Here is a 144,179-nt window from a genome sequence, read left to right as displayed (position 1 = left end):
ATAAGTGTTTTATCACTTGAGGCTGGGAGAGCATCCGTGTCTGCAGGCTCAGTGAGAACATTTATAGCCAGTATGCTTGGCTGCCATTGTGGATTTGGTTTAATCCACTGAGAGTCTTTTTACATCTTTGACTCCGTTTCATGCTTTGAACGAGTGGTAAGATTTTACTGGATTACTCCATTTCTCAGGACAGAAAGAGTATTGTTCTTTAGCCAACTTCTGAAAGTTCACACTTTAGCCTGTCTGCATTTTTCTTCTATTTGTGTACACTTTGTCTGATACTGGAAAACTTGCCAGTGGTAAAAAGTTTGGCAAAGGCAAAGGAGCAACATGGATGCCTACTTTGGGCATTTTACTTAAGTGATTTATGTCCTAGCTGTCTGACAATAGTGGTTAAAGACTTGGCAGAAGAAAAGCATTCTTAAAGGTAGTCACTTCATTGTCTTCTCTTTCATGGTAACACAGGTAGTGTTACTTTTTCTTGGCTCTCCTCCCCACTTCCTGACTGCTACCCCTGCTCTGCCTGCATTTGTCCATATCTGATCTCCCTTCCTCAACATCTCAAGACATGAAAGTTTTCACTCCAATTAAATCTTTCTCCTATATCCCAGTGGTTTCCAGTGGTTGTCTTGCCACCGACAAGATCCTACTCTTTAAATGACTCTTTTAGTTTGGACATGGAGCAAAATGTTCTGCCGTACTTCATAACCAAGGTGACTAGATTCAACCCCTGCAGCAGAGGGATCTGGGGCCATTTTCTGGCATGGTTCTGGTCGTGTGAAGGCAATTCCGAAAAGTATCAGAATGTATGTGTGGGAAGGCAAGGACCTTACTACAGCTTACTAGGAAGCCTATCCTTCCTTCCCATATCAAGACAGACCCTGTGTGAAATAGTTTCAGAAGCCAGAAAAGCCAACTGATCTTATGAGGGAGCTATGCAGACTTTTCCTTCCAAAGGCATAATTTAGGGAAATAATCTGAAAGCAGTAACACTACTTCGTGCTGGAATCCTTGCAAGACACACTCAAACAGCAGTCTGTTGTAGAAGCGTCACTCAGAAAGGTGCCAGAAACCTATGTTTATTGGATCAAATCACACACATCTGAATAACAATTCCAGCAATTATAGCCCTGTCCCATCTCTCTGTGTTGACACCAGCAGTTAATGCTATAGGATGCTTTCAACTTCTCTTTTGATAAATCAAAGAAACATAAAAACTGCTGTCATCAAAAATGTAACCAGTAAGCAAAACACAAAGATTAAAATTAACCAAACCCTAGGACGGACTGGGGCAGAGACACATACTTTAATAACCCCTGTCTCAGAATGGTCAATGCTTATTTCAACACAGACCTATTTCTATGGTCTCAGAACAGTCATTGGCAACAGGCAATTAATTGTGGCTGAAAAAAGAATTGGTAGGACTGGAAGAAAATAGTTTCTGCTTTCTACTGTGCTACCAACGACTTCTGCGTTGCCTTTGTTCAAGAGTTTTCCTTGTAAAAAAGGGAGTGATAACACTGACTTATTTACACAGGTAAACATGAAAAGCCTGATTTGTGTGTATATATTTTTTTTAGTGTATGCTTTTCCGTTCATACCACCAGCAGAACCTTTAGTGCAGACAGAAATCAGAATCAGTATTTATGAAATACTGAGATCCCAAACTGAGAAGACGCTATACAGAAAAATCACACTGTTTTTACACTGCTATGTAGATATTGTTGACAACAATGAATCAATTAATCTTTCACATGGCAAAATATTTATAAAGTATCTGCTCAGTTCTTGAGTTTTTCAGAACAAGTGCTAACAAACCTAGTTGCTTTCAAAAGAAATGTTAGCATGTTAGGTAATTTCAGAGCAAAAGTTGTCCTTTCCTAACTTGATCTCCTCTAGCAAAGGAGATCTTTATCCTTACTTCAGCGTATCTGTTGGCCAAAAAAGGAGTCACTGATTGTAAACTGTCTCTTATTGTTAAATTTCTTCTCACTGGTAAAAGACTTTCGACCAGTAATCTGTGATGAAACAGCATATGCTCTAATTAAATCAAGGCAACCCTAAGCTTTTTGATTGAACTGGCTTTCACCTGCTATTTTTGCTCTCCTTTGACCATCATTGTGCATACAATGTTTTCCATATCCAAATTTGAAGCACATCAGCTACTGTGCCTCCTGCCTATGTAGTTTCGTCAAATTCTCCAGGTATCTCCCTTCTTTTCAATTCCCTTTTTCGGTGCATCTGTGGAGTACCAAGTGCATTTGGCATTACACCTCAAATATTATTGCATTTTCAAGGTTATTGTTATACTGCAGGTAAGACATACATTCATATCCAATGTATTGAATGTCACACCAATACTCAAGAAGCAGCACAAATTGGTCAGACCATGGACGAGATGCAGGAAACAGCCTGAAGAGATTAATCATCACGGAAGATATTTAAGACTCAATTCTAATACAAATCAGTAGTAGCATTTTTCTTAGTCAACAGATGCACACCAAAATAAGATCAACAGAGAGGAGTTCAAAATTGGATCGTGGTATCATGCATGCAAGTTATATCACAGTTTCTTAAACCTTAGTGTTATTTGTCTCCCAGGGTAGAGCAGATGTACTTTCTGAGTATCCTGACTTGAGGGATGTTTCTACGAAAGGACATGGGTTATACTGTGAGCGCTGTAAAAAGAACTATAGTGTAAAGCACTGTAGCATGCAGAGGGTACTACTAGAACATACTGTTATGGTTCGCTGTACCTGTAAAATTCATGAAATTATTGGCTTCTTTCAGCTGCAGTACAGTACTTTTACAGTAATTTGTCACTCTGTTTTCAGCAGGGATAATGGACCATGCCTTTTTCTAGGAGAACATTATTTGGCCACTGGCAGCTCTTTATATTTGCCATGAGATCCCCAGTAGCTACATGTTCCCCCTCACCCTCCCTCCTCGGGACACTGCAGGCAATAATAGATCTGTGGGATTAACGTTTCTTTACCAGAAGTTAATGGCATCTGTGATGATTAGTGTTAATTGGCCTGCCTATGTCAAGTGTGTCCGTACTGTTCCTTTCAGTACGCTATTCCTCCACGTCTACCTTCACACAATAACATGACATTACAGCAGCCAAAATCAGCTAGAAAAATACCACAGCCATTGCTCCTCCCTGGCTCACCTGACACTGCTTAATATTATCATTTTTATACGGCCAGCATCTAGGAACCCAGTAATAACCTTTTCTATGGCTGGAGATAAATGTGATGTAAAAATGAATGAAAAGGAAGATCAGGGAAAAAGCCCCTTCTGACCTGAGGGCTTATATTTTTCAGCTTTAATGTTCTCTTCTATCTACACCATAACATCAGTGATGAAACTACTCTTTTCCATCTTATTTGAAAACATTAACGTGCTATTGGCATTATTTTCCATGAGAAATGGTAAGTCATTAGAATTAGAGAAGGAAATTGTTTTCCTGTCTGGTGACATGTTGTGAGATTTAAAAATTTTTCTGTTCTGCAGTGCAACAAACCCAAAATATTTCTGCACTCCTCATGAGAAAAAAGAGGGTGATTTTTGCTCTGGAAGAGCCAGTGATGTGGGGACTTGGCATCCTTCTAACATACAGTAATGTGGACAGCAGGGACTGAATCTATTCCTCTCACATCCCTGTTACAGATATATTCTCCACATGACAAAGTCTTTCACTCGCTTTTCCATCTGGATTCTGACCACATGTGTGGTCATCCTGATGTTAAAAAATGATGCAACCCCCCTCCCCCCAACCACCAAAAGGCATTTTTCACAAAGCATTTTATATTTGCCTAACCATCACTTTTATAAGAATTCTTCTGTGAAGTATGATGCAATGCAGCACTCCAGAGCCAGAAAGCACATAGTTGTTCTGGAAAAGATATCTGATTTCAAGGCCAAGTTATTTTCTCCCAAGGTAGGTATAATTTACACACTCTCCAGAACCAATGGAACTAAGCACATGTTTCAGAAGGAAAAGGGCAAGTTTTATTTAAAGTAACAATGAGGAATATTCCTAAATGCAAATAACAGCTTTATTTTAACTGCTTGGTGTCTACCAAAAAAAACCCCAGTCATCATGTTTAAGCTTATAAGATAGAACTTTCCCCATTTGTTTTTGCCACACACTGAAGCATGCCACTGTTTTTAAATACATGTAGAGTCTTTCAACCTGCCCAGCCTTATTCAGATGCTTAAAGATGAACATGCCAAAAGATAAAAGTGCCAAAGCACTTTCCTGATGTAGGATTTTACCAACGTGGGAAAGGGAGATGATTCATACCAATCAAGTGGTGAAGTTGCCAGGCTTAGGTGCCATGCACAGCCAGGGGAGAGAGGCAGGCTCTCTCAGAGCTCCCAACTTCATCTTCTGTACTGGAGGTACCCATCTCTTTCCATGAATTACACTGGGAGCCACGGGAAAGTAGTTCCTAGTTTTGGTACCTGGATTACTCATCTAGGGTTGTGTTACACACAATCCTCTTGGTCCTGTTTTACAAATACCATTTGTCTCTTATTTCTTCTAATTCCAGTAAAACAGAACACACTCATCTTGTGTACCTGATTAAGTAACTCTGCCTACATTTCTGGGAATAATACTTGTTAACTGTTGATGCAAAATATTAAAGAACAGACAAAATGAGTAAAAACCTGTCTATCTGCAAACATCACAACATCCAGCATCATGTTCAGCAGTTCGCATGTTCTAAAAATCCTCTTTTAAGCATAACTCAGGTCAAAGTCTTCAACCATCACCTGCTGAACTCGGCAAATACATTCCCATTGACAGCAACAAGCTTTTGCTATACAGCTGGCTGCTCAACATAGCCCAGTCATCAGATGTGCCCTACAATCACTGATATTTCACATGGAAAAGGAGTACGCTTGATGTAGAGAAATGCCGAGAAAAGCAGAAGTCGCCATTTAAAATACCATGTTCATAAATATTTCCTGTGCTTAGATCTTCTTATTTATCTAAATTCATGCTGAAATTTCCAGGGCTCACACTTTGAGCCCTAGACTGTCAAAGTGGTCACTGTCTGGAGGTAGAGCTGTACATTTGTGTCTATCTGAGCTCTAAATTAATACAGTTCAGTGAAATCCTGAAGGAATTCGTTGCTGTAAAACTTTGTGATAATGTTGCTGTAAAACTTTCTGGTCCAGCTTTGAAGCCATGAAGTCTGAAGGAGGAGAGTTGAAATGGAGCAAAGGAATGGGCCGCTTTGGGAAGCATGTAAGAGGGCCTTGGTAAAAAGCAGCCCTGGTGCTGCCAAACACCATCTTTTGAAGACTGTAGGCTGTGAAAGAGCTGTAGATTTCCTCTCTTTTTTCTCATTAAAAATTCCACACACAAGCGAAGTTGCCCTATTCAGGCACATGTTGTTAAGCTGTATTTGCAATAAAAAGGAACTGAGGCAAAGGGCACCAAATCATGTAATCATATTTAACTTGTGATGTCCGTAGTGGTACAATACCCCAAATAACCAGAAATTAGTCTTTCAGCTACCAGCTGCTGTGTAACCGTAGCAAAGAACTACATCTGGGCATATTTTCCTGCAACTGAACTGCAGCAATACCATCATCAGCAAGTTACCAGTCAGCGCTAGATTTTGTCCTACTTGTTCCTTACCAGCTCTGAATTTCTTGGTCTTCTGCTAGCAGGACTACACCATAAAATTTTGCCACTCCTGTAACTGGGCAGAGGAAAACCTTTATGCTTTAACTTTATTTAAAATCCTTGAGTCATCCTGTGACTACATAAGAACATGGGCAACTTGTCATTTTAATTATTAAGTGAAAGGATGATAATGTATTTTGCGGGGTTTATAGCATTTCCACAGCAGTAGTCTGCAACACTGAACACTGCAGTTTGTCTACAGACATCTTACCTTTGCGAGAATATGTACCAAAAGTTACCTCATTCTTCAAGATGTTTCCCTGTGACCTTCTCCTGTACGTGGCATGTCTCATACCCTCCCCCACCTAAGAGCACTACTGGTGGCCCTGCTGTAAGCTGTGCAGATGTTTCTACCACATTATTGCAGCTTTATATTTGCAAGAGCCTTCTTAGAACAGATGTTCTTTCTGTGTGTATATACCATACTTCCCACTGCAAACACTTTTACAACACAAACAGCAGATTGCCTTGCTTCTGTCGTTCGGATCAAGAGAGAGTAAATGCTTCATTCTAATGATGTCGGTTTTCTTTCCAGGGTGCTTAATGTCTTCCCTCCCCTTCTCACTGGCCCTGCTCACTGCAGGTGTTTTGTCTCTGTTCCTTAGGCTCTCCATCACTTATCTTTACTCTAAAGGGTCTCCTTAAAAATATCTTCTTCCTGAATCTCTTTTACTGCTTTCACCCTCTCTTAGTCCCTTCTGCTGTGTCCTCCTCCTTTTATAAAAGCTGCTCTGTCTTTTTCAGCCCTGCTCAATTAGAAGCGAATTCAATGGATATAAACGGGAATGTCGTTGCTTGGGTGAGACTCATTACAGATTGGCTAATATAATTCCTACAAATTGTGGAATAGAAGGCAATAATCCAGCCATGATGGCTCAAGAAATTATAGTTCTTTGAGGATCCAAAGGCATCTCTTGCCTTCACCAAAACAAAAGGTTTTTTGGAAGGTTTTTGTTGGCTGGATATTGCAAAAAAAGTAATTTGAAACCTTCCTCCCCCCCGATTTTTAATCAAAAGCCTGACTTATAAGTGGTATAATTTGTACAGAGTCTTGTAAAATTATGACAACATTGCATAGATCTTTGGCCTCTTTCACAGTGATTTTGATTACTTTCAGAGGACACTGCCCATGACTGTTGCTGATTAAAATTAGCTGTCCTTGTGCTTTTAGTTTCTCCTCTTTTTCATAAGGCATTTTTCAGTAATGTAAACAGCAGTGAGAATATAAATTCCACAGCAATTACAAAAAGTAGTATTTGTCATTGAATAGTAATTCATCATGAAGAGGTAATGGTGTGGAGATGTCTGCTGCCACAGCTAGTTTGCTTTGGATGCTTGAGCTGGACTGTTTAGGGGTACCTGAAGTGTCCTTATGGCAACTTGCACAGTATAGATGTGACGGCATGCTGAGAGCAGCTTCTCTGAATTTCTCCCAACCTCAGTCACGGAAGCTGTCACTCTTGCGCTCTGCAATCTCCTGAAACACAAGGTCCATCAGACACAAGCTCCTAATACCTATAATAAAAATCCTATCCTTTGCTCCCTTACCATATATTGCTCTTTTAAAATCCTTTAAAATCACCCTACCTCTAGATTTCAGTTTACTATATTGTTCCATTTTGCTCACCTTGTTTTCCCCTGTATCCTCTCTGCTGTAGTTCTCTTCCACATAAACACCATTCCACTGAAAAATATTCCTCCATCTCCTTATATTTTGTTTCAGTTTTCATATTACAACTTCTCTCTTACTTCTTACACAGATGGACTAAATAGCTATTTGGCCTGCTCAGTTTCAGCTTCATAGATACAACGTTAGATGGCTGGCACCTACTATGCAGGCAGTCTTTGCAGCTTTTGCAGCTAAAAGCTGTACTTAGAAATGGTGGTCATATAGCCTAAAAAGTAGCTTAGGCTCCATGGACAGTAAAATATGATTATGGTCACTTTGGATAAAAGAAAGAAATTATGATAGGTTGAAGCCACAGCTCAGGGTTTCACAAAAAGCTCAGCAATTCCCTCCTTTCCCCTTCTTTAAGCACTGTAATATTCATAATCAATTTCTATTTGTTTGGAAATCACTGATTTCTGTGTCCGGTAGTCTATGAAACTTTGTACAACTGCCTACAATTACTTTGGAAATAGCAATCTTGACACAAATACGTTTTTCTCATTTTCAGTCTTTTTTCTCATTCACAAGTGAAATCTAGCCATTCTTTAAAAGTAGCCATATACCAGTGAAATAGTAATAAAGTCTAGCAGTAAAATTTTCTCTCTCAGAAATTTTTATAAACCAGTTCTATTACCTCTTATTAATGCATTACAAATACTATCCACACTACACCCATCTACTTTAAGATTATGACCTTGTAAAATATGTACGGCCATTTAAAAGACCTTGTGTTTAAAAAGACTGCGTTACAGTCTTGTCAAGTCTTGGAGTTTTATCATGAGTGTTGCAGTTTATTTGATGTCTTTCCTCAAAATTCTGAATACAACTGAAAAGTAAGAATGTCTGTGCCTACTTCAAAGGTGAGTAAATATTTGTAGGGAGAGATTAGAAGGCATGAATACAAAGCTCAACAATCTGAAAACAGCTTATTGCTGTTTTTTTCTTATTTTAAGATCACATGATTTGTAACTTAATTGAGTTTTGCGGGTAAGATCAACTAATGAGGTTTTGGGGTTTGGGTTTTTGTTTGTTTAAACTGTTGAGGCTGACAGCAATGGCTTATCTAATGTTTTTACTGCCTTGTTATAATGCGCTGGAAAGTCACGCAACTTATTCTAAAGGCAGAATGAACCTTCAGAATAGCTCAGAAGAGCTCCTAACACCGTTTAATGTAGTACTTTTCTGAGCTAAGCATTAACACTAGTTAAAAATTCTTTTGAAAAATAGCAGCTGGGAAGAAGGTATGTGAAAATTGAGGAAAAATAGATTTCTACTGCCGTCCTTTCTGCATCATGCCCATCCAGCTCCTGGGCTTCCACCATAGGCCTGCTCAGTTCCCTTCCAAGATGCCCTGCACTGGCTGCTGTGCTGAGGAGCAACACGAGTGCAGCTCTGCAACTACTGCTCAGCTTGATCATGGCTTGAGATGGTTTTCCATACTGATAATACCAATGTTAAGTCTGGGTTCCCCACCATGTAAGGCAATTCTGCTGAGCTAGACCCATAATAGATGGTTTTTAATGTGAAAATTAGACTTTGGCAAACAAGAAATAGTTGCTAGACTGAGGTATATGCAATGACATTGCACGAGAGGGTTGTCATTTTACTGTCAGCATTTCACTATTATTTCTGAATACTCAGATCTTGTTACTTGTTATCATTCAAGAGCAAAGACATAATTGCCTTTGACCTTTTTCTCCCCATGAAGAAAAGAAAAAAACAGATTGCACAAGTTTGATAGTTCACAGTATTCATATTTAAACAATAGTTATATTTCACTGAATATAAAGGAAGCTCCACCTAACTCAAAGATAACTTGGAGTTGCCAAGATGTTCCTGATGTCACCAACATTACAGAGTTTTCTATCACTTCTTCAGAAAAATATGCTTTTGTGGAATTATGTAAAGGAAAGTGCACAAAATCTCACATTTTCTTAGCCAGTGCTTCTTCTGAGCTATCCTTATCCACCATCTCAGTTCTGTCGACCAGAATGTCAACCTCATCTCTTCTGTATGGTGCTTCCTCTTCTACCCAGATTTCCCAATTACTATTTCGCTAAGAGGTGGATGTTCTCATGGTTTTCAGATGGAGGACAGTAGATCAAAATACATTTGCTGTCTGCTATATCCACATAAAACCAGAGAAAACCATTTACCGAATTATGGAATTAAACTGTATTCACCCAATAACCAAAGAGCAGGACCCACTACATATCAAGAGCTTCAAGTTGATGAATTACTGTAAAGGAATTGATGAATTGGAAATATTTCTTCATTATGGCCAGCATGTAGGGCACCAGTATTAAGAAATTAAAGTTCTGAAGTGGCACCATGGGCCTTATGAAATCATACAACTTAGTCCCCAGCTTTTGAACATACTACATGAAGACAATACATATATTGACATACTAGTGCAAGAAAGTGCAGCGTACTTCCAGTACCACTGTGCTTAAGTTACTTACTAATTTAGGATAATTTAGGCTTCAGGGATGGAACAGATACTGCAAGGAATTACCCAATCTAGGAAACTGCTTTATCTGGATAAAGATTTTTTTTTATATATAAGTGAGAAGGATATGGAGCAGCTGCCTAAAGCAGAAATGCTACAAAACTCATTAGCCATAGTAACATCAAATTAGTGCTCTCCAGATAATCCTAAATTATTATCCATGCATCTTTGTACAACAGTGCTCCACTTCTCTTTGCCTCTCATACATATTATTTCTGCCTTTGGACTGCCATTTGGTGCCTTTTAGAAGGTCCATAGCTGAATCACTGAATGAGCATGATCCCTGCAATAAAAGGTTGGGATGATTTTTATATTTTTTCCCTCAGCTGCATGAAATGCTTCTTCTGTAGTCCTCTGCTAAAACAGGAGACCAAATTCTCCAGCGTTTCCCATTCTATCCAGTTATTTAGATCCCCATGAAAAGGCTCCAGGCTTTGCCTACAGCCAAGGAATTCAGAGCACAGCTAAACAGGGAAACTGCTGACATAGCCTTGAGGCAAATTTCTGAGCAACCCCATTATAGTGGGTGCCAATTGCAGGGGTCCAAATGACTCACAGAGCAGAAATGACTCAGCAGAGCACTGTGAAGACTTGCTCATGCTCCCTTTTCTAATATGGCAGAGGCTGGGTAAAATGTAAGGGTCTTTTAGCAGGCCAGACCCAAGATCTAATTCCCCCTCACGCCCTCCAGTTCTCTGAGACCCCGGCACCTCTCTTGTGCTCAGTGCTGCAGAACTGAAACTTTGAGGACTTTCCCCAATAAATCGCAGGAGGATCTTTACATCCTGCTCAGTACATTCCTTGATACCTGGAAGAACTGTGAGATGGTATTGGAGGATTTCCATAATTTCATGTGTCGGCCTCGTTCTTTCCTGCAAAGTGGGCCAGCTATAATGCTGCGCAAAGGCAACATCTGAGCCCTAGCCTATAACCGAAACTGAGGCAGCTTGCTCAGTCTAAAGAACTGCAACACTTCCAAGCTAGATGCTTGATATGAGATCAGGGAGATGACTGGAGACAACACTTGAGTTAGAGCTTGCAATTAACTTTGCTGAACAGATACACTCCCAAATTCTTTCACTCACTTGTACCAATCTCTTAACCTGACTTGCTTAGAGAGCCAATCAACATTTTCTCAATGAAAGTGTTTTTATTTTAATATGAAAATGGCTTTTCATAAAAATTCCTTTGGATTAATTTTCTACCATTTGAACAAAAAGCTGAGGGGAAAATTTGGTTTTCAAGAAACTGAGTTAGGAGAACCCAGTCCAACTCCAGACTAGCGACAGTTCAGTGCCTAACAGCAGCCTCAAAACACACCATCTGATTAATTTGGAACCAATCTGGACAGCTTTCAGAGAATATACACTGAACTATCCTCAGCCATGTGAACTGAAAATCAAAGGGATAATATGCTTTCAAGGAAACTAATAAGTGAAAAAAAATAATCATGGAATCTTCTATCAAAAACATCTGTAAAATGATGATTAATCAAAACAAAAATAACCCATGGAGGGGAAAAACTTAATTTTTACAAATCTCAGTAATTATCACTTTAGAATTTTTTTTTTTTTTTTTTTTTTTTAACTGGGATCAGGTCAGGAGAAAGTTCTCAAAACTCTTATTTGCCACTGCCAGCTCAGGGCTGTATAGCCCTGAGAAACATGCAGCAAGAATAACAACATAAATATACAAGTTTCTCTGAAGGTAGTTTTTGCATCTCTTTCTCTACATTTCCCTGCATCATTGTGAGGGGTAAAGCACCATCCTAATACCAAACATCTACATTAATTGACCAGTAGACACCACTTGCATCCACAAAGATGGTACCAAATGAGGTAAGGGCAGCACAAGGTTCCAGACACCTTCTGCTCAAAGATCTACGACTCACCACTGTTAGCAACCAAATCATAGGTTAGATGAATGCCTCCATGAAGCAGAGACACTAAAACAAATATTTGAGAGAAATGTTTGCTGGAGACATTCTTGTGGAAGATCTTCAAGAATTTCTTTTTTGAAATTTCTCTGCAAAAATGAAGGAAGACATTGGTGCCTCTCTACTTCTCATGGAGAATCATTGCTTCTGAAACAGCACTAAACTACCTGTGCAGGTAGCACCCCTGAAGTTTATCACCATAATGCTAAAGAATATATTTTAATCCAGATTGCACCAAACCAAGATGGCAGATTGTTTTTCAGTTTCCCTGTGAAAGGACCTGTGTACATAATCTCTGCTTTTTCCCACTTTCATTCTGCAAAACCCATGCTGTATGCTATAATATCAATCAACCTGGTACATCACTGGAAAGCCATAGCTTCCAATCTTTGCCCACAAGACTTTCTGATATTGCTTGTGGATACAGTAAACGAAAACCTTAAAAACAAGACCAACAGAGAGAGCAAACCTGTCCACAAAATGCAAGTTGCTCAGTATTGTTCCTCCTGGGGCCACTGTTCTAGAGTAATGTGCAAATATTCTCAGCAAATCATAGCTTAAATACCAGTTTGTTTGCCAAGTGATTCTCCCGACTCTTTGCTCACAGCCATGAGAAAACATTTTATTTATTAATTATTATTTGTAATTTGGGAAAACAAATGGCTATATTCCCAGTCAGTCAACTCTCCTATCTGCATATGTGTGTTCCAGGAATGCAAGCTTTACCACTAGCTTAGAGAGGCATTTTTTTTCCCTGGGATCCTTCATTAAAACATTAGTAGCACATTACTGCTTAGCAGGTGCACAGACCCCAGAGCCAAATGTTACTTGTTAACCACGGCACAACATTATATGGCCATAAATGTCTAGGTATTAATCACATGTTTTGATTTGTATCCAAAATGTGATTTATGCCCCTGATTTCTAAGACTGTATGTTAAACTAACAAGGAAGACTGAAGGAATTCGATTCACTCAGGCAGTTGAATCACTCTCTGCCACGAAGTGGATATATCTGTCAGCAGGCAGGGCAGTCCTGGAAGAGCAACAGGAATCAACCACATCGCAGTGTGGGAGGGAAGGGAAACAGAAGCCATCTTTGACAAATTCAACCAAATTCTTTCCTGTACCAAGGGAAGAAATATAAGGACAGTTCACAGCAGGGTCCTGAGGGTGAGGAAAAATATAAACAACCCTCCCACAACCCTCGCAGCTCAATCTTCTTTTAAGTAAAAGGACAGAGGTGTTCCCACTAGAAGTGGAGGTCTTCCACTCTATTCAAGACAGGGTTTGTCAACAATATAGCTGTCTGTTGGTACTTACATGCAGATTTATATATGATCCCAAGAGAGGACATAGGCTGGCAGAAGGTCTGTAGTCCAGTTTCATCAAGTCTTTCTGCAGTGCTATTTAATCTACTAAAAACACCCTATGCTGCATTAGGTATTGATACTAGAAATTTTGTTGTCATTACTATACCACCTGGTAAAGTTGTGACCCTTTGACACAGCTGAGCCGCTTAGATATATTGATGAAAACACATAGTGTAGATCATGCTTTGAGCACAGCGCCTCACATGGAACATGTACATGTGTAAGAAGAGTGCTAAGCAAAGCTGCAGAAAAAGCAAAGGGGAAAGCCCAGAGGAAGAGGTTGGCTTTCCAAGCAACTGTGATTTGTTTGTCTTCTCTAACTTTAGGAGAAACTCCCATTTGATCTGGCCTGTAGTAAATCAAGAGAGGAAAAAAGCACGGGATTCCATCCCAAAAGAAATATCTCATACAATGTACTTTGAAACACCTGAAACAGGATGAAAGTCCATCTAGTCTTTCACAGAGCATTCTGACAACTGAACTCCATCTCACTCCATAAAGTCTCCTAACTTTCCAAAGGTGGTATTGTGCCACTATGTGCCTCATCTTCTTCTGGCATGCAGAATCCTATTTACTGGTAGCCGTTCTACCTTCACCTTACTTTCTTAATGGCATGCATAACTTTCTTATACAAGGCAGGAACACTGTTGCTGGCCTGAGAGGTTACCCAGGAGAAGGCATAACATACACAAGATATGTTATATCCTTCATCCTTGACTTCCACCTTCCCCCTGTGACATTCACTTTCTCCCATAATTTCCAAGTCCAGTTAAGCAAATCACAATAATCAATTATGGTCTATGAAATTTTTTGTCTGTGACCTCCCTCTCGTGTATGTGTTGCTTCCTATTAGCTAATGCCACACAATTAATTTCTTCTCAATATTCCTTCTGTGTTCAACAAGTGGTCATAGTTGTGGCCAACCCATCTTTTCAATGTAAGCCTTCTTGCTCTAACATGGGAATGAAATCACTACAGATCTATTATTTCTCGGAACAGGATATTTCATTTGCATAAAATATTCTGCACTTGACACAGTGCCAGGAAGAAACACCTAATGTCCATTCTTCATTGTGCTCTTGCTGTGGCCTTAGGAACAGAAGGAATCACCATGTTAAACTCACACCTATTACTCCTGAGTTCCTCACTTCTTAGTCCCATCTCTGATTTACACTCCCATGACTCCTTGAGAGCCCTGTCAAGAGAGTGACCAAGATAATGGACAAAAGGGAATTTCTTACATGATGTAATTTCACATTAAACAAGATAGTTCACAGGTTGTAATAAGAGGTCAGCAGCAGATATTACAACCCCTAAATTGGTTGGAAAAAGAATTGTTATTTGAACCAAAACTTAAATAAAGCTCTATATCTCTATATGAGCCAAGGTAGCAAACGGAAGTGTCTCCCTGTGTGTCAGTGATATGCCTGGTCTAATAACCTCAAAGGAAGGCAGATCCCATCCTTGTTCATTTTCATAGCATTGGGATTTACTGGCAGGGAATGGCACTAATACTGTCTTCAAATGTACAATATCTCTTTTTACTTTTAAGTTGGATGGCTATATTCCAAAGTAAAAAAATTATCTAAATGTCATTAGTCCAATGGGAATGCAGAAAATGTACATTTTGGAGACAGATCAACCTGTTAAGCAAGAAAAGGAGACCAAGAAGAAATTAATTAATTGAATGGATTCATGAGTCCCTCATTTGTTATTAATAAAGCAGTGAAGAAGAAAGTGTTGATGAGACACAGTCATTCACCTTGGATAAGTATGCAGAAGTAAAATTCACCCCGCTGCAGACAGCTATCAAGGCCATATGCACAGCTTTATGTACTAAGTTATGGATGTTATAATAAATGGCAGACTCAACACTGCGTATGTGTACTTTGCCTAGGGATAAATTTCACCTTAAAAAAACAATGAGGCAGATTTGCGAGAGGAGAGCTGATTTAATATAATGTATAACATGTAGTCACTAATGGACTTTTAGTTATTCCCAAAGATGACTAGCCCCATAAAGGGTTTTAAGTAATTCTTAACATTATTTTCATATACCTCAAAGGCAATCAGTCTTTATTTTTATATTTCTCCATATTACAGAGCTATATGAATCTTAGAATATTGCACAATTACATATGTACTCTACATTCTGCTTTCATGGGCAGAAGTGTCCTGTGGTAGTGACAACCACAGTGTTAGCCTTTCCTTTTTCAGAAGCTAAATGCCTTCTGAGTCAGCTCTTAGTTCTCCTTTTTATGTTCTTTGTCCTTTATAGATATATTATGTTATTTATAGCACTCTGGGCTGTTGGCTTTTATTACCAAATGATATTACCAAATTGAATTTGATTTTAGCCATTGTATGGTGTAGTCAAAGCCTACTCCAAAGCTCCTACACAATGGTGTCCATCTACAAGACCTGCTACAGTCTGTTCTCCAAAAGAAAAGTAAGTTATAATTTATTGTTTTGCTAAAAAGTACTTTGGTTACTTGAAACTGCAAGAGGGTAAAATCCACTCTTGAACATAAGGGGAGCGCAAGGCCTAAGAAGCGCTTAAGCTCATTTTGAGGATATAAGTGCAATTGAAGTGGTTGCACAGGACTGGTGCTAGTACTCTGTACAGGAGAGAAGCTGACCATGTGTGAGCACTTCAGGAAATCACACCAGGTTCTGATTTTCCCCCAACTTTCAGCAACTAAGCTAATAATTCTACCGGGCTCTCACAGTTGCACTACAGCTCAAGACTGTTTCACTTTGTCTAAATAATCACAGAGGAGTAAAAAATACTCTAAGTTATGGTCGAAGCTCAAGTCATCAAAAATACCTCCTAATAATTTTAGGGTCATGATTGTTCAAAAGGAAACAAACCCTCAAGGCAATTTTAGAGAAAGGAAAACAGGGGTAAAGTCATCTAATCCACATCTACTAAAGCTTTAAAGACTAGTCTGCTTTCTGCCTTTGCTTGAAACCCGATCTCCCAAATATCCCCGTACTGACATGTGCTGTGACTGGTTAGGACCAAGCCTGCTAGTTTAGAAAAGTCCTTTTTTGCTCTGTAAGTCAGTCCTGACAGTATTAAGTTACAAAAGGTAGAAAGAGAAGGGGGGGGAAAGGGATATTTCCAGCATGGAAAACCCTCAGAAGCTTCATTGCATCTGTTTACTGCTTTATTCCTGAATTTCTAAAACATCAGCCAATTTAAAGAAGGGCCAGATAGTATTGGAATAGTTCCTGAATAGTCAGTACTAGTTTAGTGAGATCAGTCAGGCCACAAAGCCTTGCCAGAGTTGCTCCTCCCTCAGAAGTGTTTGAATCTATATTTAAACATCCTTGATCTGGCCACAAGAGACATGATAGGGCTGACAGCAAGGGAAGAGGGGCAAGGAGGAAATTAGGGCTTCCAACAGAAGGGGGGGTGGGACAGTACTTCTAGAAAATCTGGGCTCTTTGTACATAATTGTCTGGCAGTGTGTAGGTATTACTAAAACCCAGGATTATTTCCAACACTACATCATCATATCCACTACTGCTGCCTGCCAGTGTGTTAGTAGTAAATCTGAAGAGCCAGGAAAATAAGTGGAGCCTGTCTGCCTGCAATGAGGGTCTGGCCTCCGCTCTGCAGCAGTCAATGCCTTTCTCAGAGAATTAAATTATCTGCTAAATATCTAAAATATTCCTGGGAGAATAAATGCTCTTTGCTTAATTTCTGGGGGTGGAAGGTGGGAGAAGGCTGGGAGTTGAAGAGGAGAACAGCTAGAGGTATAAACGGAAGGTAGAGCGCTCCTGGAAACGAAAGGCCCGGTTGGCATCGTTATACCGGCTTCACCAGCAGCCAGTCCCAACCTGGCAATGGTGCACACTTTGTGCTTTTCTTTCTTCCCTGGGATAATAAAACTGCTGTAAGACTTGGGATAAACCCTTTCCATTTGATTTCCTCTCGGGTTGTCACACACCAGGTTCAGACCTCAGGGGTGGCAAGTTCTCCTCCCCTAGCCCTAGAAAAAATTGCCTATAGGAAGGATGCTCAAAGAGAGGATGAAGGGGAGGAAGAAATACCGAATCTGGTGGTTTTTTGGTAAAAAGGAAAAAGCAAAGCTCAGACAGAAGGCAAGCCCATAGGCTTGCGAGTTCAAACAGGAGACACACCAGTTTCTGAAGTCTAGTTTATGAACAAAATTTTTCTGATTTTTAACAAGAGGCGTTTTGCCTCTGATCATGAGTTCTCTCTTGCACAGTAGCATCACAAGTGGAAAGACAGATTGGGACAAACTTAACCCAAAGTGACCCTGCTCTTGGCATTTCAGCTGACCCTTCAGGATAAGCTGCTAATTCAGTGATGGAAAAAAGTTAACCCTTTTGATTTTTCTTTTTTAAACAATATTTACACTTCTGTTTTCCAGCTGAGGCTAAAATTTGGAGTCCCAAAATACAACAAAATACAATTACTGTTTATAGTACAACCAACTCATGTGGTAAGAGAAATTCTTTTAGAGGAAAATCCCTATACATTTTAATACCTACTAATATGCAGTTGGTATAAACCACTGCTATGATGAGAGCGATAGAGCCCTGTTGGTGGTTGTTCACAGGCCAAGTGGGGCATATTATGCCATCAGTTTTAATCATGATTTCCTGTTGATCCTGGTGGAGAGTTTTGCTTTAAAATTGATGCCACACTATTGCCCTTACGTAGTGTAGTTGGAAGTGTTAAGGTAGGTACCGTTGAGTGTTGTAAATTGGACACCAGCTGCCATAATGGAAAACAGGGCACAACAGCAAACAAACATCCTAGCTGTAGGTGCTGGTAACTACAGGTGCCACACTGCCCATCCAAGTTGTTACCTTCCTACATCTTCCTAACAAGAGAGAGGTCTATCTTTTCAAACCATCCATCTGTGATGTACTAGTTCTGACTGGGATAAAGTTATTTGTTTTCACAGCCCGTATGGTGCTGTTTTGGATTTGTGATTAAAATGGTGGTGATATCACAGGGATGTTTTAGTTACTGCTGAGCAGTGCTTGCACAGTGTCAAGGTCTTTTCTGCTTCTCACACTGCCCTGCCAGCGAGTAGGCTGGGGGGCACAAGAATCTGGGAGGAGACACAACTGGGACAGCTGACCCCAACTGACCAAAGGGATATCCCGTACCATATGCATGCTCAGCAATAAAAGCTGTGGGGGGAAGTTTGCCAGGGCTATTGTTGCTCAGGGACTGGCTGGGCATCAGTTGGCTGTGGAGAGCAATTGTGGGCATTTCTGCAACACTGTTTTTTTTTTAACTTATTAAACAATCTTTATAACCCATGAGTTTTCTTACTTTTACCCTTCTGATTCTCTCCCCCAACCCAGAGGAGGGGAGCGAGCGGCTGTGTAGGGCTGAGCTGTCCACCGTGGTTATGCCACAACACATGATGAGGTCTGATACATTCCACTAAGCTGACCAGAATGCTCCCAAAGGACCCCCTTGTGGCAGGCAACATCCCCCTTGCTCTAGCAGGCACCATACAATGTTGTCCCTAGTATTCAGACTAGCATGTTCTTCCAGAACCCCATGAGCTGTCCTTCAGTTTCCAGGCTGAATTTGTTCCCATTCTTCATTTATTTTCACACTAAAATCATCCTTCAACAGATTTTCTCCCATGTTGGTGTTTCTCCTCCCTCACTCAGGTGATAATTTCATCTCTTGATCTCTATTTGAAGGCCAAACAAGCCAAGCTCTTCTATGTTTCTCTCATTTCATGTGCTTTGCATGCTCCTGATCACCCTAGTAGCCATCCCCTGAACTTCGTATTCACCTCTCTTAATTGTATGCGAGAGTCTGGATGAAGTTATCTGTCTACATACTCCTATGACAGCTAATAGAGTCATGCATGCAGGAATTCTTACCACAGTAAAAGCATAGCAATAAAAAGCAGTTTTTTCCACATCTCTTCTTCCTAGTATGGCTGATGTTTTCTATGTGAATGATGGCAGGCATATGACAAAAAAATGTAGGTAATTGAAACCTGGAACTACAAGAAAGGTTTTTAATAAGTATTTTGCTTGGTATAATTGCAGTGGATATTAACTAACAGTTATACTTCATCACAGAAAAAATTATGTTTTGAATAAACTTGAAATAGAACTTTCCACCGACAATGTGTTAGTCACAGAACAGAGCAGGATTCTTGGGAATTTTGTAAGTCATCAGGGAAGAGACTCCCAGGAAAACTATGAGATAAATGGCTTGTGGAGAACAAGAACTTCATGTCAGTTCCATGCTATTGAAAACTAATAAAACCCTTTTGAGGGGCCTGTGTGAAAAAACCTAAAGTTAAATCCCATTTTTGGAGAAATACACTAACAGATCTCATAGCTGTGTGGACAATTTGTTCAGCCCCTTAATATATTGTATTACCTCTTACTAGTATGTAACTGTAGGGACTGAATAGGAAAATTTTCTCCTGTCTTACAAAAACTCAGATGTGCAAATTGTTTCAGCCTCAATGTAAAAACAAAACAAAGAACATCTAAAGTCTTGCATTAAAAAAAAACAACAAAACAACCACCCCAAAAAAAACCCACAACAAAACAAACAAAAAACCCTGCTCACTCCCTCTACTCACCCCCAGCTGAAGCATTCATCCAAGAGGTGTTTGAGATGGTTCTAACCCATATTCTCTCTTACCATACTGCAGGAGCAGGGAACCACTGCCCACCTTCTCCAGGGGGGGCTCACAGCACTTTTTCAGCAACCACATCACTCCAGAAGTGACCACTGCAGCCTGAAGCTGTCCTCTGTGTCAGAGAAGGTGATTAAATCCCAATGTCATTCAGCCAGAGCAGTGGCTTAATTAAGGTCTCTCACTTCATGGGTGAGCATATGACCACCAGACTGTGGGACTCCTGGGGTGTTGCTCACTCTAAGATGAAGTTCGGAAGCCAGAAAAGTTTTCCTAACACCATCTTCATGATATGGCTATACTTTCTGCCTCCAAACTGTGTTTCCAGTGAAATGGCACTTTTCAAGGAAAGTATTTTTATTTAAAATGTTCCTGGTTAGCTTTGATGTGCGTGTTGTACCATGGAGAGTGCCTCCCATATAGAAGAAGGTAAAGGACCAACACATTTAGTGCCTACAAACTGAAAGGAAGTTTCCAGCTGCATTTTACTCTACTCTCAAAAACTCTTTCATTCCTTGCTGGCCTTCTCCAGGAGATCCACAAGAATCACTGGCTTTAGCAGAAGCCAGGGAAACTCTCACAGTTCTCAGCGCCAGATTTCACTACCTTGACTCAAGCTGACAGACCCTTGCTCTAGACAAAGTCCTGTTCTTTTAAAGGCTGGGCTCCCTCTGCTACCCCTCTTCATGTGGGACAGGCCTGGATCTCCTCCAGCTGGCCAGTTTTCCTGTCTGGTTTATGCAAGAGGAGAGAGTATGGCCTTGCCTGCTCCTTTCCCCATTTGAGGCTCCTTTCTTCCCAAGAACAATTCTGCCTGTCTCTTGCCTGAGCTGTATAAGATTGGAGTTGCCCTGAGAAGCCCTGGCCACCACAGCTGTCTTTCTTTTCTGTTTATGGCACTTATTGCAAGCTTTATTCCTAAATCCTCATTTATTTCTGCAGCTCACAAACTTGATGATAGCACTAACGCTGCCATTCTTTCCAGTTTAATATATTTTCAGCCTGAACAGTTTCTCTGTAGAAAAAGAGACTTTCTCAGCCCTTCGAGGATGTGCTTGATGCCTACTACTAATGCCTAGGGGTTAAGACTTTGTGGCAAACACCTGCCAAGTCAGCTCCCAGTGCTACTTACATAAATATGCTTTTCTTCTTAGAATACGTTACACCAGGTTTCATAAAAGCACCCGTGTACAGCTATAAAAGATTTAAAAGATATAAATAATAACCTAGGAGTCATTTAAAGTTAGGATCAGCAAATTTCAAGGAAGGGATCAACCAACTTTGGTAATTTAACAACTGTTTAAAATACATTAGCAATATCTGGTTTAATCTTATTGTAATTTATAAGCTATGAGGTTTTGTAAGAAAAAAGTCACAGTAAGATAGGAACATGAGAAATTAAGTAAAAGCCTACAAGTGAGTTTTTTAAAGAAAAAGCCTATGATTTTACAGAATTGCTAAAGATACACAAAGCATACACATAAATAAATGAGCATGCAAAAATATGTAAAAAAGCATTTCAAATAACTGCAGAGGGGTGGTTCGAAGAGGAACAGGTATATATAAGTTGCCCCTTCCTTTTCTATTCTGGGCAGCAGTATTAACAAAGAGCAGGTACTCAGAATTAGCAGATAGACATTTTTGATGCTTGAAAAAGAATCAAGTCAGCCCTTAGTACCCCCAGTCAAGGAAGACATGTAAGGAAGTGATTTGTGATATGCATATCCAATGTCTACTTGCATATGTACCTCATTATGTTGTGTCTGGGGGTTCAGCACTTTTTTCAGCCTTTTTCATGGGCTTTATTGCCACAAAGAGGTTGGTGCATGGAATATTATGTCTCTGCGAGAAGCCAAAGTGAGGGCTGTTCAGCCTCCTAGCTAAACTTGAGCAGAACCAGCTGTTTAGTGCAGCCAAAACTGCTTAACATAGAAAATACAGAGTAAGGAAGCTTCTGAAAACAAAGCAAGGTGGCCATTCACTAGGTGCTCCCCTCTGAGGTGACTGTTTAACCCACCTGGATCACTTAGAAGCCAAAGCCCTCATCAGCAAAGTGATTAAGGACATGTATATCTGCACGACAGAGAGCAGAGCTGGCCTTTTGCTCTAGAAAGGACTCACCTGAACCAGCAGCTGGGATTAGAAAAGCCACTTGAGGCTGAGCCTGTACCTGAGAGGAAGACTTGGATAACTCCAACAGGTACTACACTTTCATGCGCTGCAGGGTGTGTGGGACCAGGTATGCCCGACAGGACCTGGGCAAGCTCCTGTGCCCTGGATGTGCTACACAGCAGAGGCTTTTCTGCCCTGTTGCCAGTGGCAGCTGATGTGGCATGGACCTGTCAGCATGACTTCTGCTTTGAAAAGTGGTTTCACAGAGGGGCATATATTTTCATTGTTGTTCTTCAACGGTTTTCAGTTTAAAACAAAAATGTCCTCTTTGCCCTGGAACTGAAGTAGAATAAACTAGCTTAAGTAAGATTGTAATGCATTGGAGGGGTTTAATTACTGTCTTTCTCCTGCTTCTTCCTTCTTTCATAACAATAAAACTAATTGAAAACTCAGGTATGAAAGATATTCATGGCAAAAATCATGCTCTTCGGTTTCAATTTCTGTTTTAAAAACACTTTCCATTCTTGCAGGGCTTTATTTTACCAAGCGTACTGAAGCTAAATCTATTCTTTCAATATGGTGTTTATGATTTAGGTAATCAAACAGAATCCTTAGTATCGGGAGCAATGAAATCTAGACCTGCTTCTGCTGTGCTACTTTCTATAGCTCTTTTTTTCCCTCTCTGAGCCCTTTCCCTATTTTACCCTTCGTCTGTTTAGACGAAGTTCTTTAGGGTAGGAGGACTTTCTGCACCCTATTGTCCCAGTCTTGTCTATGGTTGCCAAGTCCTACTACAACACAAGAGGTTAATTTGTATTCTGTGAATAATAAAGAGCAAGCAAGTTAATACAAAACTACCATTATACAAATGGGCTTGGGGCTGCACAAGAGGAATATCAATATTGTTAAAGGAAGGACTTAACTTGCATTATATATTTCTCATTTTAAAAATTCCTTCATAGAATTTTGCTGAGCTCTATTGCTGCAGCAACATAAAATATCTTTCCTTCACTTTAAAAAAAAAAATTAAACAGAGGCAGCAGTGAAACTATCTTATTGACAAAGTCATGCAATGTCAATAACAACAGAAGATAGTAAAGAAAGTAATAAAGGGTGTAAAACTAGCAGTGCACATTTCACGTATTTTAAATGTACAGATTTGCAAGGGCATATAATATTCATGAAAGAAGGGCACTAATAGCTTTGGCTTTTGTGGGACTTGGACTGCTGAGAACACTTCAGGATGGGCCCCTGGAGTTTAGGAAGACACAGAACAGTTGCCTAACACAGCTCTGCCAGTGTACTTCAAACCTGACCTGGAAAAACCCTTGCAGTTTTTTTGTCCTGAATCTCTCTGGAGCAGAGCCTGCCAATTGTACAAGACTGCAAGGTAGTTTAATGATGTGGATGAACGGGCATTTTATTTCACTTGTGCTCGTCTGGGAAAATTTGGAAACCATATATTGTAGTACCTTTCAGTGTTCCTGTGAACCAAATAGGGAGCTTTCCAGGTGTACAATAAGTTGCTCTGCCAGAGGTTCAGGAACAAGACAAAACCTTGCAGCCTGTTACTGATAGTTCAATATATACACACATATAACAGAAATGTTCCTTTATAAATACATCTGAAAATGGAGGAAAATTGTTTTTCTTGCTGATATTTAGAAGGCTGTTATAGAAATAAAATATTCATCAGATGTATTCACAGCCTGAAGAGACTGCAAATGTAAGAAAGGCCTTAGTTCAGCTCATAGGTATTGAAGTCTCTCAATCAGAATATTGAGATATTTCAAAGACTTAGAAACTGAACCTCCTCCCCCTCCCACACCCACTGTTTTCTACATTTGCCCGTATATAACTTGATTACCCTCATCATTCACAGAGACTACAAAGTGTCCTTTCCCAAACCGAGTTTACAAATTAAACAAGAAATAGAGAAAGGCAGAGTCCTGTGGCTTTTATAAATAGTCTTTTACAAAAGATAAGATCTCATGAACTGAAAAGTGGATACCGTCTATTTCTGAGCACAGTTTTCTGGTCAATAATGCTTTACATGCCACCTTCTCATAACAGATAGTCCTCTCACCAAAGCATCATCCCAAATCTTGCTGGTTGTTACAACTGGCAATTATTTTGTGAATCTTTCTCTCTGCTGTAAGGGGAGTTGTCCCTAAATCTCTTTGTAGTTGATAGACACATTTCCCATTAAAAGTAATCTTTTCTAAAGAAAGTACTCATAGGACAAATATGCACCAGGTGGTTCAGATCTATCTTCACAGCCTGGAAGATCCCTGCTGTTCATGACAGTGAGAATTTTCTCACTGGAAGTTTTCTCACGTCCAAATACACCCTTGCCATTCAGCACCCAAGTGGGCAGGTCACAGGAAAGGGAACTCAGCTCATTCAAACTTTTAAGTATTCTATTCTCTGAAGGCGTATTTCTTAAATTTTAATGTTAAGTTAGTGTTATTTTATGGATAGTCACTAGGAATGGCATGGTTGCTCTTGTCTTTCTGATCTCTGTTCTGGCCCTCCTACTGCATGGAATTATATTAGGGAATATACTGCCCTGGCAGGAAGATGGGTTCAGAAATTCAGTAACCTTTTCTAATTCATATCTTGTTCATACAAATACAATTTATTTTTAGTGTATATATTTCATCTATCTTAACATTTTTAAGATGCCCAGATATTGCCACTGTATCCTTCTCTCTTTATTTAACCAGAGACTTACATTGATAGCTGTGCTTTAAATGTCTTGTTGGTGCTACCATGACCTCACCCACACCACTGATGTGTTGCGCTGCTTTACCTGCTCGCTCCAGGAAGCAGAAAGGCTGAGAAAAGACTGGATCTGAACATAAGCACAATGCTCATGTACTGGGTGCATGTTACTAGAGCACCTGTAAAACGCACAGCACATTTCCTATGCCAAAGCCCTTAAAGACAACCATGCTGCTGCTGCAGCTCTAACTGCCAAAGGGAGCAGAGGGAGTCAGACAGCAGCTGCTGGTGGGGTGGGGAATGGTCCCCTTTTAGGTGCAGATGCCACCTCTGCTGCTCACCTCCTGCCATCCGTGAGGGAACCGAGTCTCCAGGGCCTCCCCAACATGCGCACACATATGCACAGACATGAAATTCTTCTTGGGTCTCTGTCTTTTCTCCATTTTCCCTCCTGTCTAGACTATAGTTCTTCATCACTGGAGCAGGAAAATTTTTGCTTCTTTGAGAAGCTTTGACTGTCCTCTGCATGAAAACCCCTGCTTTATAAATCAAATGTACAAAACTCATTTTGCCAATAGTTCTCTTGCTTTCCTTGAGACCATCACTACACAAGAGTGGGAAATGTGTGGAGGGATTCATATATGATAATGCTGACATTCAACTCTATGACTGAACTGTCTAAAGACAATCTCCAAACACTACTCCAATGATTAATCAGCTGTACATTCACACAGAAATATTTGATGTACTGCTCTACTCACCAAAGTCTTTTATTGTATTGTCAAAGATTATTTGGAATTTATCCATCCCCACCAAGCAGGAGCTCACTATTATGAAGCAAAATTCAACCTGGAGGGCAGTGAGTCTATGCAAAGAATATGGAGTGTTTTGATTAAAAAAAAAAAATACTGAAAAGTAGGTTTGAGGCATAGGTTTAGGGAAGATTGTATCAGTCTTAAATTAGTCCCCCACAGTCACAAGCATCCAGTATGTGTGTAGTCCAGAAGGGTCACAAGAACATCTATTCTTTCTGTCTGGTAAGATACAGCACATATCTTAATGTGTTATAAAACATCTGAAAAAGGCCAAAAGTCACAGCTATAAATTGCCATGGGAATGTTGCCATTATGATGGATCCCTATGATAGCATAAAATTTTCTCTTCTACTCTTTCTTCAGATGTACAATTGCTTTAAAACTTAAGCATACATCTTCTGCTCATGGAAAGGAAAGAAATGGAAGCCAGACAAATACTAGGATTACACTGCAAAGGTAGACTCAGACAAAGTCCTCTTCCACTAAAATTCAGAACCACTGCTCCTTGTTTTGTTGTTGTTGAAGTGTCATATCTCAGTATTTGTTAAATATGTCTCACAGGAAAAAAAATGCACTTTTAATGAAAAATGTGCATTTCCAAAATATAATAATTAACTCCCATTATTGATTGCTGAAAGGAAGTTATAAGTACATCTGGCCTTATGATTATTCACAACATATCTCAAAAGATTTCTGAATTTTCATAAAGCACAAGGACTGTATACTCACTGAAGGGCAGCACTATTTTACAGTATTTTACAAGTCCCCTCGGCACCCAGGGGTGCCGGGTGTGGATTACACCACACTCCAGCTCTTACCATGCTTATGCACCTGTGTTTCTTTCCCAAAGTAGCTGGGAAATGCATATCTGGTAGCAGGACTCTGGTCCAATGTTGAATGCATTGTTCCGCAGGTTACATACAGCCAAGAAATCTTACAGGGAAGCTTATAAGTGTGTTGATTTTTGAAGACCCAGACAGTATCTGAAGCTACTTCTTTGTGTAGCTTCTCAATTCTTTAGGTTTGCACAGCATTTCAAGCTGCAACTATGCAAGACAGACAACACTTTTGATGAGACAAGAGAACATCAGTGCCATAAAATGAGAACCTTTAACATCATTGTTTTTCATTCCTGCCATAAATAATACGAGACCAGAAATTCGTAGGACACAAATGTTTCAGGGACCACATAGATAACTGGTTACCTAAGCAGTAAAACTTACCCAGTCTTGAAAAATTTCTGCAGTGACCACCAGTCTTCTTTGGCTTCCACAGCCTTGATATTGAAATCAACCTCAGGACAGATAATCTGGGAACGCCAAGAAATTAATCATCAAGCCACCAGTTCAAACCATGCCAACAATGACAAGCTGAAAAACACTGTAGGAAATGAGACACTGGTCTAAATTATTTTCATATTTATGAAGCATTTTACACCATAAAAGCATTAGGAAAATCCATATTAACACACTAATGATAGTCTCAGAATAAAAGCTGAAGACTTAGGGATTCTTTAGCCACTTGGAAAGTGCCTCTAGAAAAGGGGTGACACAGTAGCAAAGATGTTTCTGTACTAAGGGCATTGCAAGCTCAAGAGCTAGAAAGAGTCAGTAGTCAGACACATCATGCCCACCTGTCTCTCTTTCCACAAAAAGTCATTTTTCTTTCTTTTTTTAAAATGAAAGAAAAGTTTTGGCTTTATGGTATTTGAATTCCTGTGGTCTAGTGATTTACCATGAGGAAACATGTACTTCTACCCTAACATTTAGTGTGTTAATTCTAAGACTCATAGACTATTGTTTTAGCAATAACGATTTTGTAGTATTTCACTTTAGCCAAAAAAAATTCACTATGCCCAGTTTTGAAATGCCAGAGTTGTTTGAATAGCTTGCCTCTAAGTTCTTCCAGTCTCTCTTCTATATGTACCGTAGCTGCACATCCACACATTCCCAAGCCTTAAAAATACTTCAGAAAATAGGTTTAGGGTCGTAGAACCAAGACAGCTCAACTCTAGTTAGCAACAATTTTACCTTTACCATGGGGAGAACTATCGTACTGAAAGCTAATAACAGAGGCTATTTACATGGACAGCTTGCTGGGACCAGGAAAATTGCACTTACAGGAAAAGTTTGGGTTTTCTAAGGTCTGTCATTAAAGCTCAGTTCTTTTTTATTTTCTCCCGCCCCCCACGCCCCCAAACCCCAGTGGAAAACAGGCTTTTACTGTGAAAGTAATCCAACTAGATATCTTCAAAATCTTAATAGGCAAAGTGGATTGACCTCAGTTCATCTTCATGGAGCTTAGGACAAATTGATCAATTTACTTCCTAAATAATTACCATTTGAATGTTGATTTTACCTTCCTAAGATTAGCACATTAAAAAGCTTGTATTCAGGAATGCTAATGCAATGCAGTTCTGCACACACACAGAGACTCACAAGAAACCCAATATATTCTTTATATAGACAAGCTTCTACTGATTCTGGGTAATGAGGATTTACTTATTCTTTTGTTGAGGAATAAAAAAAAAAACGAGAAATAAAACAGAGAAATGGATATGGTTAGAGCTCTGGAGGGAAAGACTTTATTTAGCATTCAGATTTTTGAGGTTAGGCATTAAGATTCAATGGATGCAACAACTGCAATCCAAACTTTATCTGTTTAAAAGAAGCCCATGGAAGAAAGAAGACAAGAAATGATTCATGTATCAGAAGAGGTGTCTAAAACCGAAAAATTAGAACACCATCTAATTATTTTATAAAGGTTGTAAGTTGCCTAGTAAGACTCCAAAGGAATATATTGGTTGAACAATAACCTTGGAAATTTACTTGTCATAAATGCCACTTTTTGATTCTCCAAATGAGTCAAGCATTGAGCCATGGTACACTCTCGGGTGTGTATCTATTCATTGCAGTGAATGTTGGGCTAGCTTAACTGATATACTTGGAGTTTTCCAGCTGGATGAAGACTCAGCAGTCCAGATGCTTAGCCATACCTAGGTAGTCTCCATTCCCATAATCACCTTCCCTGACAGTCATTTTCTTCCCTGGGAAAAGCTTTCTCTGCTGCAGTGGATGCTGGCAGATCTCCCTCTGCATCTTAAAGGAAGAAGAGCAGAAGAATTAGCTCTGGTTTGGTATCAGGTAGAGCATGTACCCCTCTGAATGCACAACAAATGAGGAAAGTTAAAAAATATATCCCTCAATTTAATGAGGAAACTCTTTTTTCTCTTCTACATCCCTGTCTCTATTTCTTCCATTCCTTTTGGTATCAGAAATTTTCCATTTTTCTTTGCAATGTTTTGCATTCTGATTCCTCTCCTTGTATGTTACCAACACGAATGTTGTTTATATCTCCCCACTCATCATCTCTTGGCATTTGTCTCTTCTGGAAATTCTCCATGACAACTTTAATATAAGTTACTTTTCCTGCACTGTTTCTCATAAGAAAGCTTAAGTCTTTCTGTGCTTCTTTTAAAAAGTTTGTGAGTTCTGTTTCCAATGTATCACTCAGAAGCCTGTTTTTCCCTTGTCTGGAACAAATATAAGCTCTGAGGGGACCTTCAAAATCAGTACAATCTGATGAATTCTGTTTAGAGCCAGTCACTGCAAGATGGGTTTTTAATTAAACTTTATCCTGAATTTTTTAGAATTCCCAAAGACAGATCAGAGACTATGGCTAGCCTTGTCATAAAACTCACAAATGACTTATAACCCATCTAGGGTCACTTGCCTTCTCTGGTTTATAAAAGCTTGAGAAGTATGGTTAATTGTTTTAAAAGATTTTTTAATGGGAAATGAAACTGGCTACCCTCAGTCTCTGGATCAACTCAAGCTCATAGCAATAGTGTCCAAAAGTTACCAGCAGTTTGATGGCATGAGTTAAGTCAGTTTATGGTGTCAGTCTAGGTTTTGGGAGACAAATGCTCATGTTACGAAACGCCACTAAGTATAATACTAATGGATGTTTAATAAGATTAAAGTTTGAATAGACATGGAGATTGAACTAGCCTGTAAAGTTATCCTTCCAGGTTAGAAAAATGAGACTCTGGCATGGAAAAGCTGAGGGGGTAACTAGCCTTGCTAAAGATATTGGTTGCATTAGAGGACTTTAGAAGACTTCAGTCTCTGGTGCTTTTGGCATGATTCCATTTCACAGTTAATTTTACTATGAAAATTTTCCTGGAGAAAGGTACACTAAGCACCTATAGTTTGATGGTTTGCTATGACCACTGTTGCATTCCATCCATAAGTAGATATATATTGTGTAAATGTTTTTGTTCTTTTGTTTTCAATTTTTCTTGTCTGGGTTGCCTTCTCTTTTTTATGTTTTCAGTACTATTAGTATTTTATATAATGCAATAAACTTTTTATTATTTGAAAATACCTATCATGCATTAAAAACAAAGAAAACTAAACAGGTGAACATTAAATAATTGCACATACTCTGAACCTGTCAGTTAACCAAAATGCCTTGCACCTGGAAGAATTAATGGACAATATAGAGAAAACTGATTACAACTGAGGCAGAGTTTTTATTTTATTATCTAAATATTTAATTCAAGCCTGGGAAATTATATTTGTATATAGACTAGCTTAGTATAAATGCAAGTCCAATGGCTTAAAAATATCTTGACATTTCAAAGTTACTGTCCAAAAGAGCTAAGTCTGGCATAGGATTCAGTGTGATTGGCACACTTCAGTCCAACACCTCAGGGAGTGTGATCTGGGACTGTTAACACTCCATCACAGACTTGCTTTCATCTCCGGGTGAACAATCTATGAAGTGATTCCAAACTTAATTGTTTTCCAGCCCAGGCTTCTCTGAGGATGCTAAGGGAACTGAAACACTAAAGATTCCAGTCAGGCACATATTTCCACCAATGGGTGTTTGGCAGGGGTGCTGGGGTCATCTAATGTTTTCTGTGTCTTTCGTCATCCACTGGCAGGGAGTCCCCTCACAATTATATTTACAAACACAACGTTGCCATTGTATATCAACGATACTGCCAGGCATAAAGTGATGCAACAAGCAGCTGAACACGTCACATTAAGTGAGTTCATTTTAATCTTGCTTCTTTTACACTATCCCAGCATCTTATTGGATCTGTTTTTATATAGCCAAGAATGCCATGTGTGTAGAAAACACATGAAATGAGCAGATAGGTTGGTCTTAGTCCTAAGAAGTAGTACACAGAGCGAAAAATGTTGAGAACCATTGATTTAGACAAATAGACTCCAAAGTGACATTTGTATTTTGCTATCATTGCTATAAATACTTTGTCTTTTTTAGGGAAAGCTTTTCCTGGATGTTATTCTAAGAGGATCAGTCACAGTGCTTTTGACCTTTTACTGTATACTACTCCATTAACATCCTGTGGAGAAATTCTCCTTATATATGTAATTGATGCATTTTATGAGACACAAATCAAAATAGATAGTCAAAAAATAGATAGTATGGAACTCAGGAAGAGCTGCCTGCCTGAGTACTTCGTTGGCATATTGCCTATAGTTGATAGTGTCAACTCAACATATGGCCCTTCAAATGCACTGATGAGTCCTCTTATGGGAATAAAGTAAGACTTGTCGGTGACGTGTTTAAAGTTTCAAAGCAGTCCAACAAATAAAGCAAGTTGTAGCTCTAGTGAGGAGGAGACCTTACAGGCTTGTATGCAGGCAGTACAGCTTTCCACCGCAGCTATTTTCTAATAATTTCCACAGGCCAGTGTGAACACCCTTGCACAAGACCAGAGTGATTATTAAAATCGTTACTACCCGAACATAGCCAAACTATGTTACAAGCTGATTTAGCTAAATGAGTACTAAACTTGAAAAAAAGACAGTTGTTAAGCTTGTTCTGAAGCCGTAGATGTATCCTCAAATTAAGGATAACTGGAAACAGTGCAGAAAAGAAAGGATGGCAGAATTATGCAATTAAAATTCTCATCTAACCTCCTGAACAAGATCCAACAACCACAGAGTGTCTGAAATTATATATTCAGTGTTCATATGTGGCAGTGATAGAGTAAAAGAATTTGTACTAGTTTGGCTTTTCACATAGACATGCAAAACAAACATAGTCTCCATGCCAAGAAGTGAAAGGGTATATGGCAGAGGACTAGAAAGACAGAGGCAGCCCTGCTGCCTGCTCATCTGAATGAAGTAAAAAGATGGGCACCTGACCCAAAGGGTATAGAAATGTCTGAAATAATGACCCGGTCTGCCTTTTTGATGTTGCTATTGTTAAAATGAAGCAAATGCTGCTGTAAAAGGGTTTTCTCTCCATTATTTTTTGCCACTGCTTCTAGTGGTCCTCTCGGGCAATGAATAAAACTAACAGAAGGGCATTCTGGTACACAAATGTCCTCGTTATCTTAAAGGGGTCAACGGTCAAAGGTGAAAAAAATTCATAGAGTAGTTATGATTAAAGGTAGGTTTTTAAATGCTTTTGATAAAGGCTTGTAAAACAGCCAGAAGAGATCCTGCAATTTTAATGTTAAGTGGCTTTTGTATTGGAAAAATGCCCAAGGGCCATGTCTAGCACGGTCACTTACAAATGACTGATGGGAGATCAATACAGACAGAGTGGGGATGCAGCTTTGTCACTGGGATATGTAGTTAGTATGTGATTAGCCTTAAGTAGCATTGACTTGGATGTAGATGGGCAGTAAAGTGCTTAGTACCCAGTCAGCATGATAGCAGCTTGTATACAAAAGTTAATGAAAGAGGAAAACTACATTATCATTAGACACCCAAAGGGGCTTCCCACACCCATTCTGGGGATTTTAGAAGATCAGGCTGACAACAAGCTGTGTAGAGCTGCCAGTCCCAACAGCATTAACTCTGAATTTGGTTTTCCTCTATGACGAGCAGTCCCCTAGGACTTGGTAAACCACTTAGTTAAGTTCTATGGGCAACCTTATTACAGGGGAGTAAGGAGGCCACTTTGCCATTCTCAGAGGCAGAAAATCCTGTAAAATAAGCAAAAATAGAAATTGAAGAGTAGAGAACAGAAATGAGGAGGTACTCTGAGGAAGGTAAGATCCTCTAGCACTGATAACATGTTGCACTAAAGCTCCTCTGTTCCTTAGTGTCGGAATCATTATACTTAATCGGACCCAGAACACCTCACTAGGCATTTCACTTTTCTTCCCCTTTTGTTCAGATGTATTATTAGTAAACAGGGATTTTTAAATGCATTTGATTGCATTCTTGATGAAGCATTTTTACCCAGGGACATGGTCGAGTTCCTATGACTGGAGGTTTCTAAGGTGCAATTGGACAGGGTGTTACATGATCTCCTCTAGGGTCCCATTCCCAGGACCAGATGATCTTTTGAGGTCCCTTCCAACTTAAGCTGTTCTATGATTCTGTGATTTTACTAAGCTAAGAAATAGCACCTTCTTATTTCACAAACACACACACATATGCACTCTCTCTATTTCCAAAACAGAGGAGTTCCCATATTTTTAACTTATGCATCTATGATGTGCCTCAATTTGCCTTTCCGGAGGGGTTTGTGTCTCCTCTTTTTCTATAGGGAGCTCTGTATTGTACCCCTGTTAAACAGCAAAATAACCTGGATTAGATGTTATGAATCCTCCTTGTTATCAAATTATAAACACCTTCATTTGTTGTTCAAAAGAACAGACGAACACACTACTGAAGAAACAGTACCTATGAAAAAGAGGACAAGAAGTTAGTCATTTAGAGGTACTGATTAATATTTATTCCTTTTTGCTACATGAAAAAGAATAAATCGCTCGCTGAAAAAGCATCACCTATGCTATCTTCTGTGACCTCCTACCCTGCTACTCATAGTACTAAAAGGCTTGCCTCAATTTTAGTCACACAGTGTAAACTGAAATTATTTCATGGCTAACCTGATATTTCCAGGGCCATGGTGAAGCCAGAAATCTGTGGCCTAGGGCCATCACATGCATTTCTAATGGACCCTCAGTACACAGTTAATTACAGAGAAAATTTGGGTATCCAGCTGTCAAAAGCCACTGTGGCACAGCACCAGTCAGAAAGGCTCCTCGCTCAGTATCTCTGTTCAAACCTGGACACCCTTGCAGGATTTGCACTCGAAGTGGAGATGACCCAGAAGAGCCCAGAAGGCTTACCGTTGGACAGTGCATGCGTAAAATTTGGGGGCTTTATAACAACATGCATCTAAAGTCATTACACCCCTTATTAGCAAACGATAGTGCACACATCATCAGCTAATTAAAATGGGCCAAACTACTAATGGAGCCATAACCTGGGTCATTGATTCCCCAAGACTTTGTTCTTTTACTAAGCTAAAGGAGAAGCTCTGTAGTTCAAGCGAGGCAAAACCCCTGCTATACTTAGTCCATCTTTTTTAACTGCCTGAACTTACTGTTGACTAAAGCTCTTCTGAGGGCATTGAACTGAGTTAGTAGCTCAGCTTTTACAATAGGGGTTATTTCCTGCCTGTTTGATTGCTCCTAAGTGAAATGTAAAAAACATTATTTATTAATATTTACAAGAAGACAACACTGTTTCTTCTCCAAAGAATCTATATAAGCATACTCTGAAGAAAAAACAATTTATTCTTCAAATTACTTTGCACAATTTATCAAAACTGAATTATTTGCCCAGGCGAGATTTGGCTACTTATCAAAAGAAGCATGGTTCTCCAGTCATTTTCCAATAAGAACAGTGACATATTGGTGTCTTTTGGAGTGGTTTGTTAAATGTGCAGTCAGCTAACACTCAAGAGTAAATATACAGCCACAGCTGAGGCCTTCAACTCGACATTTCCAGGTTCACAAGTCCCAGACCTGTCACACATTTCCTTTGTGACCCTGGACAAGATATGTAATCTCCCAGTCCTCCATCTGTATAACAGCTAATATATTAGTTGCCTTTATTGCTATAGACTACAGAACAAGAACAGTGTCCAATTACAAATATGTTCAGTGCTGGGTATGATGGAGATGTGTTGATAGTTGAGGCCTCAGAAAGCTGCTCTAACAAAAAGCAATCAGAAATTACAAATGGTAGTTTTGGCACGTAGCTTTCTGACTGTGTTTCTGTAGTCTTCTTACATGTGAAGTCTGCTAGACCCCACAAGACTGTGAGGGCAGGTAAGACTTGACCAAAGGTCTGTTTCCCTCTCCAAAGGTCTCTGGATATATTTGAGAACCATGCTGATATGACCTTCCACGAATTCATAGTTTTTGTAATGCTCCTGATACTTTATACCTTCGACACAATGAGGGATAATTATTATTTTGGCTCTCAGCTTCCATAGAAAGTATTCAATTTGTTTGCATGGTCATATATTTACCATACCAAGACTTTGTCTCCTAGAAATACAATGCTTGGCAATGAGTTGTTTCTCATGACCTGAGAAGCTAAGCGATGTCTAATATTGATCAGTGGTTCATACATTAATGGAAATAGCTAAATTGAAAAAGATCCTCTTTATACACACTGTGGCAAATTGTATCCCTTTGACTGGAGAGGGCAACCTTTTATTGAACTGCATAGCGGTTTGCTTTTAGTTGAGTTTATTCCTTTCTACAAAGGTTTTTCCCCTTTCTGAATTGTTCTGAAAAAGAAGTGTTTTTTCTCTCTCTCCTGACCACATTTAGTACATGCCTATCTTAATAATGGCTCTCAATTTACCTTCAATCATCCCCATGATGTAGGAAAAGCCAATTTGAGTTTCCTATGTCAATGCAGTAGGGGACTGATTTCTTCCTACCAACCACAGGCAGGACTCTATTACATTCTTTCCTAGACTTTTGCCAGCACTGAGGCTGCAGCAGGTTTATTTATACCTCTTCATCAGGTGATACCCACCTCTGAAGTAGAGTTGTCCTCCTCAGGCCCAGAAGATGCTGCCTCATGTTGTGCTATAACCGTCCCTCCTCTGGAAGAGTTGTACAAACCTGAAAACATTGCACTAGGGTCTCAGTTGGTTTCTTCTCAAGCCTAGATCTGTTATCTGTGTCTGACTATTTTACATCAGCATGCGTACATGACCTATGTCCTTGCTTCACTTCCTTCCGCTATACTAACCAGCATCAGTAAGATGGTTGACAGGAAGAAAATAAGCAAGCCTTATGGGACAGGGCTAAGGATAGCCCTTCTTTTAGGCTGGGTGAGAAGGAGCCAAGTGAGCCTGGCGTTACACAGTAGCCACAGGAGATTTTTCAGTTTAACAGCTTTGCTTATGAAATGACACAACTAGTGGAGTTTGTGTAAATTAAGCTTAAGGTGAGCTGATAGAGCAGGTTTTGTGCTCAGGAAATGACTGCACTCTGCTTGGCATCAGTCATTGCCTCCTGATCCCATCTCTGAAAGATCCCAACATTTTATATTTATTTACCAACACAAATTACATTGGCAGCCAGTCACTTCAAGCAATCTGCCTGGTCTGGTACAGCCAAGCATACAAGGTTTTAACAAAGAAAAATAAAAGATCTGTTCTTATTCAAAGAGTGACAGATATAGCCTTGCCCAGGCTCTTGGTCAGCCAGCTGGCACTAAATTACATCACACTTTAAGAAAAAAAATCCTCCTTATTTCATTAATACTTTCAATGGAGCTAACTATTACAGAAAACAATTATTGGCAGTGCAGTATCTTTACTTCAGCTAAACTGAATCTCTTTCTGTCTCTAACACATTTTTTGACACACCACTGAAATATGATGAACTGAAATGAAGACATGTATCTCTGTTGTGGTCAAGCTGTGTTCTCCTCACTTTGTTTTGCTTCCAAATAAAAAACACAGCGGAGAAAAGGTCCTATTGTGGATTAAGGCAGGAATGAAGCAGCACAAGCAAGTAGAAAGATGTTCTTTGTTCTATAGGGCCCCTCATTTCCATAAATTTTTCATTTGGTATATTTGGTAAACTCCCATGCAGAATAACCGCCTAGTCATCCCACAGAATGAATAAATAGGAAAGAAACATCACGGTTCATAATGAAAGGGTGTTTAAGCAAACAGGTAATTGTTAATTTTCAAGGACATTTGATTTGTAAAAAAGGAAGAGCATCTAGGGGCAGCATGGTGCAAGGGATTCGCCTTAGAGCATAAGGCATAAGGACACCTTAAGTGAGTTATTTAAAATGTTAGCTTTCAATTTCCCTATCAGTAAAATGTGTTAATGATATGTGCCAAATGGGTGCTGTGAGGGTTAGTCAAGGAGCCAGTTTCTTGCTTTTGCACTTGCTGCGTGGCCCTGTGGACATCAGCAGAAGTTTTTCCCTTTAAAATAATGATTTGGGTGAACACACACACAGAGTGGCTCAAATCCACAGAGCACTACACTTCATGCAGATCAAAATGACAGTCACTTCTTAGCATGAGATGTGAGGTTTGTTGTACGTTGTCAAGCAAGGCTCATCTCACAGTCACATCTCATTACTCCCATAGCCTCTTTCTCAAAGCACTTCATCCTCTCCAGCTAGTAGGTACTGGCTCAGTTCAAAAGGTTAAACTGTTGTTTCCAAAGGATCCAGAAGTACATGTCTTGACAAGGAAGAAAGCTACAACTCCCTGATAAATCATGCACACCACTTGGTCATGGGACTTGTGAAGTACAAAATTAAACTGTCTTCACATTGGCCCGTGCCGACTCATAGAAATGCAATATGGGAATCATTGTTTTAATCAAGTCACACATGTTAGGTCTCTTTGTGAAATAAAAACTAAGGCGAGTTGTACAGGCTAGGAATAAATACTAAGGAAAAGAGAGTGGTCTGTGGAAATCAATCTCTCCTTTATATACTCCCAAATTATACTCATAAAGAAGAGGCCTCCAGCAGCTCTGTCAGTCACAATAAAGCTATCACTCTGAGATTTATTACAGGTTCTTTCCTTGTGTTTTCAATGGAAAACATCCTACAGGTGTGTTTGCATTACTACCAGTGATATATGAAGATTAATTACATGTCTGAGTGCTGAAATTCATTGACATATTTTCAAAGATTTAACTTGCATTCAAAGTCATGCCCTAAAAAAAGGGGCACTAGATGGAAAAGTCAGAGCGGGAATAAAATACTTTCAGGGATCAAAGAGTAATCACCATTTAACTCTCAGATGCAGGAATGTAGCCCGAGCTTTCTCCCTGGTGCATTAAGGAAGCTCTGTGCTTTGCATTTGATCTCTTTTGACAAAATCCAAATTCTATTTTTTTCACCTTGGCTTCCCCCCAAAAAGATGTGTGCATACAAAAAGCCTGATTTCCTAAACTCCTTGGGGTCCTTACCTGGGACAGCAGCAGTCTTATGCTAGCTATTCAGTCTATACAGAGAGCCAGAATCTTTTGGGCAAGGAGTCTCAATTGCAGCTGTCAATCCACAGCGCTGATTAAATTATTTTCCTCTGTGAGGAAAAAGTTTGTGATGATTAATTTCCTAGGATGGGAAATACTGCTCTTTCCCATGCCCTGGTCTCTCTTCCTCACTGGCCTCTCAAGACCAGGTAGAAACTGGAGTTCACTGTGTTGGGGAAAGTTTAGCGGAGACAAGTTTTCACTTCTATAGGGCAATAAAAGCAAGCACACCCGAGCTGTTCCCAGGAACGCAGAGACTGTCCCTGTCACGAGCTGTGGAGTAAACTTGTTTGGAAAGGGGAAATGTTTAAGGTCCACTTTGCCATGGGGCTAGGCACATAAAATAGTAATCAGCTTTGCTGTAAAAAAAAGCTGCTATGTGGTTTAAATCCACCATCTTGACAAACATCATCTAAATAAGTTGCAGCAGTCCAAATGTATTGGTCCTGTCATGAGAACTGAAGGTAGACCAAGGAAGGATTTTGATTTACTGCTTTTCAAGGTCTTAGATGAACAAATACAGAGTGTGGTTTTTATTTATATTCTTGCAATTGATGCTAAAGTAGCACTTAGGCAATGAAGTATATAGGTTGCAATTGAAAAAGGAAAAACATAATCCCTAAACATTGTATATCTTTGTCCAACTAAAGAAATGAAAAATCTAACCAATACAGTCCAAAGTGTCTGGATCTTATTCAGCAGAAAATCAAACTTTCTGAGAGCTGGATCAGTGGTACAGTGGGGGTGGCATTGCCCTGGTGAGAGAAAGAAAAACAGGGATCCACTGCAAAGGCAGACATGTGTGCTTGTCTCACCACCTCCCTTCCCCTTCTCCTTCTCGTCACTCCTCCTGCCAGGGTCTGAGTCTTATTACCCACCAAGTCCTCTCAAAATTACACAATTAAACACCCTCCTTCCCTCCAATTCCGATAATCAATAAATTTGCGGGGAATACACTCACAAAGTCAAAGAGACAAGAATGAAGGTCTTGAAAGAAGTTCATTATGAAGGGAATTTTAACACTAGTCAAAGGAAAGAAAATGTGAGAGCAGTAAGAAAACCTAACAAAATCTTTCTAACTAAGCTGAGAGCTAGCAACTTTTCAGATCCAATATTAATATATTTTTTATTATCTTCAAAACAGCAAGATTTCAATATTTATTTCAAAAAAAAGATGACTTACCCTTACGCAAGGTGCCAGAGTAGGTTCTTCCAAGAGTATCAACAGAAGACATATTAAAATAGGACTACAAAAGACAGAAGAGTTATGAGTCAGCTTAAGGCATTTTCTGGATCACACTACATCCAGGACCTTTATCTGTCTTAAAGTCTTTTCTCCCTGTGCAGACACAGATTGCTGCATTGTCACTTTTCTTGCTCCTATGACCACCTGGAACTTACTGCTATTACCACTGCCTACCCTCTTGCCCAGGGAGCTGCAGAAGACCCACATTCCCTAAAACACAAAGTTGTTTAATTTTTCAACTCAGCCTTTACTAATGTAGGAGTTATATAGAGGCAAAGTTTTCATATGGCAGGGTGATGGTTTCCCTTTAATGAAGAAAGTTTAAAGTCTTGAAAAATTTATTAAATCCACCAGGTAAGCAGAAAGGCATTTTCTGGCAGCAGCCAGCCCATTGGATTTCAAATAATTACTCCAAAGCTACATCTGTTAGGACAAAAATTGAACATGAAAATTGCTGATCAAGGCTTATTGTCATGGAAGTACTGTCAGTATTGACAAAACTCAGAACCAAAACAGACACACAACAGCTTTGCAAGGCAAGACGACAGTCATCTAGCAGCTAATCTATGAAGTCAGCAGGTAAATCCAACAGGCTTAAATCTCATCATCCATTTGTGGGTTAAAATGGCACAGGAAAAAAAATGAACTTTTACTGAATGCAACGGGTAGGTTTTGATCCTTCAAAATGGATTATGCAAAAATTCAAGTTCTATTCAATGAATAGGCCTCTGTGCCATTAAAGCACAAGTGCTCATTTTAATGTCAAAAGCTATGTTTTTGCAAGTGTAATAGAGTTTCTCAACTCCAACCCAGCAAATGCAAGCTTTCCCGGTAACATTCCCTGCAATAGTCCTTGCAAGTAATATTCCCTGCAGTATTCTGCATTACCGGGGCTGGCCCTCAAGGACACCATGGATTCTTCCATCTCCAGTGCCTAGAGTTGCTTTCTTGACAATTATATAAAATCTTCTATGTTCATGTACAGATCTTTTGTGGGCACAGGCAACTGAAGCAAAAGAGAATGATACATCCATGTCCAGCTTGTTTGCCTATTATTGTTATTTAAAAAAAAAAACCACGTTTATATATGCTAAAATTAAAAAATTAAAGAAAAATATTTTTTTATAAAACGTGTTGCACAATTTTTGACAGTATAGCATTTGGCTTCACTGTTTTGCCCATGTACTTAAATTCTTTTGTCAGTGTGGGTCTTTCACATAGCAGAATGGAAAGAAAATGTTTGTAAAATTGGAAAACCTGATTTTAAAAACTAAACGCTAGCAGAGCTCCTCCAGGACAGATTGAGGATCTAGTATTGACAAACATAATTCCTACAATTTAAAAGTCTCTTTGGTCAGGGCAATAAAACATAATCAAAAAATATACAATAGTTTATTACTGTCTACAGCAGATCATGACTCACAAAAGTTTGCATCTTTTTCTAACTTTTTTTCTATATATTAAAAACAAAGATCAGTAAAGCGAGAAGCTGCACGTGAGGAGTGAATTTTGAATTCTGTTTAAGATCACAGGACTTCTACCAGAAAGAATTGCAAGGATCCCAGAATTCTCTGCAAACACAATACAACCTCCTTGTACACAAAATGAAGTCATACTAACCAAGGAGCTGAAAATTACTAATTTGCAAAATAATTTCAAATTTTGTAGGAGAGTCAGGTTTATTGCAGTGTGGAATATGACGGTGACTTTGTTTACAGGGAATCAAAATTGCCCCTTTCTGAGAAAGGCTAAAGATATGTGGTAAAAAGTTTACCTTTGGAGAGCTTAGAAGGAAAAAGCTCATGCTTCATTGAGTGTAAAGGAAATTCTATCCCAAACATGTTTACTTGATAAACTAAGTAAAAAATTAAGTTAAATTCGTTTTTGCTGGAAGGGGAGCAGTGACAATACTAGGAAAAATCCTAATTATTTGGAGATTAAGCCAAGAATTCTAGGTGCACTTAACACATCATATCAAAAGACATCTAAATACTGCTGGTCAGGAGTCAAAACTAGACATTTTCTGATAACAGAATCTTACTTCCTAGCAAGATAAATCCAGTTGCCTTTGCTTCCTAGTGATATTAAAATAAAAAGTCACCTGATCTTACATACATTCATCAACAACTCTTCCTCTAAATTTTTAATTTCGGTGGAAGTTTTCCTGAATAAGAATTACAACATCAAACCAATAGATATGAAACACTTGCCCTGTGTATTTCTTGTAGCAAACAGTTGCATTTTGTCTAATACTTAGATTGTAACCCTTAAGGAGAAAGACTGTCACTCTGTTACACGTTTATAAACTACCTCCTTTAATATAATTCAGGCCTCAAGATGCTACTGCAATAGTTAAGGCATTTTTTTAATATATGTATATTTCTCTTCCAATCTTGGGAAGAGCAAAAAATACATTAAAATGTATACCAAATTCATATTCGTTTGAATTCAAAGTGGATTCTTCATTCCATTTAGCCCATCACTAATCAATTTTATATTGTGCATAAAGGAAACACACAAATCAAAAAGGTAAGGGATAATCTGTAAAACATATCTGAGATATTTTTTTTCCCTAAAATTCTACTTCTTTACTTGGGAGCCAATATTGCTAGGAAGAAAATAAACACAAATAATTGATCATCTTAATATTTGAACTGCAATCTAGAGGTGGGGAAAATATTTGGAGATATGCTTTGGCCAAGCACAGTCTCTGCTTAATCTCAGTTATTTCGTGACCGTATAAATCAAGCATAAAGTATAAAATCCCTTGCAGTATCAATGTTCTGAAATTATTTTGTATGCATAAGGACCTGCCTTTCTGGCCAAGTCAAAACTGTGGTATGTTTTTTTGTAATGGATTTAAAGCTTAATCATAAACTTTACTATTTCCGTTTCATAAAGTTTGTGTACCTTCTTTCACTTTCTTCAGCATAAGTATACAGCACCATTCATAAAAATAAAACATTTTAAAAGTCCTTTCAAAAAATAGCATCCATCTCATAATCTGTCTTCCACTCTCGAGACCAAGAGGGTAGAAAGAATCTACAGTGTCCATGATATTACTTGATGAAACAATTATAACACACACAGAAACTATAGCAAGTAGGAAATGTGAAAACCTATACACAGCAGAACATACCATAGCCAGGTAATATTACTGAGTCATCGGGAAATGTTTGTTTCAAGAACTTGGAAACTGTCAGTGCATATAGCAGCATCACTAGTTTTAAAGTCACAGACAGATACAACATCAAAATAATTTAAAATTTCTGCCCCCTGCAGAAACCATGTCATTAAGGCTGGGTCAGTAGCTGCCTATTCAAGCACGGTTGATGATGTTCTCAGGTAGTAAAGGGTTCATATGTCTACACTGGTGAACTGTTACAACATTGCTTGATATCAGTGTGGTCTATCCCAAGTAGCCAGAATCTCTCAGCCTTTTCCAGGCATGGTTTGCTCTCCAAGGAACTTGTGCCATAGTTCACATGCAGGAACCCAGTTTTGGAGGCTTACTAGTAGACAGTTCATTAACAGTCACTGAGGCCATGAGAGCCAGCCTCCATGCCAAGGAATATTCTTAAACATGTCCAATTTACCAGACTAGATGTAATTGATTCTCTCTAGATAAGAAAGTAATTTTGTTTCAGAAATATTTCCAATGTCCTGAACCATAGAAGCCTTGGATGTTATGGACAAAAGCCCAGCTCCTCATAACTTGTGCATACAGCCATGGGCAAATCATGCCCATGAGGAAGGTATCGTAGCCTTTTTGCAGAGACTTGAAAGAAAAAGTACCATGACAATTGTCTCTCTTTCACACTTCTTTGCTCCTGTTATTTCTGGCCTTCGCAAACATTCAGGACAGCCCAAAGGTTCAATTACACAGCAGGACCAAAGCAGCTCAAAGATTGAAACAGTTTGCAGAATTGAACATGTTTTGTACCTGTTTGCAGAGTTACTGTAGTTCCTATATATCCATTCCAATCCCACAGAGTCTTGCAGTTTAAAAGCCGTGGATTCAGCATCAAGGTGATCTATCAAAATAAAAAAAAGAAGTAATAACAATAATTTAAAAAATGATTGACATGAAAATTGTACTTCATGTCACTTCACACAATAGGGCTGGAGCTAGTACAGCGTGACTAAAACTTTGACATATATACCAACACTTCAGATGAGGGATGCAGGACAAACTCATGTTATCTGAGGATTTTAATATTTTCATTTGGATCTTATACATTTTCATGTTAAGCACTGACAATCATTTAAGCTACAAGTCTAGACTTGGCCATGGAAATGTTTTCTGAGCCTGGTGTTAGCCAAGTTTTCAATGGGGTGACATCACTTTATATTGGGTGAGGATCTTGACTAACAGTTTAAAAGGATGGCACAAAATAAGAAAGAGAAGAAAGCAAAATGATAGTCAAGGTTACATGAACTCATGCTACTATTCTTCTGTTAATGAATAGCGGAGAATGCTTTTCTTAATGATGACATAACTTGTGACTGGCCTGAATTTTGCAGATGAAATCAGTATCACTTCTGGCATGCAATAAAGAAACTTGCTGATAGTAGTAGTATGAAAGGAGAAGCAGCGGGAAAGGAAAGAAGTTGCATAATTTGTAGGGATTAAATATATATCTGAAATTGCAGTACAGATGCAGATGCAGCATTTAAAATTTAAACAAATACTTCAGAGATTTCTAGATATGTTACGTTATTTTGCAGACATTTCTACATGCTCTCAAAGAGTATAAAATAGTATTTAAAAAACACAAAACTTCACATAAACAGAACCCAACTCATCACTCATCTCTGCACCAGTGGCATATTTCCCTTTAGTGTTTCAAAGCCATAGGAGCAAGGGAGTATCCCTTGGTAACTCCATGACACAGTGTATTTTATTGGTCAGCAATGTAGAGTGTATATCTAAACATCCTGTCTCAGACACAGTTAGAGATGCTGGCAGTGACCAGCCCCTAGCTCTGTCACAAGCAAGGAGAAGGATTCTCAATTTCTGCCCCCTTCTGATGTGAAGTACAAATTGCCCACACTGTTCAATGTGATAAACATGATTTTTAGTTTGTTTTTTTTTTAAATTACTGCAACTGAGCATGTGTGTGCGTGTGCGTATACATATATCCATGCCTATCAGTATCAGTCAGGGAATTCGAAATTGCTGTGATGGGAGTATTTAGAAGACTGACAAACCAACTTTAAAATAACATTTTAGTAGACTAACATTCATTAATGACAGTTTGTGCCAATGGTTAGCCTTACATATTATCACCACATAGCTTTGCATGCACAAAACTTTTAGTCCACTATATGCTGAATTAGCTGTGAGTATGCAATATCATGGAGGTGATGCCCCAGTGGCTGCAGTACTCAGTGGTTGAAGCTGAGGAAGTCAAGGTGATAGGGCTTGAGAGCCCTTTTATGGACAAAGTTTCTCTGGATGTCTGATGCTTTCTGCAGCTTGCTCCTCTCCCAGAAAGGAGTCCCATCTGCTCCCAACGCTGCTTATCTTGTTTTCAGCTTTGCTTGTGTATTCAGTAGGACATCCTGCCTATTTGCTATCCCTTGTGCTTATCTTGTTCTTTGTTCTTTATCTTGTAAATTCTGTTACTTGGGTTGCTGTTTATATGTTTTCCCACACTTCTGACTTGTAACTACACAAGGTTTTGTTTACCTTTTGGTGGACACATTGTTCACATACTTAAGTGAGTTACTTACACATTGTGTTTGGCCATGCCATGACGTGTTAAATATATATATATATGTTGTTGGCTATGCTATTTTAGAATGCTTCTAGTTGGGTTCAAGGCAAGCAAATATTAATTCAGTCCCAACTATGATTGTACTATAATGTGTATCCTCACCCTAACTATCACAATAATTTATGGGTGTCACAGCCTCTGGTTAGCTACAATGCCTACAGTTGCCAGTTGGTGTGGTGGTGATCTCAGGTAAAACCATTCTCTGTGGCAGAAATAAGCAACCAAAGAGCTGTTCATTAGACAGCTAGAAGAACAGAATAATCAGTACACCTCAGTAGTGTGTTTTAAAACAAAATGATTACACCTGCAACACCACTTTCTTTAGTCGGTACAGTGTCAGTGTAGAGGTGGTCTGCAGTGTTCCTGAAATAAAATCTATTTCAGAGCTGAAAAATAGAGATTTTGTGAAGATGACATTACACAGGGATTCACTATTCATAAAATGAAGTTATTCTCCCTTGTGCTGCAGAAGCTGTTAAATTAAAGAACACAGTAGTTAGTAACTTTGATGTAGAAAAGAAGGCAAGAGAGAAGAGAAGGATAAGTGTTATCATCAGCCTGTCTAAGGGAGAAGCAGAAATAACAGATGCAGGAATAGACTGATTTTGACTTAACTAAAACACTTTTTTCAGCCTTAATGAAATTATTTCCTAGCCCTGATGTGCAATGGAGTCAGCAGCAGAGGCTCTTTGCTTTGATACAGACCAGCAAGTGAGAAATGACATGCAAGTATGTTTAGGAAACCTGACATGACAGCTGGTTACCTAGTCTCTCTACTCCACAGATGTACTACTGCACTGGGGAAGAAAAGACATCAGTCATACTCTTCAGCCAGAAGGCAGAGGAGGATCGTTTCAGGAAAAGTTTTCACAGCTTCTGTGAAAAAAATGGAAGCCATGCCAAGAAAAATTGGATGCTGGAAAACACCCAGAAGAGCCTTTCTGTGAATAAAGTTCACCTCTGGGGTTACCAATGGTGCTTGCTGAGGACACCCTTGCAGGAGCTGTGCCAGGGAGCCAGGGCTACCCTAGCCCATGGACAGAGTGGGCCAGGTCATCCACAGTGCCCTTCAGCTAGGGCAGGCAATCAGCAGTTCTCAGTAATCTCATTATCATTTCTCTCTTCTCCAGTTAAATAAACTCTCTGTAATCAGCGACACAGACAGAAGACGTGTATCAGTAGCAGAAAGCCAGGTAGGGTGAGGGGGATGTCAGGTGGGGGGTGGTGAAAGCATGTGCAGAAGCACAGCAGGGCAGCTGTAGCTTTCCTATCTGCCTCATGCATAGCAGTGAGTCTCTGAGACCTCTGTTCCCCAAAAACCCACTGCTGCAGGGACTTGCGGTGCACGCCACCTCATGAAGGTCCAAGATTCCTATTACTCACAAGCAGCTAAATGACAGAAGGCAAATTTGTCCCCAGTACCAGCACCTGCCAAAGGATGAATGAACACCGCATATGTCCTTGGGCTGTCTTAAAAGGCTGCCACTGACAGTGGTAGGAATTACTGACCTACCTCCAATATAAACTTGGCCTTCGTGGAAGGAGGGATGTGTAATGCATACTTTCTGACTGCTCTGTCAGTGATCTCAGTCCTGACCCAATGGGTCTAGTCAGAAATTAGTGGGCTTCTAATTGCTTTTTAATTTAAAGCAATTACAAAAGGGGGCACTACCAAACGTCATTTGTACTTGTGGGATCACACATGGTGTTTAACTGGGAAAAGCATGTTGGGCAATTTTTTTCATTAGAAATCTTACTCTACCCATAGCAAATGCTGGAATACCTGAAAATCAGAATTTATATGGCAAGTTATATGGGCATTTTTATCAGCAGATGTTTATTTTGTTTAGAATATTGAAGTGAAAAACAGACTCAACCATTCAGGCTGGCCTGAAACTTATGATTCATGCTCTTAGCTTTGCGGCATTGTTCTTTATTGTTTTAGCCACTTAAGAAGAGACCATTGTTAAAGGTTAACTGAGCCAAAGGGGCATCTAGAAAGAAAATAAATTCCTGATGCCCCTTTATCTTCCTTCAAAATTTACAGCAGTGTGGAACATGACCTTGAGAAGTCACATTAACTGACACAATGAAGACCATGGGCTTGCAGTCATTGTAGACAGAGATAAGTTTTGTCCAGCAACAACTTTGCAGATTGTGAGTCAGTTCTCACTAGAGTAAGGCTTTTCTGTGATTGAAAAAACACTTTGTCCCTGCCTAGACACACTGTGTAGTCACGGTCGTTGTTGCATTAGTTAACGTGACTTCTCAAGGACATGCTTTAACTTGTCATCCTGTTCCAGTGAAGTCAAGCCCACTGAGAGGGACATCAAGAGGGTATTAGCAAAGTATGGGGCTAGCTCCATCAAAAAGGACAGATTCTCCTGCAGCAGTTCATAATAACAAAGTGACATCTCTGCATTGTCTTTTCAAGCCCACAATGTTATCTGAAGTGACATCTTCCTGTTGCAGCATGAAGCCCATAGCATTATGTGGAGTGACGTCTCCACAGAACTGACTGAAGCCCTTGCTAATTGCAACTCAGTCTCGGGAAAAGACTTTTGCGAAAACATTACTGAAAACCCTCTGAGGAGGGCAGGCACCAGCTAGCAATGCTAAACCCCAAGTACCAGAAAGTGGTTAGTCCTGTTAACAAAAAACTAATGAGGCATTTTTCCCCTGAGTTGAAAAAAGCAGATCGTTTTTGATAAGAAGAATTCATTGCTCTGTTTCTCTGAAAAGAGAAAAAGCGCTTCATTTTTCCTTTTGCATATATGTTGGGGGGAAAGTAAACATCTTCCCTGCACTTACAACCATTCAGATATGCTTAAGCTAAAGTAAAACATGCAACTTTCTTCCCTGAAGAAAATCTTGAGTCATACATGATCGCAGATTCATGTCTATCCTTTAGTTGGGTAGTCTTCTTTCTTTGAAGATCTCACCAGGGCTGCCTCTTTAATTCTGGCTTTGACGTCTATTATCCCATCATCCCTACCTGCTCCACAACAAAAGTGCCCAGCAGACTGGGAATGGACAGAAGTCGTCCAAAAAAGTGCTGGGATAGAGGTTAAGACTTGGGGGTCATTCAAGGTGTACAATGGGGGAGGGGGGTGTGTGTGTGCGGGGGGGGATAATAAAATATCACATTTGCATCAGCTTGGCTTCCAGCCTTCAGAAGAGAAAGGGCAAAGAGGAGATACTCTTTCTCAGTACTCGAGAGCAGTTATTTTATATATTTGTAGACCATTACAGGAGGGCCAGGAATCTGTTTTTGAGTACTAGCCAGTATTCTCAGATAGCCAAATTTCAAGTGCTTGACTCAAGTTTTACCTTAGTTAATGACCCTTATTCTGAAGTTACCTATTTTTGCTGGTTTTAAGTCACTTCAGAAGTAAAGTATGTTACCGATGTGGACCTTGTCCAAGTCAGATCTCAGCTATTAATAATTTGTTTTCAGACTTACATTTTCAATCTTGAAGTGATTTGATTTTTATCCTACTAAGTTCAACTAGCATCTTTACTCACAGATGGTGTTTCTTAGACATATACTTTTAATAATTCTAAGCATAGGGAAAGGAAAAGCTTTCCCCTTTCAGAAATTTTCTGGGGCTTTTTTACAGACTCATACATACTTCCTTCTGCTATACCACTGGAAATTTTCTCTCCAGCTGCGTATATTAAAAATTGTTATATTTACCAGGAACCTAAGTTTTGTTTTTCTTGTGTGGGTCTAGTTCAAATTGGCAGTGACAGAAAAGTTACCTATTATGTAGTACAGGGGAATTCAAACTTGCTGCACCAGTTACTCTCAGCACTGACCTGATGCAATTTAAGGGACAAGGTGAATACCCATCAGTAGGAAAATGTCATTATTCACCACAAATAAACAGAATTACCTGTTCTTAAACAGTAAGGTCATCTGTTTCACATTCTATCCACCTTGGCCTGATTAGAGCAAATTAGATTCTGTGCTAATCAGCTCAAGACATGTGCTGAAAATGTAAAAATCCGTTATTTGGTTTTCTTGCAGTAATTCTCATAGAATTTGTATGCCCAGTGAAGAATGCAAAAGTATTTAACCTTGGTAGGACCCGATCTTGTCACCCTTTGGGATTTATTCCGAATGGTCTTATCAGGTTAAATAGGACCCCTCACACAAGTGAAGACTGCATAATGGGCATAGTGGAAAGGTGGTTTTACAATCTGTCAACAGCATCTTTTTAGTTACTTACTTGCAGTCAAAACTGTACCTTGTCCACCCTAATTTTGCCAAATTCAGAAATTAGTGGGTTTAGTTGCATCTTTTCAATCCTACCAGGAATGAAGTGGCAAGACCAACACTGGACAATTATCACTTTATATTAGAATGAGACTCCATTTAGGCATGAAAGGACAGGGGACACTTAAGTCAGTTCTTTTTTAATTTAAATTTCATTAGTTTTGCATGTTACATTTGTCATGGCTGTACTAAAATAAAGTCCTAAATCAGGTCATCTATGAAGAATGTGGGAATGAGAGTCTAAGTAGATGGTTTCTATTCTTTGCTTTGCTATTCCTTCCCACATGAGCTTAGGCAAATTGTATAAATGTCTTTTTCAGCTGCTAAATGACAAAAATAATGTGTAATATCCTCTGAGAGTTTTACTTCACTTGTAGAAATTAATTGCATTCAGACTCTTATCTACACTCAGTAAGACCCCTATATATGCACACTCAAAAGATGTGTTTATTAACAGCATTTTGTAATTTGTTATGTCATCATTTCAATATATTTCCATGTCCCACTACATCAGGACTGTATCCATTGACCTCCAAGAGATTCACATCTCTGCTTCATAGGTGACTGCCTTAAAATCAATACACATTTAAAAAACTCATATTCCTAAAATACATTTTTTAAAAGGTTGGGGGGGCTTATTAGTTTTGTTAACCTTTCCACTCCTATGAGAATATTTACTCTTATTATCAGTAAAAAGGGACAGGAAAAAAATTAAGTTATCTATGTAATTTTATTTTTTTACCTCATGTTTCAGAGCAAGAAAGAAGCAGGGAAGTCCTTATCAAAATACTCGAATCTGGATAGGAAAAATAATTTCATGCTTACAAAGGCCTAGGATTTTGTTTATGCGAGACTGGAAATTTTTGTGCAAATGATCTCTAAAATATGGGGAGAATCCATTTATTTCTCTCACGATTTGGATAGCTGTAGTCAATGCTTGTAGGATTTGCAGTCTTCAATACAGAGGTTAAATTAAAGAGGGGAAAAAAAAGCATATTCCTTAGTGTTCCACATAACTTGAATCTTCTCAGTAATCCTGCCATAACTTGAGAAACAGTGGTATTTCAGGCTTTGGAAATCTGTGTTTTCAAAGCCTAAATGGGTTGAAAACAAATCAATGCAACTTCAGTCTAGTACCAGTTAATTTTTAAGAAAGGCACAGACCCACCCTACCTTTTCATACTTTCTTCCCAAACCAGGTCTATCAAGGAGAGGGTGCCAGTGACTTAAACTCTGTCATCCAATACGCCACAGTGGGATTGCAAGGATATCCCAGAGTCACCTGAATGCATAAAGAGGGCAGTAACTTGGACTCTCTGTTTCTTGCTTCTGGTCATACCAAACCATAAAACTGTCTTATGAATTGCAATGAAATTTATTCCGTTCAGGCCTGAAAGATAAACTGACAAAGCAGAGATTGAATGAGTTTACAGGTCAGAAGTAGAAATGCTGCATGGACACATATTTGACCTGTTAGTTTGTGTCTAGCACAATACTAGTGCAATTATCCTACTTTAAAATTTCAGATTAGTGATGTCATTCTATTACCTTTGCTGCATCAGAGGTGTGGGGACATCTCTCCATTGGCTTTAACTGCACAGTGTATGAATACAACATCTGCAGGGTGATCTGTGCAATAGCATCCCATCAATAATCTGGGAAAAGTGAGAGTAATAGTAAGAGTCTTTTTATTTCAAGGTAAAGATGCTCTAAGTCTGTCCATCCAGGGATTTCCTTCATTACAGGTGAATTCAGGGACACTTTGAGGGTCAGAGCCAGGAGACCAGACACTACGTAAATTCCCAAAATAGGGATGAAAAAAGAATTAGTGGCACAATGACTTGTTACTGGATGAATTTCCCTCTAACCGGGAACTGCTTCATTAACACATACCCTCTCCATATCGCAAGACTAAAACCAAATAAATCAAACCCTGGCTAGACTTAACCAATATTTTTTGTCATCATAATGTCTCTTTTTCAAAAGAGTTACATGATTCAAGTTCATTTTAATAGTGAGCAATGAAGAAATTACAGTTGTTTCCATTCACACATAGCTCTAATGGGAAAAGCTTGACAGTAACTGCTGTTGCAAGAAATTCTTACTTTTTCAGGAAAGGCACCAGTGTTCCTACATGGGTAATTACATCCTGATTCTGAGATTTTCCAGAAAAAAAATGAGACAATAGCTTTGTCCCCTTGCTTGGAGAGGACTAACTGGAATAAAAAAAAATCTCTTCAGGTTAAAAAGATTTATTCAAAAGTAAGTGATTGTGATGGAAGGAGTAGATTCCATCATTCATTTCCATAGCAACAAACTTGTAAAATAACAAAGCAACTAAACTTGCAAAATAACAATAATGTTAGCAGAAGTTGTTTGAAATAGCTTCCTTGTTAGTTGGTATAAAACTCCAGTGAAAAGATGAGACAGATAAATAGAAAGATTTGCTTTTTCTATTGAGGGTTGATCCACTATTTGTCTTTCTTCTTGATTTTTTCCCCCTTCATATTTTGAACTTCTTTGGAACAAAGAAATACCCCTTTGTCTCTCTGATAGCATAAAAGCATTTCTTTCTTCTTCATTCGCTCTTCCTTGGCCTCTCACTCTACCTCCCCCATGCTCACCTTCCACTTTCTTCTTTTGTGAGTTTTCAGCTATCTTTATCATTTTCTTTATCTAAATAAAATTTTTAATGTAGCCAACAAAAGAACACACGTAACATTGGAATTAAAAACAGAAGGGTAAATCCCAGAATAAGAATCACAAAATATCGAAATGCTGATTGCTGAGGAAATCTCACTGACAGCCTGTATCAACAAGGACTCCTTCAGTTTTACTTTTCCTCTCAAATACTACTATATTCTTCTTTAATTAAAGCTGGATTTAAATGTTGAGGCAGTCTAAGAGGAAAATGCTTATCTATTGAATTCAGAGCCTTTCTGAATCTTCTGCTGCATAAAACCCTCTGTTTACTCACAATAAATAGAAATCTGTTCTGTAAGTAAATCCAGTAGATTTCAGAGTGACCACTCTCAAAGTAAGTTGTTAGCAGTAAAAAGGATAGTAGGTTCAAACTTGTTGGGAAGTGCTGCACTGAAATAACTCTAGAAATGCTATGAACTTTGCTTTACAGCCAACGACTTTTTTTACAAGAAATGTGGAAAACATTAGCTAAAATTGTGTTGGTCTGTACAATTTTATTCTGTTAAAGACAGGTTTTATGATACATTTAGCCTTTTAAATGACACTAATAGTCTCTGGAGACACATGGTCTTTCCTGCAGTTCAACAATTAAGTCTATTTCAATGTTATTTGGATAAGTTGAAACAATTCAGTTACTGTATGTCTGCTCAGTGGCATGTACTGTAAGGCTAATGGAAACCACCTAGAGTTAACTAAATAATAAGGCTTTAGCCAGCTGTAGACATCTACCTAACTATTGGAGGGAAGGTTGAAAACTGAGGGGGTGGAAGGGGTCATTTTATTGGTAGAGAAACGAGTGTATTTTTCATCTCTCATTCCACACATATGCACCCCTCCTCCCATCCACCACCACACACACACTTCAAAAAAAATGCCCCAGAATTTACACAGGTCATAAGCCTGAGCTGATAATGAGCATGATTAATCACAATTGTGTTTCTGTTTTTCTTTTCTCTCTCTGCTTTTGAAATGTGTTACTTGCTAAATTGTACTAGTGGGGTTTTTAGATGTGTATGCATAAATATACACATCATGCAGCCCTTACATACATATATACACACACACACGTGTGTGTGTGTGTGTGTGTATATATATATATGGCATGTTCTGAATTGCTCACACTTTTGTGTAGTAAGTGTATGTTTTTATATAAATTATCGTATGTTGCTATGGCTAGACTGCTTCCGCTACCAAAGTAGCTCTTTTAGACCTAGCTTAAATATCCCTACAGTAAGCTACTATGTAGACATATCTATAATCAGACTTCTACCACATGACCAAAAAAAAAAGAAAAGTGAGAGGAAGTAATTAAGAGGGCTCCAGATTTAAAATCTTGGCTTTATTTCAAATCCCAAGCCTTGGAATAATCAGATATAAGAAGGATAAAAGGTACAGAGGGAGCTAAATTAATCACAGGTTAAACTGTCTAATAGCTTTCCATCAACCTGTACTAGGAGTGGGAAGAAGCAGAAGTGTACCAGTATAAATCTACTTTAACACACCTGAGTTTCCCAAGATTTTTGGATCTTGAGAATCAAACTGAAATTCAAAGTATGTCACTTATTTCTTTGGGGTCAGTTAAATTGGTGTTAAATCTGTGAGGCTGCTGAAGCACGTCATGAATATTGGTGTAATATAGGATAAACCATGGCCTGTCCTTTACATGAACTACATGAGGAGACTTGTCTGATCATGGCATACCACTAAAGATACAGCATTAGAGATTAATAGCAATCCAAGGTATGAAAACTTCATGCACCATGTGGCCTTTCAGGTCTAGATGACCTGAGGAAAATTTAAAACAAAATCATAGAAAGCAGATGTGTTCTTCAAAATTATTTTTGCTGCCAAAAGCTTGACACTACACACATGCTAAAACAAAATGTTGGTGAAGACTATTCCAATACTCCTGAAGTTACTCAGTCAAAATATTTAATAGTTGTGGGTGCAAGGTGAGGCAATCTACCCTCTGAAAGTGAATTTTGCCTAGGAAACCCTCTCATCCATCAGGACCAACACCAGAGAGATTTTGGGGTGGAAATTTTGGCAAAGGACAGCTCCAAATGGTTCTTCAATATTAATTTGTCAAGGATGGACTTAAAACTCACTTTCTGCCAAAAAAACCCCACCCAGATAGTTGAGTGGCTCTACTTACACCACTGCCCCTCACATCAATGCCAGGTCCAGGGCCACAGTCCGGATCTACCAATACAAACAATTGCAAATGCACAAGGCTCCAGATGAGATGGGTTGCATACATCCAGAAAGCCAGTAAATCCTACCCAAAGCAGCCAAATAGCAACATATGGATAAAAGTGATGATCTAACACCAAATTCAGTAGGGTTGGAAGGTCTACAGTGCCTTTCTCAAGGGCTTTGCTTGTTTGAATAGATTTGCTGTAGTGATGACCCTCCTGTGAACAGTTACAGTATGGTTTCCTCAGAATACTCCTGCCAAGACAACGCCATTAACTATACTGAACATTCAACTTTGGGGTAGTCAACACTTAATTTGATGTAGAAATTATTAGAATGTACGATTACAAACAATTAGCTCCTTTGACAGGGAAGTGTCTTTTTACTAGAGTTAAAGGGTGGCAGTTTATGAAGACTGGACTCATCCTTCTGCATTTATTTAAGAATTTTCAAGGGGTATCAGGAATACAAAATAAGGTCTGTGGAAAAGCTTTTCTTTGATCTAATACAAACAGACTACTATTCTGCAAGCTGCAAAAGTACATTTTAATTACCACAGTGAAAGCAGATGTAAAATCAATAAGGTGTTTTATTTCTCTCATTGATATGTATAAATACTTACTTTACAGCAAGGTTAAGCTGAGTTTTCTGTCATTAAATGTAAGGATTGATGCAGGCCATTCAAACCAGGTTAGAGCAACAGAGGACAGAGTAGCCCTCCATGTCACACCATCACCTGAAAATATTCACCCAATGCTTCAGAAACTATTGTCTGGGCTATTCAGAAATTTCTGTCATCACCCAGTTGGGACTGAAAGCTATAATGGATAAAACTTTATTACAAATAAGTGGATCAGCCATTCCAGTTTTTATAAAACTCTGCTTGCTTGTCTTAATATATGAGGTAGTTCAATTACTGTAGAATTTCTTGGGGATGTCTTATTTTAATAGAAATATTAATTCTATGCACAGAGGATGTATAGAAACTGATGGTCAGTTCCTGTTGTTCTTTTTAAGCAGAGATGGATCCAGTTCAGAGACTCCCACTTAAACTCTTTCAAACTTTGAGGAAAATTCAAGCTGCATTCGTAGGTATCAAAGGCCTAGTTTTCTGCATTTATTTATTTATTTTATTAGGAGCAAGAATCACAGTCCACTATTGTCCTCGACTGACTTCAAGCAGGTTGTCTCCCCTCTCACTAGGGTTCTCATTTATCTAGGAGAAACTCAGAAGACCCCTTTATCCCCTAACGTCCACCTGTCAAAACCACTGATTATCATTGCTTCCTATCGCTTTTTACTTCAGTCTGAATGGAAACAGACTTTGAAAAACTCCACAGGAAGAAAGGCTGGCCCAGCCACAGCAGTGCCTAACTTGAGACGTCACTAGACTCTGCTTCTGCTACAACTGTGTCTGAGACACTAGACAGAACAACAAGCCCAAAACTTCAGATGACTTTAAACGTTTAAGCATGGCCTACCTAAGCATTGAAATCTAATGCAAAGTTTTGCATTTTAAATCTTTATAGATGTTATACCTCGGTTTTCCTTGTTAGAAACCTTTTCCTTCCCTGACAGTGGTGCTGGGAATATGCATTCAACGCTTAGAGGCACGCAAATGTGTTAGTAATAGGTGCCACATAAGTACTACTGATTCAAAGCCAAATCCACATTATCCCTACAATTTTGTCCTCGTTTAGAAATTGGTTTAAATGAATATCTCACTATTTTACAAGGCTTTGAAACTGCACCATTATGTACATAGTGCCCAGATGACAGTCCAGTCTGCTCTACAAAAATCTGTACAATCTCTCTTCTGCTTTTTAAGAAGTACTTTCTGTATTTTTAAATTTCATTTTAGCTTTGTTTACGACCTGTTTTCACACATTCCTCATGTATTCCATTGTGAGGGCTGCAGGAAAGAGGTACTTGCAGTGTCTGTACGATGATGTGCAGAGGGACTCGAACTACAAAACATCTGGTTATACTGTACAGACAGGGGAACCATGGAGGCAAATTTGCCAGTAGCAGAATGTTAGTCTTGAATAAATTAGAAGGGAGAAATCATTCACAGGCTCTTTTCTAGCAAAATTATATGAATATCAGATTAACATGGGACAAAAACCCAGGGAGAATAGAACCCTTATGATTCAAAACGCAGAAATATCAGAGGCAACATGGCACAGAAATAAGGAACAGTAAGTATAAGGATGCTATGTTTCCTTTTTTTTTTTTTTTTTTTTGCTTTTTTTACTGCAGTCACAGAAGATGAAATGCATTATCAAGGTATATGCTTTAAGGGGCCAATTTTCAATCTAATGGAGTCGATGGAAGAAAACATCGAGTTCAATGATGCAACCTAATGTCCTTAATGAAAAAAGTAATCTCATGTTAGGACCCACTTTTGAACGCATTTAAGTTGATGGAAATCCTTCTTTTGATTTCAAAAGTACCAGATTAATATACCAAATATTCAGAAAGAAAGACATCTAGAAGCTCTCTTTACATGGAGTGCATCCCATCTATTAAAAGTTTAGACTGAGTAATGGAGAGGCCAGTGCACGATCCCACAGATATGATAAGACTGCCCATGCATCTAAAACAATTGTGGGCTCAGACACCAGCAGGGCAATTTTACCTGAATGTCTTTATGTTTAACTCTTTGTGCCAATAAAATTTTCTCTGACATTTATGGATCCTGCCATTTTAACTTACTGTAGGCTTATGCTAAAACTCCAAGGAAGAGGCATAATTTTTTCTCTCCCTGTATACTCTACCTCAATAAGGGACAATTCATTTTACTCAGACTCTTCTTTTTTAATATCACTGTAGCTCTGAGACCAGGCAGAGAAAATATCAACCCAAATGCTTAAGGCGGGAGAGGCTGGCGGTGGGGGGGAGGACATGGAGGGGAGAAGATTATGACGGGAAATGACTGTGGCTAGCTCTTTTTAAAGCAAGAGCAACTGCAAGGAACATGGTTCTCCTCAGTTCAAATTCAGAAAGCACAATTTGGTAAAGTTTGGTAAAGGTTACCTCCAAAAAAACCCAGAAGTTCTGGTGGATTCAAGAGCTAGGTGAAACTTGTTTTGCCCCTGAGCTAAACAAGCTTTTAAATTAAAAAAGACAAATTCATATGGACAGGCATGAATTTTCTCAAAAGTGAGGGAAAGCCAATAAACTCCAGTTATTTTAGGCTACTGATGAGATGAGACCCTCTCTCCAGTCCAGGTCACTGAGACACAGTCACCAGGGCTGGACCTCTGCACTGGTTTGCTAGCGGTGCACATCGGCCACAACAGGTTGCCGGCACGAAGGTGGGAGACAATGGCACAGACACCGAGAAGGGTAAACATGCAACTTAGAGATGTGTTTCAGTACTTCCCTCCCTGGTACTAATCATAATCTAATCCCCTCATAATCATCTAACTACTCAGAGGACTCAGATTATTTAATGACACACCTGAATCTTGGAGTGCTAGAGGTCAGGAAGTGCAGTTTTTTCCATTACTAGAAAGGAAGAGAGCAAGAATTCCTGTTGCAGAAGGCAGCAGAAAGAGGAAGGGGAGCACAACTTCCACATAACCCCTGGAGCTGCTGACACTGAAATCAGAATGAGTAACCTGAATTTTAATTGTGAGGCTCTGTCCTGGATTAATAAGAAGCAGAGGTCCTTCAGCAGAATGACCAGAGCTCCCACGGGTATGACTTAACCTGGCCTACCCCACTTACAACCTTGAGCTACTCTAAGCACATGTACAGTTAAGTTTTCTATGCTTTTCTTTTTAGATGGGAAATCTGGGGGCAGGGACTATCTTCTTCCATACATTTGTACAACTGTACAGCACTAAAGAGACCCATTTAACATTAGGGAAGAGTATTCATCCTTTGATGCATATTTAACATGTCAGTCATACATCAGTGTTAGATCAGTATATAAACACACATATGCTCATGGACAAAAGCATCCATGCATCAAAACTCTGCATCCATACTTCAATGTATTTAATTAAGAGAGTAACCCATTATCACTAATTATGGTTTATATTTTCATAATGCATTTTTATGGTTATTACCTATTCCCTTCAGTTCTATCTATCCATAAGCCTTACATGTTATGACACTACCTAAAGAGCTCTTTGTTTCACACAAACCAGTACCTAGGCTGATCTCAGATCTTTGACACTGCCCATTCTGCACTATCTGGGCTGCAAAGTGACTTAATCTTCTCCTACTTCTCCTTGCAGATAATCTGATCAGGAATTTCACATACAATTTCTTCACTTTGTGAAACATTCACATGCATATGCGCCCACTCCCCAGGAGGCTTTCCCAGCACTTTCGTGGTGCCCTCCATGACAGCAAACACTATGGGGAGAGGAAAGGTGGTACAAAGATACAACCAACATGTCAGGCATCATATTAATTCCAGCTAAGAACACTAAAACTATGCATCAATACAGGCAAAATAGCTCAAAAGAGAGAAATAATACAACCTCTACAGTTATGGACAAAATTACCAGGAAAAGGAAGTTTTGAAATGGAAGTTAAATACTGAAAAACATGGATTTGAGATCTTTCTGGATTCTCTGAAAACCTTTTATTTAAAGAAGAGCTATCACTCTGGGCCATGTTAGTGTAGAATTTATGAATTCTTTTAAAAGCATAGTTATCTTTATTTAATTGTAAATATTTTTATTGATTAGAAAGACAGGCTGAGAACAAGTTTTCTTTCAGTTTTTACTAAATCTCCAATAAGAAGTGGTATTACTAAATAATTACAATAATTTTTATAAAGAGGATAGAGCTTTTAGGCTAGCACCTTATTTAACTACATATACCAATGTTTTGCAAAGATTTTCCTGTCTCTGTAATTCTAATCCTTTCTCTCTTCCAATAACATTTCTTCACATCTGGCTTGGTATTCACTAACTGAGGAAAGCAACACGCTTTCAGAATGAAAAAAAAAAACAAAGGAGAGAGACTAGCTTGGACCTCATTTTTCATGGGCTCATGCATTTTAAAGCCACTACCTTTTGTGGAAACACTACTGATTTGCAGTGGTTTGCACAACACCTGCCTCACCTCCTCCCAGTGGTTTTCCTTGGGAAGCCAGCGCAGGATGTGTGGGGTGAAGGACCCTCTTAAGCCACAGGTGTAAAAGGCTCCTGGTGTTTGCACACAGCAATGGGGCAGTCCACAGGCAGCCCAGATACAAAACACAGCCCATAGCTGATTTTCCTGAGCGCTGCCAGTGCTGTGGTGCCAGCCACGGAGGCTACAACTGTGGCTTGGTGTCAGAGCAGGAAGGCACAGGTTCCTTGGACATGCTGCAAGAAGCAAAGCTGCCTCCAAGGAGATCTGCCAGGTCTCGCAGATTTTTGACATACGACATATGGCTTTAGCTGGGGTGGTCAATCTGCAAAATATATCATTTTTTCCCAGTCCATACCACCCTCTTTAGTCTTCTACTGGCTTCATCTGACATCAGGCACAGAGGAGACACGGTAGGATCTCTGCCATCAGTTCAACAGGGCAGAAACACCATGGCAAAAAAAACATAGGACTATAAACTTTTTTGGTTTAGGAGGATATGAATCCCCCATTTCCTGATGAAAAATTGTCATCAGGAACCACTGGAAGGTTTTTTAAGGACTCCAACCAACCCACGCATACTTGAGCAATAATGGCAAAAATAATTTAGAAATATTAAAACAGATCAAATATACCTCAGTACTCAGAAAGAATAATGGCAATTTTTGAGCCACAAATAAAGCAATGCATGTTAACATATGTATGAAAGCAGGCAGGAAAAAATCCATCTGTAATTCAAGTCATTCTGCTTTATGGCTGTAATGAACGCAGAGTAAAGACAACTCGTTCTACTGCAGCTCAGTCTAACACATGCTCAGCCTGACCCTCTCATTTTCTCACTGGTAAAATAAATATTATAGAAAAAAAATCAAGGTAATAATAAAGAAAAAAAAAAAAAGAAAAAAAGGAAAGGATAGACAAAGACACTAAGAAAGAAAAGAAGAACTATTGAAAGCCTGTGCAGACAAGTATGAATCAATTATTCTAAAAAGCAGATGTAAAATGAAGCTGCTTAAACATATAAGGCACTTCTACATTGTATTCAAATAATGCTGAAATTATAGAGCTGTCATTCGCAGACCTGTCGAGGGTGCCTTTCTTACCGCATTATGATTTAGCATTTCTCTTGGAAGGTTGTAGCAATTTTGACATTAGAGTCATTGGACAGAAAAGCCATAAAATGTACACAAAGCACCACATCTCTTTTTTGTGGTCTTAAAGAGAGCTCTGAGAACTGATTTTGCCACTAAAAATTTTTAAAAATAAAAAAGAGACCTGAAAGTATTTGTAAAAGTGGAGAAATGCTAGTCTCAAGAGAGAGAGCACACACGTCTGTAGAACAAATGTAACTGTGAAGATTTAAATAATTTGATGGCACATAACCTAATCTGACATGGCAGCAGGTTATTTTACAAATTGTGAAGGGCTCTGCCCACCAGTGTCATAATAAGAGCCTCCCTGAGAGGCAACTCAAAGATACAGATTTTTCTGGAGGCAAACACCCAGGTGATAGAAATGGAGACCGAGAGAGCGAAGTAACTCCCGACGACTCACTTTCTAGGCTGCTCAGCTTTGGGTGAGGCAGTATGTACAGCATTTATACCCAGGATCCCTATACAACCGATGGGCAGATCAAACCTAGCATTAGCAGTATGGAGGTACATACAGCATGTTTTCATACTTATTAACAGGCAGAGGTGGGCATCAGTTAGCAAGGTCCTGCCCCACATATGAGTGGATGGGGAAGGGCTGCAGGTCTCCCCAGGGAGGGCGCAGCGCCCCTCCCCTCTGACCTGTGCTTGTAGGGCTCCTGCCTGGCTACAGTGTGCAGCTCTGGAAGCTGGAGAAAGGTGGCTCTGCGAGGGGGCCTGAATTGCTCAGAGGTAGTTGCTGACCCTCACAGGTCCAATTAGCAGTTATACGCTCCCTGAGACAGCTCACAGGACTGATCCGTTTTTGCACACACATATATTGAAACTTTCATTGCACTTGGTATTGTGTCTACAAGCTTTACTGTTGCTTTTCAACAGATCAAAGGTATACTGGGAAGAATGAATGCTGAACCAGCTCTGGACATGAACAAATATATGTATGTATGCATACCACTGAAAGACATGAGCTGCAAAATGCTGATGAACTATAATGAAATGCAATATATTTAAGGGGGTATTTCCAATCACTTTCTCTGATTCTTATAATTTGATGAGATAATCCTAACCATTTAGCTCTAATAAACTCACAGGTCATGAACAATGGCTGCATTAAATCTATTGTTACTAGCAGTAACTCAAGCAGCAAAGGCTCACCGGCTCTTCTCACAGCATTTGATTTTATTCACTCAGTCTCTCATTCCACATCAGCTGCCATCTGGACAAAATTCAGAAACCATGACACCTGCTTGAAGAATAAGATGCTGATCAGATGGAATGGGCTGGGACTTTATCTTGAGAGCAGAAATGTGAATTGTTGGTAACACAATCGCTTAAAAGGTTTGTAAATTATGTGCCTTCAGCTCAGCATATGGCTCATGTGAAATATGGACTTGTGAACTTTTCGCAAAACTTGAGCTTGGATGATATAGTGGTGGCTGTTTTATAAACACTTGTGATAAATAAGTACAACTTTACATGTATACACACAAGAGAGTGTCGATGGCTTTCAGCACCCTTTTAAATAATGATACTATTTTACGTTTACTTAGCAGCATACAAAAATTTATTTCACCCAAAATATCTATGCAGACTTCACAGTACTGCTGGAAAAGCCAGTCAAGAAAACCTGGGCCCTTATGGCTATGCTGCCCTGGTGTGGAAGCCAGCCCCTGTTGCCTTTCTGCCCAGGCAAGGGGTACAGACATAGGTCCCCCTTGGGCTGGGTGCAGCAGGCCCCCCAGGCCCCGTCCCCACTAGCAGAGCTGTAATTTCTGTAAGGATGGGTAAGGTCAGAATAAAAACTTCTCTCCTGGCAGAGGTGACTATGTCTGGTGGCTTGGGAGTCTGCGGTGAAACCCATCTGGGTAACTCTGCCCTCTGCAGACGAGGGACCAGAGAGAAACTCCTGACATCTATTCACTAATGAATTTACAGAAGAGTAAATGTCAGTTTGCATGCACGAATATGGACACTGCAAGTGTTTCAAGCAGGCTTTTGTTGACCCTCTTGTTCCTCACAAGTCATGAGGGGATTTCTGAGTACTGATACTCAAGAACTGAATCTGAAGAAACATGGTTTCTTATTACCCTCACTGATGCCAGCTAGTGCTGCTAAGACAGTAATGAAATTCTTTGTATTTCTTTACCAATTTAAAAAAAAAAAAAAAAAAAAAGCCACAGCAACTCTTCAGGACTTTTTTGGGGAGCATGATAGAAATTTTAAAAAATTAGTCCCCCACTCTAATGCCAAGTTATGGTGCTTTATAGCAGCCAGCTTTGCAGTGTTAAATGGTCTTCTCTAGCCTCATCCTTCTGCCTGCCTACAAGAAATAGTGACAAATTACAGTTGGGGGGGAGACTGAAGAAAGAAATATTCCATTTTTAATTGCCTTTTCATTTTCTTTTTATAGCCATGCTTAAACTGTGAGTTATCAGAAGCTGTTCAAAGTCTTTTTCTTTTACCATTTTAAAATATATTCCTCCTAAAGCCAGATGAAAAATACGGTTAATGGGGTTTTGTGACTCCCACAAAGTCCCCTACAAATTAAGGGACTTTGAAAAAATGTCAGCTGCCCAGTTCCCAAGAAAGAAAAATTAAACAATAAAGGCTTATCGACTTGTTCCTGAGAAGATAAAGCACTTATGAATGAGACCCTCTCATACTCTCTGGTTTGTGATCAGAGTCTGCGGTTTCCAAGATTCACGGAAAATATTCTGATTCGCAAAAAAAATGCTCTGATTAAATGAGTTTTAAGATTTTATAACTGAATCCCATCCTCCCTTCAACCTGTTTTCATACAATGTGCTGTCTCGTTCAGTCGTGCTGCTATCACTACCAATTATAACCAGTGCCATAAAAACATCACATTCATGCAGATCAGCTGATTGTGCCAAGTTCAAGAAAGGACAGCAGGATAGAGATGACAGCAGCTTCTGCTGGCTTTGCTCCAAAGTCCCTTCAGGCTTGTTGTTGTTTTTCTCTTCTGCAAACCCCCAGGATTTCACTTTCTCAGAAATATTAATGCCATGCCTCTCTCTAAGAGGGCCTGAATTCTAGTCTACTGACACCATTGAGGGTATTTCTTTTGACTTCAGCAGGTCATCTGTGGAGCTATTCATCTTTCACATCTTCCTCTTTTAGACTATTTCTGATCTCTCTGCCATGTGTTAGCCTGAGCAAAAGCCCTAAACCGCAAACTCCAGTCCCCCATCACATATTCAATATATATGCACCATGAACAGGTAAACTGTGGGATTACAGCTGCTGTCTTTGCGGTGCATGTGCCTTCTACATGGTCTAAAAGACCTTAGAGCAAAGGGGGAAAAACCCACCCATGGAATACTTCCAATTTTAAATTTTCTGACTTGAGGAGTCCTGCCTTATGCCATCTAGAGAAACGGAGGTACCACAAAAGGAAAAGGATGATTCATACTACTTATTTTTTTTCCAAGCACAGGACACAAGGCATCTTTCTAGAAACTTGCCAGATTAATGTTTGTCCTGGATTCAGCTGGGATAGAGTTAAATTTCTTCTTAGTAGCTAGTATGGGACTATGTTTTGGATTTTTGCTGGAAACAGTGGTGATAATGTGGAGATGTTTTAGCTGTTGCTAAGTAGCACTTACACTGGTCAAGGACTTTTTCAGCTCCCCGTGCTCTGCCGGGTGCACAAGAAGCTGGGAGGGGACACAGCCGAGACAGCTGACCCCAACTGGCCAAAGGGATATCCCATACCATATGATGTCATGCTCAGTATATAAAGCTGGGGGAAGAAGAAGGAAGTGGGGAGACATTCAGAGTGATGGCGTTTGTCTTCCCAAGTAACCGTTACGCGTGATGGAGCCCTGTTTTCCTGGAGATGGCTGAGCACCTGCCTGCCCATGGGAAGCAGTGAATGAATTCCTTGTGTTGCTTTGCTTCTGCGCGCAGATTACCTTTACCTATTAAACTGTCTTTATCTCAAACCATGAGTTTTCTCACTTTTAGTCTTCCGATTCTCTCCCCCGTCCCACCAGGGGGGGAGTGAGTGAGCGGCTGCATGGTGCTTGGGTGCTGACTGGGGCTAAACCATGACACTATTGAAAGCCCAGGTGGATTTTCTGACTTAATATCTTTGGAAACTGAAAACTGTTTCACCTGGAAAATAATTATAACTGTAGTTAGCTAGCCATATTAATCAGAACTGAAAATTGATTTAAAATATTTTAAGTAAACTAAAATGTTTGCAAGAGTAGGCTGAAGAAACCAGTGTTTCAGCTCTTCTTACATGGCACAAAGAAAAATCTGATTTTAAAAATATCTTTCTTATTCTTTTTCCCTCTGTCACTCCATTTTCCTGACATTAGAAATGTGAGGGCAATTTCATCAACAAGAAGACAGTGGTCAGCTGTAGAAAGGAAGATCATTCACTTCTCCATATGAGCAGCAGCAAAACCCGTCTTAAAATATCCACTGCAGAGTTTTGAATAAATCCTACACCACAATTAAAGACAAATAAAGTATTTTTTTATCTTACTCATTTTAATCTTTAAAAAAAAAAAAAAAAAACCACAAATAAATTTAATAACAAGGCTGTTGAACACAGTATTCAACCACCCTTCAGGCTCCTAACCTGCCCAGTGTTGTATATTTTTAGCATTCAGCTGATTTGGTTAACTAAGCAGGGACAGCACTAATTGCTGCAGGAGGCTGACATGGAAGAAAATAGTCACATCCTTCCTTTAACATGGCGCAGTCTGCCATGACTCTGCAGAGTGACACAGCGAACTCAGAATAGCAACCAAACCAAGTGAGTCTTCCTAATGCCAGACAGGTATCATGGGAGAAGATGGAGTGTCTCTGAATTAAAGACAAGAAGCTAAAACTATGTGAAGTCTGGAAAGCCAGCTCATGCCGAAGGAATATTTGCTTTGATTTAATTGATGATAAAAGAAAACCCAGGAGAAGGGTGAGTTTGGATGACATTCAAGTGTGTGTCCTGTGTTAGGAGGAGGGTGGAGATACCATCTGCTTACATTACCCTTCATTGCTACAACCACAATGGCTAAGTACAACTATGAAAAGAGCCTTTGCTACACAAGAAGGCTCCATGGCCAACAAAGTCAAAGATTTGCTGTTTCATCAGCTTCTGGCCTCTCTGCTAAGGCATCTCCTCTGGAGCGGCTGGTGGAAGGCAGAACTAGCAGCAGTAGGGAGCAGCAGGAGGAAGGTACCTGTTCCCTTAAGAGTGAATTTTCCTCACACTCATTCTCTTCCACATAAAAGAGAAATGCCAGAACAATGCAGTTATGTTCCCCTTGCTCCAGCAAAAGCAACTCTGGACCCTTTGGTTTGTTATTTGTTGAAGGTGATGCATAGAAATTCTGAAAAAATAATCTGTGTTTTTGTCAAAGGTGTTATAAACAAAAAAGGTAGCAGAGAAGACATTTTCTAAGCTCTAGGAAGAGAAAATCCTTTGTCTCTTCAAACAAAACCAGATTTAAAAAACAGTCATGCTTTCCTCATCTCATAAACCACCTGATCACCACATCTCTTTCTCACCAGTATGAGATGCAGGAGGCGTACAATCGCTTTCCTGGTCAAATGCTAAAGAGGCATTGTATATAAAATGCACAGACAAGCAGAATAGGTTTACATAATGTTAATATAGACAAATGACATGTACAACATATCTAGCTGCAATTTAATTAGATTAATTGGATCAATATAATTAGCAGTGCTATATTACACTATCAAGACTTAGCCTTGCAAAGAACACTGCTAAAAATGGTTTACAGTCTTAAAGCATTGTAACAGCACATGCAGTATCCATGCTATCACGCATCAATATCACCACTAACACACTATTAATACTGGGAGTTTATAGGACACTCAGGAGACACATAAAACACTACCCTTGCAGAGGAAAATTTTGATAATGGAGCCTGTGAAATTATTTCAACTGTTGAAAAGAGCTCACTCGAACTTAATTCCAAACTACAGCATGGTCATGATTATATAGAAAGTTAATTTAACCCATCGAGGCAGGAGCAGACATAATGAACAAAACAGACTGAGGTAGCATGACTTACCAATGAGCATTTTGCTGAGCGTTCTCCATAAGTTTTGTACACATAATAAATCACAAGCGGCTGTTTAACTATTGCATCATCTACTTGGACGTAGACTAGATGTCACACTTGCTGAAATCTCATACAGTTGTTATTGTTTTTAATAGTGATTTTGCATTAACCAGGGCTTTGGGATTGTGCTCAGACATCTAAACCTCCATAGTGGTAAAAAATGTTAATTTACATCTGCTAGTGCACTCTGTACACTGGGGCTCATAACTTACCAAACAAAGTGCATATGTGTAACATCTAGAATCAACTACTGTGACTTTCTGTATCCTGGAAATCATAGTGCTTGCAAGGAGAAAAAAAAAAAAAAAAGAAGCAATTCCAGCTCTTTCAAAATAACAACAGCCACTACAATTTAGCAAAACAAAGTGATAAATTAACCAGAATTCATGTTTATGGATTTCTCCCACTAAGCAGAGAAGCTAATCATAACTGGTCCATCTGCACTATTAATTTGATGTTTGCACCAAATTCTACTAAGAAAAAAAAACCTGGTATGGTAACCACTTAGACTAGGAAAGATTTTTTTTCTCTTTGTATTTAGACACATGTATGAATAAATCTGTTCATGGACAGGATGTAGTAACAGCCCTGGAATCAGCTATCTATGCACAAGATACACTGAAGCTAAAAATGCCAGAATGCATATTTCCATTCTGCAGCCTTTGCTGGTGAGGCATGGCTCAAACTATATGTCAATTTGACCATGGAGTACTGACGAAATAAAATCAAGCCATTTCACAAAGAAGACCAAATAGTTCCGTTGCTACCACCCTCTTCTCCGTAGAAGACTGAGGAGTCTCAGGACAAAATGGCCCATGTCAGCATGTGTATCTTGACTGGCCACAAGAATTAGGTCCCAGGCATCCTAAAGCTCATTAAAAGAGCAAGTGCAGAAAGCTTAGATGTGGATTAGGTTTCCTTAAGAATAGATGCAATTAAAATGTATGTATCTCCCTATAACTGTCAAAGGAAGTCATCCCATTTTCCACCACTTTTTGGGTTCTACTGTTGGTTATTATGGATGCATTATGGTTTATGCTAGTGGTACTCCGAGTCTTCTGTCCTTGATCATACTTTTTATTTCAAGAACAAGTTAAACGTAATGTGAAGAGCCCCTCTGCCTGCCTGTTGGGAATATACATTAATGCTTAACTGCTAAAACTGGCATAATTCTGTTTTTATCTGTTTTGAGTATCGTGTTGGATGCACACTACCTGCTTTTGACTTTGGTTGCTTTTACATCATTATTACCTACAATCTCGTCTCCACTAGATTTACACTACCAGATAAATAGAATAAAGCACAGACTGAAATAGAAGTGTCTTGTGTCTGGAAATAATGACCTATGTTATGGAAATAGTGAAAACAGAAAACAAACATGGCTTTCCAGCTTTTTTAATGTGATGCTGATTTTAACTTCTCTGTTAGAAAACTTTGCTTGCTCACTTTCTGTGTGACATATTCAGAAGAAAGTAGTACTATTTTCATATGTGAGTGCAATTAGTAAAAAGCAGGTAGGTAGTCCAGCTGATATTAAATTAAAAAATTGGGAGCAGAAGCTATTTGTGTCAGTTTTCCATTTTGTCACTCTCCTTTTCAAATAGCTAATTTAGGATACTGTGTCACACACTAGTGTTTTATGGTATGTATATTTTATGACAGCTAAATGACAAATTTGTCTGAAATGAAGCTATTCTTTGAAGAGTTAATTATAACCTGTGTAACATATTAAAGAAAATCGATATGCATTTGGAATGAGTCACTACTGAATCTTATTCCAAACAGAGCAAACCTATTCTAACAATTAAAGCTCCATTTTTAACTCAGTTTTTGCTAAAATAATCTAATTTGAGAGTTAATTGGTAGAAAAGGAATACTTTGTCAATATATCTGTGCAATAATCCTTTTCTAATGTAACATTATGTAATCTGCTTGTATGACGTTCAGCTGAAAATTTCACATTTAATGTTGTTTGACAGCAAAATAATGAGCCAGACTGGTCTAATTGCTGAACACCTTGACATATGCGATATTTGGACTTTGAAAAGCATCACCAAATTTTGGGTATCTGTTCCAATCTCTCAAGCTCTTTCAAATAATTAGACAGAGATCTAAGAATTTACTATAAGAATTGCTCAAAGAGTAAATAAAGGAAAGTGCATAACATTTTTCCAGTCATCTCCAGACTAGGGTTTCTGTCTCAGGTACCAGTAATTTCAGCCTACAGGTTTTGTCATTATAATTTCTTACAATGTATAACATGTGCTATGGCAATAGCATCTCGGTTCTGCAGCTACAGCCATCCAAAGTGTAGTGAACTAAAATTTTAATACGAAATAACTCTTAAATATTATTAAGCTGGCCCACCATTTTCTAGCAGTGAATATAAAGCTTAAGAAACAGACCTCAAGTATTTCATTTGTTCAAAGTGAGGGAAAATATTAAAATAATAAAGGGAAAAAATTAAGCGCTAAGAAAGATCCTGAAACAGAGAAACAAAAAGGCAAGGTTTATCATATTCATAGGTCCAAAAAAATTTTGAAGAAAAGTAAGGACGTGCATAAAGCAATTTTACAGCCTACTCAGGGAAGTGAATTTTTTAGTTATATGTGGATGCTAGCTTCACATATGATTATCCCTAGGTATCTAGCAGAATCCTGTCTCTTCTGATCACACTTCAGCTGGGTAGGCTCTGCAACTGCATGTTCAGTTTAAGAAAACAGGTTTTCTTGCTGCAGCTACGAAGAAGCCGGAGGTAATGCAAAACCAATCCACTGTTTGTAAGATTATAGGCAGATTATGACCAGGATTACAGGAGCAAATCAGCATGTCATCTGCATACAATGAACCCAAACTTATGGAATTTCCAACTTCCATTCCTTGAAACAATTCTTAGTTACTGAAAAATAAGGCTAAAGGTTCAATTACAATTGCAAAAAGAAAAGACGATAATGGACAGCCTTGTCTAGCTCCCTGGTGTAATTTTAAAAAGGGCAAGTTTAAATTGCTAGTATGTACAGACCTGGTCAGGATATTACACAATATTTTTAATCCAATTTTTATGAAGGTCTTTCTAAAGTGAAGAGTGGAGGGTTTGGTGGTTTTTTGGGGGGCTTCATTTGTTTTGTTGTTTTTTTTTTTAAGAATAGTCAACAAGTATTTCCATTTTAATGAGTCTGAAGAGTTTTCCAGTCAGTTGAATGGACAAACCTATGCTATCAAACTCCCGTGCTGAAAAAAGACAAAACTCCTAACCATCCTCAGTGAAGCACAATGGAAATACTCCAGACTGATCTATGTGGAAATCATTTGCAATGAGCTGGAGAAGTGTCTCAGCAAGCCTCTGCTCCCGTTTAAACCTTCACTTAGGCTTTGCACGCAGGAGTGCATTTTAACACTGGGAAATAGATGTACTCTGATGTTTAAGACCAATATCCAACACTGCATATAGATAGGAAAACCTGTTCGTTGAGATTGTCAAGTTGTGTAATAACAGACTTTTTGATTCAAATGTTCAGTTAAACGCTTCCAATAATAGTTCACTTGCGTATGTATGATTTCTCACTGAATGTTTACTGGCAGCTCATCTAAGCACGTTACTTTCCCCACTGTTAGACTTGAACAGCATTTATTATTTCTTATTAAGTCTATGGGTTGCTCTTTGATCTGGTGAAAGTTTCAATAAAGTGCTTTTGTTTACAAAGTTTATCTCCTGTTTAAAGCAACTTGGAAAAGAGTCTGACACTCACACAGTGTCTGACACTGCTCTTTGAAAGTGTTATTTATGATTTCTAGATCGTATGTCAAAGTTTGAGCTTTTACTTTTAATAATTGACACAGTTTGGGATACTTCATCTTATTCTTTACACAGAACTTGTGCCAGCAGTTTCTCATTTGTATTCTCACTGGTTTACTTTATATGAAAGCTTTTCTGCAGCCATGGCATGTTGCCGTTTGTTCACTTTTTGTCAGCTAATTCAGTTGAGGTTTTTTTACTACACATATTAGTATTCATTGATTTTTGTCATTTTAAAACTATTATTCAAAATTACTATTGTTGTATCTCTCCTTTTTTGAGGTCTGCACCATTGTTAATTGTGGTTTTTAATGATTCCCATCTTGGATTTTATAGCATATTATTACCATCACAGATTCAAGTTTCAAATGAATATTTTGGTCTGAAGAAAAGCACTCCTTTTCTTATTTCAGGAAGTATTTGATTTGTTCATGCAGTTTCTTGCTTGTGACAATTGTAAAATGAAATTTTTCTGCTACTTCTACAGTGGGAAAACTACCCCAAATACCTGACTTTAGTCTTCAAGTCTGTGAGTCCAGGATGAGACAGAATATTTACTTGGCCCTTGGTGGTGAAGATTTTCTATGGAGAAGAACCACATCCATCTCCAAGATACATACTCTGAAGTTCTATGATCTCCAGCATCCTCACCACTGTGGGCGCAGGATTGTCTTTCAAATGCTGCAAATGCCAGGCTGGTTTGGAAGAATGAAGCATCAAAAAAGAAGTCGAAAACTTGTAACACCTGTGTGATGTTTCACTTTGGCCTCCTTTTTCTAAAAGATAGATTGCAGCCTATTGATCCTTTCCATGTGCTGTTCATAGGCAGTCCAAGACAAAGCGAAGGGCTGTAAGCTGGAGACAGTCTACAGGCAGATCACTGAAATTAGTCCATCACTCAAGGCAAATGAGCATACACTTCTTGCTAGCCCAAAAAGACCTTCCTCAACGTTTCCAGCTGTGTACTTATGACAATGGCACTCCCAGCTGAAGCTTGTGTCTGTGCATCATGCTATCAATAGCGAAAAGGCCTCAACGAAAGGTGAGTTCTTTGAAGCATTGTCTTTCCCTGACAACCTCACCTTGCCTTATCCACGAAAAGCTGGATCCCGCTTCTTTTGGAGCCTGTATTTATTTCTCACAGGCACTGGGATATCTGGGCAATAATACTGACTGTCTCTACAAAAGCAGACAGGCATGTATGTATGTTCTCAATGATAGAGCCCACAAAGATGTTGAAAAATATAGAGCAGAAGATTGAAAACAACATATCCCACAAGGGATAGTCTTCTGTTATCTGTCCAAGAGTAACACGCAGAGCCAGCTCAGAGCTGCAAATCCAGCCCTGCCAGGTCCTGTAAGTGCATCAGCTGCACCCAAGAGACTGGTGGTGTCAAAGGCTGTTGATGGATCGAGCAACAGTAACATACATGTCTTCCCTTGCTCAGTGACCATAAGAAGTTCACCCACCAGGATCACTAGAGCTGTCTCCACACTACTCCAGACTGATACCTGATTATGAAGACTGCTGGGTTTTGGCAGCTGGAGTACTAGACACTCGTTTCCCAGTATTTTTGCTTAGGCATGAGAGTTTAGATATCTTAGGTATTCATGTTTCACAAACTTGTTGAGGTGAAGATAGATGGCAGAGAGAGGTCTAAGAAGCTTTAAGCACCCTAGCTTTCAATCATTTCTCAGCTTAACTTTAATATAAAAATCTATTATTTCAAACTTTACATCTTCTGTTAGAATTTTGACTTTAAAATTGAAGGCTTCTTTCTCCCAAGCAATTTAATTTCTTTATAGATTGTTGGATTAAAATACAAGCTTCCTGTTGGACTTCTCCCTATTTTTATTATCCTTCCTTAAGCAAAACATTCTTGGTCCTGTACCATAAACAGAGACAGAGAAAAAAGAAAAAACTGTACTAGTCTGGTGGTCTCACACAGAGAATATTTTCCAGGAATACAGAAAAGGAAAGTAGGACAGCAGCTTTATTATGCATAATAGTTATTGCGAATAGAGAGAAATGGTGATGCATTGTTTGCTACAGTGATGACATGTACAGTAGTAATTGCACAGTATCATGGGAATTATCCAAAACTCTTGCACTAAATTTCAACAAATATAATGGATTATCTGACAGTATAACTTATATTACAACTACACACTGAGAATAGGCCAGCAGGAGGAGGGAAGTGATCACCCCCCGGTATTTGGCGCTGGTGATGCCGCACCTGGAATACTGTGTTCAGTTTTGGGCCCCTCACTACAAGAAAGACATTGACGTGCTGGAGCGTGTCCAGAGAAGGGCAACAAAGCTGGTGAAGGGTCTGGAGCACAGAGAAGTGGTTGAGTCACCATCCCTGGAGGTATTTAAAAAATGTGTGGATGTGGTGCTTAGGAACATGGTTTAGTTGTGGACTTGGCAGTGCTAAGTTAACAGATGGACTTGATCTTAAAGGTCTTTTCCAACCTAGATGATTCTATGATTCTAAATGCACAAATTTGAGATAAGCCATCCTGCCCATAGAGTATGAGAGAAATTAGTAAGATCATGAACAACCTTAAGCTGGTTGTCATATATTGATGTCTTAAATTCAAATTTTAAATCAACAGAAGTTCCCACAGAATCCCTAATTAAATGTAAAGAAATTCCAAAGGACAGTAATTTATTTCTGCCATGCCAAGACACTACGTGTAGCTGATATAGCTACAGATGCAGTGGTAACTAAGGTACTGCTGTGCTGTTTACAAATATTAACAGGCAACCATGACAGCACTAAGGAGAACGCTAGATGTTCAATTAGCATAGAACAGGGTCTATACCCTACTTTTATTAATGTTAATATAACCGATTAAACCAGAGAGATCTTTCTAATAAATAGCTCTTGTTTGGGCAGGATATTAACTGAAGGAAAAATTATGTGAAGGCTTAAGGTTAGGATTTGATTGAAGATTTTAGACTACTGAATCTATTTAGTAATTAGATGAGGACTAAAGGGAACATTTTATCTCAGAATGAATATGAGTTATTTGTCGGGACAAAGAGCCAAAGTCCTGGGTGTCATGCTTTCATCTACTTACGGCAAATGGAGGAAACTTGGCTTCTCAGCAGTGGTCAGTAATCAAATGTGAAAATTCAGTCAAGTTAGTATTTTCTCAATTACAAAGCTTTTTAATTTATTGTTTTAAAATAATTGAAAATAAGCATCAACGGGAATAAAATTCTCATTTAAAAAATGTTTCTGCAGCAGGAACATCTAAACAAAATACAGCAAATAGCTCCATTCTTAACGGTCTCACTCTGTCTATGGTAAGTGCTGATGTAAATAACACCAGGGTTCAGAGCTACATCATTTTCTCTACTGTATTTTTCTGTTTTAATTCCAAGGACAATTTCACATAGGAAGGGAGAAGACAACCACCAGGAGGGGCCAAGTTTGCACAGGATGAGGTTTTCTTCACATTAATTTTTCTTTCGGAGTAGATATCCATAGAAAGAGTTTTAGAATTTGCTATGTAAAGAGAGGCTTTCTTGATTCAGGGTGTAATTCTGCTCTATCATTTACAAATGCATACTTACAAACATTTACACTTGGAAACTTTGCAGTGGCTTGTTCAATCATGATTATTATGTTCACTATTACAATGCAACAAGCAAAAGAATGGCAGGAAGAGGTACCACAAACTGCACCTAAAAATGACATAAAAGCTAAAGTCATCCCAGCTTTACATCTCCAGAGCATGTGCATGTTGGCACAATCTACAGGAAGGGAGATGCTCTCTTCAGCTGAGTGATATCAACGTTCTCCTAAAACACCATATTTCTCCATTAAATTTGTTTTCCAGGGTTCATGTGATTTGATACTTCTTTTTTCCTTTGAATGTCACTTTAAAAGAACACAGAATCCATGCAAAATCTAATTCTGAATTTGTATTCAAAATTCAAAAAACATGAATTTGAATTGGTCTTATACTAGAGCACAATTCTGAAGGATTAAAAGGACTTAGATTTTGGGAGTATTTATAAACAAAGAATGGAATGAACTTGTCTTCCAGCCCTAGTTTCCTGAGATCACTCTCTCCAGGGAAATATTTAAAAATCTGATTCTTCACATTGATCTCTTCAGATCCTGTTGACAAAAAAAGACATATATAGTGGCGTGATCTACATACTTCCTTCTAAAAGCATCCATCCTACTCTTAAGCTATGCAAGCACCAGTGCCAGGCTAATGCATCAAGCACAGCTTTGCCTAGGATTCGTGTATAACTTTTGGACAAGGAAGGCATCCAAGATCCTTCACGGACAAACCTCATGGGGAATAGATTAAGAATACTAGGAAGACATTGTCTGTAATATTTCCATCTGAAATCTGGGAAGCATCAAACAGTGCTATGCAAACTAAGCCAAAATTCCAGAGGCAATCATGAAAGCAGGTTGAGATCTGCCATCTGATTGTTGTCTCAAGGACCCATAATTCGAACTGAATGCTTCCGGAGCTTAGCTTTGCTGAAAAATCAGGCACAAGCTGACGCATTTGGGCATTTAAAATGGATGTACCCAAGAAGAGGTTGAGTTTTGTAAATTCAGCTGCTTAAGCAGAAAAAAATTCCAACCATGACGTTTGTATATGAACGTAATCTTAGGCCAAAAAAGAAACAAGAGAATCAAGCACAGCATGACTTCTGTCTGCATAGAAAAGAACTCTCCAGAGGGTGTGCAAAGGTTTCAGAATTTAAGTATTTTTAAAATATATTTATTAAGAAAGTATGAAATATCTCCATGATCTACACACACACCCCAAAATGGAATTTTAAAATTATTTTGTAAACTTTTCTCTTTCGGATATGAAGGTATGTGACTCTTACAAACCTTTAACAAACATACAGCTAAATTAATCAGTTAAAGTTGTGATTAAAGAAAAACAAGCTGTAAGTGCAGTAGACAGAACTGCTAATATCAGGCAACCGGGGCAGTAAGTAGCACAATAGATTGATCAATTTAATGACTGACTAAAACTCAGTTCTAAAATAAGTTGCAGGACAAATAGGGGTAAAAATCCTTCCTGACTACGCAGCCGTTTCTTTACGATCAATTCCTTCATCTGCATTGTGTAGTGTAACACAAACTGGTTGAGATTAAAATCTTGAGGCTCTGTTCTTTGGATTTGTCTCAACTGGCAGCTTATTCGAGGTTATTAATCAGATCTGATTCATAATTCTCAAAATGTTGTAAAGAGGGCTCATATTAAAAAAGAAATAATGTATATCACGCAAACATCTTTCTGGGGATGACTCAGTCAGCTGTAGGCTGTGCCACAGCTCTGTTGCAGTGTGTACCGCTGTTTGAATCACTGATTCTAACCAGACTTCTTTGAACCTGATTTTCCCTGGAAATCCTGCAGATTTTATTTTCTTTCTTCCCATCCACAGAAGACCAAGAAGACATAAAATGAACAGATGTCCCATAAATTACTGTGGCCCTAGCCATATCTTCAATGCACCACAGTAATGAAAGCAGTAATTATATCTGGATACAGTAGTTTTAAAATTAGACATTGGTTAAAAGCAACAAAAAGAAAATAGGATTCTAGGACAGATCATTTTTGTTTTCATCACACATGAATCAGTCACCAAAGGATTGCAATGTTCTTTAGGACAAAAAGGCCTTTTCTCATTATATTTCAGCTTCTGGACAAGATACTCTCTGAGGGATACAACAAATATGGGGAAAAAAAGTCAATGTGGAGATGCCATCCATGCTGAAGACTTTTCCAGAATCCTGTGGGTTTGGTTACATTAAACCAGTTGTCACTATAAATAGGGAAGGTAGGCATGCTATGTTGAGTTCAGGACATTAAGAAACTGAGCTGTAAGCTCAGAGCCTGAGCCTGACAGCTGAAATATTCTACAAAGAACAGCATTATTTAAAGACCTTTTCTGAAGGCAACAAACAACCCTCTGGCTTAAGGCCTGAATAGAACTCATTAAAAAGTGCTCTCCGATCAGCATTTTCCAGGAAAATTAGTTGCCCTTTAATGGCAACTCAAATACTAAAAATTTACTACCAAAATTCAAAGCATGCTGATGTGGAATTAATCCTATGCTGCCAAGAGATATATATATGTATATATATATGTAAAATTCAGACACTGTCTGCTCTCATTCTCTTCTGTTGGTCCACTTTGCAGACAGCTTTCAGCCCCAGAAAGTCATTACCACCTTTCCTCACAATGCAAAGGCAATGCGATGGAAAGCATTACCCGGTGTTTGTCTTTGGCTTCAGTGCCTCAGTGAGAAATACTGAGTATCTGGGAAGCCTATCCCTGAAAGAGAATGGAGACAAGAAACAATAGCCCCACAACTTTCATGAAGTCTTATTTCCAAATCAAATACTTTGTTCTTCAGCCAAAAATATATATAAACTCTCTTATGTTGTCTTTAAAGCAAACACATTTGTAAAAATCTCAAAGTAATCTGAAAGATAAAAATAATTTTTAGCAAAACTAACAATATCTGATCAAAATAATTTAACTGCATGATTACCAACATGCCTTTTCTTTTCAGCTTTAAATAGTCACAGTTTTGGATACAATAAATATGGTTAATGCAAGTACAGGTATTTGTAGAAAAAGTTATAGAGGTTCAACTAAGATTCATACGGAAAGGTTCATATACTTCCTAAGAAAAAATCCAGAAATCACAAGGATATTTCAGAGTTGCCTTATATGAAAAAGTCACAGGCATAATTTTATATTGTTTCATTTTTCAGAACAAATTAAACTTCATAAAACATAAAATCCATCTTTTACCTGTCTATTATATAGTGTCATGAAAGGTAAGAAATAAATGTTTTAGCACTGTCAGCTTGAATATGCAACTCAATCCTTTCTTGCCCCATTTTAAGAGTAGTCAAGAAGGAAAAAAAAAAGAATAAAAATACCAAAAGTTGACTAACATGCTATATACTGAAAAGGTTAAAAGGCACATTTGGGGATCTTCTGGGTAAACACACCCTGAAGTTTTATTATATAATTCTAAAGCATATTTTTAATTTTGTTTTTCATGCTACAGCTTCTAAGTCCTGCTCATTTCAAAATGCTAAGACAATCTTCATTTAAGTATTTCTGAACAGGTGTAAAATATGAAAGTTTTTAGTTCTAATTATAAGTGTTGCCAGTCTCTTTCAATTCCACAGTTGTTCTCAGACTGCTTAAAAACATTACTTTGTGTTTCTCCTATTTGGGTAAGTCTAACATACAGTCCACAAATTGTTTTGATTTTTTTAACTAGCACATTAAATTGCCTTAATGTGATATGGTGCAACTACCCAGGGTCTTGCATCTATCCAATGTCACCAGAGTCAAGACTATTTTTCTCCATTTACTCCATTACTTCATTGTGTTGTTGTCAAAGAAGACCAGGATGATTTTCCATCACGGAAATACAGACACAGGGGAGAACACAACACAAGTCTGTATGAACTTGGAATAAGTCTGTGATGCCCTGACATGGGTTGTATTGCTCTTAGGCGAGTCACTATAAACTTGTATTCTGTTTTTCCATCTGAACAATGGAAAGAACATACATATGTTCCTATGCCATTACAACAGCAAATTCTATACAGCCCCCCTTAAAATATTATGTTACTCTAAGTTATTATTATAGTCAATATTATTATTACTACACTAATATTATTTTTTTTTAAAGTGTGCCTATTTTCCTGTAGATGGATGTGGAGACCGAGTGGTCCAAAACCATGGAGAGCATTGCCGTTATAGCTGGCTGGAAATACTTCTGATGGAATAATTTTTCAAAGGAAAATTCAAAAGTGTCCAAAGTAAGAAGCTCTGGAAACTTAGATGGGGTTTTGCCAAAATTTGTTTCAGAGAAAAACGAAGACAAAAGTTCCAGCAATGAAGAAAAATGTACTGCTTGGGTATCTTCCAAATAAATCATTTTGGTTTTTTTTTTTTTTTTTGCCTGTGCATTGAAAGCTGTGTTTTACAATACAAAAGTATCAAAAGGAAAAACTGTAATAAAAGGATGTGATTTTTCCAAAGTGACGTATTTTGATTGATCAGCAATATTTTGATGTGAGTGGAAGACGGGATCTGAAATTTTTCACTGCAGAGAAATTTAAAGCTTGCATCTGTTACTTTTTCTTTCCTTTACCTGCATTTCTTCAGGTAGGCAGCAGAAGGGCAAAATTCAGGTTAAATGTGTGTCTTATTGCACAAGGTGGTCCTCCATTGTCTGCAAGCATCACCACCAAAATCTTTTGTAAAACAACCTGAAATGGCCCTTATGATGTTCAATAAATGGCCAAACAGGTGCATATGCAGTTTAATCTACAAAAACATCAGTAGATGTTATCTCCCAGGCATCCAACTGCAGACCATGACATTCTGGGAAAGGTCTTGCGCAGGTAAAACGCCTTCACAAGGTACATAAAGTCTTTCACCCAGTAGCATCGCCAGTGGCACAGAGAGTTTCTCAAATGATTTTGGTACAGTTGCAAATTGGAAAAACATTTATATACTTCAGTGACGGAGCATTCTGGGTACAAATTCAAAAGCTTCATTTCCCCCAGTGCATAAAAAACTTACAAGTCTACATCCAAATCACTCAGGGAAAAAATAACATTAGGAATAACTCTTGCACAGATTTTTGGCTAGCATCAGTACTTTTGTCTAAGGACATTTTCTGTCTCATGCTTGCTGCTTCATAACACTTGACAAACTCTTGGTTCATGAAAGGAAGCGTAAATGTTTTGTGGATTGCTTAATTTAGCAGGGAGTTCTCAGGACCTCACCCAGGTATTCAGTGTGGTTGTCTTCCCTTTGTAGCTTATCTTTATTTTTATACATTTCCAGCTCTGATAAGATTTTTTGTCTACCCCCTACCCCTCGAACACAGGAGAGATTTACCATCTGTAAGCTGGAATTTCCCCAGGCATGAGAATTTCTTTTAGAGGGGCTTTATTTTGGGAGGGTGAAGGCATATAGAAGCAGCACTTATAAATCCAGTGTTTAGAAAAAAAAGAAGACAGCAGATCAACTAGGGATTTTGTGCAAGTGCACAACTGTTGTGAATTCCTATCAAAGTAGTAAAAGGGGATTACCAAAGCAGATATTATATAATCTCTGTCCAGAACTACAGTATCATATGTTTTGAATAATAACCATAAAAGAGACCGGATATGTGTTGCAAAAACAGGCAGGAGGATAGGCAAAAGAGGAATTTAGGTAGGTAACCTAGCAAAAATCATGTAGTGAGAAACCAGTTGAAGCAGAAAGCTAAATTGACAGAGCTGCTCCAAACACTATCCTTCAGAAAGGCAAGATATCAGCATCTTGTTTGGAATATTTTGCTGGATAAATTATATTAAAAGTGAGATACTATACTTTAAATATAAGATCAAGTGCTCAATCGTTGTGTCCTCACTCAGGGCTTCTGGTTCATTCCCCAAAGTACAATATCCCAGATATTATACCAAGGCTGTACAGTATAGTTTTCCATCACTCAGAAATGTTACCTTTTAAACTAGAGAATGTAAATGAAATATTCTACACTGCAAAACTAACCTTAGGACTAGTGTGACATAACCCTGATTCACTGCTGTCTGCAGTACTATTAAAGGTAGAAATCTTAACCTGCATTAATGAAAAATATCATGCCTGATTTTACTAAGGACCTAGACAGGCACATACACAATAATTCCATGCTTCTAGCAAGATTAGCAAGGCCGCACCCAATTCAAAATGAAAAAAATCAGAAAGCTGAAGTTGCATTAAATATTTGCTTATGAATAGCTTCAATTTTGCTTTGATTGTATGCTTGAAGTCCACTTTCCAAGAATTCTATAATAATTGCCTGTATAATATTTGTTTTGCATCAACTAGGGAAATTAAGGTAAACAATCTATTTTCCTTAGCATCTTTTATGCAGTAGTCATGGTAATACCCAAAACATACATTATTTTTGTAGGCGTCCTGACTTTTTGAGTTTGGCAATACCAAACTAACAAAAACTATCAGAGGTCATCAGTTCCTAAGCAGCACAAGCAGAGCTAATTCTGCTACACAGGCAATATATTTGCCAGGAAGTTGCATGGGAATCCTTGGATATGCTCCTAGGATCTCTTACTCATTCCTAGGACAGCCCTGGATAATATTTCCTTCCTGTGAAATCAGACAGAATTCAAGGGGAAAGGAAAACCTCTTGGAGTTCTCCTTTTAATGTGATATAGTCTATTCTCTCACAAAACAAGAAATTAGCCTTGAAGAATGATTGCTTTATTTTCAACAAGGAGACAAGTAGGTACCTGAAATTTGGGGTTGGCTGGGCATTGATAGGCAAAAGGCTGATGAGGAAAAGGAACTGTACGACCTGCGTTTATATGCAATGCATGCTACTTTTAAACAGCAAGTTTTGGGAAGATGTTTGGAGGTGGTTGCTGGCTTTTTCTCTTCCTTTTACTGCACATAACCTACTAACTGTGCAAGTCAATATATGGTTATCTGCGCCCCATGATTGTCCATGAAAATCCATGTTGGACTAGGCTACATACAAACGGAACAAAAAGAAAACCTTTCCTGAGCAAAACTGTGTCTACAGTTTCACCACTTTTCCCACAAGACACTTGTGACAGACTGTTCCTTCCTTTCCCATACTTCATTGATTTATGACAGGTAAAGTCTAGGAATATTTCCTGCTTTTTTTAATGTATGAGTTTGGTTATGTGTGCCCAGCAGTCTACTTCTACACCTCTATAGTGTTTCTAACCCTGTATGCAAGATAAAGAAACTTAAAAAAAAAATCACAATTTAAACAATGTGAAATCTATTTCAAAAAGCTATGTGGTACTAGAGAAATCGTGCCCAAAATCTTGCTGAAGTTCATCCCAGTGTAATCAGCATGATACACCACTTGCATCCTCAACGTATATCTCAAGATATTTGTGAGCAACAGGGTCATTCATATTTTTCAACCTTGTTGCAAGTATTATCAAGAGAATTTCAGTGTTTCAGCTATAAATATGATTAAACTAGAACTAACACATAGTAGGTGCATGCCAACATATCTTTATGTAAACATGTTATTCTGCTTTCTGCATTTGGAGCAATGGCAAGTACAAATATGTTTTATGTTTCAAGCCCCTCTGAGTAGTTGTGCTCCCACGTAGCCTGAGCAGATCACGGCAAGGGGGTAATGGAGGTGAAAGCCCTCTGATCCTGCAGCTCTTGGCCTCAGTAAAAGCAAAGCTATGCCTGTCAAAATCATGTGCCGCCTTTGTTCCTCTTGCGTATACATCCCCCTTGCTGCTTCCCCAGCACACTGCAGCTTAACTCTGGCTAGCCATGTCTTTCCTTCCTCTCTAATTTCCTGAGGCCTCCACTTCTCATTTCTAAGCTGTCTTTATTACACACTATTAGGTAAGCCCAAAACACTCCTGGAAGATCATGGGAGGCCTAGATCAGATCTACATGCCCCATCTGCTTGTATCTAGACTGTGTCACCTTGTGTGAAGAATGTCCCTGGTATCTTGTCATGGTGCAGGGTCACTAGGTACTTATCCCTGTATACCCCCAGCTAGTTTGGTGTAACAGGAGACATTCCCCAGAGTCAGAAGAGTGCTCTGGGAAGAACTTCTAGTCAATTTGTCCTCTGCCAGATGATCAAGTACATTGTCTTTCACCAACCCTGGTGGCAGGGTTTCTGCTAGAAGGCTCTGTGGTCCTCAAATCTCCTGCTAACTAGAAAAAACATTCATATAGAAAATCCACGCCTTCATCTTACCCCTCTCCTTCCTCTCTCTTCCTCCTTCTGTGCAAGCGAAGCCTATGAAGACACATTTTGAGCACAAATCATCCAACGGACGAAATTGTTCAAATGAAATGCATTTATGCAACCACACTTTCAGACCACCATGCAAGAGTAGTTTTCTGCCAGAGGATACAGGTGGTACAAAGCAGGACAGAGGCCATGAGGGAGGTTTCCTGTCTAGGTAGGCCCCATGGATGTTAAGTGTGTAAGGCCAGCCTGCTTCTGCTTCTTCCAGTCACATGGCTGAGGAGATGCTGTTAAATGTGTTCGAAGACATCCTACCATATGGCACACTCTCCCATCTACAGACCAGTTCTGCTGTCTCTCTGACAGATGACACCTGAGTCATGGCTTTGTGTGACACCCATGCAAATAGGAAATTGAACCCTAAAAAATGTAGGTCCTTGCCTCCATAAGGCTCCTCAACCAGAAAGCATGTGTTCTAAGCCGTAGCGAATACTTACCAGTATGGATCACTAAGGTCTGCTGAGCTACACCTCACATCAGTCCGGCCTGTGATGCCTAGAGATATGTAAACATTGCCTGGTTCCAGATTTCCACAAGTACTGCTGGACATCTGCTGGAAGAAGGAGCCTGCCTTCTCCTCCAGCTCCTTGGGTGGGTGAGGATAGGATACTCTGCGCTAGAAAGATACTATACTGCCCAGGCAGAACTCATTCTTTTATAAATGCCTCGGAACACAAAAGCAATCCTATATGATGTGATGGCCTGCAATGGATGAGGACTATGCATGATGAAACAGAAGGGTCTTTTACTTTCTGTATTCTCAAGCATCCATGGGATTTTGAAGACAATACTGTACAATATCCAGGAATCATGAGGACAGAGGAGACTTGGTGAGTCTGTGTTTAGGTTTGTTGTTTTTTTTGTGCTAGGTATACAGGATAGACCAGAGCAGTGGAAGAATTAAACACAAACACAGACCTGCTGTTGAGGGGACAGCACATACTTCTTTTATCATGATCTCTTCAGCTAGGCACATTAAGAACAAGGAACAAACTAAGGCCCTTTAGAAACTGTACAGTAATGTATAGGCCAAGTGTATTAAACAAGTTACTGGCCTTCACCCTAGTTCTGAATGAAATCAACACAAAAGTAGAATACTGACTTCAGGAGGAGGATAAACAACCCAAACCAAAGTAAAAAAAAACAACCTGACATTCATATTTTACAGTAATTTTGGAGAAGTCAACAGTTCACACACTTAGAAATGTAACATGTACATTTTGTGACTAGGATAGGTAGAGCCAAGCCTGCCTTTTTTGGCAAATAAACTATCATGTCTCCAAATTTTATTTCCTTCCAATCACAATAAAATCGTGCCAGTACTGAACAACCTCTGAAAGCTCTCTGAGTTTGAGTTTGTGTGCAGCACTTACAGAGAAAGAAAAGCTTCCTGATACCTGCCATTTTATCTAGGTATGGGAAAAGAGTTCACTCCATTTGAACTTGGATCACCAGCAGACCTGCATAATTTTGCCCCAAATGTTTTACTGAAATATACTAAAGTATACTCTACCTTATAGCTAGCTATCTCAAAAGAAGTAAATATCTTGTACATCCCTCTGTCAAAGTCTTTTCTCCATCCAGTGCTGCATTTTTGAAAAGCTGCTACTTTGCATTTTATTTTTTATGGATTCCACTAGTTATTAGGAGTCTGGACAGGAAAGGAAGAAAACTCAGTGGAAAAAAGTTGCAAGCATCCCTGCAGCTGACCTCCCCTGTAATCTACTCAAGACCTGAGCAGGACATCTGCTTTTCAAGTCAGTAAAAACTTTCTGTTACCTACAAGCAAGTTAAAATGGCAAAGGAGCTTTGAGAATCAAAAACACTGCACCACAAGCATTGGCTAGTGCTGGAATGTGAAGCACAGTCCTTGGGAACAGATGGTTTAATACATCACAATAAATCTCTTACCAGCCTTTGCAACATAGTACTTCAGATAAAAATAAGTTTAAGTTACAATCTGTGAACAAAATGTTGTGCTCAGAGGCAGAGAGGAGCTGCTTTTGACTTTACTGAGAGTTGCAGCTCCATTTTAGAAAACGTTCAATTAATTTATGTTTTTAAAGGAGCTGATCAAAAGTTCCTTCTCACCTTATTTCATAATTATGAAATTCAGCCCAAAAGACTACATAATGACTCAACGCTAACAACTACCAGAGCTAAAAAACGCCATTCAGCATTTATCCTCCTACCCAGGACACCTGGAACAGCAGCTCATGATCCACCTGCTTCACAGACATTAGAGAGTGCAGAACAATTATCAGAGCAAAGTAAGAATGTCATTTGAGCTACAAAGTGCTCATGTTATGTACAGCTGACACATCAGAATACCTACCTTGAGCAACTGGATTTGCATAAATGAAAGAGCTACAGACCATGACTGTCACAAAGATGTCACATCAATTGGACCACACTTCCTTCTTTGTTAGGCTTGTATGCAGGACAGTCTAGGGAAGGGGGAAGAATGAGGGGAAGAAAGAAGGGTTAGACATTTTGGATGACATAATACAGCTGCAGTTTCCATTTTTGACAAGTTAAAGACTGTATTTTTAGAATTAAGAACTTAAAGGGGATTGGGTGCAAGCTGGTAATTTCTTGATCTAAGGAACATTAACATTCATTTCTAATTCATGTAAGTTGGCATGCATCTTCAATTGCATCTGCTATGTTTATTCCATCCTTTGCTTCATTTCACATGAGTTCTTTCATTTAAACAATGTTCTTGTACAGTAGGGGTGATGGGTCCTGAGCTCTCTTCAGTGGCATCAGCAGCATCTTATGTCTCCCTTGGAGAAGTTAACAGCAGGCAAAGAGTTTGTACCACATAATTTATCATACTCCTGAATGCAGTTCATGAACAAACTGCAGTTTTTACAAGTTCGTTTTCTATTTGAAGCTGTCCAATAAATGTTTTGTGCAAACCAATTTCAGCCTACAAATTGCTCATAAACTGCTCACTGTGAGTAGTACTCCCAGTATTTGCTACTTGTGATTCAGTAGTCAGCCTATGGGATTGGTCAGGATGATCGTATGGCTTGGTTTTCTTCCCCGAACATTCAACTAATCCTACCAAACCCCAAGCAGAGGAGAAAATAGGATGTTGACTAAGTAATAAACCAGGACACAGTAGGTGTAATGCCCAAGGGGACTGGCAAAGACATGAAGGTCAGTAAGGAGAGACTAGTAAATGTTAAAAACCAGTGTCTGCCTGAATGTTAGTAGTATGAGAAAATGAACAGCAGTTCTCAGTGAGGAGCTCTTTATTCTCCCTATTCTTTATTCAAGAGGATGGTCCAGACCAAGGGGAAATTCAGGCTTGATGTGGCCAAAATTACCAGGATTCCTATGACAAATAAAGCCATTTCATTTCACCAACTTTGTAGAAGTTGCATTTTTCACTACTTGATGTATAACAAGACTATGCCCTTCCCAGTTTATTAATTTCAGCCATCAATTCACAACAACCAGGTAGGAAAGTAGAAAGTTTTGTGGAAGAATACGAACACTGATTTTTCAACACTTCTCAACAACCACAACACCAGAGTCTAAAAATATTCTTTGACCTATGAGATGTGTTGATACTGTCCCCTACTTCAGACTCCATGTTCTAGGAAACATAAAAATACCAAGCATGGAATATCTCCTCCCACCCCCCAAACAGTTGCCTTAGAACTGAGAGGGGAAATAAAAATGTTATTTCTCCATACTACATGTAAGTTTAATCATGGTGCATTTTTCTTCCATTTGCCTCAAGGCAAAACAGAAATTTTAGAGAAGACAGAACAGTTTCCAATAGATCACAGAGGTAGGCAGAAAGGGAGGAAAAGGACATAAAGGTATTATTGGCAAAGCACAATAAGGACATGGGGACTTGGTAGGAGAATTAGCAGAAATGTAGGTCAGAGCTAAGGTCTTCATGTCCCTGGAGGCTGGCAAAGAAACTCTGAAACTACAGCAAAGTCACTCAGAGGGAGTGTTTTTCAAAGCGTGATTGTGCACGTGCCCATGAGTGCCTAAGAAACTTCAGAGAAATTACTGTAATTTCTGTAGTGGATATCACAGGAGTTAAATTCTAAAACGCTCCAGCACTTTCGCACAGAAAATGGTATTAAACAAGGTCCAGAGGTTTTTTCTTCCAGCACTGCAATCACTATTGGAAAAAAAGAGACACTCAAGGCAAGTGAAAGGAACTTCAAAAGATCTAGGCATTCGCTTCATTTCAGATGGGTGGGGTTTTTTGAAATGTGCTAACATTTTGCCAAGGCTTCAGCAGCTGCCCATGTTGTTTGCTGCTTCAAACACAGCAGTGGCCCAGAGCTTCCCCGTGTAGGAAGTGCCTCCATTCGCAATGCAGACCTCTAACCCAGAATCTGCTCTGGACTCAGATCTTTTGAACACGCGGTATCCTGCCAATGATGGACAGTTATCTGCAAACGTTAGGGAGAGGAAATATGCACTGAAGAATAAAAATAACCCATGGAAATATTTTTATCTGATGGCATGAGATTTGGAGGTATACATGACAGTTTTCCAATCACCAGTGATGAAGAGAAAGAATCAGCTCCAGCAGAAAATTATAATGAAAAAGGCTGATAGTCTGAAAAGCCAAAGTTGAGAATTGAAGCAAGTGTGAGGTAGAGGTAATACCAATCATTGCTCCTCCATCCGTTAGTGGCAATAGCATTGAGAAGCCAAATATTCATCACCTCCCACCGTACAGGTGAACTGTAATTTTGAAGCCTGGAAAAATGTCATACTTCAATTGTATTTTGCTTTTCAGTAGGTAGCAAAATATTGCCGTCATGTGTGGGCACATACTAGAGCGCTTTCGGTGCTTATCTTTGCACAGATTATTTCAATCTCTAGCATCCAGAGAAATTAAACGAGGTCATATGTAAAATACTGTTATGTGAAAACCAGCAACACTTAGATTACATCAATGACAGTAAAGGATCATGCTAATGGCAGTAATAAAACCATTTGTCCAATATTGCTGGATACCCACATTTTCAGCTCCTGCAGATGGTAGCTATTGTTCAGAGACTTCTAGAATAATAACATATTGTGCATGTAACTGTTAGGAGGCATAAAATAGGGAAGAGACAGATGATCTTTCCAACTTTCACTCACCGGATTCTTCTCAGCACTTGGTTTCCACAGTCTATCCATTTCATCTGGTCACTTGGGATGTCAGCAAGCAGTGATGATACAAGTACACAGTCAGGTGCTGCTATTTACCAAGCACCATGCTACACCTATTGCTTGAATAAATCTGAACAGCATCTTAAAGCAAAGGAGACACTGCTGCAGTAACATTGACAGAAGACCTAGCTATTAAGCTGTCTACAGAGTCTAGTATCAGTGAAATGTTTGACAGCCGCAGGGACAAATATGTATTAGCAACATTGCTTAATCCATGTTTCAAGGGCAGAATTGAAACCATGTCTTCACCCTATGCAGGCACAGATTGCTGGAAGGATACTGTCATAAATAATAGTGCTGGAGGCCATACCATTATGCACCTCCTCTTCTCCCTCATCCTTCCACTTAGCTCCCCTAGGCCAAGTATATCTCATAAAGCAGAAGATGCACAAGCTCCTGGAACATCACAGAGTGCAAAAGAAGTAATCACAGCATACCTATAGTTCCTGGGTCTTCCTTTATCAGCTCAGAGTGGGGCAGTACCTCCCAGGAAAAACTCAATTTGTCCATATCATGGGAAGAATCTGTCCATTATGAAAGGTCTATAGGTGTCATGGGAGACCTTTTCATATGCTGGGAAGTGAGAAGTTGACTTTCGAAAAGATATGCTCTAGTTCAGACAGGAATTAATTCAGCGGAGCCTATGGCCTGTGTTAAGCAGGAGGTCAGATTTGATGATCGCAATGGTCCCTTCTGGCTTTATAATCTATAAAGACTAACTACTTTAAGGGGGGGATAAAAAGACAAAGAAAGAAACTAATACCAGGATTTTTCAATCTCCAAATTCCCCACCACCCAATATGTGCTCAGATTTCTTTTTCAGGAATGTATGTGGCACTGAGACATATCAAAGAAGTGGGCTTAATAAACCACAGCATAGAGCACCTCTTTCGTAAGGGAGTAATTTGAAAAGCTTAGCAAGTTATACATGCAACTTACAGGTGACTCTCTAAATTAGCCTAATGGAGGAGACTGCAGAGGAATCTATCAATCAAAATTCTTACAGGAAGGTGAAGAAGCATATTACCAAGAGTTGTGCTTATATTCCTGTTCCCTTTTACCTCACTTTCCAAATATTATATAAGAGATTTTCTCTGCTCTCCACTTGAATAATTTGGCAGAAGATAAGAATTGTGCAAATCTCTGTTCTGTAAGAGCTTTTCCTAGAGCTTTGATTCACCTGGGTTCATAAATCTCTGGGTTTTGCTTTGAGGTTTAAGGACATGTGAGCTGCAAAACTGCAAACTGATCTCACATTAATAGCGTGCAAAACTGCAAAATTACAAAGCCATAAATGGATTTACATTTGCAACTTAAGAACAATGAGCTGACTTTCCCATTTGTAACAAAAATGTACAGCCAGGCACATTTTACCATACATCCATAGCACATGGGCACACGGATACACATGCAGATGATTTACTTGCTGGAAATTAATGAGTGAACCCAAAGAGTGAAAGCTCATAGAAAGTAAACAATTTGGAGAATATTCTTTCTCAAAGCATCCTTCATTTCAGGTTTCTGGATTTTTTCACTTTTATTTTCTCCTGTAGTACTGCATGCTAAATCAAATAAAACCCACACCATGTAAAACAAGAAATGAGTCAAACTATTGAGACTGTAAGGCTTGTGTTTATACTAGAATATTTATCAGAAAATACAAATCCCAGATTTCAATGCACACATTCAGTTAAGTTCCACAGGTACAGTAAAATTAGGTAACTTGTTTTTCTCTGTATTAATTTCATAACACAGGCAACTCCTTTGAAGTATAATCATAGAATTGTAGGATAGTTGGTGTTGGAAAAGACCTTTAAAGGTCACCTAGTCCAACCACCCTGCAGTGAGCAGGGACATCTTCAACTAGATCAGGTTGCTCAGAGCCCCGTCCAACCTCACCTTGAATGTTCCTAGGGATGGGGCATCTACCACCTCTCTGGGCAACCTGTGCCAGTGTTTCACCACTCTCATTTTAAAATGTTTCTTCCTTGTATCTATTCTAAATCTACCTTCTTTTAGTTTAAACGCTTTACCCCTTGTCCTATTGCAACAGGCCGTGCTAACAGTTTGTCCCCATCTTTCTTATAAGCCCCCTTTAAGTACTGAAAGGCTGCAATAAGGTCCCCCCAGAGCCTTCTCTTGTCCGGGCTGAACAACTCCAACTCTCTCAGCCTTTCTTCACAGGAGAGGTGCTCTATCCCTCTGATCATTTTTGTGGCCCTCCTCTGGACCCACTCCAACAGGTCCATGCCCTTTCTGTGCTAAGGGCTCCAGGGCTGGATGCACCAGAGCAGAGTAGAGGGGCAGAATCACCTCCCTTGGCCTTCTGGCCTCCACGCTTCTTTTGATGCAACCCAGGATATGGTTAGCCTTCTAGACTGTGAGCACACATTGCCAGCTCATGCCCAACTTTTCATCCACCAGTACCCCCAAGTCCTTCTCAGCAGTGTTGCTCTCAATCTCTTCATCCCCCAGCCTGTATTGAAACCAGGGGTTTCCCCAACCCATGTGCAGAACCTTGCGCTTGGCCTTGTTGAACATTATGAAGTTGACATGGCCCCACTTCTCGAGCTTGTCCAGGTCCCTCTGGATGGCATCCCTTCCCTCCAGCATGTTGACCATGCCACACAGCTTGGTGTCATCAGAAAACTTGATGAGGGTGCCCTTAATCCCACCATGCTATGTGCTCCATCCACTCGAGAGGGGTGGGAAGTCAAGGAAGAACAGTTGTAACAATATCACATTGAGTATTACGTTTACATATTTTCACTAAAAGCAAACTAAGCAAACTGTAATACAAATATGGTAAATTTATCTTCATTTGAAAGGGAATACTTTTGTGAGGGTAGTCATGGTGGCCAAAAGGGACAATTTTGCTTTGATAAAAAAAGTTTGTCAGGGGACAGAGAGGATAAAATGTTTACTTCACATTTTCCATTCCAGTTTCACCTGTGAAACAAAAAGGGGAAGGGTCTATCTCACGTTTGACAAATGTTTGACTCGTGAGAAGTCACCTATACCAATTTCCATTATTATTTCTAGCCAGGCACACCTTGCAGAAGCAAATATGTGTCTCTTCTCTCATTAGAATAATCATTACTGTTTATTCTAGGTGACAAAGAGGGAAGCCAGGCTTAAGCTTAATTATCTTAAGTGTTAAGCTTTCTGCTGATGTTGGGCCCCTACAAGCCTTATTAATATGCCTCAAATGGGCAACTTTCAGGTTAGCTGCAACTTGTAACTACAAAACAGCAACAGTCAGAGATACGAAGTTGAGGAAACGTCCACATCCAGAAATGGACCAGTTTTCAGAGACCTAGGAGCGTAAGGATGCAGACAATTTTGAAAAATCCCACCCTTAAGGACTTTTATCCCCATGGTACGTGCAAGTTAGGCATATACAGCAAGAACCACAATAAAGCTAAACATTTTTCAGGTTACTGAGCCATGCAAAAGGTTCAGCTGAACTGTGCAGGGGCTCCTTCACTTCCTAGCATCCTTAAAACACACAACTCTATTGTTCCTGACTATACAGATACGTAGATCCTCCTCTCCTGGGCAGGAGTGCCAAAGCAGCTAATCCTTCCCTTTAGGCATTTCAGCTTGGAGATTTGTAGCCTGTTAGTGAACTCCGCTACCCCTGTGACTCCTTGTACCACACACTTTGCAAGGATCACTTTACATCTGTCACATCAGGGTGCAAGGACTCACTTATGCTACCTGGTGCTAAGTGCAGGCAAAAAAGGCATGGTGTAGGTAGAGATGGCGCTGACTGACCAGAAAGCAGCAGCTCTCCCCAGACTCAGCCCTCTGCAGAGGGGAAGAGGAAGAGTAAACATTTCTTGCCAGCACATACAGTCCCGTTTCCCATCTCCCAGATATACATACACTCTCAGCACTCTAATCTCAAGGATATATGTGCATAAACTCACAGGCGGACTATTAAGTCTCCTCTAAGCAGGTCTGCAGTATGCCTTCTCTGTCACCCTCAACGCAAGTTAGTATAAAAGAACTACTTTGAGACTCCTGCTGCAGCCAATATTCTTACGAATAGGTACCAGATAGCTTTATGAATGTCCATCAGCAGAAACTTAAGCACTTCAGGGCAGGGAGCGTGTAAGTCAGAAACACATGTGACTGGGAAACCTTACTGCTTCCAGGTTTTGGCAACAAAGCTGCTGCAATTCTGGGGAAGTTGGTGAGGCTTCATCAGATAGGCATGGGCACCAAGAGATTACTAAGGGCTTAGGTCTAGAGCCTTGCCTTCACTAGAAACACTGAGAATCCTAATGCAAAAGCAATGATCTTTCCTGTTGTCATTTTAAACACTACATTATTTATTCCCACTTGGAACAGGCATACTAAACACAATCTTTAAAAATTACTTTGTCTTCCTATATGAGAGCTCCCAATCGTTTTGGACCTGTGAAGCAACAGTGAGAAGTATCTGCCAAAAAACCTCCCTCAAACCAGGAAGCATTAGGAAAAAGTCTCTGGAAAGCCTAATCCCTCAGTATTCACAAAAGTTTGGCTAAGTCTCCAAACTCCTGGATGATGATGTGAATCGGAATCTCTAACCTTTTTTAAAAATCAGTCCTCCCTCAGAAGCATTTGAAACACTCTCCTTTTGCTCATTTGAGCTCAGGTAAAATAAGATAAGCCTTATGCCCCCCACTGCCACTGAAGGCACAGCTACAGCACAGATAGGCTCCTAGCTGGCATGGGTAATGGCAGATCTGTTGGCATGGACTTCAGATCAGGCTATGGGATCCCACCAGGGATCTGAGGATAGTGCTCAGATCACTGGTCCTTATCGAAGCCTGTACCAGTGTACATTCATGGCTCTTACTCAGAAAATTCCAGTTTCCTGTCCAAATAACTCAGTAAATGTGGATCACCAGCAGTAAACAAGTTTTGTTATGAAAGGCAAGGAGGACTGGGTCTTGGCAAACCATGCTCTACTATCACCAGCCAGCTTTGCTTTCCAAGTGTGGCAAAGTCCTGGCAAAAATAAATATATAAATAAATAACTGCAGCAATCAGCACAAGGGAAGCAAGCAGAGGAGAAGGCTTTGCCCAGCAGCAGGCTGAGAAGGGCTGATAGTGAATGACTGATGATGATTACATACAATTTTTTACTTCCTGCAAAATGATAGACACTGGCCAAGTCAGCCCCACAGCGCCAGAGCACCGTAGAGCCAGGCTGGAAAACCAGCTCAACAGCAGAACTCTGCCTCCTCGGCAGGTGGAGTGTCCACCTACAGGCAGAGAGGTGCCCTGGGCACCACAGTGTGCCTTGCATGCAGCAGCTCCTGGGCCACTGCTGCGGATGGCACAGCCTCTTGGCAGGAGCGGTCAAGGGAAAAGAATGGCAGAGGGACTAATTCAGAAGGGGAAGGGGAGGAGGAGAAAACCACATAATCAAAGTGTTTATAATTAATGGATCAGAGATGAGAGGAAACTTTACATATGCACTTGGAGAGGAGGAAAGGATGTTCACAAGCTTCCTCCATGACAAATGCAGGCAAGAAATGGGGAGGAAAGAACTATTAATCAGTGGTACAAACAGATTATTTTTTCCCCTCAGGAGAAGCCAGTCCAGATATACTGCTCAAAGTGCCTGTTTCCAGCCTGCCCTTTACAGAGGGCTGCTCGACAGGCCTCACCGCTGTCTGCAATGATCCAGTGCTCTTTAAGGCCAGCTCCTCCTTCATATCCTTGCATGAAGTGGAAAAGAGGCCTAAAGACAGCATATGAGTAAAAACCTTCATCTTCATATTCCAGCCACCGTTGTTACTCACAGCGCACCTTACAAGCATGGCTACCTGCCAGTCAAACAAATACCACTCTATCGAGTCCCCTAAACAGCCATCTGATCCTTTTCTAACTGTTGTTTAGAGTTGTTTAGAGGTGCCCATGGAGTGATGATTAACAGCCCCAGGCACTGTGCAAGCACTTGGAATATGCATTTCTTACTAGTAGGGACATTTTTTCCTTCATATTTTTATTGGTTGTGTTTTATTAGTCACATTGCTCTTCAGCCTCCCTGCAGCATTGGCAGCAATGCCATTAGCTCGAGATGAAGGTGCATGTCCTCCCTTCATGGCTGAGGTGAGGTACCACAATAAAAGCAATATCAATAAACAGTACATTGCAGAAAATTAATAAGCAGTGTACTGATGAATTGTTGGCAGCCAGTAGTGACTACAGAACAGGTAACACACTTAGTATCAAGTCATTTCTTGTTTTGGTTGCTAAGAAAGTATTTAGAGTCTTGATAGCATGTAGTAAAACAGACTGGAGAAGGTACACAAATATTAAGTGAAGTCCAAGCGCATTAATTACTTAGTAAGTGTTTGTAATTATCTGACAACTAGAGCACCTTGCTTGATCTGACATATGTAGTGTTACTCCCTTGCACCAGCCACAAGAAACACTGTGGAAACACTGGCGCTGTGTGATAAAATATTCCACACTCTTGCCCCAGTATCTCAGAGATCTGCACAGCAGGGCAAAGCCTCACAGCACCACAGCAGTTAGATACACCTTTCCATACTGGTTTTACAAGTGGGCAGAGAGAAGCAGGGACCCCTGGAAAGCCTTAAACTCTACACTGAGGTGAAAAAGCATCATCACACATGAAGGCTCTCATACAGGAATAAGGACATCTGGTTTTTAATTCTTGGCTTTGTGTGGAGCCTCATTTTTTCATATGTAAAATAAGGATGATAGCGCATCTCATCATATGCACATAAGTCCCAGATGACGATGATTAACATGTCATCCACCTAAAAGCACTAAAAAGCACTTCCATTTCACTACTATCAAGTTTAAGAGTAGGCCATAAACATCACTGCCTACAGGAGTGCAGTCTCAGGTGGCAAATTCTTCAGAGGTGAGGACACCCTTTCCTTAAACGCAGGTGCAGAACAGAGGACAGAGGGGGGCTGATTTTGCCTGATATTTGTAGGTGCTGCTGCAATCCAGCCAACAAAGAGCATGAGCGCACACACGGCATTCTCCATGTACAATGGCTGAGGCACAAGAAGGGTGAAGAGGTTGTACACCACCAGCAGCTTTGCAGGTAGAAATAAGAGACGCTACTACAGCTAACTATTTCCCCCTGGCCCGCCCCCCAGAACTTTCTGGAATGCTTTATGGCTTGTTTCTTTTATGAAATTTTTTTAAAGGCATGAAGGAAGAAATTAGGTGAAGGAAAGAAAAGAAGATTAACATATTTCCCAACATGTTATTAAAAAGAAATCACCTGATCCCTACCAGAACTTCACTGACTAAATTGTTAAAAGGGTGGGAAAAAGCCCTGTACAACATCCTATCCAGATGGTAGCTCCAGTGTTCTGTGGTCAGCCTGTTTATTAATGAACATCTGTTTTCCTTACAAAACAGGGTGGACTTTCTACTATAAATTCTCCTTTCACATATTTCTTGGAAAATGACATTAGGAGTTATTCACTGTCACATAGATAAGCCAAATTTATTTTTAATTTTAGAAAATGCATATTAATTATAGCATTTCTGCCACTCACTAGATTATTGATGAATGTTTTGCTAAAACATAGAGCTAGCTGGATATTGAAAAAATGAAAAATACTACTTTGTCTTTGAAGATATTTGGCTCCAATCCCTTTTGTTACCCTTTCCTTTTAGCTTTCTGCACAACTGGATGAATGCTGCTGGTAAAGATGATAGTGGGCATCAAACTTCAAAGCACTGTACACATAGTACTAGAGTTCCCTAAAATAATCAATAAATTTGAGCATATCACTGTCCATTCATGGATTAATTATGAACAGAAAAATGGCTTTATTGTAATTCAAGGTAAGCTTCCTCTTAGTTGTAACCGTATCTTATAATTTACTGAAAGTTATACATTGAATTACACAGAAAGACTGAGATTTGGTACTCTAAAAGGCAATTAAAATTTGGAGACAGACCAGAGTTATAACTACAGCACCATATGTAGGGTAATATTTTAATTACAAATGAGAACGTGATGGAAGATTTCAGTCCAGTCTCAGGATTTTGAAACACCACAATCAAAAAACATTGAAAGGGAGCGTTTGGATGCAACCATTTGAAAAGCAAGGTTTAGATTTAAATTCAAAAAGATTTAATTGTCTATTAATGATATTCACCTTCCAAGAGCACAAGGATCTGGAAACTTGTCTAGAACGTTTGTTTTCTCAATACAATGGCTCTTTTAAAACACTGATACAGAACAATAGTACTCTTACAATATCTTTCCGTTTGTGCTCTGACATCACTTTAAGAAAGAAACAAGCCTGGAACTGGCATACCTGCTTATGCAGAAGTTTCAGAGTTAAAGACAAGTGATTTTTGTTCTTTTTTTTTTTTTACAGAAAAAATTTCAAAGCTTTGAAATTGTAAGGAATACATGTGTATGTATGTGTGTGTGTGTGTACAACCATGTCTTTGTTTCCATGTTCAGCCTGATATGCAAGGTACATGACTTATCTGCAGTTCAAAGGCTACTACTATGGTATACGACAGGTCAAAAAACTGTGAACAAATGGCCTATTACTTGTCTACTGGAAGCCACAATACTGAGGGCAGTGAAACTGTGCTACTTAGAAACTGTGGCTCCTTGCTAGTTTCAGATTATGCAGCTTAGCTACCACCAAACTCAGCTTTTCACCTCCATCTGAGTGGTAAATATTTCAGTTAAAAAATATGAGCAAAACAAACTAAAAGCCCCAGGCAACCAAATGCATGAGACAAAAGCCAGACAAAAACATGTGGTTAAAACATCACATTGTCAGTGTTGTCCATTCTACAATCTGCTTTTTCAGAGAAAGCATGGACATTCCCATAGGAAACAGGGCAATGCAGAGCAGCACTGAACTCAGGAGAGAAGACCTTGGGACAGGAGTTTGGCTTGTATCAACTGAGGAAGTGGCTCCCTTTCTGCTTGCTTTCTGTCACGGGTAATCAGGATCCCCACGGCAGGAGTTAACAGACCTCGTACAAGCAGGGAGGGACTGACTCAGGTGTGGGTGTAGGTGGAAGCCACTGAACAAGACAGCAGACACTAAGCAAGCCCCAGACACCCCACAGCAGCAGCTGGGCAGCTCCCACCTTCCCCTTGTGCTTGCCATCCCCTCCTGCCTGCTCCTCTCCCTCAGGAGGATTGCACCCTCCAACAACGAGCTGCTCAGCAGTGAACAAGGGCTCTGCCTCTGGTGCGAAGTTGTTGCCGGAACAGTTTTGGCATCCAATCTGAAGTTTTAAAGAAGCATTTAGAGATTCAGATGCCCCAACCTACACCCACAAAGACTTCAGGAAGCAAAATTAAACCTGGGCCTACTTTTATCTACAAACCATGAGCTCAAAAGAGGTTCTAAATATCTGACCTTAAGTGCTTCTAAAACTACAAGCATAAAACCACACAGAGTCATGGAGCAGAAATTTCTTTCAGGTCTTTTCCAAGTCCGTTAGAGATGACACAAGTTGTATCATTTTTCTGTGCCCCACTGCTGCCTTTGGACTCCTCTGTTGAGACAGTAAACAGTTTCCAGAAGGAATCATCTCTGGCTGTGTCTGTGTTGCTCTTAGTTCAGTGGAGCTCAGCTGAGGCAGGATCGTTACTATCTGTTTCTCTGCTGCAACAACAAATCTCTAATTATAAGCTTAATTAAATGGCCTCAAAAAGGGGGCAGAGAATCACCTCCTAAGCATACACATTTAATAAAAACGGACTGGAAGACAGAGCTGTTACAGCTTGCATCTTTCAGAAAAAATTAAACACAATAGGATTTTTCAGGATTTTCAGGGTCAGCTCGTGACACCCTTGCACTGCTCTGTATGGGAGACATGCATTTTAAGCCCCAAGGTTCTTCCAAAAATCCTGGCCTCAGTAGTTAACACTGTTTTATCACCAATCAAAGGATCCATTTCTAACCCTAGGGGAAGTCAGTGTGATCTACTGGATATCACAGAGGCCTGGAACTGCATAGATTTGCCTCTAATCCCAGCTCCACTATTAGTTGACTGAGATGACCTTGAGTAGATCACCTCACTCCACAAAGCTTTTATTCCCAGTATGCAAAGTGAGGACCCTGACAGTTACTTCATTTTTAAAGAACTTGAAGATCTACTGGCGAAGATGTCTTAGGTAACAGCCACATATGATCATTAATAACTCATGCTCCTTATGCAATATTCTCTGTGCCAAAGATGGAAGTCATTTAATTTGCAGAACTGCCATTAATTGCTCTCTTGCTGTTAAAAGGGAAGAAGAGGAGCATGAAAAACTCTTGCAATAGGGGTAGTGGGGGCAAAATCAAGACCAGCTTTCATGTGAGACTGTTGAATTTATTATTGATGCAATTGCCTACAACAGAAAGAAGGTAGGCTCGCTGACCCAAGGAACACCCTTCCCATACTCTTTCAGAAGGGTCCTAAATGCTCTTTAAAATGACAGAGGTCTTTTTAGTTCCTCAATCACCAAGTCTTTAATTAAACTGAAAAATATTTTGACCCTTTGCTCAATTTCAGTATTCTTACTCACAGTAGTATAATACATTTTAATTAAAAGTAGACTTAAGATGTGGGGTTTTTTTCTCTCTTCACTGGCACCTTGAAATTATAATATATTAGGAAGCTGCAAAATAAAGTAGCCTGTTTGCAGGGTTTTTTTAAATGAAGTATGTTAAATTAAAAAAAAAAGAAACTCTTGTGTGTGCAAAGCAAATGCTTGGTAGGTAAGTTGTAAGCACTTTTCTCTATTCCATAATTATAAGTGAAATGTTCTTTAATGCGCAGTAATAATGTTCAAGCTATGCTATTTTGCAACTAATAATAATATAGAGCAGCATGGGGCATGATAGCTAACAAAGTTTTTCCAGCTTAATGTATTGCCCACATCTATCTGCCTTATTTTCCAGTGCCTTGGCTTTTCAATCCAGCCTTTATGCTGGAAATCTGAGACTGAGTGGAGCAGGAGTTACTTACCTTTTTAAGGAAAGAGTTTGAAGCAAGACTGCTGAGTAGCTCAAATCATTCCCACACAGAGCAGTGTATAATAGATTTCTTTTTCTTATTTGTTTGCATCAAATAGAAAAGCTGGAGATGTGACTGCTTGAATCCTTTAGTCCTGAAAAGCCCTAAGTTCTTTCCAAACTTGAAAAATGCTATGCAAAAAGGGGGGCGAAACTGACAGAAAAAAAGCAGAGGTCATCAAGACCCAGCAATGTGCATCCATTTTGTTCACAAATGAAGGAATAAATTTATCATTGCAGAGGCTGCATTAGTTACTATAGACGTGCACCATTTCCAAGATTTCTCGGGGGGTGAGAATACTGCGTACCAGAGCCAGCTTCTCCATTAGGCTTTTAACAGCAATGCTTCCTTGTTTTCCCATTGAGGAGTTAGATTTAGAAGCATAGTGAGGGGAAGAAAGCACACACAGAAACCACCAACCCTCTAGCTAAATTAAACTAAAACCTAGGTGAAGCCTCAGTGGGAAACCTGCTGCTCAAATTGGATCTCCAAATGCAGAAAAAATTAATTATGTGATGCACAGCAATGAAGTAAGCAACACCTTGATGTTAACCTGGACAGAGCTATTGATTCAGCAGAAAATATAAGCACTTTGCTTCACCCACTTCGTTGTTCTAATGTTAGTTTGGACTGTTGCCTGACCATTTCCAGCTAGGGTTTAGTTCATTTGCAGCTGTTCTAAATGCACACGCTTCCCTGACGGTTCAGACAAAAACTGATCCCATCTGAGTTAATATGTTGGTTTTGGGGAAAACACTGTGTGCGCATAAAATAACTTGTTGTAAACACAGCAGAATAGACCTTGCCACCAGCCTGGAGCTCTGAAGTGGACGGCTCTCAAGGCCTCTAGGGAAGCAGATAGAATTGCTCAAGCAGTTTTGCCTACCTCTGCTCCAACAGTGTCAGTAAATCACTAGCAACAGATGAACTTTCTTCTACCCAGCGAAGTCCCATATTGACCTGTCCTACAAAGCTTTCTGCCATCTCTACTTTTACATGCTGTGTAAATGGGAACCATGTCTAAGAAAGGTGACTTAGGCTGTGCTTGTGAGTGATGGAGGGAGCACACAGCCTACCCAACTGCAGCAACACGCTTTAAATTTGTACAATTTGTTAGTTTGTTTTGCAGCCTGAGAGGGCCTTCTGAATAGCAGTGCCCTCCTCGCTGCTCAGAAACACTTTGAGAGCCACAGCTCTGCTGACCAAAAGCTTTCTGTTCCAGATCCGCTGTGCTGATCACAACCAGCACCTAACTCTCGGCACAGCTCTGCACTGAGGACTGGTGCTACATGTGCCTCTGTGATCATTCTGCCTGTTCGTTCAGCCTCCTGATTGCCTTTCTGTGCCACCTTCCTGTTAGTGGCACTGGTTTAACTATTGACGTTGAGCTTTGAATCCCTAAATAGTTTGGATCTGGGCATCTTTAGCAACCACCTCTTCCTAGGGACATCCTCAGTGGAACTGTCTTGACTGACAGATGCCTGAATGCCTGAATGCCTAGGAGCCAGCTCAGCCACAGGACACTTCACGTGAGGGGTTCTTGGATCCAGATTTTTTATTTCGCTCCTTGGTCTAGCAGAGCCAAGATTTATTGACCTTCAAGCCATGCCACAAAACTTTGCTGTTGATCTTGGCTTTTCCTGAGGAGGTTACGGAGGCAGACTGAGGCCCTACGGAACTTTCTGCTGGAGTACTTTTTCAGATGCTGAGCTATTAAAGTCTCCGTACTTTATAATGATTGCTGTTGTGCCTGAAGTTTCAGTTGACTGCCTTTATAAAAACCAAAAATAATCAATCAGTACAGTGTTCTTTATGGACAATGATAAAATCCCATTATCCGTTGGTGGCCCATCTTTTTTATTTCAGCTTCCACTGTTTTACAGGAACATGAAGGAAATAAAGACACATTTAAAAGATAAAATTTACCTTTTGCTTCTTATTTGGCAGACTAGTCAGGGTCAAAACATTTCATGTAGGAGGTTCTAATCAACTTTCTCTTTTCCTGTCCTCTACTTTGCAACAATGAAGGCGAAGTAAAATTTTCTACTGTCTTAATTAGGAAGAAAGCAACTTTGTCACAGAATGAAAATAAGGTTCTCCCCTCCCCACCAGCACTGCAGAGTCCTTTCAGCTGACTCAGACTACAGGCCTGGAAGAGCATGATCTCACTTCGCAGAAGGTCTGAACAGCTGACATCTGGTGGATTGAAGTGTGTCAACACTAAGGCATTATTCTTTAGGGTAGGAAAAATGTTACAGTCATGAGGCTGGGGTGAGGATACAGAACTCTAGGCATGGTGATGCATTATTTCACATTAAGAAGAAATGAAAATGTAGTCTGATTCCCTAAAAAGTTTTCCTAGGAGTACAGTCTGGTAGACTGTGAAGTAGTTTTAGAACAGAGAGAGTCTGTAGTAGAGGGGGAAAAAAAGTAGTTCACAAAACCATGAAGCCCATTGAAGACTTCTGTTGCATTTATTAATCCTAGGCAAAAAGCAGTCTGGGCTGGATTCACAAAAGGGGTTAGGCTTGGCACTTGTAAACTTCAGCTTTGCCATTTTTGCCATCAGCCTTGGCACCTAATAGAAATGCCAACTATGGGTCAAGTGCCAGCAGTCAACTACCGAAGGAATTCAAAGAAGATGGTGTGGTCTGCAAAAAACCCTAAGACAGCCGAGGTAAATTTTGCTCTTAAGCAAAAGAAGTGACATAAGATCTGTTCTCTGAACAAATTCAGAGGCTTGACTCTAGGGTAAAGTTTAGCATTTCTCTCCCCTTGCGATTTGGAGCCATGTAGCATTCCCTGGATGTCCAAGAAATGAATAAGAAATCAAGCCTCAAATCCCTCCTTCACCAGAGTGGAGTTTGACTCTCCCACATCCTAGCTGGCTGCTCTAAACAGCATACATTAATTAAGGTATAAGAAGAATAATTACACCTATGTTATATTTTCTGAGCTGTATAATGTATTCAAAGCATGCCTACCATATTAAATCCCAGCCACAGATACAGCATGTGACTCCTAAAGCTTAAGAACGGGGTAAGCCCAAAGTGCCTTCACATTATCAAAACAGCTGATTTTGCACACAGTACAGAAATAATAGCCAAGAATCTACATAACAAATCTAAAGGTGTATCTAGCATTAAACAAGAGCTCTGAGGTTTAAGATGTCAGACATGAGTATCTAAAGAGACATTTAGTCATACAACTTCTCCCCCCCCGCCAAGTCATGATGGTAGCAAATGGAAGTGTAAATCCCTGAAACAGAATTGTTTTCCTGGCTTGTACTTCATCTTCAACATTTGACCTTCAATTACCTGTACTAGGATATTTTCCTTTGCTAAAAAGCTCTCTACAACCCTGGGTCACCATGACCCTCTGTCCCTCTGAACAAAAAACTATCTGACCATGCCAAACATCACGACCATGAGGATGGTTTGAACCTCAGCTTCTCCAGCTCAGTAGTTTCAGCTCCAAAGTGAAAGCAAACTACCAGGAACAAAGAAATCAGTTTTCCCATCCCTGAATCACTGATCAGCACAGGACTTTTCTAAAACACATTGCTTCTTAGAATTGGTTTGAGACCTACATTACAGGGCATTAAATATGAAGTGGACTAAGAGAACAAGATATGACCAATGAAAACTTTGACAGTCTTAATATATGATACTACATCATTATGATTTCAGGTAGCCAGTTCAATTAATAGTTAAGTGCTTTAGTGACAAAAAAAACCCAGAAAAGTTAGTCAAAGTTGTCACTGACTTCCATGGCTATATTTAACGCACTCAGTCCCTTGGTGCCACTAAGTTGTTGCAGGTTAATTAATGACTGCATAAATGTAAAGAGCTTTACATTTCCTTTCATTTAGGGAACACAGCCTACGTTTCAAGGAAAAACAGAAAGTTCATCATCCTGAGTTATCCAAAATGATTCAGAGCAAAATACAGACACGAAGACAAAGCCCATCATTAATAGGGCAAGGACATTGAGTATGACTTTGTTCGGAATAGGAGGCGTAGCATTCCCAGCGAATAAAGTTAATTTCTCTAGGCCTTTTTTGCTCTTCATGAGTTACCTGTTAAGTCCCAGTTGTTTCAAGTTTGCTTAATGTAGCCCTTGGATTCTTCATAAACATATGGCACAAATATTAATGAGTCACTGTTGCCCCAGTGTAATTGGTCATCTAACCAAATGGCTCTGTCTGCATTCCTTGATTGGATTGCCTCATTTTCTTTACAGAAGTGTCTAAAAATTGATTGTAGCTTGGTTTCTTTCAGGAGGTTTTTTCATTACCAACCCCACCTTCACCCAAACTACCTACCCCAACTCCTCACCCTTAAAATGATTTCTTAACCCTTATGTTCCTGTGCAACAAGCTCATTCTCTGTCTCCAGTTTTAATTATCAACCTATGATAATGAGCACGGCTATGGTAGCTTTAGCCTAAATGACTCTTGTGAATGTTATTTGCACACTTATGAATAACACTTTTTCCTTCCATAACTCCAGTTGCTCAGCTAAATACTCACAAATAAGAGACTAGAAGAGATTGTAAATGCCAGTAAAACAAGCATAGATTTTTCTTTCTTTTTTTTTTTTCTTTATTGTATATTCATCCTGCTGGAGGCAAAAGAAACCCCTAGCATCTATAAAGATCTGAACCACACATGACAACAACCATTCCTCCTAGAGTTAAATGTTAATACTTTTAGATAAACAGAACTTATTTATAATAACACCATCTGTGGGATTCTGATAATGTTGGGGGAGGAGATTAATTTAACTTGCATTTTAAATAGAGATGGCCGCTGGCATCAAAATCCAGATCTAGCTTTTAGCCACCCAGTTATCAGGGAATTTCACATTCAGGATACTGTATCCCTCACCAGAATGTCTCCATAATACCAATGGACAAGCACTATGAGGTAACATAATGGTAGCATGGATCAGTTCTTCCTTCTCCCCAAAGAAGGCAGCATGCCCAGATGAAGCACAGTGCAGAATTCCCCCAGTAATTAAAAGATCTGAGTTAGGACTGTATCTGATTTCTAGATTTTTAATTAGCACATCACATAAGCATCTTGCTGTTTTTTGTAATTGATTGAGATTATTACTGTACTTTGTTGTCCCAGGAAAACAGTATGCAGCTTCACTTACGCACAGAGGCTTGCAGACCCAGCAAACCTCCACTAAAAAGACTATGTAATAGATACATAATATATCCCACTCCAAACCTGTTTCCATGCCCTTTCCCTTTCAGCACTTCATTCAGGGTCACCTTGTAAAGCACTACCAAAGGAGTTGCACCTAGGACAAGAGCCCACATGAGCCACTGTACTGAATTATACCTTGCTCAATATTATACTCAATAAGATGCAAACATCTATTACCCAAAGTACTGTTGCTTGCAAACTTGATAGCTACCACAACCATAGCTGCTGAAACAAAACTTGTTGATATGGATGAGTACTAAAGGAAGTCCTCTATCTTCAAACAAGGCAAGGTGATCTGGAAATTAAGTGTTCTACACAACACTGTGGAGACACTGGTTGTGTCACACCCTACAGGCTTCACAGCAGCACCCTATGGGGAAAGGAAAGGAACTCTGAGACTTTAGATCTTAAGTCCTGCTCTTTTTCACATACCTATTCCTTTACCCACTTGAAAAGTGAAAGTAGATGGTATAACTGACTAAATAAAACTGAAATGCCACAAAAATACATGAGGCAGATAAAATCAGCTTTAGATTCCATCTACAGCAGTTTTTAATTCAAAGTTACTTGATCATTTCTTAATGGACATCAAGAAAATAAAAGAAAGAAAACAGTGTTATCCCACCTATGGAAACAAAAATCAGTCTTGCTAACATAAGCCTAAACAAAAGGCAGTTATCATATACTAACATTTCCTTTCTGTGACCTTTTAACTCATTCACTACATCTCTATCACAGCCCTTTTGATTAGAGAACTCAGATTCAACCTGTAAAGGCAGGGGAAAAATGGCACGCTTCAGTAATGAACGATTACATACACACAAGAACATCAAATGAACAGAGGCATCAACAACCCAAATTCTGGCATTTGTTAACTTTTTAGGATTTAAGTAAAGATGTAAACCAATATTCTTTTAATGTTTTATCACTTAGTGCCTAGGGTTTGCAGGTATGAAAACAATGGGTCTATAAATAAGTTGCATACAATTCTTTACAATCATCTCTTAGTTGGACAAGAGGGTTGCAGAGGAAAAATGGCTGCTGCTCTTGCCAGACGGGACACCGTACACTTGTATATATAATGCATGCTTTGAAAACACAGCCAAGCTAATTTATGTACTGGAAGCAACATAAGTGTGTTAGTGCCGCCAGCACCATCAAGGTGAATTTGCTCCCAGGTGTCTGAACCTTGCTCAGGAATCTCCCCACAGCATTCCACATAGACATACTGCACAGATACATACACACCTTCTGTGGCATGCTGCAAGGTGTCTGAGGAGCAAAGCTGGTAAATAGATGCAATGCTGCAGGAGGAGAGATTGAAAGACACCCGAGAAAGGCTCCGGTACACATGAGGCGATACCACGTATGTGTGAGCAATATGTGTGAACCTGATATATGTCAGGCAGCATCGTGTAAGAAACAGTGGGTATGTGTGCCTAAGGATTTTTCTCTACATAGCCAAATATATCCACATTTCCTGGCCACCCCGTGCCAGGCTCCCACTCCAGGTCTCAGAAACAACAGCCGCTCAGGAGGGCAGGGACCAGCGCCGCCAAGGTGGCTGCAGAGTAAATGAAAAGGATCTGAGAGAGCAGCAGCACTTGGAGGCAAGTGAAGACGCCTGTATTTGTGCTCAGTTTTCTAAGAGCCACTGTTGTGGCTTTACCTCCCTTGATAGCATGGATCGGAAAGGGGTGACTGCCCTTGGCTGATCCCACAGGAGAGGGGATCAGGGCGCTGCGAAGGCAGCCCTACTGGAGCTGCTCGCTCCCTCAGCCTGGGCAGAAATCCACGGGAGGCTGCTGGGAGGTGAGAAATCACCCCGACAACACATTTCACCTGGCAGTCTGACGTTGTTTATCAGCATAATAAAAAGTGCCAATACTTACCACCTGTCTAAAACATGCAGTAATAATAAACACAGTTACAGAGCATATTATGGTCAATGATGAGATATTAATTTATATCCGTGGAAGAAGGGAAGGAAGGCAGAGGCTGTGGTGCCTTACAGGGGGCAAAGCTTGCTGTGGATGAGGCTGAGGCCTTTTCCTCTCTGATGAGAATGAATGGAAAATTGCATTGATTTTTTTTTGTTTTGTGGGGTTTTTTTTAGTTTTAAAATAATATCCCTGTTTATATTATCAAGTTACAGAAACAAATGACCAGGATATTCCTTTTCCGTTCCTATGCCAGCTGGTAATATCTGCTTGAGAATGCATGTTGATTTGGTACAAAATTAAAGATAAGTTAATTCAGATGTGTGTATGGGGGGGTGTATGGGGGGGTGCACCAATGTCAGGGCTCCGTGGGGGTGCTCCCCATGGGGGCCCGTCAGGGCAGGGCTGGGCAAGTCCAGGCCCATTGCACCTCCCAGCCAGGGGCTGGGCAGCCGGGGGTACACTAGGGCAGCCCCAGCGCTGGGCACTGGGCACCTCCCTGGGAATGGGACAAGGCTGGGCTGGGTGTGGGCCCATGGATGGGCCCAGATCAGGGCCAGTCAGGGCAGGGCTGTGGGAAGCTGGAGAGAGACTGGCCCTGCCGTGGCATCGCTGGGGCAGATGCTGATGGCCCCAGGGGGGTGAGACGGGGTCCTGGGCCCTGGGCGGGTTGGGGGAGCCCAGGGGTGTGGGCAGGGACAGGCAGGGCTGTGGGTGCCCTCCAGGCAGCCAAAACAAATGCCAACATGCAGTGCTTCCTCGCTAGCCATTGCCTTATTGACTGAGATTTTCCTTTCTATCCCCATCAGCTGTGAACTAGAGCTTTTATGGGGTGTTTTTTTCTTCCCACTTTGGGCTGTTTCCCCCATGGAGAGTGAGAAGCCATCTACAAGCTGCCGTGGCCACCATCACCATCCTCCCAGCAAAGGAGGGGAGGTCACAGGATGCACAGGGCTCTCTCAGTGCCACCTAAAACCTGAGTAAAACTTGGTTACTTTTAGTGCAAATTTGGACGTGTGGGCTTGCTGCCAAGTAAAAATATATAAATTCTCTGCGCACAGAAGCATTTTTACTTACAAAGGCCAGAGAGTCACCTTCCACCCATGAATAAGAGCTTTGTGAGTACCTCTGCATGATAGAAACTGCAGGTCGTTGTTGTAAGTGATGTATTTTAATAGAGTTCTTCTATTTTTTAATTTGGAAAGGCAACAACTATCTTTCAGGGCAGGATTTAACTTTTTTTTTCTGCAGTTTATACAGAAACTTGCAGTGGTCAGTCAGGCCACCCATGTTGAACATAACCTCACAAACATCACCGATTATCTGCATAATACAGAGAATTTATGCTATACTTTGCCTTTGGGTTAACATCAGCTGTAAAAACACTGTCATTTGAAAAGGCCAGACTATGCATAGAGTGGTAAGGGCTGGCACCGAGTCACTCAACAACTGCTTGTTTTTCTATATTATGGTACTGGTTAAGAACATAGTTGGCTGGGAATTTTTCAACAAAAGGCTTATTTTTGGACATGAAATTTCAATTAGCTCAAACTAATTTAATGTCGTGGCCATCAGTGTGGTTCATTATTTTCCAGAAAACTATATGACTCAAGAGCACATCACAGGAGATAATCATAAGCTTAACTGCAGTGAAAAAGGTGAGTGTCTTCCTACTGTGTCCATAGCTTCTTACAGACAGCCCTCTGCCTGTAACTTTAGACATAGAATGACATGGGGAGGTAGCCCTATACTGAGAAACATGGTTATGTACAGCAGCAACCGAACAACTGAGCACTCCTATGTTTATATGTGGGGTCATCTAGGATAAGACTGGTGTCTCACTTGGCTCCTCCGGCAGCACAGCTGGGAGGGGAAGGCAGATGGAGGAGCACACCTTTCCCTGACTTGCTGCCCTCCTACTGGGAGGCAAAGATGGAGTCCAGGCATTTGTGCACGGGAAGGAGGAAGAAAACCAGCAAAAGGAAAATGTCCTGCTGGGTGAAAAGCAGATCTCCTTGGGCTACCTGCAGGGTGAGCAGAGGGGGCAGCTACAGCATCTAAAGAAGTGGGGATGAACTAAGGGCTGGCTAGAGCTCTTTGCCACATGCTCCCAGGGACACACAGATTAACGGTCAGGTTTGTAGCTATGTTTTGGCTAACTCTAACTCAGTCATGTGTAGATTTTTAGCAGAACAAGAAACTCTTAGTGATTATGTTAAATACAACTTATATTCAGATATCTGTGCCCAAATAAAAATCTTCCTGCAGTGTCTGTTTCAAGGATGTTAACTAGCACATTAAAACACAGCTGAAAGTCCCAGGAGAGAAAAACCCTGGGATGTTGTTATTTAAATGTAAACCCAAATTTAACTGATGGTCTTGCAGAAAGATTTGGAGCTTTCTGTTTGCCTTCAGCTTTTTGGGTCAGAAGTACTTTTACTACAAGTAACACTAGAGAGCAAAGATGCAGGAGAACAATTTTTTTCCTATCTGATAATTTGTGGCAGAAATTAGACCTATTCATTGCTTGCCTGTACATTTGTACCATCTTTCCATGGCATAATATGTGGGGTCACCCCTACAAATGAAATAAAGAAGAGAAGACAGTCTCACAAGTTGGTAAATTTGAGGACAAATGAGTTCTAAAAATCCCACTCAGAAATTTTCTCGGCGTGCCACATGAAGTCAAATGCAAGATTTCCCCCCTACCCCCCTCCTTTAGTTGTCTCAAGAATTATTTAGAACTGGCCTTATTGCCTACCAAACATCCATGCTCTTTCTCTCTCTCACACACACACACGCACCCCCACGCTGCTGCACTGGTGTCTGCATACATCTCTCCAGCTGTGTCCTGGAGGTTCCCGGGAGCCTGAAGGGAATGCTCATGAAACATGACTTTCACAGATTCTCGGTCCATCTGGAACACTAGGGCAGCATATGGCAGGGCAGCACAGTAACTGTTTGCGGACATGTCAGACTATTTTTGCCTTGTGTATTACCTGATTAAGGAAAGAGAAGACGTGCTGATATAAGCCTCTTTCTCCCACATTAACCCTCTCCAATTTTATTTTTCAATTTAAAACGAAAGGACGTTTTGGCCAGCCCTGCAGGGATAGTATTCCCTGAAAGGTACAAGAATGGTCACATAAACACACCATTGCTGATACAATTACACCAGCTTAGCATAGACAGAGATTAAAAAAAGAAAGGTGTGCAAGGGAAGAATGTTTTTTAATATAAATTGTAGGGTTATCCCTGGGGCTGGAGAAAAAGGTACGGTTAAAAAAAAAAAAAAAGATTAGGAAATAATAACTAAAGCTGCATGCTTTATTACTTCAGGTAAAAATATCTTATGAATAATATAATCATTGTCTCTGGCTATTGGGTATGAAAAAGATAAGTGTAATCAGTGTACTGTGATACAGGAACATTAACACTTTCACATTGACTGGATTCAGACTTAGAAATGAGTTAAGAATCACTGGGTCATCTAAGTGGAGGATTATTCTACACACAGGCCCCTAGGTCAATTTAAATTATTTAATTTATCTCAGTGACCGCAGGGGCCTAACCATCTCTGTGCCTGCATTTTTATCTTGCAGTCCTGTTAGCATAGGTTTAATTCTGGGGGATCAGAAAGGCTAGGCTAACAAGGCAATGTACTAAAAGGCAGGCACTGGCTTCTGTAGGGTTAATAATAGAACCACAAAGAGAAATGACTCAAATTATACCAAGGACGTTTTATTACCCAGCAGCCTTAATCAGTATTTTTTTTTCACACATTATTATACCAAGGGTCCTTTCAGTGCTCATTGGCTTGTTACAAGCATTAGAAGAGGGGACGATGCATCGCAATTAATTCCATGTCTTACCCTGAGTCTCACTATTTTCTTTGAGTAGAGTTGGGAGGAAGCAGACAGATGCAGCCTACCCCATTGCTGAAAGCTGTCCAAAAATTACCAGGAAAGAAGGTGAAATAAGTTTACTGGAGTGCTATGTTTTCACTCATTTCTTTCACAGACAGTTGGGACAACTGCAGTCATTTACCCATAGATGATATTCAGTGCCAAGGCATGCAGGGTTTTTGCGACCCAACATCCAGCCCCACTGCCTGTGACCATCAGGATGGTTTCACTAAGGGGTCAGTATGTGTAATACTCCTGTGTTTCGGAGCTCTGAAAATGTCACATGTTGGCTCTTCGTCCTCAAGTGAAAGATTTTAAGGTAACTGCTAGTTAGTAGCATTTCTCTAGAGGTTTCAGTTCTGGTGGCTTTCTAGCAAAGAGGAAGAATGAAGAAAAGCATACAGTAGAGCCAAAAGAAAGACACCAAAGCACTGATGAGACAAATCAGGGAAGAGTTAGTGGCTAGAGTCTGTACTGAATTATTGCCAAATATAGTCATGCTTCAATTTGAATTTAAATTAAGTCAGCTACACAACCAACTGTAAGATCATCTTGACCCCCACAGACAGAAAAGATGAAAAGCCTGTTCTCAAATAAGGTACAGCCCTGTTGAAGAAAACAAATCAACGACATCCATGGGCTGATACAATATGTGAAATTCCCAAAGGCCTTGTGCTCTTATTTTCTGGGAAGTTAGGAAATTCATGTTATCCATTTAGTCATACTCTAAAATGGATCAATAGGTTTAAGCTTCTCATTGGTTTAATTTTTGATGTGAAGCTGATATTCTCATAGATATTAAGGTATTTCCCCTTGGTTGGTGGTGCTCTTTGAGCAAGCAGATGGTAGGATGTTATCACATCTCTGCTATCCCTTCAGCTGTGAAAAGCTTCAGCTAAAATAATCACAGTTTTGTGATCAAAAATAAATTTTTCAAAAGGAGAAATTACCTGCAATGAACATCTTCCTAGGATGATATTTAAGGATGAAATGAGTAAGGGACAGCCGACAGCTACCAAGCCTCCTTATGCAAAGCGTTATACACCCAGTTTGGACGTCAGCAACAGCTAACCAAGCACTATCCAGGGCAATGTTAAACACGTTGCAGAAGGTTGCCTACCAGGCAGGATTCAAAACTTGATACATATTGTTTTGCAGCTCCAAAAAGGAAACTGGCCAGCAAGGCAGGTTGGCTCTCTAACGTTTTGCTTTTCCTATATCCAACTCTCATTATTTCAGTTCATTTTAAATGTTAAGCATAATAATATCCCAAACCTGAGAGAATTTACCTGAAGCAATCAACTTTTGCCTATTTGCTGTCTGCAAATCTGCACTAGTTCAAGGCTGTGTGTTGAGTAAATCTCAGCCTTGGCTTGCTCAAAGCAAATTAACAGGAGGTTTCCTCTTGGGGAGTTTGTTTTAAGTTTAAGCCAAAACCTCATGCAAAGAAAGAGTTAAACCTGGGGTGGTTTTTTTTTTCCCAAAAGTAGAACAGAAGTCTCAGACAGCTCTGAGGGCCAAAGAAATCCAGATCTGGATAAAGCTTCTGCAACTTTAAGTCATGGCAAGCTTTCAGAATTGGGTACAAATATCTTATGCAAAAAAGCAATAAAATCATTGACTTGGTTCTACAGTAAGAGAATAAATGTTTTGGGTTTGTTTGGGTTGGGTTTTTTTTGTTTTGTTTTTAATTAACTGCTGAGAAATCAGTTTTGACAGTATTCCCAAAGTTAGTCCTTCACCCTTTTGCAGATCAGCCTAGGCTGCTCACACTGGTTTCATACAGCATGTTCATTCTAGCAAGCCAACCTTTTCCACCAATGTCAGAAAAAGGACCATTCCAGCCTCCCTGTAAAAACCTGTTTACATGCAGATTTATGCAGTCTATACGTAATGTTTCAGGGGAAACTAAAGGTGGAAGTCGTTGACTCTATATATACTGTCAAATGTGAACCTGAAATAATAGTTGTTCAATGCTGTTCAATGCAAGTTAATAAGAGCTATTTATTTAGTGGTTATTTTTTTCCTTTTAATTGGCGATTTGCAGCAACAATTATATTTTTTTTAAAAACATACTTTCGTTTTAAAAGATTACTTTTTCAGAATGTATTTAAATTTAGTTTCTCTGAGAAGGGTTCTACAAGATACTATACTTGTCAACCAGGTAGAAGAAAACAGATACTCCCGAAATGAAAACAGAGTTGCTAGACATTGGGTGGGGGAAGAAAAGAGGAAAAAGGGAAAAAGTCATTTAAGTAGAGAGTTGTGAAAGTCTTGAAACAAAATCTCAGGCCAGCTGCAGAACATGTTAGTTGAAAAACTTTAGGGTACCTACTGAAAATTATTTTGAAAGCATCAGTAGGTCAAATATTCTTCTATTGCTTCTCCAAGATGCTCAAGAGAAGCAAAGGTTTTTTATTTGCTGTCTTCCTTGAATCGGCCAACAGGCCTAGATGTCCACAAGTGTAAAACTGCCTCTTCCAAAACATTCCAAAGAAGTGTTGGTTATTACCCTAGTGCAGCAATGCTCCTTGCCTCAATCAGTATCTCCTTTTTATGGAGGAAATACTTTGCTTTCCTTCACTGAATAAGTAACGTACAACCAACCTCCCCAGCGAAGCTTCAGCTTTACTCCTCTTATCCCTCAAATTAATGGAGGAAAGTGAAGTTTATAAACACACTGGAGCTTGTAACATTAGAAACACTTCCCTGTGTTTGCAGCTCCCCAAATGCACAGCCTCATTTGCTGCCCAATCAAACTCAGTAGTTGTAACAGTTACCTATGCAGGTCTTACTCTAGAGTTTAAAATTCCCCACCTACAATATATATAGTTAGTCTTAATAAATAAATGACTTGGACCATGCATTATATATCATTCAAATCCATGAGGACACAAATTATGTATAATACATTGGCTGTGTAATTTATTTATTAAGCAAAACGTGAATTTTCCATGCTTGTGTTTTGAGGCACAGTTTGTCACACACAGCTAAATGATGTATTCTTATTAGTCCCACTCAATTACCAAGTCATCCCTCTGTGCACTGTATATTTGTTAATGATAGTGCCACAACGCTGCATCTACAATACCTGTGATTTTAGTGATTCATAACCACTCACTAAAACTGTGAAAATGATAAATTGACTGCTGTTGATTAAATGCCGCCAACAGTACATTTTGTATGTGTTTGTCGCAGTTAGGAGTTAAAGAAACAGCATTGCTCCAATCATTTAAATATCTAATTAAGCAGAACCCTGGCTAGATAGAAAAAGGTTGTTGGAATGAAATATCATTAAAAGAAAAAAAAAAAGTATCGCACTGGTTTTTGCATGTGTGTACATAAAGACTTTTCATCTCAACCCCACTGATCATAAATATGTCATGAACAAAACAAGACCAAAAGATAAAAATTAAAAAGGCTGAAGATCTTGGAGTGAGTCCTCCCAGACTCGCTGCACAGCTGCACATGGTTGATTTGATGGCTGTAGCTGATACCCGAGATTAGCTTGAAAATATAGTGAACTCCAGTAACATATAAGGCAGTCCTTGATGACAGCCCTAAAGACTGGGGCAAATAGAGTGGGGAGGAGATGGTGGGGGGAAGCTATATTCCAATAAAGCAAATAGCACCTCTCAGCCTCCCACTGTAGGGAAGAATGTTTGCACATTTGTAGCAAAGAATGGCAGAAGAAGGGGAAAATATCCCTTTCAAACTTAGATTAATTATCTTTATTGCTTTGCTTAATGCTTTTTTTCTCCCTTTAGATTAATCCTGTATAGAGTCCTCAAGCTAATACTGGAAGCAGAGTGGAACAAGACCAAGAAAAGTGGGTGTTTCTGTGCCAACAGTTTGACTCCTATCTGAGGGTGCTGGAGTAGACAAAGTAATAAAAATAAAGACTTGCCAACTTATGGTCACCTTATTAAGATGAATTGGAAGTTTTTTTTTTCCCTTCCCTCATTTTGAATTTGGAGCTGAGTAGATAGACACCAGAGTACATTAGGGATTTCTGCCTTTTTTTTCCCTAACCATCCTTCACACAAGCAATGCTTCCATATTTCTGTACCTAAATAGTGACTTTCACACCAAATCTCTTTGCATACTCTGTGGCCAGAAAACTGAGGACTTGGATGTTAGCTCGTGCTGGCATGTGGCAGGGACAGCACTACTTAACTGGAGAAGCAGGCGGGGAAAAATCTGATGCAAAGTCTGTAGATTGTATAGTCCATTGTAGACTTTCTCTTTTAAATGCAAGAACCATGCTGTGTCCAAAAATGCTTCACATTTTAAATCTGCAAAGGACACCTATGCACAGTTTATTGTGCCTCAGGAGTGCAGGTTTGAGCCAATTCTGCCTAAATTTTAACTTGTGTCCAGAAGGACAGTAAATATTTTAGATGTGATGCTTACACCACAAAATCAGCTCCTGCAGCATAGCCTTACTAGTATGGCACGTATGGTCTTTTTCGTTTTGTTTTCAACAGGTATTCTCTCTCTACAGAAAAGGTGTCCCCAGCATTGCACATGAATTCCTGCATCCCTGGACCCCCAGTCAGAGTTTTGTAGAAGCAAGTGAATTAGGAGCAAAAGAGAGATATTTGTCTTTCCTGTGAACTGCTTTCTACAAGGGGGACAAATATTAATTGTGATAAAGAAAGCAGCTCCAGGCTATATAATGCTGTCACAGTGGTGTTTAACACTATGGTTAAACTGACATGCCTAAATTAACAAAGAAAATAAGGGCAAAAATTGTAACTTACACTGAAATTTACACTGAAACACTTACTCTGAAATTTAGACTAATGCCTTATCTCCAGAGCAACAAATCATCCAATCCTCTTGTCAGTTAACGGGTCTGTTAAAGGTACTTTGCCCTTAAAATGTTTTTTTATCTGTAGAACTGAAAGTGCATATTCCTCTTTACCCTGTACGCTTACATGCCACATTGCTAAGACCACAAGGACTCAAATATTAAATATTGTTCTGTTACAGAAATCTTGAGCTTTCCCCTCCAGTCCACTAATCGGTGGCACTGGATAAATCATCTACCTGAGCCATAGAAGTCAGAAATGAGACTTCTCTGTGCAGGGTCCACCTTTACACCTCCATTGGTAGGAGTGGCTTTACCCAAAGACAGCAGAGTGGAATTTGTTGCTCCCTGCTAAACTTCACATAGCAGCAAAGAAGTTACAACAGTATAAACTAGCTAGAAAGAGCAGCAAAACAGCAAGGCCTTCATTCACTGGGATCAATGTAACTATGCAGTCACACCTGCCTAAAACAAGCAATCCTACAGGTGACTGTGGGTTAGGAGGACTGAAGGACCAGTCTGGCCTTCTAAGTTTATCATTTGGATACATGCAGTAATGCAGACAGAGCAGGACTGAGCTTAGCAGTGGTTAATTCCCTCTGTCAAGGAAAAAGAAGCCTGTGACAGAATCCCTTGCTTTTTCTAGAAAAGGCTCTGTTGGTGAGATTTGGGTCTATCTCAGTAAATGTTTTAAAGAAATAAAACCCCAGATTTAAAGAAGAGCTGAAAGACTTGAATGGGGTAGAAGAAGAGAAGAAAAAGATTTATAGTCCATGCCATAGTGGTCAGAGGCTTTTCGCAGCACAGCATTTCCACTACAACCTCCACCTGAAGCTCTGAGCAACTTGGAAAATCTTCATGAATAATATATTAGGCAGAACTCAATTCCCTCAGTATTCCAGAGGATAAGTCATCCCTGAGAACAGGTATGCAAAGTACCGGTAAGGAGCTGGCTACCCACTTCCAGAAGTCCTTGGAAAAGGCCATCTCATGTCAAAAGAGCAAATAACCCAAGCAAGTGCAACAGAACAACTCAAGGCCATCAACTCATAACCACCAAAGAGCCCTACTGGTAACGTATTTGGTGACCTGCCCCAAACACAAAGAGAAGCTTGCTAGGAAGCAGAAGGGGAGAAAGAAAAGGCAAATAAGTATCCAAAAAGAAAAAAAGACATTTCTGGGATAGAACAAGCTCCCACATGTATGTGGGAGTGGGTGAGTGTCTGTTCAGGTACGCTTGTATACGCTTGTATACACATCATCAGCCAATTGCCCATGTTGAGGACAGGGAGAAGCGAAAGCCTGAGAGTGCTGGAAAAGCTGCTGCTAGGGTTAACTTGTTCCTCCAAGTGGGGATCGTGCAAGGAAGTATCTGAAGCACATCCCCTGACTGTACTTCAGCAGTAACTATGAAGTACGTATAGGAAGAAAAGGCAAAGATTTTCCCCCAGCCAGAGAACAGAGAGATCAGGAATTAATGTCTTGTCATCGTTTTTTTTTCATGCTTACCCCAGCCAGACCCTAAATGTGAACCTTGAGTCTTGCCACAGTACAAACAATAAACCTATTATGCACCAATGGAAAGGAGATCTGGAAGCACATATGTCTAAACTGGGAAGAAAACAGTGTCTAGAGCCAAAATAATAAAAGCGTCCCAATTTTTTGTGACAGATTCACCATCCCAGCAATTAAATACTTTAGAAAGGCCAAATCTCATGTTATTTTGCATCTGAAAGCCCACAGGAAAAGAATAAATAAAAAGCATTGCATAGAAGTGCCACACATTAATGCTTCAAACACAAAATTCTACACTGTAACAGAATCCTGTTGAAACTTACCTTTCAGACAAAGTGCCTAACCAGATCTTAACTTAAATAATTGGGGGAGAAGGGAGTAAAACAACAATTTTGTCAAAATAAAGACCTAAAGTATTAGGTGCCATAGAAAATGTACATGTCATTCTTCCATAAATAAAGTTGCTAAGCAGATTTACTGTGAAACAATTTATGCTGTGTTATGTAAATGGCAAAATTCTTAAGCCTGCTTGGTTGTAAAGAACAAACCTGTGAAAAGAATCCATTTTTACCATCAGTCACACCATACATTTAGCAGGTGTCTATTTTACCCCCAAGCTTTGCAGATATCCAAATAAATACATAAAATGCCGAATGTATCAGCTATTCTAATAATGTTTTTCTCCTCATTTTTTTCTTAAAATAAATGAACAATTGCTTTATTAGACCTGGATGGATGTCCCTTTCCAATTTCTTTATAATCAAACAGAAACTTAGCAGTGAGCCAAAGCATTTACTCTTCAGAGAGCACAATGTTTTAGCTACTACTTAGCTACTCCTACTATAAAAGACTCCTATCAAGGACTCTATCAAGTATACCATGAAGTATACCCATTATAGAGAACAAGCTTCTCAGCTGGCCTTTTGCTTACCCACTGTGCAAGCAACACCGATAGGCGTGTTAGAGAACCACAGATATTGTTGGTTAGAATCAAGGAATCAAGATAAAATACAAAGAATTTAACCAGGGCAAAACTATGAGTGAACTAGAAGGTATAAACCGAAAATTTAAACTGCTGAGGTTGGAAGGAACATGGAATACAAAAAGAGGTGACAGGGTGATGGGGAGCGAAGAGGATGATGGGGAGGAGAATGGGATGTAGGTGAGAGAAAGAGAGTCAAAAAAGCAAGAGCAAAAGAAGTGAAAACTGATTTCAAGGAGCTGAAAGCGAAACACTGAAGCGTTAGAAACCAGAAGGTCTGTTCACTTTCTACCGAGCGTTAGGGGAATGAATTGGGGAATGAAAGTTAACGAACTGGATGAACTAAACCCTGCTTTTGTTTACAGGTGTGAAAGCAGATAACAAGCATTAAATAAGCAGGGTGACTTCAGGTTACCCCTCGCATGGCATGTCCATGAGTCACATTATAGCTTTATAATCTATGATTAGCCATTAGTACTAAATGGATGCTTCCCTACACTTTCTGATATTAACTCTTCTCCCTCAATCAAAAGGGAAAATATCAATTAAAGCCTTCCAGCCCCCCAAATTTCAAACAGTTGTAACAGGAAAATCAATTCTATCTTCCTGCTATTGGCCCAGTATTTATTTTCCATGCACATCCACAGGAACAAATCAAGTGTTCAGATGTGTCTGAAAAGGGTGACTGCAGTCATAACTGGGCTGTTTTGAAGCCAGTGAAAGGATAGGAAATAATTCTTCCATACTTGCTTGGTCTATACAGTGGTATCAAAAAAAAAAGAATGGGATGAAGGTAGGCAGAAGATGCACTGCTGATGCAATGAGAAATAAGATAACTGCAGTTCAATTGGTTACACTGCCATCACGCAGATTTGAAACCAATATTTGAATTCAGAACTAGCACGTGTTCTGCCTACCCAGATGAAGTGCATGAAGAAACCAGGCAGCGCAGAGGCACAGGCAAAAGGTGCTCCTCTGACTGCCCGCCAACATCTGACTGGGCACACCTATGGAGCCACCGGGTTTGCAATGCATCCAGGAAATCGGTGCACCTGCTAAGCACTGACAGACAGCAAAATCAATAGTCTTTGGTTTTGCTTTGAAGTTTCGTGACTAAACAGGCCAGAAGAGATTTCTTTCCAGCAGGAGTGTTTTTCTTCCATTCTCATGGCTGTCCTCTAGCATTCACCATTATTGCTCAGCCTCTGTGATCTGATCTCTGAATGAAGTTTCCCCTCGCAAAACTGAAGCAAATGATTATGCAAGGTACTGCCATAAAATTCAGTCTTTCAATCAAGACATCGCACGGTTGCTAATGCAAGATTGTTTTTTAAGGGTGTTGGTTTTTAAAGTTAAGCAGTCCCTGAAACTGTTATGGATGTTAGTTTTCTAATCTTTTTAGTTATTTCTCACTGATCACTGAGGATGATTGGCTGGCAGACGGTATCAATCAGCCTGAGTGCAAGGATTTGCAAAGTACTGTATCTCCAAAAAATGTGCAGTGAATATTCAAGGCTCTATCCTGACTGGGTACCCCGATTAGTCTGCCTGATTGGATCTTGTCTTCTGTTTTCAAGCTGTTCACTAGCAGCAAAGGTATCACTCAGTTCCAGACTTGTTTCAAGTAAAAGAAAAACTTCAACATGTATGAGAAACAACAGTGCCAACAGAAAGTGGGGCATACAAATTAATAAAGATGAAAATTCTTAATAAATAAAAATAAGCTTCCTGATTTATTTCTATTTTATGTTTGCCCCCATTTAGTCTCTGCATGCAAGTAAAGTTATTGTCTCCATTTTTCCGCCAATAATTCATTTATGTTTATGGAGCCAAGATGCTCCATTTCAAATTCTAAAATACAACAGACACTAAAACTTATAGTAATTATTGCAGAAGAGGCATGAACAGTTATCATAAAGGAAGAAGTCTGTGAACTGGAAACCAGGAGAGAAGAATGAATACAAATTAGAAACTAATTTACCCTTCAAAAGTTTGTTGGGGTGCTTGGGGAGGTGGATGGGGTGGTATTATTTACGCCTTTTTGTTTAAAATTTGTTTAAGGGTATTTTCAGTTAACATGGCACGCCTACTTGAACAATGTATTCACTTTTTGTATTGCGAAGCATTTGTTGTAATGTCTCTAAATTTAAATGAAGTACTGTACCCGTTCAGTGCTTGGGCCTATGTAAATTCTTAATGGAAACAAAGAAGAAGCTTTTATTGGCATTAATGCCTTAAGGCATTCCTGATAACAGAGACACTAACTTTTCTATTTACTGATACCTTCAGGTCTCATCTGCCAACAAAAAAGCTTGAAATCACCAAATAGGTATTTGGCCTTCCAATTTGCTCAGTTTAGAGTACAGTTAGCACCTCATTAAAAACAAAAACATAAAACAAAACAAACAAAACCCCCATACATTTCTGGTTTGACTGCTTCCAACAAATGCAAAGTTATAAAAGGAGTCTGTCATTTATAAAAAGGAGTAGACTTCACTTCTAATGCAAGAAGTAAACTTCGATTTCAGGGAAAATTTACCCTGAGACAACTGTATTAGTCAATACATAAAATAATGACAGTTCCTAGGGAGTAAGGGAATTAGAGATTAGTGATGTATCACAGGCTGCCAGAATTAGAAACACGGGGACTAGGAGAAATTTTATTCTGAGCAATAAGTTCAACTAACCTGGAAATTCTCTCTCTCTCCTTCTTATGAAAAAAAAAAAAAAAAAAAAGGAAAAGAATAAAGAAAAGAAAAAAGAAAATGAAAAAAAGTAGGAGGAATGAGTTTACTTGAGCCATATGGAACAGGCTTAGCCAAACAAGGACACAAAGAACTAAAGAAACCTCAGAACCGTTCATTGCATTTCTCCACTAAATGAAGAAAAAAAATTAAAAGAGTAACTAGTATTTTGTTTTCTTTTTAAAGTCATTTGGGAGAGATGATGTTTTCTTCCTGGTTTCAAATCCTTTGAAACGCTCTTTCTGACCATTTCTTCCCAATACAAGAACTGAAAGTTTTTTCTTCAAAAGCTAAAAGCTGAGAGGATTACCCATAACCTGATTCTAGAAGCTGTAGATTTAAGAGTCACAGAAAGGCTCCTACTTTTCCCCTCAGAAGACTACAGGATGCAGAAAAAAAAACAAATACTGAGGGCTCCACGAATCACATGACATGGCCTTACCCAACCCAAACAGATGCAGGTGTTAACAGTACAGCAGCTGCTATATATTCAAATAACTTTCCGATATCCCAGATGAACAAATGTACCGGGACACAAAAGCTCCAACCATCATCCGCCAGCGTATGTTAAACCTGAGTAAAACAAGGCTGTCCGAGAAACACAAATCACAGTTACACTCCAGTGCTTTTGTCCTTATTTTTCCACAGTTCTGTATGCAAGTTCTTACCATGCTGCCAGAATAGACCTATGACATAATGCAATATAAAGTTATGCTTTGAATCTATTTCTGGCACTGTTCCATGCAGTTCTCGCTCTGTTTCCTTAAATAAGAAGCACGTTAATTACTAGGATGCATTTTAAGTGAACACACTATTTTGAGTGCTCCTGCCTTCTTGATAGCGGATTTCAGTCTACATTTCAGTTGCAATCTAGAGAAACGCACCACAAATCTGAAATTTCAGAAAATCCAGAGTAAGGTCTACCAAATCCGTTTTCAGCCACGTGGGGTATGAAACCAAAGTATTTCTACTGTGCAAGCTATTATAAATTTCTGTCCTTTGTAGCTGAGATCAGGATCTGAACCACTGAATTTATTTTCCCTATTTGTCTCCTGTGAAAACCAGTTCTGTGTAGGTGTCCACAGCAGAGGCTAATCTGTTCAGATTCAGTTGTTTGAGCTACTTTGCATCAGTTTTAGTAAATAGCAGCATGCCTTCCATTTTTCCTTCACAGACATTTTCTTTCTTCTTAGAGAAAGCTTTAAAAAAAAAAGTAAGTGCTTTCTTCGTGAGTCTTCGGCCTTACGTAGTGGCCTGTCCTCCCAGTGTCCTTCCCCAGGCCCCGAGTCATGCATCACTCATCTTGTCACATTGAACTCCAGATGCTCCTACCCTAGAGAATGCTCTGACTCTGGCAATTTTTCTTCATTCTCACTAACAATTTGGTAATGAAATATTGATTTTTAGTTAGATTCATATTGATGCTATTAGGTTTGCATTGATAAATCATGCTGGCCTCCTGTCTGAGAGGCTAGAAAGTGCTACACTGAACCCTGGAGATTACAATCAACTCATTGATGTGTTAATTTGATGGATTTTTTCGTTCTCTTAGAAGGAGTAGGAGGGGTAGGGGACAATTTTTCAGTACGGCTGTTGTAAAGTTTTCACAGCGAAATCAGGGACAGTAATTGTGGGTTTTTCTATGCGCATTCACTTTAAAAGTATCTTTCTGCCTATTTGTCCAGAACATAAAAAGAAAGGAGGGGGAGAAGGACTCTGGGGTTGAGAGGATATGACACACCTTGTAAACAGAGCTCCAGACTCCCACATGGAGTGGAAAAAATAGGAACAGTTAAATCCCAATTAAACCTTTCAGAGGTCATAGTCAAAAAGTATTTCCTTCTGCTAAACAGGTCTTCATGTAGAGCTAAATCCCAGGTGAAGTGAAAATATTGTGGAAATGGGAACCCCCTCTGCTGGCCCTATTCTACCTGGAGCCGCCACGGTGGGATAGCTCCCCCCCTCCTCTCTCCAGCAAAGTGCCACTTACAGAGCCAACGTCCACGTGCATCTGCAGCCTATTTAAAACAGCCTCTAGCTTTGATTTATGGTACTGTGCAAATGTAATGCCTGTCATTAAGGGACAATACGTGCTGAACCAAAGGATTACATTGTGATTTCCTTCAAAGGCACAGGGCTTCAAGGGGTACGGCGGCCACTACGGCACAGGGGAAAAAGGCTTTTAAAGAACACTTAAGTCAAAATTTGCTGTATCATTATTTTGTAAAGCAAAACCATTTCGTATTTAGGCACTGCTTTACTTATTTTCTCTGAAAGGTTATCATCCCCTCCACTTCACCTGCAACCCCCACCATGCCCCTCAGCACCAAGAGACAGTAGCAAAGCCTGTTCAACAAGGGACTGATCCTGTAAGCAGAATAGACTATAACTCTGCTTTATTAATAAAACCATCTCCCCCAGTGAAATAATTTCTCAAGCCCTTAAGCCAAATGCATTTTATTTTTTCTTTTACTATTCCCACCCTTTCTTTTCCTGCCCTTTTAAGAACACTGATGATCAGCCTGCGAAGTCAATGACATCCTAACTGAGTCTGAACCTCGTACAGCTTTTGTTGGACCAAGGGAGTTACCGAAGGAGCCTCAGTGAAAGACATTCCAGCTACCTTTGATTAATAATTATTGTATGGCATTGAGGGGGGCGGGGGGAGTGTTGAAGAAGCTCCATTATCAAGTCTTTCTGCCCTTCCAAGAGGCTTCGATACTCCATTCAAGGTTGAACCATTAAAAATAATAATGCCACTGTAGATAGGACAGTTTATTATTACCTTAGCTGTTCTGTTTTTGTGCCAGTTGAAAGAAAGGAGGGGGACTTGGAGGAAAAGAAAAAAATAAGGCTTTTTGTGCCATGTGGAAATGGGCACCTTTTTGCTGGATCTTGCTTAAATAAACCACTTATGTACTAGGACATTTTCTAATTAGCTTCACTTCAAGGCTCCCTCCCTGCCTCCCTGTCCTTCTTCTCCCTCCCGCATGAAAGCATACAAAGAGTCCTGTCCTAAAGAAATATGTCCCAGTACATAAGGAGGCAATCATCTGTACCTTCAAAAGATTATGTCAATGATGAAACTGTTAGTTAAATTCTGTTGTACTATTGACATCTTAATGCCACAAACCCAGCTGGTACGAGATCAGTAACGTAAACAGCCGAGTTCAAATTAATCTCTTTGAACCTCACTGCTGAGCTGAAACCTCTGTTTGACAGACTAAACTGCCAACTTCATCTTCTTCTACCAGTTATACAGTAGTCTAAATGTGGAGAAAAAAAAAAACAACAAAAAAACACACCCTCCTAATGTGAAAATGTTTCGCATGTAGCAAGGAAATTTAAGATCTGGCAACCATTTCAAGCACAGCTCTTCCTCTTTGCACACATGTAGTAGTTTGCATTACCACATATGCTGTTAACTAATTTACTCATTTATTTAGATTTTTACAGCACTTATCCCATGCTCCAAGTGCTTTTAGAATTATTTAAACATTCAGTGCAACACTTAACATTTAAATTTACAATTCAGTTAAGAATACTTAGGTTATGGTAGAACAACCAAATTTAAAACTAATTTACTCTACCAAAGCACCCTCACAGAAAACCCACAGGGAGTTAAAGCTATCAGCCCAGCTCTATCCCAAATGTCTGCTTGAAAAACCTGAGGAAGAAAGGAAAGGGAAGCAAGCCTCTGTGTTGCTGGAGCTCAAACCAATATAGGCTCTGAAGACTACAGAAGGGAACTACGTTCCAGGATCAGAAACCCATTAAGAAGGTGCCTTGCCAACTACTCTATTCCTTTAAAAGATAATTCCAGCCATTCTGTCAATGGCTTACCACATCCCAGACTACTTCATCGGGAGTTATAAATCTGTATCCACTGAAGTTCACGTCAGCTCTCTCCTATGAGTGCAACGTGGCTCAGGGTTTATACCCACAGTCAAACTACCATGGCTAAGCAAGTTACCAGAGATCAGTTGAACCCAGATAACTCTCTGTGAGTGCCCTTATAGCCCATCATAAATATGAGGTAATTCAATTTAGCCTGCAATGAAAATAGATTAAGCTAAGTCAAATCACCTTACATTTGTCAAAGGCGAGGAGGACACACGCGGACGGTTTCTGCAGCTTAGCTGATGCTTGGTAACCCGTTAAACTGCAGTAACTCAATTGCAGCTCTAAGCCTTAAACTGCAGTCACTCAGAGGGGCTGAACTTCTTGACATGAGACATGTCACTTTTTGGTAGACTTTTTTTCACTAACCTTAACAATTACAGGTGACTGTAGTAAGAACAAAAGTCATGTCCCACGGTTTACCTGAAGGATGATTTAACCAGGTGTGGGAATGCTCGCACCAAATTGCACATTTGAATCAAACTTGAAGTTTTCAGGTCATCTTCACTTACTCCTGAAATGCTCCCACTGACAATTTAAGAAACTTTCATGGGCTGCAGGACACCAAGAACTAAATGCAAAACTCTTGAGAGAGTGCAGAGTTTGTTTAAAGCTGCACTGCAATCACAGTATTACAAGGACAAGCACTACAGTAATGGTGGGACGAAAGGAGGAAATAAAATTAAGGGCTAAGGTCTGGAAATTGGGTATTTTCTGTCTGGTTATGTAATATTTGTTGATATTTTCAAGGGCTGGATGACTAGGAATAACATGAGTATCTAGAGATCTGTATTTTCTACATGACAAAGCGCAGCAGGAAGGTATGTACTGCATATTAACAGCAAACGCTTTTCTGATTATTTTCCATTTTCCTAATTATTTCCACATCAGATTTCCTCAAAATTCCTTCAATACTCTTGATCCAGTTGACAGAGGTTTTTATGTCACCCTAACACTACAGTATGGGGTTGCTTCCATACAGTTCAGAGATAAAAATCCATCACAAAACAAGCCCTAGAAATCTCAGGATATTTCACACTTTTTCTTTGCCATTTCCACACTTTGGACCTTCCACACACAGCCCCTGTCACTCCTCTTCTTTGAACCTCTCCCGTTTTCACCTTGCAAAGCTCCAGCTCACCTCAGTTTCCGTTTTGTTTTTAGATTTAGTCATGCCATCTCCTGCCCAAGACCCCAGCCTTCTTGCTGTACAGATGGCAGTCATGTCCATAGTGGCTTTTCAGTGACATGCAATTGTTCACTTTGCTCAGGAATGGAAACCTCACAAACTGTGGCAAACCATAGCAGCACTGTAAGATGTGTGTTTAATCTGAACGAAGCCTGAAGGACCTGCTGAGGAGAGAAAGGCAACTAAACCATCTAAGCCAGGAAGTTTTTAGTGAGTTTAGCCCAGGCAAAGGATGAGAGCTGAAGCCTCTCTCCAGAGAGCGCAGCAGGGAGTAATATTTTTCCACCAGATCAGCTCCCACCTCCTTCGCCAAGACCAGCTTGTCCCCAGGGTCAGACCCGGGCACCAAGGGTGCCGCGGGGCCACCAGGGTCAGCTCTTTCCGGGAGATGTCTCAGAGCTTGCTGTGGAGGCTTGTGAGGCTGGCCTTCCCCTGACCCTTCCCCTCCCTGACCGCGTGCCACAATTAGATTTCACTAAAAGACAAAACCTCTCTTCCTCCCTCTCACCGTAAGGGTCCGGGGTTGGGGGGGGGAGGGGATAGAAATGTCATCTACATGGAAAATAATTTCCTGCTTGCCAGCATATCTTAAACTGATGCAGCCAACAGCATGCCTTGTGAATGTTAAATTAATTTGGAAAGTCTTCATGTATTGTTCCTTACCATGAAAAGCACTCATCACTTCTCGCTGGCTATCTGCCCTGCCTAGGAACAGGGAGGGAAGTTTAACAGGCCACGGCAAAAATGTTCATGAGGCTGCAGCCTGTGGCTTAGCATGAGAGCTGGGAAATTCCTGTCAGCCAAAATATTGGGCAGCAATGACAGCTTTGTCTCCAATGCAGAGAATTCAGAATTTATTAATGCTGCTGCACCAACTGTGAAAGGAAGACTGAATTGTCCTTAAAGGAAAATAAAGGTAAATAGTGATGTTCTTTTGGCTTCAGACTTACTTAAAGCCTGCTTAAAGGTTCAGTATCTAAAAGCTCTCCGGACTAACAACTGTATATTTATGGAAAACAATATTATCAAAATGTCAAAAGAACCTAGAAATATTTAAAAACCTAATAAATCATCTTCTGATTAGTTTGAACTGTGCATGCAAAATTGTACCAGGTTTGCTTAAATGCTATAAGGAAGCAAGAATGATTCAAATTAAATTCTGTAGAGCAGGTTTCTTTCTTTGGTCTTTTAAAAACCACTGTATTGTCAAAATTTGATTCTATATTATATTTAATTTTCCATTGCTGCTTTACCTCACTGTAGATGCCTCCAAGTGTAGCCAGTCTCTCTTCCAGTGCCTCTCAACTCTTAGCTCTATTTTTTTTTTAAGTTATTGAACTCGCTCACACTTTCCCCTGCCTTATATTTCAGAGGATGCTGTTACATGTTAAGCCATTCTGTCTTTTACCTATCTAGTAATTTTGATTTTTTTCCTTTCCTCCTCAGAATGGATTTTCTTGTTATTAAATCCACATTCTGCATCAGCCTGTTAAGTTGAAGATTGGCCTTTAATATCATTTTGCTTTTAGGCTTCCATTTCCTTCCCAAAAAACTATTTTTGGTATTTAATTTCTAATTAGAAGAGAGTCTGAGTTGCAAAAAAAAAAGATCTCTGTTTCTAACCTCCTGAGCAATTGGATCCAGAAGTTTGGGCAGCCACAGCCAGGCTGGCCAGCTGTGGAGGCTGGATCTCGACCCAGGCTATGATTCCAGTTGCCTGAAGGTCACAACTTTGGGAACCAGCATTTCCATGAAAGTCATTATTTAAGAGGTCCCAGCTACTTTATTCTAAAAAGCTTACAGTACACTAACAAGAGGAGCATGACTCTGTTTTTCCCAGCAATTACCCAATTCCCATGTAGGAGAGAAAGGTCTCCTGGTTCACCCACTCAGGAACTAGAGTATTGCTTCATACACCAGACCGTAACTCCCTTGTTATTCGCTCAACTCATTCACTGAAGTTTAATTATGAGGCATCATGAAAAGAACCATATTGATAGCCCATTTTTAAAACTGGCCTCAATAACACTTAAAAGAGACCAGATTAGGAGACAAAAACACCCAGCCAAAACAGCATTATCACCTTTGCTCTACAGAAAGGGGGGTCTCCTTCCAGGTGAGGGCCCATGTTAGAAAGCTACAGGATCGGCAGAGCTGCATTATTGTTCATCTCATCACTCCAGATGACATTTGCTGCCTAACCAATTCTAAAATACTAATTAGAGTAAGAGGTGACTCCTCCTTCCGGACCTCAAAATTTTCACCACATCTACTGAAAAGGTACAGCACATATTGAACATATGTGTTTAATATGATCAACATCCTAAACGATCTTTCCCTCTCTTCCCTCCCCGACGTTACACTACCACATGCAGATGTCTCCTCCAGAGATATTAATGGGTTTGCTGGCTTTTCTCACCCACATTTCAGGTCATAGTGTGGGTAGCTGCCTTTTCCAACAGGGGTTTTTCAATTCCTGTCTCGCAAACAGAGCTTGTGCCCATCCCAGACCAAGGAACAAAGTTAGAAAGATCATTCTCCAGTCTTTCTATGTAAGACTTTTTAAGAATAATCCAGTCCTAAAGACAAATTAATACCAATAGCCACAAAGGCTGCACACTCTCCTGCTTTCCTTTTCCAATTTTACATGAAGGATTTCCAAATTGGGCTTACCTCATTGGAGGTGACGAGGAAAACCAGGAAACATGGATTTTAATAGCACACTTTGTCAGGTATGTAGGTCAATCACAGGGACAAGGAGAGACATATTCATGGCTGTGTAGATTAATTAACTGAAGGTTACCTGCCATTAGAGGTGGGGGAAAGGCTACTTAAGCAGCCTGCTTAAGTAGACACTTTAGCAACCATATTGATTTCCTGCATACACCTAAGCAGCAGTAACAATTTTGCTTCACTAGTGAGGGCCTGACCTTCAGCCCTAGGTTTGCTTTCCCAGAGCGTCCTATATGACACCAAATGATGATACATGATAACAGAAAGAAAGAAGAAAGATCTGAAGAGGCCCCAAGTGCTTGATGGTTTTCAGGAAATGACTTCTCAAATGTAGGTTGCCAGCCTCTGCTTAAAACCAACAGTTTAATATTCTGGATTGGCATCCGTACGCAAAGGCCCAGGTAAATCTCAGAGAAGCTGATCTGGCTCAAGGCTCTCAAATATTACTCAAATCACTGGAAAAAACAGTAGAGCAAGCGATTAACATAGCTATCCTTTCTTTCATAATTAATTGCAAGGAATTTTTTTTTTTTTCTGCAAAATCATTAGTTAAAGGGGAAAACATTTGCCATTTTCTGTGTCCCCCAAGGTATATCTATGACTAGAGAATTAACCCTGGGTTTTTGGTTTGGGTTTTTTTAATACAACATACACCACAATGTTTGCCTGCCTCCCTTTTCTAGCCTGGCTATTCCAGACACTTTATTCCTAACCAATTTCTGGCATAAACTTAAGCTAATGAGGTTTTTGGGGTGCATCATATGTTAGGTGAAAGACTAAAAAGATGAATGTATTTGGTACATCCTGTTGAGTTTAAGAGTACAGCAAGGTGGTGGTAGAAAAGACATGCACCTGTGACTATCACTTGCAAAATCCACCTCTAACCACTCCTTTCTGCTAGTAGCCCTGGTTGTGCAGAATACCATGCTCATAATTAGTCAGAGAGGACATTTGCCATCATAGCTGATTGCTGAATAAAAGGAAATGCAAACTAACCAGAAACCCCGAAGATTCTGTCCAATGGACCTATTTCACGAAGGTGAGGTGGATATATCTGAGAGAAATATTTTAAACACTTGGAAGGGGAAAAGTCAATCACTGCCATGTATATTTTCCATCCATATATTTCTTTTATCAGACCATCTGGCCTGGGTAGATTTATTAAGAAAAGCATTTACTGCAGAGCTAAGCTAGAGGTGGAGAGATTTCTTTGTACCCAAGTCAACAGCACTTTAAACGAGATCTGAGCATGGCCTCCTGAACATGCAACGCCTGGGTGTTTCCTTTGTTTGTGAATCAGGTAGAGGTCTACAGGCCACATTAACTGGATAGCAATCTTCTAGTAATTACCAACAGGCAGCTTGTCCCTTTGTGCATACCTGCAGGGAAAAATGGTATTTATCTGTATAACCTCTATCCCACATTTTAAAATCTTGCTACTTATTCAGATTAAATCTTACCACCGTAGTTTCAAGATATCAGGCCTTGTTAGTAAACTAGTTATCTTGCTTCTCCAGTCTATTCTCTGTGTGAGAGAGACAGTTTTGTGGAGTTGCAAATCAGAATTTAAAAAAAAAAAAAGAAAATTCATCAATCCACCAGGATTTTACAAAACTAGCTAATAGGTGACACAAATAAGATGCATTGCTTTAGTAAATTAATAAAAAAAAACAACAAACAAACAAAGGAAATGCTTATCTTCCTGTTTTAATATGTTACTTCACTTCTTTCTAATATTTAAAATCTGACCACCTGCAAAAGATTACCAAGAGCCTCTGTGGATTTGCAGGAATGCTTGCAGTACTTGGAGCAAATGAGATACTCTCACTAGCACACACTACTCCCTGTCATTCAGTGTGCTAACAGCGAGAGACAAGGCCATCAGCAATGCAGTTGTTATTATTTGGTAAAGGCTGGTGGTGACTTATGAGTTTCAGAATGCAGCTTCCTCATTTGTTTAATGTCGAGAGATTACAGTTTCCATTTACTATGGTTTTATAACATGCAGGTGGGAAAAAATCTCTTTTCTGAAAGCCTGTCAGTAACTGGTGCCAATGCTGAAATATTCCTGCTCGATTCTTGCAAATTAACCTATGCTGTATTTGGGTACAGCACAAGGTCCAGATCCCATAACCAATGCCCGCTGCCAGCTGCTGCCACGGGCTCGGATGCAGCGCCCGTGGACGGGGCGTGCTGGCCACATGCCGCAGCCGGTCGGACAAGAGCCAGGCTGAGGTCAGCCTCCGGTGAGCTGCTGGGGTGCAGCCAACGTTGGGTGGAGGCGGCTGGGTGAGCAGTAGGGCTGCCGCACTCTTGCAGCCCTCCAGCATGACTCTTGGCCCTGCTGCCTTCCTGTCTCAGCTTCCCCACCACTGAGGGGGATAAATTGAGTATTTCCTGACATTAGAGGGGTCCTGCACCGAGGAACTCTGATGTCCTGGAGAAGAGATCCATCTGTCCACTAATGCTTTACAAGGCTGGGGAGGATTTTATGGATTGCAAACCAATGGGTTGGAATCACAAGATATTTGAGGTATAGGCCCTTCCAGCCTCTCTCCCCTGGATAACCCCAGTCTGACAGTGTATCAGCAGGGATGGCTCTACATGGGTGCCTCCAGCAGTGCTATGCCTCTGTTCCACTCACCCATGCGGTGCCAGGCTCCTGGCTGCCAAAACGAAAGCTTTGGTTTGGGGGTTCAGGCTGAGCTTTGTCTTCAATGCCTGAGCTCTATGTTGCTTCAGATCAAAACCAATCTGTTAAGCAGGCTGGCAACCCTAAATCAGCTTACCAGAGGTGGACAGGAGGCTATGGGTCTCTGCCAGGGACGATATCAGCTCACGCTGTTTGACTGCCTGCACTCCATTCACTCTCTCAAGAAGCAGAGCTGGCAGCACAGTAGTGTCTGTGATGCCGCATGGAGGTGGGAAATAGGACGGAGCACTAACAGGGATGGTGTTAGTGGAGCCTAAACAGGACAAGTTAGTAAAACAGGACAAGTTTTAGGCAGAAAAAAAACCAAACCCCACAGTTCTCCACCAGGGAGGTTCTTTCCTTCTTCGTGGGAGGAGAGGAATCAGACTCTCCCACCAGCAGCAAAAGCCCAGCACAGGCAGGTAAGGAAAATTTTAATTTTGAATGGGTCCCCACAAACATTTGATGAGGGGACTTGCAGTCTGATGTTGTCCTGCAGACTCAGATGGGTGAAAACAGACTTTGTGCTGAACAGGACCCAGCTGACAGATGACTGGTTGTGTTTGATTTGTTACTGTGAAACAACAATAGGATATTGGGAGGGTGAGTTTGGGGTTAAATTCAAAAGGTTTCAAAATAATGCTTCAAGTTTAATTCAGGCTCAAGAAAAAGAAAACTGGAGTGGCAGGGTTAATAGCAGGGTTGTGTGCTTGGTACCCCTCCTTTTTTCCTCACTCGTATTTGCTGTTAATAATAATGGTACCAATGTGAAATATGTTCTTAGCACTGCTGTGAAAAGATGACTGCTGTGAGTTCCTGGTATACGATGAAGGTGAGTATGTAGGCATACACATGACTTGGTTAGGGGACTTTGACTCTTTCTTTTGAGATCTGCTTATATTCTCCAGCTTTGCACCATCACAACATCAGCCACAGCATGAAACTGGAGTGACAGAGAGGCCAGCCTGGAAGATCCTGGGTCAGCTTAGTGAAAAAGTCTCCACACTAGAGTAGGGGGCCCAAGCCAAAGCAGTGATTCCCCTAAGCCCCGAACTCCAGTGAAAATATGATCCAGGTGATGCAGCTGTAGCTGATCTCAACTGAAAATGTCAGATGAAATCTGAGGTTAATCTTAGTCACATCAGCATTAAAATTCTAAATATAGGCTTTCGTTTGTGCCTCCTCATCAGAGTCTAAAGGCACAGTGTATTTAGTGTGGGTTTTCTCACCTCTATAGACTAGGGAGATGCTATTCCATCCCTTTCTTCCAAACAGGGAGCTGGTGCATACTTCCATAGGGCATTTACCCAGCATAACACAGGTAGTTCATAAAAGGGCGAGGAGCTCTGCTGAGTCCCATGCTTATTCACCAGACTATTTCTCCTCTGTAGTTATGAGAAGGGTCAATAACCATATTCAGATTTCACAGCCTTGGCTCAGTCCCAAACAAGCTGCAGAACACAGTAGTCTCACCCAATGAGAACTGGCATTTTTGCCTTTACTTCTTAATACTAAAGCCACTTTCCCATTGCTGTTTGTAAAGGCTGTGGAGGCATGCACACACACCCCGATCTAAGCTGCAGGTTGAAACAGACTGGTTGTCTATCACTTCCCCCATATACAAAATTCTGCACTGTGTGTTTAATTATATCTCACATTTATTTTAGGCTTTGTGTCCAAAGATATCCTAAGTCAAAACAGAAAAATCACTTCACCCATCACTGAAATTCAGTCACCTCTGGGATGAAGAATGGCAGTCAAGGGGACAGCTAGTACACAGTAACCTTGGCCAAAAACCCAGGTGCAGAAATCTGCTACCACCAAAAGTGCCATGGGACCTAGCTTTTAAAGACTTTCCCACAGTAAATTAAATGAAAATGTATTTATCTTCTTCAGCAAAATGAAATGTTGAGTTGACTCAGCCAAGCCTCAATCTCTCTTTTTAGAGACTCTGGGCATCTCAAACATAATGCAGAAAACACCGTGCTCTTGCGCTTCCAGCTTATGGCAATAGTAGAAAAATACACATACACATAACAAACATGCTAAGTCATTGCTAGTTCAGTGCAATATTATTCACCACACCAAATAATCCATTTACAAAGTTACTTAGGCAGTTATGCATATAAAGTTCTTCTGAACAAAAGGTTCTCTTATTTCAGTAAGCTTGTGATAGGGAAGAAACGTGATACTGGCCTTTTGAGCATATTTAGCAGAAGTACAGATAATGGCCACTGTGACATTACTGGTTTTTCTTACAAACACCAGATTTTTTCCTTCCATATTTTTAGGCCCTCTAAAGACAAAATTTCATTGGAAAAGCAGATTTAATAAGTGATTAGAGGGTAATCACTATTCTCTTGTAATATGCAAAGGGCAGTTTTGGGTTGTGAGGTAGTCTGTGGGTCATGTGAATTTAATTGTCATATCCAGAGACTTATACCACATTAAGTGTATCCCTAGTGAAACAGCAGAGTTGTAAATCTGAGAGAGATGGAGATATATATATATATCTCTATATATATGTGCACACTACTTTATAACAGAGCTAGGGGAATAGTCCATTACCTATAAAATAAAGAAACAATGTTAAATATGCCAAATCCATTTCCTCATGAAACCAGCAACAAATACTTAGCTAGTTACTACAAGAGACTCCAACGTTCAGCTCAGGTTCCACACACTGTCCCCCTTTCCACCATTTTAGCTAGTGCTTGCAATGGCTATGTAGAAAGTGTCAGATTAAACAAACCATCTTGAAAGATGCAAGGATAAAATTGTGTGTTAAGTTGTTTTTCCATATTTCTTTGAAAAAAATCTTTACAGTAAGGGGAGCTAAAATAAGCAGAGAGGGACCACAAGACTGCCTGTACATGAAAGACACACTGACCATCCTGCCTGTGAACCTGGGGATGTGAAGCTGAAATCTTGACCCACTTGAAGTCATTGGTAATTCTGCCATTGATGTAAATGGGATCCAGGATTATTCTGAATCCTCTGCAGGCTACACCTTGGCTCTCCTGCTCTCACCCAGCAACCTTCTACTCCTTTATCCTACTGCTGAAAGCAGACAAGTCTCCTATTTTCCACCACTTGCAACTCAGCTTTCTCCCCGAAAACTTTTTTCTCTCTCACCTTCTGGATATCCTCCTTTCTAAGTTATGTTTAAGTAGAAGGAACCCACCTACATAACAAAAAAGCAGTTTTCAGACACACTGGCACACCAGTTTGTCAATACAAGTCCTGAGATAGGAATCTTAAGCGTCTTCTAGTGGGCATTGCTGAAAAGACAACTTTTGCCATTTCATGTTGATGTTTCCAAGCTGAAGCTACTTGAAAAGTAACACCAGTTTACCAAGGCTGCATGTGGGGGCATAGTGTGGTCTCATGGCATTGAATGAAGCACCAGGTTATGTACATTGCACAGGACAAGGTGAATATTTTACTGACATGTACCTTTAGGTAAAGGGGAACTGATTTAAGATTTCTATTTGGAATCTTCTGTGCTCAAAACCCTTGATTACTAGAGGCTGACCTACATCAAAATTTTCTTTCTTTTTTTAAGTTACATTCTGCAGACAGAGGTAACTGTTCAAAAATGACTCCACAGTAAAGAAATGACTTGGACTACGGTGTTATAGATATTAAGTATTAAAAATGAGCAGCTGGCTATGTTTTCCTTTTGACAAAACTCTTGTTTCTTTTTCTACTGGGTTCTGTTTTGTTCTAGCATCTATTTATGTATTTTGTGAGCATAAAGCAATCTCACATGCTGTAAGGCTGAGTGTGTTTAAAACACAAATCATGATTCAGAACCGCAGTGTGGAGATTTGAAGCTGATAATTATTGGCTTTGGCTTCTCACCACTTATATCTGAAAACATAAGCCTCCCTCAAAAAAGGAAGGTTGCCCTCTGTAGAAACAAAACAACTAATTCAGAAGTGGCATAATGCTTTAACTCAGCTAAAGGTACGCTACACGGTATGTACACATGAACAGAGTATGCATGATCAAACGGGAGCCCTTCTAGGTCTATACACCTGATTAGCTAAATCCCATAAGCGTGTTCTGCTCTGTTGTGGAGGTCCAGGATAGAAAGGCATGGTTGCTTTTGTAAGTAATGAGGAAGGAGGAGGGAGGGGACCTCGTCCTCCAGGAAGATGGAAGGAATAAAAGGTGTTCTTGTAAAATGTTATAAATGTTGCATTTAAATAGAAAAGTCTTAAATTGCGGAGCTGGTCCATGTAATAGAAGGATCAGTAATTTTAAAAGAGTGCCAGAAATGAGCCAATTTCACAAGCTATTTGAAGGATATTTTCATGTAACTTTTGGCCAAAGCAATGTTCCAAAAAGTCTGAAAATTGAATCCTAATTAGTTACAAGGATCCCTCTGGCTCAAGTTGACTATTATATTGTGCTCCATGCTCCCGAAGCAGATGAGAGCCATCACACCTTGCCAACATATGACAAGGAGAAAGGTAAACTCACCATGCCATTGCTTTCAGAAGAGTTTAAATCAAGAAAAGAGAGAAAATTACACAAATCTTGAAGGAGAATTGCCATTCTTTCCGCATAATAACAGTCATCTGGGATAATATGCCTGTATTTCACTTGTCAAAGCATGCTGTTTACTATTTGGTCTTTTAATAGTGAATTTAGTGAACATTAAGAGACATTAAGGCAAAGCAAGCGTTTTTATGTTATATCAGCTCATTCCCCTGCCCCTCAATACACAGGTCTTTACATTCCTTTGTGTGTTCTGAAGACACCTTATACATTTTTCGATATAGGTTAAGCTGACACTGCAGAAATGAACACGACTGATTTAAATCTTTATTAAAAATATAAATGTCTCAAATAGTAAAACTGCCTATTCATAAATTGGAGACTTTTCCCCTTGCACATGCTGAATAGGTTTGGGGGTTGCTCTGGGGACAAGAGCATTCTTTGACTTTTTAGTTAGTGTTCTGCCCCCTCCCCTCCCCCCTTGTGAATTTTTTCTTGTTGTTCTACAAGAAATGAAATGCTAATCTCAGCTCCACCTCTATTGGGTCATCTCCAGGTCAGCAGATTAAAGAAATCAGTGGAAGAATGAAGACAGTCTACTCCAACTGCAGGGCAGGATGAACCAGTTATTAATCAATCTGATGGCAGCATTTGAACAATGACAGTCATCTGTCAGAAAGCAGGAGGTGGCTCCTCATTAACACACCACTCACCTGCCCTGAGCTACAACTCTTTTATAATAATACCTATCATTCACCTCCAAGGTGTTGCTTCTTTCTCTGGCTACATGAAATAACAGACACTATTTTCTGCCCCATCTCTGGTACTTCATTTTCTTGGAGCTTACTCAACCTGCATAGCCTTACAAAAAAAGAAAAAAACTAAACAAGAAAAAATACCCAAGGAAAAGCAGAGAGACCAAAATTACTTCTAACTACTTTTCTAAGGCTTTCAAGCCTTCAGATTAAAGAAAGTAAACTAAGTGAGTATAAAATACGATTTTTAACAGAGTAACATACCACAGTTATAAACTGGCCTCTTTCTTCCAACTAACAGGTCAACCCTTATTTCTGCCAATCTGATTTCACCACGACTGTCCCAGCAGGTTCCCTCACACCAGCTTTATACTGTCATATAGCTTTTAGAATTACTCTGTTTTACACTGCCAGTTTTCAATCCACATGCAGATGTTAAGCCAAAATAATATTTTAAGCAAATAATTCTTTCATAAAATACTGCTTATCAACACACATTTTTGTTATTAGATGCACACACATGTGGAGGTCAGACACAGGGCTGATGACTAACAAAATGCAGCCCCAGTTCTGCCATTAGCTATGCCTAGGAACAGGCTCACAGCAATTTCCATCAGCCTCCTCAAAAACATGACCACAAAAGGTATCATTAAAGGGAAGGGAGTATATAGGTAACATAAACTAAAAATCACCCCACCAGTTGTATTTAGTATTATACAGTAGACCAACAAGCTGCAAGGCACCTACAGATTTCTTGCCTCTGCCTTTGATTCTAGTGCTTCAATTGCTGTTCACTGTTTAAAATCTCCTCAAACAAAAAACTGCGGACCTATATAGCCTTTCATTAAAGAAAATCCCCATGGTGTTGGTTATAAGCACAGTGGGCACTCTAATTTTAACCCAAAGGTCCTACCCATCCTACAGCTCCATATAACCTGCTGCTGCTTCCCAGCCCATGATCTTCTGCCCCTTTTCCTGTAACCTCCCTGCTTCTGATTTTGTGCAGGTTAATTGAGGATGAGTTTACACATAGCAGGGATCCTAAAGGGCTGCAGATTATCTGCAGTGGAAGTTGTATCACCTCTTTCAGACCTAGAACTGGTGCGAAGCCCTTCCTGAAGTGACACCAAACCCCATAGCGGTCAAGGGGGTGTTTCTCAGCAATATTAGACTACTACTAATCATATAAAATACAGCAACACCCCAGCATCAACCAAGATCAGAGCCTTGGTGCTGGGAACAAGCTGGTGGGGGGTGACTATGCATCCTGAAAAGCTTGCAATTAAAATAGATACGAGAAACGAATGATGGAGTGAACTTCCAAACACAGCAAGCAACCCATTTGCTGCCAGCCTTACCAAGAGCTACCATGTCCTTTTTCTGGATGTGCTCATAAAAAGAAGATCTATCCCCAGCTGTTTTGGGTATCCTGCACCAAACCCAGCTGTGGACAAGCCACCTTCCTCGTACAAGCCAGCCCCTGGTGAACAGACTAAGAAATGAAAGGCAGCAACTGTTTAGCAGTCATTAGTAATAGGTAGTGCCTTGTCCACGTGTTTCTGGAGGAGGGCTGCAATACAGTAGCTGGAGAGAAGGGAGGAATCACTGGCTCCGAGTGCCCCAAAAACACTGAGCCAAACCCTATCCAAGCTACATCTCTCTGCTCAAATGGGCTGAAAATTTAGTGGAGTTACAGAAGTGCTGGTATTTCTGGCCTCCTTTCCACTCCTACGGCAAGGACAGCACCTCGCAGGCTGTCTAAGCCTCTTTCAGTTCCAGCTGGGCATTACTAGCACATACTAAAATGGGGAAAAAACTAGCTCCACAAATGCTTTCAATACTCAAAAAAAGAGAATAATTTCAAATTTGGGAGTCTAGTTTACTTATTCTTCTCACTTTCTTCTTAGCAGGCACGCACGGTAATTTTACTAAAAGGTGCAAATTGTATTTTAATGTTAGCAACAAATCACGGCAGCATCCTCTGTATTAAACTGTTTCTTAACATTAGACACCAGCAAAATAACAAACAAACAAACAAAAACTTACCAAAAATATGCAACAAAACAGACAAAAAACCCCAACCAAATAAAGAAAAAAAGCAGCCAAACAACCACATTTTAGAAACACTAGAACACTAGGATCACAGTCTGTCTGTCTAAACTCTGTTTGTTTAGGCAACTACATTGCCTGTTACTTACCCATAATGTTTCCTTTTAGTTAGAGTGCTCAGCAGATGATTTGATGCTGCTAATGTCTAGTTTTCTGGGAGGAGAGAGGAGAAAGGAAACGTTACTCCTGAACTCTGACCTCTGTGGATGGCTTTCTGGGGGAATGCACTCCACTAATTGTCTTCTTTTTGAGGTGCAGTGGATGTAATTGCATGTATAAGGCCTGTGTTTTTCTTGCGTTACTTTTTTACAGCACAGAACGGTGTGTCCACAATAGTGCATTAAAGTAATATAATGAAAATAGTATCCATCAAGTAATTTCAGTGCTGTTACCACACTGGGATATGACCACCCTGCAAGTCCTGTGTGGTTACACCCAGGTTCCATCCACCTCCATGCCATTAGCCCTCCCCCCTGATGGTGGGGCAAGCGGCACCCACCTTGCAATTCCTAGGGTTGCAGCTATCCTTCCATCTAAAAGAATATTTGGCAGTATATTTAGTCCTCCCTCCCCTGCTATAAGAACACATGCATTTTGGTGTTTGTACATCTTGAGTACAGCTAGAACAGGAACACATCAGGGAGAAGCACACAAGCCCTCAGCTTCACCCTCCTATAAAGGAAGAAGATACTATCATCATGTTACAGGTGAACAATCTGCTATATTTAAGTAATACACCAAGCACTAGCATGTGAATTAGTTTAAACCTAATGAAGGTGGCCATGCTGTTATTGAATCTTCCTCTCACTCTGCAGATGTGCCTGCAAATCCTTCATGTCTGGTTGATTGTGCAAAAGGGCTCCAAAGCACATGCTGGGGCTGGTTTCTCCCTTCATAGCCTTTTCCTCCAAATAATGCCCTTTTCCCCAGGAGAAAAAAAAATCTTCATTTTATTCTTCATCTTATTCTCATTTCCTCTTTCTCTTGAACAGGACTACTGTTAACATTAGTTCCAGACTAAAGTGATGTGTCTCACGTTTTTGGTTTTTTCCACATTGGAAAACCCTATAAACAAAATTTTCATAAGAGAATATCCACCTATCTTTCCCAGTATTATATTCCTGACTAAATTTTTTTCTTTATTTGATCAAGAAATCTCTAGTAAAATCCTCCTTTTTCTTATTAATTTTGTACAAGTATATGCTAATTTTTGTTCAAGTATGCATGTATTCTTGTACTGGGTATCACTTTTGTCATGCATATATACATGTCTATTTTTTCTCTATAAACAAATAATAAAAAAATACAACTCCATCTCATGTTCTTTGTGTTTCCATACATATATAAGTGTGTGTGTATATATACGTATGAATATATGGATAATATATGTATAATTGCCCGGACTTTACAAACGGATGCCAGCAAGCGAATACCTGTCTATTGCTCTGTCAAATGTGACTCGCTGGGAAAGCTATTGGGTTTATAGAAGAGACAAACATTTCAGGCACGCCATTCTGGGGTAATGAAGCATGGCAACAAAATATACCTGTGCAACATTTGATAAAGATGAGCTGACACACCAGTCCAAATAGGTTCTTTTGTGTGTCTGCACGTGTCTACCATCATTGCTTTCATCTTAAAACAGGAAGGTAGCAATAGCAGCAGCAGCTGGCAGGAACCACAAGAGGAAGAGCAGCTCACACAATTAAACGTCATTTACCTCTGGCCTTTATTTCACTCCTCCCTCCCCCTAATTTATTATGTGTTTTCTCCATCTCTATGCAAAAAACATGGGCTCAATTTTTCTTTCTTTCTCATGCTATCTACCTCTTTTTGCAGGGGGACTAAACAAGACAATAGGAAAAATCCCATGGCATTTAGCTTTGGATCTTAACTTGAAATGCTTCTTAGTGGGGTTTTTATGGCCTTTATTGTTCTTTGATTAATGTAAAGTAAAATTAAACCGTACAGTTACACATTAGTACATCAGCTAGAGAGAAGGCAAAACTGTGCTGCATACCTCGCGTTACAGAAAACATCTTTTGTTGTGTGTAATCTTTGGAGCAAAGGAAGGGAAAAAGCCTCACCTGGTGCAGGGACCTTTGAAGGGAAAGGAAACTTAGACTTCAGCTGCGGTGCTGAGCACTGCCAGCATCCCAAGTTACACTGCTGTCCTCATTATGGACTGGGTAATAGCCTTCATTTAGGCACAGCTTCCATTAAAGTCAACAGGAATTGTCCTGGTAGGTGGAGCCCTGCAAAGAGGTCTCACAGGTTCTGCTGACCCCTAAAGATTTTGCTTTCAAGGAACATGATAACTAGAGATAACCAAATTTTATGCTAGTTTTTGTTGTTGTTATTATTGTTATGTGGGTTTGCACCAGTTTTTACCAAAGAGACCCAACGGCATAAATACTTCTTTCAAGTTAAATCTAAAACCATGTTTTCATTGTGTAGAGATTTTGTATGTGCATGCTTGCAAATGTTTGTACCCAACTCAGATGAAACTTAATTATGTATAGTACTCGGTTAACTTCTGCTGAAGAGGCTGAAGTTGTTCTGTATATGTTGTCTATGGCATATATGCTGGGTTTTGGTTTGGGTTTTGTTTGCTTGTTTTTTTTACAAGATATGCCCTGTTCTCATCTCTTCTCCTTGCACACACTCTCCTTGGTATGTGTGATTTTTTACTCTGCCAGCTGGTAAATTCATTTTTACTCTGGGCTTCCAGTAGACTTTTTCCTCATCTTTTCCCACAGACATTTCTAGGCAGAATGCTGGAAGTTTTACTTTGGCTGAACTGTTATGCTTTATGGTTTCTGAGTGTGGTGAGAAACCAGACAGAATGAGTTCAACCCCTTGTAGTCTCTCTACTGAAGCAACACATAAGTGAAATGGATGTTTTTTTTCCTCTAGTAAAACTTCTGCTAAATCTGAAAGACGGATCATAGATTTGGCGTTGTGTTTTCCTCAGAGCAGCAGTATTTTTATTATTTACTACTAATCACTGTGGCTGATAGTAAATGCCTCTTAACATGCTTATTCTTTTCAATTTTCATCAGTAGTCAGAGCATGGGAACTTCAATTTCAACCTCTGGTTGTCCCCTACCTCGCACACATTTCATAAAATCTATTGTATCTTTAGCCAAGTTCACAAGTTAAATGACACATATGTGGCCTTTATGTTCACTTTATCTGACAATAAGACAATTCAACTGATGCTCAGAAAAAAAAAAAAAAGAATCTGAAAATTACAGAGCATCTCTGCCAAGGGTAAGAATAGGTCAAGAGCCGAAGGAGTTTAAGCAAACTGTCTTTTATACACAGGAAGCAGTTAACATATGGAATAAAAGAACAGGGATAGCAATTGATGAAACATTTGGGAGAAACTTAGATAAACAATCATAAAAAAGATTTAGACAAGCGCTTGAAATAGCCAAAAAAATAAATAAAACTAGTATAGGGTATGCAAGTCACTTCATCATCCTTCCATTCTGAAATACCTGAAATAAAATGGCAACGAGCAGATAAACTGCAAAATATCATTATGATTTAGTAGCCATTTCTTTCCATCAGAGCCACTGTTTTAATTTTCATTCTTTCAAATTACAAAGTAACAATAAAATATCCTTTTCGATTTATGGCAATGAGACCCTTTTAATTGAATTTCAGAAATGAGTTGATTTGACTGATGGGTAGGTAATGGGGATATACTATTTACAGTGGGAAATGTATTTCCAATGGAAGGTTTCAAAAAAAGCACAGCAAAATAGACATTTATAAGCAGGATTTCAAATGGCTTACATAAACGCGCACGCACACACACACACAAATATATATGTTCACCCTGAGGTACAACAAACAATATTTCTGGTTAATCCTAAAAGCCTCTACTAAAGAAAAAAGTTCATGAGAATTTAGGCAATTTATTCCAGTAACAGCCAAATGTACAATCACTATGATCTCATTATAACTCTTACTTTTTCTCCCTGTGTATAGAGACATGGGGTTGAAGTGTTTTTTTTCCTGAATGTTAAGCCAAACCTGGAAATATTGGCAACTTATAGGCCATCTCACTCTGCCCAAGAGTTAATGTAGAGTAGCCTACATCAGCCATCACTTTTTTGCATTGCAATGGCAAAATTCCAGCTGACTTTAATGGAGCCAGAATTTCACCCCAGGTGCACGATTACAATTGACTAGGGCCTGATAGATTGATTCCTGAGATGCTCTGGATTCCAGATGTGGATCTCATAAAATTGTAGAGTGTGGTGTGTGCAAAGCTTCCCCCTCCCCCCCTTTCCCCCTCCCATTAAATAAATAATAATAATAAAACACAGTCCTTATAAGCAGCGCAATGGAGAATATGTGCTGGTTTTGTTCTCTGTCTTCCAAGAAACGTCTCCTTCTTCTTTCTCTGCTACTTATGATCTCACATTTATATACCAAGGGTGAAAAAAAAACACCACCAGCCAGCAAGCTGCATCTGGTTTAAAATATACGTAGAGCTGAGTCCATATGTGCCTGCTGAAATTTTATCAGCAACACCTACCATAGAAACTCTAATCAGAAGCCAACTGTGTTAAGTAACAGAGACAAAAATACTCTCAAAAGCCAGGCAGTCTACAGGACTGTAACAGGAATAAAGCAAAAGGAGCCTTCACCTGTAGGAGGACATGGAGTAATAAATAAAAGGAGAGGAAAGGAGGAGAGATCTCCCACTCTAAAATAAGCCCTGAGATACCTGGAAACCACACGGTGGCATCAGCAGGGCAGGTGTTTCCCATCCTGGGCCTGTCTTCCCTTGGGGAAGGGAGGGGTCTCGTAACCAAGCATCTGTTCTCGCTCCTCTAGATGTCCTTCCTCTTCTTTTTTACCCTTATAAATATTTGAGATAAGTCCCTCTACATCCATCTCTATGTCTATCAGGAGTCCGGGAAGAAGAAAAGAAATATCTCTATTCCCAGGAGCCAAGTAACAGTGGGACAGTTTCTCCTCAGTAGGGACATAAGGACAAAAGTTGAGCCTTTTTTCCCTACTACACTCAGCAGTACCAGGGAGGAATATGCTTCACACCCCACAAGACAGAGATAGAGAGAAAACAACTATAGAAAAGCATGAAAGAGGAAGATGTGCAGACAGAGGAGTTACCCTGATGCTGCCTTTGGCTTCCCAGGGGTTGGGAAGCTGAGGCAGAGCAGAAGTGAAGGAGCTCAGGTAGGGACATGATGCACAGTGCTGCAGTGAGGGCTGGCCATGTCATGCTTTCCCACAACTTGGTGGAGCATGTATGTGTTGCACGTAAGTTAAAAGCAGAGTCAGGAAGAATGTGGTCCATGGGTGTGAGCAATGGGAAAGATGCTATGTAGGATAAGCTTTCTAATATTTCCTAGCAAGGATGTGGTGTCAAGAGCAGAGGACAGCAAAGGAAAACAAGCAGGGCAATGACAAAGAGGAAATAGTCAGAAAGGGGATGCCTGATTTTGGGATAACACTACCTGGGTCTGTCGATCCTACTCCCCCCCCCTCCATTCACAGAGCGCAATAGCAGCAAAAGCAGGCTACACATTATCAAGTGAAATCCTAGCAATTGTTGCAGGTGTGTTAGATGTGGTTGAAAGACAAAATGACAAAGGGGGAAGAGGTCTCATGAAGTTACATGGAGCACAGATTTAAAACAATGTACTATATTAAAAAACAACATATCCACTCTATACACTATAGAGGCATGCAAAAAATAACTATAACTATCCCTCTGTTTGTGAGCAATATAGTACTATTTTAAAACTGTCTGAAAAGCACTCTGTAGCCACTGTATTGAAAGATTTGTCTGGTCCTGTATTTCTCAACAAATGCCCCTGTTTACAGTCCCTACTGTGGACACAAAAATATTTTGTGTGAATCTGTGTTTGTGTGGAATTATCAGATGCATCTGCCCATGGAAGGACAAACATGGACAAGGTCAAAGGAAAATATTCTTTAGAATAGCCCTTAAGCAGGCAGAGGAATTAGGCCTGATTTATGAATGTATTTCCACAATTCACTTGAAAATTTGTAATGTCTGTGCAGCCTGGCAAGAAAAAAAGGTGAGGGTAATGTGAAGGAATGCTTCTATTCCACTTTATTGTAAAATTATCCCATGTTACCTGCTCTAATCCCCTGAAAACAAATTAAATCCTCACTAAGCTGACTTTAAATCAATAGTTTCATTTAAGAATAGTGTGACTTAATAAAAATAAAAAACTAACTGGTCCAGCCAATTTAAGAGGGAAATAAATCATTGCCCAAGGAAAAAAGCAGATTTGACTTGTATATGTGCCACAGTTTTGTTGAGGGGACTAACCTGCTGTCTAAATTAACTTGGGGTATATTACAAATCTCATCAGCCTCATTCAGAAATCTGCTCCACTGTACTAGGAAAGAAGATTACTCCCCCCAAAAAAAACCAAACAACCTGGAGATGTTATGAAATGAAACAATATTTCTGAGAACACTTAGTAAATCATATAAGAAATGCCCTGAAAGATCTCCTCACACTCCAGCATCTCCCTGGCCAAATTTGTTTGGAGAGGATATTTGTGAAGTAAAAAGGATGCCATGTTTGCAGCTAGGGCAAGGGCAAAAATAGCTGCATTAGAAATGGGAGAAAAAGGAGCAGGGCAATGAACGGACAGGCAAGCTGCCAGTTGTTTAATTCATTCATATAGCAAAACTAGTTAAAATAATAACTGAATAAATTATTTGTAAATCTACAGATTGAATTATCCATGCAATCTTTGCAGCTTGGTGAAGATATTACTTCAGTGTTATTAAGTGTGGATACATTTATCACTAATTTACTTTTTAAATGTTATGAAACTTGCCTAATAGAAGTCTTAAAGGTTTGGAAG

At 39.7% G+C, this 144,179-nt stretch overlaps 1 long non-coding RNA gene across 2 annotated transcripts; it reads right to left on the bottom strand.

Annotated features, from left to right (window-relative positions):
• Window positions 1–38,192: 38,192 nt before the first annotated feature.
• LOC142053929 (uncharacterized) lies at window positions 38,193–137,441 on the bottom strand. Of its 2 annotated transcripts, none has more exons than XR_012659374.1 (3): window positions 137,379–137,441; window positions 43,012–43,102; window positions 38,193–38,577 (listed from the first exon to the last, which is right to left on the bottom strand). It is a non-coding gene; the product is annotated as an uncharacterized LOC142053929 (long non-coding RNA). The 2 variants fall into 2 exon arrangements; XR_012659375.1 differs by lacking the exon at window positions 137,379–137,441 and adding an exon at window positions 50,676–50,777.
• Window positions 137,442–144,179: the final 6,738 nt, after the last annotated feature.

The sequence above is a fragment of the Phalacrocorax aristotelis genome, chromosome 2 (assembly GCF_949628215.1).
Source record: "Phalacrocorax aristotelis chromosome 2, bGulAri2.1, whole genome shotgun sequence".
NCBI lineage: Eukaryota > Metazoa > Chordata > Aves > Suliformes > Phalacrocoracidae > Phalacrocorax > Phalacrocorax aristotelis.
This window is presented reverse-complemented; position numbering and strand designations above follow the sequence as displayed.